Source organism: Diprion similis, chromosome 3, assembly GCF_021155765.1.
Source record: "Diprion similis isolate iyDipSimi1 chromosome 3, iyDipSimi1.1, whole genome shotgun sequence".
Classification (NCBI taxonomy): Eukaryota; Metazoa; Arthropoda; class Insecta; order Hymenoptera; family Diprionidae; genus Diprion; species Diprion similis.
The window spans coordinates 2,568,179-2,672,500 of NC_060107.1; the positions used below are offsets into that span (position 1 = coordinate 2,568,179).

Below are 104,322 nucleotides of genomic sequence, written 5' to 3' on the forward strand. Positions count from 1 at the left end.
GCGCTTATTCGATTCCTCTCGCAAAATTGCGTCGGAATAGTGCATGCAAAAATTAATTGCAGCGCTTTTCAAAGTCGTCGAAATTTTCGCCAAAAATCCAAAGGGGTTAGCCTTACTTTTTGGGTCATTTCCGGAGCCGAAAATTTCTCGTTTCGGAATCGATTTGTATGACCATCTCTAGAGTAATTCGACCCCCAGGAACTCAGAAAACACATCAAAAAGAGCGTAGGACCAGCAGGAGAGAAATGACGATGAAAATCATGCGTTTTTCGGCTGTAACTTTTCAGTTATCGCTCGCAGCGTATTGGGACTGCGCTTAATCGATTCCTCTCGCAAAATTGCGTCGGAACAGTGCGTGCAAAAATGAATTGCAGCACTTTTCAAAGTCGTCGAAATTTTCGCGAAAAATCCAAAGGGGTTAGCCTTACTTTTTGGGTCATTTTCGGAGCTGAAAATTTCTCGTCTCGGAATCAATTTGTATGACCATCTCTAGAGTAATTCGACCCCCAGGAACTCAGAAAACACATCAAAAAGAGCGTAGGACCAGCAGGAGAGAAATGACGATGAAAATCATGCGTTTTTCGGCTGTAACTTTTCAGTTATCGCTCGCAGCGTATTGGGACTGCGCTTAATCGATTCCTCTCGCAAAATTGCGTCGGAATAGTGCGTGCAAAAATGAATTGCAGCACTTTTCAAAGTCGTCGAAATTTTCGCGAAAAATCCAAAGGGGTTAGCCTTACTTTTTGGGTCATTTTCGGAGCTGAAAATTTCTCGTCTCGGAATCAATTTGTATGACCATCTCTAGAGTAATTCGACCCCCAGGAACTCAGAAAACACATCAAAAAGAGCGTAGGACCAGCAGGAGAGAAATGACGATGAAAATCATGCGTTTTTCGGCTGTAACTTTTCAGCTATCGCTCGCAGCGTATTGGGACTGCGCTTAATCGATTCCTCTCGCAAAATTGCGTCGGAATAGTGCATGCAAAAATTAATTGCAGCGCTTTTCAAAGTCGTCGAAATTTTCGCCAAAAATCCAAAGGGGTTAGCCTTACTTTTTGGGTCATTTCCGGAGCCGAAAATTTCTCGTCTCGGAATCGATTTGTATGACCATCCCTAGAGTAATTCGACCCCCAGGAACTCAGAAAACACATCAAAAAGAGCGTAGGACCAGCAGGAGAGAAATGACGATGAAAATCATGCGTTTTTCGGCTGTCACTTTTCAGCTATCGCTCGCAGCGTATTGGGACTGCGCTTAATCGATTCCTCTCGCAAAATTGCGTCGGAATGATGCGTGCAAAAATGAATTGCAGCACTTTCCAAAGTCGTCGAAATTTTCGCGAAAAATCCAAAGGGGTTAGCCTTACTTTTTGAGTCATTTTCGAAGCCGAAAATTTCTCGTCTCGGAATCGATTCGTATGACCATCTCTAGAGTAATTCGACCCCCAGGAACTCAGAAAACACATCAAAAAGAGCGTAGGACCAGCAGGAGAGAAATGACGATGGAAATCATGCGTTTTTCGGCTGTAACTTTTCAGCTATCGCTCGCAGCGTATTGGGACTGCGCTTAATCGATTCCTCTCGCAAAATTGCGTCGGAATAGTGCGTGCAAAAATTGATCGCAGCACTTTTCAAAGTCGTCGAAATTTTCGCCAAAAATCCAAAGGGGTTAGCCTTACTTTTTGGGTCATTTTCGGAGCCGAAAATTTCTCGTCTCGGAATCGATTTGTATGACCATCTCAAGAGTAATTCGACCCCCAGGAACTCAGAAAACACATCAAAAAGAGCGTAGGACCAGCAGGAGAGAAATGACGATGAAAATCATGCGTTTTTCGGCTGTAACTTTTCAGCTATCGCTCGCAGCGTATTGGGACTGCGCTTAATCGATTCCTCTCGCAAAATTGCGTCGGAATAGTGCATGCAAAAATTAATTGCAGCGCTTTTCAAAGTCGTCGAAATTTTCGCCAAAAATCCAAAGGGGTTAGCCTTACTTTTTGGGTCATTTCCGGAGCCGAAAATTTCTCGTTTCGGAATCGATTTGTATGACCATCTCTAGAGTAATTCGACCCCCAGGAACTCAGAAAACACATCAAAAAGAGCGTAGGACCAGCAGGAGAGAAATGACGATGAAAATCATGCGTTTTTCGGCTGTAACTTTTCAGTTATCGCTCGCAGCGTATTGGAACTGCGCTCAATCGATTCCTCTCGCAAAATTGCGTCGGAATAGTGCGTGCAAAAATGAATTACAGCACTTTTCAAAGTCGTCGAAATTTTCGCGAAAAATCCAAAGGGGTTAGCCTTACTTTTTGGGTCATTTTCGGAGCTGAAAATTTTTCGTCTCGGAATCGATTTGTATGACCATCTCTAGAGTAATTCGACCCCCAGGAACTCAGAAAACACATCAAAAAGAGCGTAGGACCAGCAGGAGAGAAATGACGATGAAAATCATGCGTTTTTCGGCTGTAACTTTTCAGCTATCGCTCGCAGCGTATTGGGACTGCGCTTAATCGATTCCTCTCGCAAAATTGCGTCGGAATAGTGCATGCAAAAATTAATTGCAGCACTTTCCAAAGTCGTCGAAATTTTCGCCAGAAATCCAAAGGGGTTAGCCTTACTTTTTGGGTCGATTTCAGAGCCGAAAATTTCTCGTCTCGGAATCGATTTGTATGACCATCCCTAGAGTAATTTGACCCCCAGGAACTCAGAAAACACATCAAAAAGAGCGTAGGACCAGCAGGAGAGAAATGACGATGAAAATCATGCGTTTTTCGGCTGTAACTTTTCAGCTATCGCTCGCAGCGTATTGGGACTGCGCTTAATCGATTCCGCTCGCAAAATTGCGTCGGAATAGTGCATGCAAAAATTAATTGCAGCGCTTTTCAAAGTCGTCGAAATTTTCGCCAAAAATCCAAAGGGGTTAGCCTTACTTTTTGGGTCGATTTCAGAGCCGAAAATTTCTCGTCTCGGAATCGATTTGTATGACCATCCCTAGAGTAATTTGACCCCCAGGAACTCAGAAAACACATCAAAAAGAGCGTAGGACCAGCAGGAGAGAAATGACGATGAAAATCATGCGTTTTTCGGCTGTAACTTTTCAGCTATCGCTCGCAGCGTATTCGGACTGCGCTTAATCGATTCCTCTCGCAAAATTGCGTCGGAATAGTGCATGCAAAAATTAATTGCAGCGCTTTTCAAAGTCGTCGAAATTTTCGCGAAAAATCCAAAGGGGTTAGCCTTACTTTTTGAGTCATTTTCGAAGCCGAAAATTTCTCGTCTCGGAATCGATTCGTATGACCATCTCTAGAGTAATTCGACCCCCAGGAACTCAGAAAACACATCAAAAAGAGCGTAGGACCAGCAGGAGAGAAATGACGATGAAAATCATGCGTTTTTCGGCTGTAACTTTTCAGCTATCGCTCGCAGCGTATTGGGACTGCGCTTAATCGATTCCTCTCGCAAAATTGCGTCGGAATAGTGCGTGCAAAAATTAATCGCAGCACTTTTCAAAGTCGTCGAAATTTTCGCCAAAAATCCAAAGGGGTTAGCCTTACTTTTTGGGTCATTTTCGGAGCTGAAAATTTCTCGTCTCGGAATCGATTGGTATGACCATCTCTAGAGTAATTCGACCCCCAGGAACTCAGAAAACACATCAAAAAGAGCGTAGGACCAGCAGGAGAGAAATGACGATGAAAATCATGCGTTTTTCGGCTGTAACTTTTCAGCTATCGCTCGCAGCGTATTGGGACTGCGCTTAATCGATTCCTCTCGCAAAATTGCGTCGGAATAGTGCGTGCAAAAATTAATCGCAGCACTTTTCAAAGTCGTCGAAATTTTCGCCAAAAATCCAAAGGGGTTAGCCTTACTTTTTGGGTCATTTTCGGAGCTGAAAATTTCTCGTCTCGGAATCGATTGGTATGACCATCTCTAGAGTAATTCGACCCCCAGGAACTCAGAAAACACATCAAAAAGAGCGTAGGACCAGCAGGAGAGAAATGACGATGAAAATCATGCGTTTTTCGGCTGTAACTTTTCAGCTATCGCTCGCAGCGTATTGGGACTGCGCTCAATCGATTCCTCTCGCAAAATTGCGTCGGAATAGTGCATGCAAAAATTAATTGCAGCACTTTTCAAAGTCGTCGAAATTTTCGCCAAAAATCCAAAGGGGTTAGCCTTACTTTTTGGGTCATTTTCGGAGCTGAAAATTTCTCGTCTCGGAATCGATTCGTATGACCATCTCTAGAGTAATTCGACCCCCAGGAACTCAGAAAACACATCAAAAAGAGCGTAGGACCAGCAGGAGAGAAATGACGATGAAAATCATGCGTTTTTCGGCTGTAACTTTTCAGCTATCGCTCGCAGCGTATTGGGACTGCGCTCAATCGATTCCTCTCGCAAAATTGCGTCGGAATAGTGCGTGCAAAAATTAATCGCAGCACTTTTCAAAGTCGTCGAAATTTTCGCCAAAAATCCAAAGGGGTTAGCCTTACTTTTTGGGTCATTTTCGGAGCTGAAAATTTCTCGTCTCGGAATCGATTTGTATGACCATCTCTAGAGTAACTCGACCCCGAGGAACTCAGAAAACACATCAAAAAGAGCGTAGGACCAGCAGGAGAGAAATGACGATGAAAATCATGCGTTTTTCGGCTGTAACTTTTCAGCTATCGCTCGCAGCGTATTGGGACTGCGCTTAATCGATTCCTCTCGCAAAATTGCGTCGGAATAGTGCATGCAAAAATTAATTGCAGCGCTTTTCAAAGTCGTCGAAATTTTCGCCAAAAATCCAAAGGGGTTAGCCTTACTTTTTGGGTCATTTCCGGAGCCGAAAATTTCTCGTCTCGGAATCGATTTGTATGACCATCCCTAGAGTAATTCGACCCCCAGGAACTCAGAAAACACATCAAAAAGAGCGTAGGACCAGCAGGAGAGAAATGACGATGAAAATCATGCGTTTTTCGGCTGTAACTTTTCAGCTATCGCTCGCAGCGTATTGGGACTGCGCTTAATCGATTCCTCTCGCAAAATTGCGTCGGAATGATGCGTGCAAAAATGAATTGCAGCACTTTCCAAAGTCGTCGAAATTTTCGCGAAAAATCCAAAGGGGTTAGCCTTACTTTTTGAGTCATTTTCGAAGCCGAAAATTTCTCGTCTCGGAATCGATTCGTATGACCATCTCTAGAGTAATTCGACCCCCAGGAACTCAGAAAACACATCAAAAAGAGCGTAGGACCAGCAGGAGAGAAATGACGATGAAAATCATGCGTTTTTCGGCTGTAACTTTTCAGCTATCGCTCGCAGCGTATTGGGACTGCGCTTAATCGATTCCTCTCGCAAAATTGCGTCGGAATGGTGCGTGCAAAAATTAATCGCAGCACTTTTCAAAGTCGTCGAAATTTTCGCCAAAAATCCAAAGGGGTTAGCCTTACTTTTTGGGTCATTTTCGGAGCTGAAAATTTCTCGTCTCGGAATCGATTTGTATGACCATCTCTAGAGTAACTCGACCCCCAGGAACTCAGAAAACACATCAAAAAGAGCGTAGGACCAGCAGGAGAGAAATGACGATGAAAATCATGCGTTTTTCGGCTGTAACTTTTCAGCTATCGCTCGCAGCGTATTGGGACTGCGCTTAATCGATTCCTCTCGCAAAATTGCGTCGGAATAGTGCATGCAAAAATTAATTGCAGCGCTTTTCAAAGTCGTCGAAATTTTCGCCAAAAATCCAAAGGGGTTAGCCTTACTTTTTGGGTCATTTCCGGAGCCGAAAATTTCTCGTCTCGGAATCGATTTGTATGACCATCCCTAGAGTAATTCGACCCCCAGGAACTCAGAAAACACATCAAAAAGAGCGTAGGACCAGCAGGAGAGAAATGACGATGAAAATCATGCGTTTTTCGGCTGTAACTTTTCAGCTATCGCTCGCAGCGTATTGGGACTGCGCTTAATCGATTCCTCTCGCAAAATTGCGTCGGAATGATGCGTGCAAAAATGAATTGCAGCACTTTCCAAAGTCGTCGAAATTTTCGCGAAAAATCCAAAGGGGTTAGCCTTACTTTTTGAGTCATTTTCGAAGCCGAAAATTTCTCGTCTCGGAATCGATTCGTATGACCATCTCTAGAGTAATTCGACCCCCAGGAACTCAGAAAACACATCAAAAAGAGCGTAGGACCAGCAGGAGAGAAATGACGATGAAAATCATGCGTTTTTCGGCTGTAACTTTTCAGCTATCGCTCGCAGCGTATTGGGACTGCGCTTAATCGATTCCTCTCGCAAAATTGCGTCGGAATAGTGCGTGCAAAAATTAATCGCAGCACTTTTCAAAGTCGTCGAAATTTTCGCCAAAAATCCAAAGGGGTTAGCCTTACTTTTTGGGTCATTTTCGGAGCTGAAAATTTCTCGTCTCGGAATCGATTGGTATGACCATCTCTAGAGTAATTCGACCCCCAGGAACTCAGAAAACACATCAAAAAGAGCGTAGGACCAGCAGGAGAGAAATGACGATGAAAATCATGCGTTTTTCGGCTGTAACTTTTCAGCTATCGCTCGCAGCGTATTGGGACTGCGCTTAATCGATTCCTCTCGCAAAATTGCGTCGGAATAGTGCGTGCAAAAATTAATCGCAGCACTTTTCAAAGTCGTCGAAATTTTCGCCAAAAATCCAAAGGGGTTAGCCTTACTTTTTGGGTCATTTTCGGAGCTGAAAATTTCTCGTCTCGGAATCGATTGGTATGACCATCTCTAGAGTAATTCGACCCCCAGGAACTCAGAAAACACATCAAAAAGAGCGTAGGACCAGCAGGAGAGAAATGACGATGAAAATCATGCGTTTTTCGGCTGTAACTTTTCAGCTATCGCTCGCAGCGTATTGGGACTGCGCTCAATCGATTCCTCTCGCAAAATTGCGTCGGAATAGTGCATGCAAAAATTAATTGCAGCACTTTTCAAAGTCGTCGAAATTTTCGCCAAAAATCCAAAGGGGTTAGCCTTACTTTTTGGGTCATTTTCGGAGCTGAAAATTTCTCGTCTCGGAATCGATTCGTATGACCATCTCTAGAGTAATTCGACCCCCAGGAACTCAGAAAACACATCAAAAAGAGCGTAGGACCAGCAGGAGAGAAATGACGATGAAAATCATGCGTTTTTCGGCTGTAACTTTTCAGCTATCGCTCGCAGCGTATTGGGACTGCGCTTAATCGATTCCTCTCGCAAAATTGCGTCGGAATAGTGCGTGCAAAAATTAATCGCAGCACTTTTCAAAGTCGTCGGAATTTTCGCCAAAAATCCAAAGGGGTTAGCCTTACTTTTTGGGTCATTTTCGGAGCTGAAAATTTCTCGTCTCGGAATCGATTTGTATGACCATCTCTAGAGTAACTCGACCCCCAGGAACTCAGAAAACACATCAAAAAGAGCGTAGGACCAGCAGGAGAGAAATGACGATGAAAATCATGCGTTTTTCGGCTGTAACTTTTCAGCTATCGCTCGCAGCGTATTGGGACTGCGCTTAATCGATTCCTCTCGCAAAATTGCGTCGGAATAGTGCATGCAAAAATTAATTGCAGCGCTTTTCAAAGTCGTCGAAATTTTCGCCAAAAATCCAAAGGGGTTAGCCTTACTTTTTGGGTCATTTCCGGAGCCGAAAATTTCTCGTCTCGGAATCGATTTGTATGACCATCCCTAGAGTAATTCGACCCCCAGGAACTCAGAAAACACATCAAAAAGAGCGTAGGACCAGCAGGAGAGAAATGACGATGAAAATCATGCGTTTTTCGGCTGTAACTTTTCAGCTATCGCTCGCAGCGTATTGGGACTGCGCTTAATCGATTCCTCTCGCAAAATTGCGTCGGAATGATGCGTGCAAAAATGAATTGCAGCACTTTCCAAAGTCGTCGAAATTTTCGCGAAAAATCCAAAGGGGTTAGCCTTACTTTTTGAGTCATTTTCGAAGCCGAAAATTTCTCATCTCGGAATCGATTCGTATGACCATCTCTAGAGTAATTCGACCCCCAGGAACTCAGAAAACACATCAAAAAGAGCGTAGGACCAGCAGGAGAGAAATGACGATGAAAATCATGCGTTTTTCGGCTGTAACTTTTCAGCTATCGCTCGCAGCGTATTGGGACTGCGCTTAATCGATTCCTCTCGCAAAATTGCGTCGGAATAGTGCGTGCAAAAATTAATCGCAGCACTTTTCAAAGTCGTCGAAATTTTCGCCAAAAATCCAAAGGGGTTAGCCTTACTTTTTGGGTCATTTCCGGAGCCGAAAATTTCTCGTCTCGGAATCGATTTGTATGACCATCCCTAGAGTAATTCGACCCCCAGGAACTCAGAAAACACATCAAAAAGAGCGTAGGACCAGCAGGAGAGAAATGACGATGAAAATCATGCGTTTTTCGGCTGTAACTTTTCAGCTATCGCTCGCAGCGTATTGGGACTGCGCTTAATCGATTCCTCTCGCAAAATTGCGTCGGAATGATGCGTGCAAAAATGAATTGCAGCACTTTCAAAAGTCGTCGAAATTTTCGCGAAAAATCCAAAGGGGTTAGCCTTACTTTTTGAGTCATTTTCGAAGCCGAAAATTTCTCGTCTCGGAATCGATTCGTATGACCATCTCTAGAGTAATTCGACCCCCAGGAACTCAGAAAACACATCAAAAAGAGCGTAGGACCAGCAGGAGAGAAATGACGATGAAAATCATGCGTTTTTCGGCTGTAACTTTTCAGCTATCGCTCGCAGCGTATTGGGACTGCGCTCAATCGATTCCTCTCACAAAATTGCGTCGGAATAGTGCATGCAAAAATTAATTGCAGCACTTTTCAAAGTCGTCGAAATTTTCGCCAAAAATCCAAAGGGGTTAGCCTTACTTTTTGGGTCATTTTCGGAGCTGAAAATTTCTCGTCTCGGAATCGATTCGTATGACCATCTCTAGAGTAATTCGACCCCCAGGAACTCAGAAAACACATCAAAAAGAGCGTAGGACCAGCAGGAGAGAAATGACAATGAAAATCATGCGTTTTTCGGCTGTAACTTTTCAGCTATCGCTCGCAGCGTATTGGGACTGCGCTTAATCGATTCCTCTCGCAAAATTGCGTCGGAATAGTGCGTGCAAAAATTAATCGCAGCACTTTCCAAAGTCGTCGAAATTTTCGCCAAAAATCCAAAGGGGTTAGCCTTACTTTTTGGGTCATTTTCGGAGCTGAAAATTTCTCGTCTCGGAATCGATTTGTATGACCATCTCTAGAGTAATTCGACCCCCAGGAACTCAGAAAACACATCAAAAAGAGCGTAGGACCAGCAGGAGAGAAATGACGATGAAAATCATGCGTTTTTCGGCTGTAACTTTTCAGCTATCGCTCGCAGCGTATTGGGACTGCGCTCAATCGATTCCTCTCGCAAAATTGCGTCGGAATAGTGCATGCAAAAATTAATTGCAGCACTTTTCAAAGTCGTCGAAATTTTCGCCAAAAATCCAAAGGGGTTAGCCTTACTTTTTGGGTCATTTTCGGAGCTGAAAATTTCTCGTCTCGGAATCGATTCGTATGACCATCTCTAGAGTAATTCGACCCCCAGGAACTCAGAAAACACATCAAAAAGAGCGTAGGACCAGCAGGAGAGAAATGACGATGAAAATCATGCGTTTTTCGGCTGTAACTTCTCAGCTATCGCTCGCAGCGTATTGGGACTGCGCTTAATCGATTCCTCTCGCAAAATTGCGTCGGAATAGTGCATGCAAAAATTAATTGCAGCGCTTTTCAAAGTCGTCGAAATTTTCGCAAAAAATCCAAAGGGGTTAGCCTTACTTTTTGGATCATTTTCGGAGCCGAAAATTTCTCGTTTCGGAATCGATTTGTATGACCATCTCTAGAGTAATTCGACCCCCAGGAACTCAGAAAACACATCAAAAAGAGCGTAGGACCAGCAGGAGAGAAATGACGATGAAAATCATGCGTTTTTCGGCTGTAACTTTTCAGTTATCGCTCGCAACGTATTGGGACTGCGCTTAATCGATTCCTCTCGCAAAATTGCGTCGGAATAGACCATGCAAAAATAATTGCAGCACTTTTCAAAGTCGTCGAAATTTTCGCCAGAAATCCAAAGGGGTTAGCCTTACTTTTTCGGTCGATTTCGGAGCTGAAAATTCCTCGTCTCGGAATCGATTTGTATGACCATCTCTAGAGTAATTCGACCCCTAGGAACTCAGAAAACACATCAAAAAGAGCGTAGGACCAGCAGGAGAGAAATGACGATGAAAATCATGCGTTTTTCGGCTGTAACTTTTCAGCTATCGCTCGCAGCGTATTCGGACTGCGCTTAATCGATTCCTCTCGCAAAATTGCGTCGGAATAGTGCATGCAAAAATGAATTGCAGCACTTTTCAAAGTCGTCGAAATTTGCGCCAGAAATCCAAAGGGGTTAGCCTTACTTTTTGGGTCGATTTCAGAGCCGAAAGTTTCTTGTCTCGGAATCGATTTGTATGACCATCTCTAGAGTAATTCGACCCCCAGGAACTCAGAAAACACATCAAAAAGAGCGTAGGACCAGCAAGAGAGAAATGACGATGAAAATCATGCGTTTTTCGGCTGTAACTTTTCAGCTATCGCTCGCAGCGTATTGGGACTGCGCTTAATCGATTCCTCTCGCAAAATTGCGTCGGAATAGTGCATGCAAAAATTAATTGCAGCGCTTTTCAAAGTCGTCGAAATTTTCGCCAAAAATCCAAAGGGGTTAGCCTTACTTTTTGGGTCATTTTCGGAGCCGAAAATTTCTCGTCTCGGAATCGATTCGTATGACCATCTCTAGAGTAATTCGACCCCCAGGAACTCAGAAAACACATCAAAAAGAGCGTAGGACCAGCAGGAGAGAAATGACGATGAAAATCATGCGTTTTTCGGCTGTAACTTTTCAGCTATCGCTCGCAGCGTATTGGGACTGCGCTTAATCGATTCCTCTCGCAAAATTGCGTCGGAATAGTGCATGCAAAAATCAATTGCAGCACTTTTCAAAGTCGTCGAAATTTTCGCCAAAAATCCAAAGGGGTTAGCCTTACTTTTTGGGTCATTTTCGGAGCTGAAAATTTCTCGTCTCGGAATCGATTTGTATGACCATCTCTAGAGTAATTCGACCCCCAGGAACTCAGAAAACACATCAAAAAGAGCGTAGGACCAGCAGGAGAGAAATGACGATGAAAATCATGCGTTTTTCGGCTGTAACTTTTCAGCTATCGCTCGCAGCGTATTGGGACTGCGCTTAATCGATTCCTCTCGCAAAATTGCGTCGGAATAGTGCATGCAAAAATGAATTGCAGCACTTTTCAAAGTCGTCGAAATTTTCGATAGAAATCCAAAGGGGTTAGCCTTACTTTTTGGGTCGATTTCAGAGCCGAAAATTTCTCGTCTCGGAATCGATTTGTATGACCATCTCTAGAGTAAGTCGACCCCCAGGAACTCAGAAAACACATCAAAAAGAGCGTAGGACCAGCAGGAGAGAAATGACGATGAAAATCATGCGTTTTTCGGCTGTAACTTTTCAGCTATCGCTCGCAGCGTATTCGGACTGCGCTTAATCGATTCCTCTCGCAAAATTGCGTCGGAATAGTGCATGCAAAAATTAATTGCAGCACTTTTCAAAGTCGTCGAAATTTTCGCCAAAAATCCAAAGGGGTTAGCCTTACTTTTTGGGTCATTTTCGGAGCCGAAAATTTCTTGTTTCGGAATCGATTTGTATGACCATCTCCAGAGTAATTCGACCCCCAGGAACTCAGAAAACACATCAAAAAGAGCGTAGGACCAGCAGGAGAGAAATGACGATGAAAATCATGCGTTTTTCGGCTGTAACTTTTCAGCTATCGCTCGCAGCGTATTGGGACTGCGCTTAATCGATTCCTCTTGCAAAACTGCGTCGGAGTAGTGCATGCAAAAATTAATCGCAGGACTTTTCAAAGTCGTCGAATTTTTCGCCAAAAATCCGAAGGGGTAAGCCTTACTTGTTTGGTAATTTTCGGAGCCGAAAATATCCGTCTCAGAATCGTTCTGCAGGACCTCTTTCTGACTAATTCGAACCTCAGCAATGCGGAAAAAACCTCAAAAAGATCGTGCAACTAACAGCAGAGAAATCATCGAGAAAACGTACCACATTATTTTGCCGTACATCCTAATCAAATATTCTTATTATCAGCCCTTTTGTTAAGGGCAATGACACACTCGTTCAAAGAATAATCAACTTACAGTCAATAGGTTGACGAATAATAACAATGGCTAAATGAACAATAAATCATTTTATTTCTAGTTCTGAATACGAGGTGTGTACGAAATATCCAGTTTACCATAGTACAATACATAGATCGAAGTAGCTTGTCGTGCGAGATTGCGAAACAAGAGGACTTCCAGTAGAAATCCCGTTCGCGTCTATGTGGTGTAACACGGGTCGCATCGTTCAGGCGTCCGATCCCCAAGCTGAGATGAAATTCAGTCCCGATACACCTGGGCAGGGGCTTCCACAGTTTTCCCTGTCCCTAGGTGGATGTCGGTGTTTCTAATAAACGTCTTCCAATGACTGCAGACGCATGATGGTGCCGCTGCATTGGCGAGACCGCGGAAAGGTATTATTGTACCAGGACTGTCGAATTATAGTAATTTCAGTCGAATAATTGTATATCTTTTGAATATCATAAACAACGAACTAATCATCCTAGGTATCAATACATTCATATAAAAATTACTACGCAAATATATATATATATATATATATATATGTATATATCAATATATCTTTAATAAATAAACCACATGTAAAGTAAGTGTAATTTCTCATGTGATTCGGTCCACTTCCCTCAATCCGCAGCGAGTACCCGAAGCATGCGACGCGCGTGAAAACGCCGACTCGCCTCGATCGGGCTTGATCCGAAAATTTGAAACGCGCTTCAACGTTACGCCGAAGGGTATTTCGCGTGTCGAGGATTGGGCGGCGGGCCCCGGGCGATCCAGAAATGGAATATAATCAGCCAGCCGCTCCGCTCGGCGGGTTCCAGGGATGACAGCCCGAGGCTCTGGTACCGCCGTCGGCCTCACGGATATTGAGTTCGGAGTAACCATGGCAACTGCCTCGAGGCGTCACACAGCTCGAGAATTCGTCTGTCCATCCGTTCATTCGCTGGTTCAGTCCGCCCGTCGACCGCGGCCTGCTCTCGTCCAGTCTCTGTCTCTCTCTCTCTCTTTTTCTCTTTCCCTCTTCGCCTAATTGCGCCGCTTCTTACCCAACATGTCCTTTATTATTATTATTTTTATGCTGCTTTCATCCACCGTGCGAAGCGAGAGCTTTCGTTGGTACACCGCTGACGGAAACGAGCATTGGCCCGATTTCAGTTCCGCTGCCGGTAGTAGGTACCGGTTTTTTCACTAATTATCGCACGGAATAATTTAATGACAAATCAACACACCCGCGGCTTCCCCGAATGTATCGACTTTGAGTCCAATTTGAAGAGCGGTTTAATATAACGCTCGTAAACAAACCTCCGAACTTGTTTTCCCGTTAACTCAAATAGCAATTAAGCTTCCTTCAATGATTACAATCTGCATCAAACGAAATTTCAGACAGAGATAGAACGAAGAATTTTTATTATAATATACTATATCATAAAATAATCTCTACTCACACGAATTTCAAAGCACTCAGCAAATGAGCTGATTTGTGTGTTTTGGTTAAACGTTGAAAATAGGCTTGAGAGACTGAATATTGGTATATTCTTTTTACTATTCGAACGGTATTTCGTGCGGTTCTTTCATCAAGTTATTCAACATCGAATTTCAAAGGTAGGAATTTACATAGTTAGACGAACCGCGCTGCTGCGATTCAAATTCTCATGTGCACATATAATGTGCAGATGAGCTACAATGTGAGCAAAAACATTGAATCAAGGGTATAAATGCATTAAGGGGATTTTTAACGAAGATATGGAATAGTGATAACAGTAATTTTACCAATGAGATCAACGCTTCTTATTTCGTTGTTATAATAATCATAATAATAATAATAATCTTTATAGTTAATTACCTATAGTATAATTATAAGTACGTTTAGAACAATACTCAGAATGTATAATATACAAGTACACAAGTATAATATGTACAATAGAATTTTGTTTTTCTTTCTTATCTTGTATTTCATTCTCTGATAGCATTATTTGAATACAGATATGCGGTATAGAATAATAAGTGTAAATTATCATAAATACATAAAAATGAAGTAATGAGAGCAAGAAATTGAATATAGTACTTATAAATCCTGGATTGTGGTTGTAAAACTAATTGACAATAACAATAATGAGTATAGAAATACAAAGTATGATTTCATACAATAATTTATCACCGTATATACCTTACCCACAGTCTTTTCATTTCCACCCGTGGGGATCATGGTATTCGTCACAAAAATTAATGTAGCTCGGTTGTTACAACTATTCCCGATAGTGTGAGAAAAGCGTATAACATTTGCAGCACGAGAAGTTTCAAAGGCGAATGACAATCGCATCGATTGAAGATCTTGTACTTGATAAAAATGCATAACAGTTGAGGGTGTAGAAACGAACCATGACACGTAATATTTGAAGACGTGGATAACAAAAACCCTATGAAAAATACAATACTTATGCAAAATAATCTCATCATTGATCGTTCCAGCGTGTGCAAAAATTATTATAATAAATAAATAACCGAAACTATTCTAGCGTACAGCCGATACTTATATATCCACGGTTTTCCAGCGCAAAAGAGAAAACAATTTTCACTCCTCACAGCTAAATGAGCCGCGTTCGACGAGACCGCGCGCAATGAAACATCCCTGCACAGCGCTCAACGGGAGGTAAGAATGTAATTTTATCACCTAATTGCGGTGCACTGTATACTTGCGCCGTGGCTGTACCGAATTGTGTAATCCAAATAGCTGGTGGTACTGCGCGAATTACAGTCGAGGAAAATAACACGGCACCGTTGCGCTAGAGTGTGCAATTATTCGCCGCGGAGAATAAGCAGCGCATACCTCACAGCGAGATGCCTAATGGGCTCGCGCCTGGCGGACGGCAACCCGCGTTTCGCGGTGCCGCGGGACTTGGCTATCGGTTTTGCGAATCAGCCGATTTGTAGCGGCTCGCGGGTGGCGAAGAGATTTGTCAGGTATTCACTGACTGCCGGACGAATAGATACTCGGAGAACTGCTGACCCTCGACGCCACCTCCGTTGCTAGCGACGACCCGGAACCCCGCGTTCAGCAGCCTCGTGATCGCCTGTACCGAGTTCAGCTTGCAGTAGCCATTCAGGGGGAATCGGATCACGTGTCGTGCATCCTGCTGGTGCCAGGCGACCCCTGAACGCGCATCTATCACCGCCTGGGTAGTTTCCGGAAAGACCTCGTCGAGGAGCGCTCGACCGCCCGATAGCATCACCCGTTCACCCAGGTCCGGGCTGACGTGGAGTGCCACGCACTCGTAGGAGTCGCTCCCCCGCTTCTCCGAGTCTCTGACTCCTTGTGGCCCGCCTCCGCTTCCACAGTTGGGCTGTGTCGGCGTCGGGCTCGGCGAAGAGCCCGTTCCCCCGTTTTTTATGCGCTCCTTCTTCATCAGCTCGAGCTGCCGGCACATTGCTGAAATATTTATAGACTGGGTCAGTGAGCTTCAGGATAACCTTGCAGAGCAGCCTGAATTGCTCCTCATTCGCAAAATAACTTTTGCACCTTATCAGATACATATTACAGGGTGTTCGGTGTTCCCAAGTAAACACTGCGGTATGTTGGGTTGCCATCACTGAGGCGCACTAATATCGGTAAAATAGACTTGCCGAGTTCTCGGTCGGTAGCATGTACGTTTAAAGTACTTGCGAGTAAGCTGGAGCTGCCAATATGTTCGATCTAGTTATGTGGATGTGGCCAAACAGTTGTTTCGTTGTTTAGATTAAGTAACTCGGTTGGTTTGTTTTACCGATATTGATAAACGTGTAATGAAAGATTGGAATTCTCACGTGCAATCTCGAAGTACCGGGCCTCTTCCAGGAGAAGATCCAGGTCTGCAAAGTTCTCGGGTATGAGCAGTCGGGAATTTCTCATGAAGTTTAAAATGTGCCTGAACATCCCACCGTCTCGGTCTATGAAGTAGTGCTGCTTAAGCGAGTCCAGAACAATCGGTATACTACCGTTGAACAGCTTTGCCAATCTCGATTCTGGGTACCTGCGAAAGAAGATTCTCTATAAGTACAGTGTAACAACGCAAAGGCGTCCAATAACGGAAATCTTTGGCGTCGAGATATTTGAACAAGGAGAAATAAACCTCGCACCATAGTCTCGTGGAGCACCTCTTCAGGAACAGAATTTCGACATGTGTAGTAACGCGTTATAATTTTGAACCTCGATTTCTTTGCCATCTGCTTCCTACAATCGCAGTTTTGTTCGATGGATTCTATCGAGTGCCATCAGTTAGAAAAACAGAAATCTTACAACCGCACAATAATTTAAGACAAATCGAGAAGGAATGGGAAAGCTGCGTGGTCTTGTGGATGTATAATATACACCGTATACCTGAAGCTATACCACGTGAGTCTTTTATAAGGTAATTATTATAATATGAAGGTGCGGTGGTTCGGAGGGAGTTCTAAAGTTTAGCGATCAGCGGCAGGTGGACCGACGGACAATCAACTCCACCTGTTCACTCGCCCTCGAAGTTGTTCAAAAGTCGCTACAACCTGCTCCAGAAGTCCCCGTTCGCTTACACGTATGCCCTTGGCGTCGTGTCGACATTTACACATTCCTATAGGTATATACTTTATACCTACACCTATTTCGACGACGCGGTGACTGCAGCTGCTACTTCTCCGAAAATTTTATAACCGTTCAATCGAAGATCCGATCTCCTCGAGCCGAAATTATTATAAGGGCCTAACGAGGTCCGTTGCTTGATTGACGGATTCTTTTCCTTTGAATCTGATGATTCTCGTTGTATTATTAGACAGATTTCAGGATAGGATCCTGCAGTACCGACATTAGATCGTGATTCCAAAATTTTCGTAAGCTTTGTCACATACACGTTGTTAAAAAATATATATCGAGCATGCGGGATCTTATAATCACCGCTAAGATGTGATATTTGGTATAACAAACTGTGCAAAATTTTCTTCATTTCACCACGATATAAGCGTGAAAGTTGAGGAGTTGTGTAAAACGAGGAACACGAAACGGGGAGTCGGCGTTTAATTACCTGAGAGACATCGCGACCGGAAGTATGCAGGACCGTTCTTTCACCCGAATTACTGCGGAAGCAGTAAAAATTGTCAAAAAAAAAAAAAATGTATAATATTAAGACCACGTGAGATTTTGCTTCGGTTACACGATTATTCGCACATACGTAGTGGTGCGTGATCATAATACAGCCATACATCGATGTAAATGCGTCTGGATCACTTCAACACCTCTGCCGCATGAAAGTTGAAACTAGTGTACCTAATAAGCTTTCGAAATCAGGATAATGGCCTCAAACTTAACGCAACAATTTAATAAAACCTGTGCAAAAAATAATTAAATATTGTAAATAAACAGATACGAGCGAGATGGCGATGCCTGTAAGAAGTAAAAAAAAATGAAAACGAAAGAGAGAGAAAAAAAAAACAACACCACGGTGTATCGGTTTTCACACCCCCGTGGCTTGACGCGCAGTTTCATTTTTTCGCCCAGCAAGTTTGTGTTGTTATGGGTACCTACTATATTATAAGCAAAGCCTGGAGAGCGGAGGAAAACAAAACTCATTATTCGTCGGCATGGTTAGCAGGTACAGGTATGCGGGTACATACCTATACATATAGGTATAGGTATAATCGCGGAGGTAGGTAGGTATGTACGTTATGGCACAACGAGGAATACCCGGCCGCCCGAGGCGCGTTCCCATAGCATCCTCGCGATAACGCGTAATAACGCCCGCAAGCCCCAGGGGCTGAGGGGGTCAGGGGGGTGGGTCACAGGGCCCTGCACTGAGTCGGAGATAAAGAGAGAAAGAGAGAGAGAGAGAGAGAGAGAGAGAGAAAGGCCCAGGGCTCCGCGTTGCGCCCGGTCCCTCTGTTGTACATAAGTCAGGTAAAAAATGTGGAAACGAAACGAAACGGAACGGAACGGGGGAAGGGACACCGTGAGAAGGGAGGGGGGGGGGGCTGTGTATCGGCCCGCGGGGCACGAGGGGGTGGAGGACCGCGTCCAGGGGGCGGCGGCGTGATGACCGCCGGGGATCCCCGAGCGGCGGGGTCAGATCCTCTGCTCGGTTCTCCGGCCGTCCCTTCTTCCTTTTCCTTCGTTTCGCCGGCTCGCCGGCTATGGGAAAATGTTAAACGATCGGCTCACATCGTTCTCGTATTTTTGCCCTCCTTCGTATGCAGCGTTATAATATCTATTTATACCTACAAATTAATGCCGTCGCGGATCGACTAGCGGCGGCGGATTTTGGGGCTGGTTGCAGGTATGTACGTGGATTAAGGACTAGTGAAGTCTTCGAGCTGCTTCTAATCCTGATGCCATAAATCAAACGTTTTTTCTCGCTATTTTAACCTGTCTCTTTGGATACCTGATAGATTATTCTACCAGAGAAACAAATTATGTATACAATGAGCTTGGATCAGGATTCAATCCAGTGTTTTAGTCTCTTTAATCCCAGACTCGATCATCTAACCTGCGGCTCTTCGGCAGTCCCATAAACGAGATGTAGCTCGATTTATTTATCCGGACTTTATGATATTTTATGATATAAGTTGAAATCTTAAAAAGAAATCTGGTACCTCGTTTCAGGTTTCTAATCTAGCTTCTACGAACCGCCTAAATTCAGGACTAAATATTTCAAACTGAATACATATACAGTTTATTCATTTTGAAACTTTCGACTCAAAGTCCGAGAAAGCGTGTTTGAACAACCTTTTGAACGGAGAAGAAGAACGTTCATATAATTTCCCGGCTTAATGACAGCGGTCTCTGTGAAAATGGCATTGAATTTTACAAACAATTATGTACACTGGTGCAAGAGAGCGCTTGCAGCTTCCGTGAAAGCGGAGTAAAATACAATTTCCGATTCGGCACGACCTCTTTAACTCGCGGGGAAATAATTATTTCTCTGTTAAAGGTATATCTAACCGGCGAGATTCGCGATTGCAGTGCAGCGCTTGATTTTTTCTCCGATTAGCCATCGGTCAGCTGTAACGGAAAGTATCAGCACAGCGTGATGCAGGCGGCTTCCAGCTCACCTACTGAATCTGTTAGCCCCGCATGCAGATGCAGACAGCTCACAATCAGCTCCGGTGCACACACACACACACACACACAAAAGACGTGAGGCAGCTGTACGTGTTTTGAAATAAACCGGACGCGATTAGCGATCGTTTGAAGCGAATCGAGAGCGGCTTATGGGATCAGAAATCAGCGTATAGAGGCTCCGGCCGCGGTTCACCGCGTTTGTAGAACGCCTATCGTTCTTCTCGAAAGAAGAAGAATAAGAATAAGAAGGCGGAGGCGAAGGTGGAGGTGGTTAGATGAGATGATGGAGCAGGAACTGGAGGCGATAGGCAACCGCTGTGCTAGGTATCGCTAGACACGCGGTTATATGTGACGTTTAAAAAGATCTAGGGCCGCGGAAATCGGTCTGCTCTCGACACGCTCCGTTGCGCCTTCCTCCCTCGTTACAGACTCTGTCGACCTTATTGTTTTGTTGAAAGCTAAGCTACACACGCTGCGGCTGCACCATGAGATTATATCATAAACGTCGAGGCTGCATAAGTGCGCCGAAAGGAAACGGTGAAACTTTGCGGCGGCTGATTGACGGACTGCGCATGCGCGAAACAATTCATCTCCATTCGTTGGCAAGATTGTGCAGGCCGTGATATTTTCGTCTGCGAGGCAGGCGAGCCAACTTATTGAAACGTAACTGCATGAGATATCAAAATAGCTCGAATACAGCGGCGAACCTAAATTATGTGATCAGTCGAATTCATCAGTCAGTCTACAGTGCAAAGTTTTTCAAGCCTTATTAAATAATAGCTACATCAGTTGTTTGAGCTAAGCTGAAACTTGGGGTGGCCAGCCTGCATGAAACGATGACAAAGCTGACGCATGCGCAGTTGAACGTTTAATTTGCAAAGTCTCACCATTTTTTCTCGGTAAACGTTCCTCGCCACGCTTTCAACTGTATCGCATTTTTAATGAATAACGCTAAGAAAAAAATTATTAGGGAAAATCTCTGACTGCCTTAATGGTACGGGGGGGGGGGCTTATATGTGCCATCCCACGATTTTGTTGTTAATTTCAATTGAAAAATTCTAATACGTTCTTGAAAGTATAAGTAATAAAGCCCTCAAACTAAAATTGCACTAAGTGTTTTCATTTTCATAAAAACGGAAAAAAAATTCCCAAAAATATTTTTGAATGGTGTTTTCAAAACTTCTTTACATCTCATTCAATTTCAACGTGAAATTAACGACGTTTATCGATTACACTTGTACGGAATGGAGAAAAGGAGTCCTCGTCGAACTTCCGAGGCAAGCTTATATATGTATACAAATTCAGCTTTGACTTACTTGGTCAGGGTTTCGAGGGATGAGGTATAAATCGTCCCGCCAACGTCAATGTGGACAGGAGCCGTGTACCTCGAGGCTGCAGCGACGCAGGGGATTCCCGTCATTTTTTGGTTATAGGCGGGGGCCGCGGGCGTCGGAGGAGTGGGCGAGGAGGAGTTCGACATCGTTGGCGACGTTGCTGGCGAACTGCTTGGCGATAGCAATCTGTAAGTTTCCGTGAGGAATGTAATGAAAATATAAAAATAAACGGATGAATATACGTTGGATGAATAAAAGTGTTCTTCTTTTCCTACGCATAATAATATGTATAATATATGTATAGCTAGAAGATCAGTGGCCAATTACCTACCTCATTTTTATTTGAGCGCTGGGGAACATATTGCGCTGCGCTGCCAGCTCGGTCTTGGTCTCCTTCCCGTCGGCCTCACATTTCCGTCTAAGAAACATACAGAGAAAGCCTGGGAGTTACGAAATGCAGTGTATGTACGTAGGTGTGATATCGAAATAGATGTAAGAAGCGATGATACAAAAAAGCACGTAATAAACTATAACGATTGATTTTATGAGTAAACTTGGAGTTGATTACGGAACACGGGGTATTGCTTGAATGATATTGATTGAAATTTACGAAAGGGAAAGTAGCTCGAGAGGGAGATTACATAGGTATTATAAGCTAAAGAAAGAAATAGCCTCGTAAAGCTTTCAAGCGCCATTCAGACCGGCTGTACCAAACTAAACGGGACAGCGTTTTATACAGGAGCTACGTGGCCAGATCTCGGTTCGAGGGAGGAAGTGAGTAGCGAAACGGGATCCTGGCACGCGCAAGTATTCAGGATAGTGGGAGCCAGGGCACAGGCGCTAATCACGGTGAATTGCCACCGACCGAGCCACGCCGACAGGAGCCCGGCTGGTTCCCGGTTTAATTACCGCAAATGCAAGTTCATGCGTTCCATGCGCCGACTTTCGCTCCGTGATTATATCGTCGCCACTTAATTAGAGCCCTACCTGCATCCCCGTACATTAAAGCGATCGTGAAAATTTACGGAGAAACTATTCACTCCGTTTTACTCTACTATTATAAACTATTTCTCATTTTTCCGCCCCTTTTAGCCTCCCCCTTCCCTCCCCCATTGTGCTCGTTGCCATCTATTTATAATCGTACGATTAATTCCAGGCGGTCGCGGGATTTGTGTGATTTTCATATGTATTAATAAGGCAATTAAGTACGCTAGCGGCACGATGAAATGATACTGTACACTAATATCCAGCTGTTCGTCAGCTGTATTTACACGTTATACTTTCGTTGGTGAAGGAATCGCTGTTGAAATTTCTGTCCAGGGGTGATTTCCAACGCTTGAAATATTTACAACTAATTTGCCTTAGTCTCGCTTTTTCGGGACCTTCAATTTGTCGGGAAATAGAAGCGTTTCTCATAGCCATTGACTTGAAGTGGAAACACGGGTTCTGGTTTTGGAGGACTTTGCAGAATTCTTACCGAATTTGGTTACCGGTCGATTGGCTGGATTTTAAGTATGTCATAATTCATATCATCCCGATCCGAAAAGTTCTGATCGACGCAAATCCATCTTGAAGCCTTAAATTCATGAAAATCACGAAACCCATAAATATAAAAAAAGCCTGAACACCTTTCTTCCGAAGCCTGTATCTCGGGTCCACGAGAAAACTTTCGATGATGAGGATATGTACTATAACATACTGAAAATGGAACCAATCCCCATAAGTATCCTACGGGATCCTTTCCCAACGACTGGTGTAAAACTGTTTCCGCTTGGTTCTTCAGGTTCTCACTTGCTTCCGGAGACGTCTGGTAATCACCGAAAGAAATGAATAATTTTTGCTCATAGGGTCCCGAACCCGATTCGTCCATGGAATGCGGGCAGCTTCAACTTAACGAGGACTCGGATCGTGAGGGATGCCGGATGGGGGCGGGGGTTGCGGTCCGTAAAACGCCGTAGGATGGTGCAAAGAGCCGGGCTCATTGCAGGCATGGGATGACGGCGAGTGGACCGCCGAAGGCGAGCGTCTCTCTCGGACTCACGGGGCGTCGGATACTCCGCATCCTATCACCTCGACGCACGCATACCTGCAGTATTATAATCTTGCATATACCTCGGCCCTCGAGGGCTGGAAGAGCCAGCTTTTGCCCGGCCGCCTCTGCCGCGCCAATCCAGATGCAAATTCAAAAATGTAACGTACAATGCCGCGTGGATATACCGCCTTTTACTTCTCACGTTTCACTTGATTCCCGCGAAAAATATGGCCGAGGTTGTGAGGTACGAGTAGCTGGACGTACGAGAAGTCTCGTTGGCGCTGTGCGGTGGGATTCACAGTTCGAGTGTACGAATTTCGTCTGGTATTATATGCATATTTGCTGGGCATTTTTCCGTTTCATCGCCGCCGCAACGACGGAGGAGCTGTACCGTTAATTACGAACTTGAGAAAGCCGCTAATTAGATATCAGCTTCCGTTATAATAACCCTCCGTCAGCTACTTCTTCTTCAGCAGCAGTGCTGATGTGCGTTATTATCGTTATTACCATCGCTGCGAATGCGGATTGAAGATCAGTGACAGATTCGCCTTACTCGTGCTAATTAACAGAACATCTAAATGGTAATCTGTATGCAGAGGATGTAAGAAATTGTGAAAGGAAAGCGCAAAGCTGGAGCTAATGTCCGAATATTCTTTTTTTCTTGGTATAAATGGTCCTGCAGTCTTCCTGCACTTCAAGATTTCGAAGAATTAAGGCGCCCATTAGCAATTATTAGAGGACGAAATAATCAATAAAACCCGTAGCGTTAGGTTCAGTTTCCAGAGGTTATAACTTACATTTACGAGTTCAAAGATTTGGAAGAATCCAAATCAGTCATATTTAATGATTTCACAGGGTTCAGAAGAGTTTCCGCAATCTCAAAGGTTTCAGTGCTATTTCAGATATTTCAAAGATTTGAATTATTTTACAGGATTTCAAAAGATTTCACAACATTTTAGAAAATTTCAATGGTTGTCCAAAAAGGATTTCAAGAGATGACTTAGAATTTCAGCATTTTCAGGAGATTTCATGGATTTCCGAAATGTTTGGAACACCCATTGAAGTCTTGTGAAATGTTGCGGAATCTTTAAAAATCATATTCGATCCCATGAAATTTCTGAAATCACATTAAGGTGCTAAAATTTTAAGTCATCTCTTGGAATCCTGTCCACGAGTAGTGTACGTCACATTTGAAGGATGCATCCGTGAGGTAGTTGGAGAAAAAAATTCCTGAAACCCATCGGACCGCATGGTTCACTCCGCGCGAGTGTCGCAGAGTGAATGCCATGCTCTCCGTGGCTGCCATCAGTGCAGTGGAGATGGGGGATCATCATTCCGATAGAACGCAGCGATAGCGTGGATGTGGCGAGGAGCGCGTGCCCGACCGGTTTGGCTCGCGCTCCCCGGTCGGTCAAAAAGCGGTGGGGATCTAGCGGCTGATCTATGCGCGTCGCGTGTGTATGCAAAACGGCGCACTGGCGCGGCGAGCGGAGAATTCGAAACCGCGGGGAGGCTGGGTGTTGGAACTTCGGAGATGCGCACTGCGTCATCTTACAGTTTACACGCGTGACGAGCGACGCGTTCTTGATTTCCATCGTCGATGTATATGACCTCTATTATAACCTACCTTTTAGCCAAGATCGCCGCCGACGGATACTTTCAAAAATTTCGCGACCTACTCACCGCCCGCTTACGTTATCCGGGATAAATTGACGTTGCGATGAAACGTTTTTAGTCGTGACTGTTTTTTTCCTTACATTACCGTTAATTTGTCACATGCTACTGCAATTTTAGGCACGTTTTGAATTTATAAAGCGAGATCCGAGAGCAAATTGTTACGATTTCTTGAATTTTGTTATCAGGCAATGTAAAGCTGAACAAAAATTTTCAATTGTATTCAATGTATAATGTTTTCACTGTTTTTCTTACGGTCTCAGCTATATTGTTTAGAATAACCCACGAATCGAGAGTCTTACAATCTGAAGTTGCACTGGCATAGCTCTGTTTATATACGAGCTATGTGTAGTACGAACTTTCAAACGATCAAACGTCGCTCATTATCCAGCAGTAGGAATGACGCGGGTTTACTCTTGCGCGACGACGCGGGAACGAAGGAAAGCGAAACCTAGATAGTATTCGAGATTTATATAAAAATTTCTACACACCAAATACCTGTTCTCATTATTCACCGGCACGTTAGGAAAGACAGAAAAATGTTATTCGCATTCCTTGAGAAAATCGAACGTATACGGCGCCCAAATTTCGCAAACTGAATTCTCGATTTTTAGGCTTTCGTCGATGGTGAAATCACCGGTTAAACTATTCTTGCCATCGTTATCTTCGGTGTGAAGTAACGCTCGATTGCCAGCGAGATCTCGAAATAATCTTAGGGACGAAATAAAATCGCAGGCGAGTAATCGGCGGCCATATTGAATCGTTATTACCGTACGTAAAGCAAATTCCTTTTTTTCCTAGTTTTCTTTTTTCACTTTAGGCACCGTTTTTTTACAGCTAGCTGTCGAAATCGAGTAATAATCAGAGAATCCCACATTTCTTGAGCAATTCGAGCCGAGGTCAGTATCGCTCGTTCTTCGGTTGATCCGGGGGCTGAGAGGGGCGGGTGCACCGGCACTCCCCCGACACGCGCCAATGCGTGTCTTGCTCCATTTCGTCTGTGGCCTGCCTATTTGACCAGTTATACTCTCTCGCCTACTTGCCAACTAGACGGAAACTTCGGATACACAACGCATACCTATAGAAGCTGCGTGACCGAGGGCCGTACGTTGCGCCTTTCGTATACATATATACCTACTTTGCACCCGGTTCTAGGAGTGTTTGAAAACTTGTTGGAGATTATCTAGCGTTTGGAATATCATTCCGACTTTCATCCTGAGAGTGGCAAAGATTCGGGAAAGTGTTCTGCAGAAAATTGCAATATTCGCAAATTATTTTGTCAATCAGTAGTGACGCAATTGCATCTATACAGTATCAAAGTTTTCCAGATGCAGTCGCATAATAAAATATTATGACATGCAAGTTGACGTATCTTGATACTAGATTTAAAAATTTTAGAAACTCAAGATGCTTTCGATAAATATACAGAGTGTCGCTTAAAGAGATTTGTGAGTGATAAAGTTTATCACAAGTAGGTGTACATGATTGCAACGATTCTTGCAGCAATCGAACCTAGCATTATATTATACATCGATGCAAATTTCTCAATATTTTGTAGCTTTCATAACTTCGAACCAACACGCGTCTCAAATATTTCCTTCAATTTCGATTCATTCATTTTACGTAATCTGTGTCAAATTCGAAATTGTAAGTTTCAGATTAGTGAGTTCGATTTTAAAAATCATCTAATTCAATCATTCCTCAATGAATTGATGAAATTCCGTCTATCATACGATCCAACGATCGAAAACATCGCTGTTTGAAAACAATAAAAAAAAACCCTGAAAATCTCAATAATTTAAGAATCTAACAATTTCAGACACTCCGATCTATCTGCACGTGGCTAAAAATCTGAAACTACAAACTTCCTTGCGAGTACAAACAACACTCATCTATATTGTACAACATGTTTGTACAACTTCACTCGAAGTAATTAATAAAATCCGTCTCCAAAAATACTTGTTATTATAATAATACCATCGATATACGTTATATTGTCCGACGAACAATAATTTGAATCAGCTCATAACGATATTTATATATACATATACATATAATATATACATATATGTTTATAAAAAACATGAATATTTTCTCCGCCCGTTCGCCTCCCCCTACCTCCACCCCCTGATGCCGAATAAGTTCGGGGCCTCTTACAGTGACGCGAACGCCGAGGGCTCGCCCTCCGGGCTTCTGCTCTAATTACGGGAACGGAACGAGAAGCGCGTCTGCACCCGGGGGCCCCGGGTGCCCCAGGCATCCCGGTTCCTCTCCTTCCACCCCCCCCCCCCCCCCCCCCCCCGCGTCCTCCACCACGGAGGGCCTCAGGGCTCCCCGGGTTATCCTCAACCATCGCTAGTCTTTCCAAACGCCACTGAGCCCGAGGTGCAGGGTAAATGTGTATATGTATACACACATACAATATATAGGTATAGGTATAGGTATAGGTGTAGGTACGTAGGTATAATATAATGTATATGCGATTGAAACACGCCTTATATTATATATTTACCGCTGGGAGAAGAAACTAAGGATCGAGATGAGCGAAGAGATGCTGAATATTGACGAGGGGTGGCCTCTGCGTCAGATGATCGGAAAACTTTTCACCCCCCCCTCGCCCCAAGAAAAAACAAACCATGTAATCATAATCCGAGTTCTCTGACAGGTTTCAATTGCACTGGATAAAAACCGATGCCACAAAAATGCATAATTTTATCCTTATAATATATTTTATAGACAATTAGTGATGACTTTTAATTAATTGTTTGGATTTAGAAATGTCGAATGTATAATGTAAACTAGTTCTGACATCAATACTCAATTTCGCACACTCATGGCATACATGTGCCGACGCACGTTTAATGCCAATTTTGCTCGCGCTCAGTAGCTTCTGGGTTTTAATTGCCCCGCTTTGCATGTTTATCGGTCTCGGGTCGTGGCGCCAGGTTGAATACCTATCGTACGATTCGTCCTCGTAAATCTTTTCCCACAAACAGATCACTATCCCTCGCTCTTTTCTTTCCCTTGTACATTGTTATACTAACGAACGAGTCAAATGACGAGAAATTGGATGTGAAGAAAATAGAAAACGTGAGGAAAAATAGTGGTGTATGTTTTTCATACTGTATTCCAGCATTCACAACGTTCAACAAGTTATTTATTAAGTTATAATAATTCATTATCGTCACCTTGACAGCCTTCAGATCGAGAATACAGAGCTTTTTAATAAGGAAATATGGAATGCAGAAGGGATGTCGGAGGAAATATATCAGCGTCATGCTCACCGTTTAGGACACGTGGCCTCCAGGTTGACGGTTCCTCCCCGATTCTCCACGACGAATTGTTTTCCCTTGATTTTCTTCAACTTGACCAAATTCCGTGGACAATCAAGAATTTGGAATTCCAACGCGATGAAATCAGGCGAACACTTTCGAAACACTCTGTATAATTCTCCTATTTTTTAATAAATCAATTTACACGTGCAATCGATTGTCTATCCTGTTTTCCTTCCTGCAATTCTTATCCCCTTTTGCTTTGCTAACTGGTCTCACCACAAGATAGACGGATGTGTTACAGTATGTACAAGGTTTAAAAAAAAACGCACCTCACACGCGAAAAACAGAAATGCAAATTGAAAAACAAAAAAAAACAAACAAACAAAAGGGAAAGCATTAAGGAGATGAAGATAACGAGACACGCAATCAGTTGCAATCAGTTGTCAAACTCTCTAAAAGCGACTACGAGGCGAGGTTTTCCTGGTGACATCGGCACGTAGGGATCGACTACCCGCACCTTCCTCTTATTTATTATATATCTATATACTTGTCACACTTGTCACGTGGTGAGTTTTGGCGCGTGGATATCGGACAGGTGCAGCACATCGACGCGCACGACGCGACGGCCGGGCGGGAACTGCGCTGCTCGCGACGTCGAGACGCACCGCAGGCCACCGATCATCCTACGCTGGCGTCGCGACGCCGCCGCCGCCGATTTCGATATCCGGCGATATTTTCACTCGGCATCTGATCAGGGCCTCGAGATATTCCTCATCACGGATTGATCCAATTTCACCTCTCCGCATGAATCCAGGAACAAAGTGGAAGCTGGTATGACTAGGTACCTTAGCTTGGTGACCATGAAGACGAAATCCAGGTGTAGTACCATGAAAAAATAAATCTGAAACTGCGTTATGGCGCTGGTTCAAGTCGCCGCTGATTGGGCAATGCTAGGTTTAGGTCTTCGTAGTCTCAATCATTTCTGATCACTGTTAATAGACGTTTATAGACATGTCGAATAGTTTTGAGTAGTGGTCATCCGGGATAAGGCACCGTTGCTATGTATAGGAACGGATTTCTTGACGACGCGCTACGACTTGACTGACTAAATTTACTTATTATTCTCGTTTTAATTTTGGTACTCGTTTAGACCAGAAGATGACACTCCGACGATCGTTTACGCGCGCCACTTGATATACTTCAGGAGTCAATTAGAACTTCGGCGAAACGCTAATTATAGCTTCGAGAGAAAACATGTAGAGGCGTTGTACAGAGAATGGGTGGATTTTGATGAAAATAGGGGAATCCGGGAGGCGTTAAATGGTCTTCCCACTACCTCTTTGTCAGTTTAATCATGCGTTATTGATTTGGCACTATGGTCAACAAAAATATAGCGTCGAGCAGTTTCCCGGCGTTGCGTTGCTACACGCGGCGTTTGATATTGAGGGAACGCCGGCTGGCTCGCCTGGCAAGGTCCACTACTACACGGAGATATTCCTCTACAGGATATTGTAGTTATATTGGAATAGCCCAAGGGCGAAGCAGCCACGGCCAACAACGTTATTCCTCAATGCCCAAGGCGTTTCCGAACCAAATCGAACAGCACGAAACAGTCCGCGAACGCCAACGCCGACGCGAACGAGTATAAGAGCTGTAGGGCATGGAGAGCCCGGCCGAGTGCCCGGCCAATATCCCATCGCATTGCCATTATCCGGCGTCGGTGTTAATATGCAAATTTGAATGACAGAGGAAAAAAGCAAACAAAGAAACGGAACAGAAACGTTAAAAGAGCGAATGAGGCGGCTCGCCGAACGCGGTTTCCCCGCCAAATCCTCACATCCCAGCATCCGTCCCACCAATCCTTAACTCGTACCAACTTTTCAGTGCATCAGAAGGAAACACTCGCGAATAGTTCGGTAAAAAATCCAAGGCTATTGGGAACAGGATATTTCCATGACACAAGGAAAACCCAAGGATAGGTTTACGCGATTTTTTAAGGACAAGCAAAATTCAAGGACGTTATTCCGATCAGCCGTGGTTCGTCACCCACGTGGGCGAGTTATCCTCCCGACGAGGATAAGGTCGTCGTGCAGGGTATCGCTCGATGCCCCAGGGTCAGGGGCTCGAGTTCCTCTCAACGAATGGCGGAGGTAGGGTTGTATGAGTGCGGGAGAGAAGAAAATAACCTCGTGTTTTTGTATCATACCTCGGTGCTGCTGCAGAGTCAACCGGACGAGCGACGGACCGATGGACAGACGAACGGACGGACAAATCGGGCCGCCCCGGGGCATCCGCTGGGATGTAACGAGGAGTCCGCGTCGCCCGAGGGTCCACATATTTTAGGGCGCGCCCTTCCGCTGGCTGGCCCTATACCTCTACGTGTCTTTGAAACGGGTCGTGTTTCGCCCGAGGCGTAAGGCCGCGGTCGTCTTCCTCCGCGCCTCTCCGCGCCTCGCTCCACGGCACCACGGGCTACCCTCATCATCAGACAATGCTTCCCTCTCCCCCTCCGCCGTTTTTCGATCCTCTTTCACCTCCGCCTCATCCTCGCATCGCTGTACCTACAACGCGTCGGAGTCCACCAGGACGCCTTTTCTGCACCGCCGAGTCAATGTCACGTGATTTTTGGTATGTTTGTGAATTGTGACGAGGAGGAAGTGCGCGACGTTGACACTCGGAAATGACGAGTGGGGTTAGGTCACGTGTATATTTCAATTGTTGATTACTAGCAAATCAAGATGGCCACTGTTGATCCGCTCACTTCGAGTTTTATTTTGGACGCTCGATCGTCACCGGCGCTTATAAACCACCAAACGTAACTCGAGGCCCAATAAAACGATGGCAAGAGTTCACCACATGTGATTTCCCATCCGCCGAGAGGCCCAAACACCAAGAATCGAGCCTTGAAAATTCATCGCTGTGAAACCGGAGTGACGCATTTGGGACAACCGGCACGGTATTGGCGGAAGAATTTCGCGGGAACTGTTCCACATATTTTGTTCTGCTAGTTCCTACTCACTCAGCTGGATTCTGACAAGAGGAAGACAGACAGATGATTAGTAGAAGGAGGTGGGAGCTTATGATCTCCATTTGGCTAGTCACGCGGCGGTAGATCGACTTGGAGTCCAAAAATAGAATCTGCAGCGATTTCGTGTGAACGCTATGCGATGAACACCATGGTCCTCGCATCCTACGAAACGGGAAGGAAAGAAGGGACGAAAGAAAGGATCTCCCCAACGCCTCTCTGCCCCCTTATGCATATTGTTCTTCTCCAGCGCGCTGGGTATATTCTTCCCGAAGCTTGAAATACCTAATAAGCCATATAGGTGGGAGTTGGGGCCCGAAGCGCGTCCCACGGCCATCTACGGGGATCAGCGTCCGCGACGATCAGCACCGTGGTGCAGCCTTTCTCAAGGAATATTCCTCCTTTTCCTCTTCCTTCGTCTTCATCTTATGTAAGCGGACGCGAGCTGCGCCGCGGTACCGATCGCCATGGGGCCCGCAGGACAGAGGAGGATCGGGCCCAGAATCGCTCCCCCCCCTGCCCCCCTTTCCCGCCTCGTATCCCAGCCTACAACGCGGTTTACGAAATGATTCACAGCCTCTGGTAATTTACATGCCGTGTTGTTGCGTGGGTGATCGTCGGACGTCGAGGTTGCTCCCTCCCCCCCCCCCCCTCTCTTGCCACCCGTTTGCTCGATCTCCCTTTCCATCAAAAAGGTTAAGCACACACCCACCCACCACAGAGGTCACGTGAGAGAGCCAAGAACGATTCGTAATCGTGGATCAGACTAGCCGCCGTGGCCCACCAACAACGAGAATTATCCTCTTCCTGCAGCAACCGAGGGTCCTCTCGTTTCGCCTATTAAAGTTGAGAAAAAAGAAGTTCAAGTAAATGAGAGTGACAGGGAGAGAGAGAGAGAGAGAGAGAGAGAGAGAGAGAGGGATGTCGGCATTGCCCGAAGGCCTGTGTCCAGTTACATGGTTCCTTCGGCAGGGAAATTGGAACGAATAAAGAAACTTGAAATATAAATATAAGACAATTACCTTGGAGAGCAGATTGGAATCGCGCGCTTTGTAAATTTATTTATAACCTGCGTGTTCACCTTTAATTCCAACTATTTCGTCACCGATTTATTACATATAGTATCAACTCTCGATGTACATACATGCATAATTCCGGCATATCATAACGATCGCGCTGTCATCGAAAGTCGTGTAATTGTCTTCGAAGAATCGGAAGACCTCGGCCTTACGGCAATGGGGCATCTTGTTTCCTTTACGGGGGAAACGCTAGCCGGCATCGACAGGAGGAGGATACGCGGTGTCGAGTTCCCAATTTTCACCGAAACAATTAATTGGCGTTCGTCCTTCCGTTTTCCGAGAAACTCGAACCCCTCGAAAAACACCCCCAGACTCACTAAATCTGCTTCAAATCTCTGTGTGGGTATGAAAACTTGCGTAAGAATCAATATTTCCAATTTTTTCATTTCAATTCCGACATATTGGTCACTCAAAATATTTATCCTTCCAAGTTTTTTTTTTTTTTTCTTACCCCACCAGAATATCTTTCACCGCGATGACGAGTCTCGCCGCGCGTTTCACCTCCGACAATCAGCTGGATCATCCACGTCCACTTGGACCTGAACCGCTCGATTCTTCCCAAGATCCTCGAGGTCCGTTGACCGGCCGGAGGCTGTGTCGTCGAACAAAGGCCCCATTATCCGCGAACAGTCGAAGGTGTTCCACCGCCTCGCATACTCCCATCGTTCCTTCGGTGCACCACCTCCTCGGCGACGAGTCGTGAGAGGAACCCGGTGATCGGGGGTTCGTTTCTTCACCCCCTTCCCCTCCCTCCCTCCTCTCTGCCCCATCTCCATCCTTCGGCGCAGCGACGAGATGAAAAGGGGAAAGAGTGCGGAGGGCCTCCGGCTCTTCGTGAGCCTCGTGCTCCGAGGATCTTGGAGCTAGGTTACGGTTGCGGGGGCGTTCGCGTTCGGTCCCCCCCCCCCCCCCCCCCTCTCCTTGCCATCCGAGAGCCGCTCTCTCCTCTCTCCTCTCTCCTCTCTTCTACTCCCGCCCCCGGCTCCCGCCCCCGAGTCCTCGTGTACACGTACCTGAAACCTCTCGCTCACTGCAATTAGGAAATTGCCTCCGGTAGTTTGGTGCCCACCTCGTATTCATACCGCAATGCATCCGCACCGCTGCACCGAGCGAAGACGCGGGGACCGAGAGATCATCTTTGGTATTCTTCTTCCGCGTGCAGCGGTGATAATTTAGATGTGTATTGTATATTAGGGTGGTCGGAAAAAATGTACCGTTTCTTATTTCTTTTTCAAAATCACATGTTTCATAGTCGTAGGGGAAACAGGAAATAAGACGTCTGATGTTATTATTTGAGCACTTAGTGTAGATACTTTTAATTTTTTATTTGATCAATAGGCGAAAATAATTTTACTTATTTGTGGATTTTTGTTGCTCGGTAACGAGGCTATATGTATACTCGTTAATAAATGATCGATACATATTTTTCTAGGGAATTCAATGCTCTATAAAAAAGGTCTGTTATCAGTTTTTTACGACTCTACTCTTTCAAACGTTGTTCGAAGTTCAAGTTGAAATCATGTAAAATATTCACTTTTCTTCGAGATTTTACAACGAAAATATTAGACTTGTCGCAAAGTATTGAGGTTTTTTTTCGCAAAGCGTAAAATAACGTTATTCAATTAATTTTCAACTGAAGCAAATTGTTTTTTTTTTTTTTTTTAAAAAAAGGGGTTTTTACAGTAAAATTTGTCAATAAAATTGTAATATTTATATTTATATATTTATTATTATTATATATTTTAATAATTTGTAAAATAACATTGTCATTATTGTAATAATAAAGAAATAAAATTCCTCAAGTTGAAAATTAGTATACACGTCTTTTTCTATCTACTGTTAAGCCCGAACTCTTTTTTTATTATGGTATGCATGTCTCAACTTAAATTGTTGTATTGATTTTACCATTAGTTTTTTAGACTTTGATTATCGTTACGAAACATTATTGCAGATTCAGCATCGTTACATCGGGGAAAAAAGAAAATTATGAATAGAAGTTATTAAGTTTTCACCGTATTCTAGCAGATTCTGAATAACCCGATGAGTCAGAAAATCTGATTTCTAATCCCAATCCACGAACCTTGTTCAATCCACTTTAGATAAACACTTGCCAAGATAAATATATCGATTCTCCTATACCTTGTATCCAATTGCGCTTGCAACAATCGAAGACTGTACACCACAGTAATAGTACAAAGTTATTTCATACGTCACATTAAAGACTTGTGCCGAAATTCAGAGTCCAGCAGAACTTCCGAGTCCAGCATTAATATCCTAATTCGGCGTCGTCCGGAGTTTCATTTGCCTTACCATATTTCACCGTAAAGTGAAAAAAAAAAAAAAAAAAAAAAAAAAAAACACTAACAACAACAACGAACAGCGGAATACAATCACACGGAAGTGCAGCAGCATGCTTAATAGATTCGAAGAAGGCAAAGCGTTCCTGGTAGACAATCAGCATTCGACGATGAGTTGAGGAAGGAGGCGGCGCGCGTTGCATGCAAGTAGGAAAAGAAGACGAGTCGCTCACGGAGGGTATAGGAATATTGTTTATTATTAATATTTCATTTCGCGCTTATCATTTTCTCCGTTCTCTTCCCAGCCTCGGGCCAGAGTCAGCCCGGGGGCGTCGTTACTGCTCGAAGAGAGGCCCCCTCCCCCTCCCCCTCCCCCGCCCCCACCCCCTCCCCCACCCCCACCCCCACCCCCGGCCTCCACCTTCCGCAGCTCGCCGGAGGCGGCTCGCATTGTCCCATTTTCGCCGCAGGCGCTCGCCGCGAAGCCGCACCGCTATCTCTGCCCGTTTCCGCCCCCCACCTCCACCCCCACCCCCACTCCCACCCCCACCCCCACCTCCACCTCCAGCCGGCGGCCTCTACGGGCCCCCGGTGACCCCGACTCCCCATCCTTGAAGCCACCGCGAGCGGCGTCATCCTCGCTCACAACTCGCCCCCGGGGGCCGAACCGACTGCGACTCGCGTCTGCCTGCAGCGCCTCGGGCATCCCTGTTCTTGTCCTCGTCCCCCTCGTTACTCGCCAGCCTCCCCCCCCCCCCCCCCCTCCCCGGCCCTGCTTTCTTCCAGTCGGTTTCGCCAAACCCCGAAGCGTCTAACTCAGCTCGGATAAAGTGCGGCGGGAATACGAATTCGCGTGCAACGTCATTAACCGATCGGCAAAATTTAGTCTGACCTTCGAATTGTTATTTAAATTGAACTTAAAGTTGAAGTTAAAGTTAATTTGTTGATTATTGTGTTACGCGCGGGGGTGAGACGTGAGGGAGCAGTGGTAGTAATGATTGTAAATAATCGAAGATTAAAAATCGTAAGAGACTTACCTTTCGATGAACCGGTAATGTCATATTTAATGTAAAATACACGGCGATGACGGATTTTGTTTGAATGGTTGAGGCTAATTTATATTGATGAAATGGGATGGATGATCGTTCAGAATAAATGGTTGAATATGGCTTAAGTTGGGTGAAGATAATGTATAGTGTTCGAATGATTGATTAATGAAATATGAACGATACGATAACAGGATGAAAAATTATAATTATCTAGTGTGTGAACCTGAATGAAATTTAGACTTTTGCAAAGAGAGATGGAAATAGTTTTTATATATAAATATGAGAATGAAATAATGCATCGGGCGATAAACGCGGCTCAAGCTGCTGGAGAAAAATGCTTGATTGTTTAAATTGAAGAAGAGTTTTGAAAAAGGTACGTCGCAGCGTAAAAACTGCAAATTATTATTCGCCAACCGGTTGAAAAAGGGAGTGGAAAACATCCACGAGCCTAATAATGAGTACAATTTTTTTAAACTACTCTGCGAGACCAGGAACACCTAAGTGCCACGGAACCATCGGAGGATTTTATGTCATAAGTATGGAGACGGATTATTTTCGTACACATGTTTCTTACGTGACTCATTCATTGATAACATAACTTAATCGATGATCAAGGACGCAGCATACGACGTCTACTTTAGGACATGCACCGACTGCATCTACCTTCGAGGATGTCATCAACATGCAATCGCTCCGACGGATGCACGAGCCACCTTGCCCCTCGCAGGAGACGTACAAAAGTGTGTTAGCTGAAATTGTATCGAGAAATAATAAATGAATGAAAATAAATCGATAGATATAGGTACTTTAATAATATAGGGAAAGGTTGAAAGAAAGGAATTTTGTGTCACTCACGAGGGTTCCACCTGCGTATATCATCCCCCGGCTGAGGGTTTGAGTGAGGATTCTCATGATCGTAGTTTTGTTCGGAGCCATGTTTGTTCTGAAAGTTTATACCGGAAAAATCGCGCGTAATAAACAGACAGCGAAGAAATTTTCAATGAACGCTGGTCTTGATGCACCGAATCCAAAAGCTGCCTCGCAGAGGCTTATCGACGTTCGATTTAACCGAAGTCAATCATTTTACCTTCGTCTGAACGATGCGAATTAAATTCGGTTCACAGTCTGCGTAATACTGCATTTAGCATACTGCCTCGAGAGTGACATTTTTGCGTAGGCATGCTGGGATTTTAGGTTTCTAGTTGGGATCAACAGGAACGCGATCGGTGAGGTGAAAGGGAGGTTCGGACTCACCTGGAAGGTTGACGAACGCCATGACGGTGAACAGAAAAATACAAACGTAGCGCATGTTGGCAAGCGATTACTCTTCGAGATCGTTCGTTGACTGTTGATGAATGCCGGTACTCTCCGTTGCACACGTGTTTGTATTGAACTGAAATGTCGATTCTCTTATCGCAGAACTAATTCATGAAAAGGCCGCATTCGCAGCAGTCATCATGCGTGCGATGTACGTACCTGGCTACACAAATCATGGCAGTTCTGATATAAAACCAATGACTGTACAATGATTTGGGTGAAGCCCGATTGGACACTTGAAATAATCGGAAGCCGTATTGGACACAGAGATTTATTGGGCATAGCACGGTTGGATGCCAGCGGTGGTGCGGTCATGGCTCCAATGGGCCCCAAAAAAGGAATAAATATACGAATGCTCGATTGAAATCAGGGTCGTATACACAAGTCCGGAACCCTCCGCGATGGGGATGAGTGTCTTATTGACGTGGGATGCATTTCGAGAACCTACTATGAGTGTGGAGGTGGTGCAATTGCAGTTCCTGGTCCAGAACAGAGAACAGAGAACCTAACCTACTTCTTTTAGATTTATTCAGTGTATAGTAGTGTCTCAATATTGTTCAATAAGAAGTACGATAAGTGGATGTATCCAAATATATTATTTTATATCTGTATAAAATAATGTAAGTAAAAATTAAATGAAACCTTGAAATTCAAAGTACATGTTAGCGATTGGGATTCAAAAACGGTCGTGAACGCTAAACCAAATTAAGACAGCACTTGTCTTTGAGATTAGATTATAATATGAACGTACAAAAACGAAACAAAAAAACTACGAATTTTTTTTATACAAAACCAGGTTGATGGAGGCCTGTCCGCAACACCCCTGGTATCCAATCGTGTTATGTCCGATAAATCTCTGCGTCTAATATGACTTCCGATTATTTTGAGTGTCCGAAAGAGCTGGTGTCCAATCAGGCTTGACCCAAATCATTATACAGTCATTGGTTTCATATCAAAACTGCCGTGACTTGTGTAGCCAGGTACGTAGTACATCCCACGCATGATGACTGCTGCAAATGCGACCATTTTGTGGATTAGTTCTGCGATAAGAGAATCGACATTTCAGTTTAATACAAACACGTGTAGAAAATAAAGTCCCGGCATTTATCGACAGTCAACGTACGATTGACAAGAGTAAACGCTTGCTAGTCCAGTTATTATATTTTATTTAGGGGAGGGGCTTAGAAAAGCTTGACTTGGGATTGTCGACCAAGGGTGTCTCTGAGCTTTTTCAGCCATCTTGAAAGAAGGGGTGAATTTTGTTTTTTTGTTACAACTTGGCTCTTCGTCGTGATTTGAAAATTACGATCATGTACTTTTTTGTTGCGGTTTTAACGCTCTACAATTAAAGTCATATGAATTCTTCACCTACCGTTGATCGTTGTTGAGATATAACAAAATTTACCCGTTTTCAAGATGTCGAAGAAAGCTTATAGGAAATCTTGGTCGAAAATTCCAAGATAAGCTTTACTAAACTTCCATAAACGATATTTAGAAATCAGCCCTCTCGGTTCATCTGCATTCAATCGCCTCATTTTGGACGTAATAACTGGGCTATGCCAAAATGGGCTTCGTTAGTATTTTTCTGTTCACCGTCATGGCGTTCGTCAACCTTCCAGGTGAGTCCGAACCACCGTTTCACTTTACCGATCGAATTCCTGTTGATTTCAACTAGAAACCTCAAAGTTCAGCATGCCTGCGCAAGAATTTTACTCACAAGGCATCGAATAAATACAGTATTACGCAGACTGTAGACCGAATTTAATTCGCCACGTCCAGACCAAGGTGAAGTGATTGGCTTCAGCTAAATCGAACGTCGATAAGCCTGTGCGAGGCAGCTTTCGGATTCGATGCATCAGCACCAGCATCCAATGAAAATTTCCTCGCTGTCTGTTTATTACGCACGATTTTTCAGGTATAAACTCTGATTCCAATTTTTGCCCCGAAAAAGTCTGCATACATCAGGATGATTGCATGCTTTCTCGTCCGGACCATCGTTGTCAGACTAAAGATTACGTCTGCTGCATCCTTCTTAGTGAGTGATGAAAGTTCCTTCCTTTAAGCTTTCCATCGTATTAAATTATCTATTCGTGTCGACTGATTTTCATTCACTTATTTTCCGTCAAAGCAAATGTAACCACATATCAGGTGGCCGCCTGCACAGACCAAGGAGGCGTCTGCATCGTTCCGGATGAGTGTATGGCGAGCATGATTGCAAAAAAAGAGCTAGCTCATATATGTCCTGTAGAAAACGACGTATGCTGCATTCTGGCCGACTGATTGATGCACGAGATAATGGGAGCGGTGGATTGATCGTCGATTAGATTGTGTTATCAATGAATCTGTCAAAAATATGTAAGAAAATAATCCGCATCCATGCCCATGGAGGGGAGGGTGGTGGCGAGTTCGTGTCGCGAGAAATCTGATAGAAGATAATAATTTGGCTTTGAAACATCAAGGCAACATTCCAACTGTTTACAGATTGCTTTTATTTTCACCCCTAATAACGAACTCCTGCAGTATTATAGGTATATTATATGTTCGATGTTGAATTTCGAAAAGTGCACGCGATCAAAGCTGGAAAGAAGCATGAGAGCAAAATTTTTTTTTATCATTTCCGTCGTATCGATGTCGATGAAAAATCATGGCGATGGGCCCGTTTGGATACTAGCAGTATTGCGGACACGGCTCCGTCGGGCCCGAAATATTGAAAAAAAAATTGAATGCTCGATTGAAACCGAAATTGGCAATCGTGGAAAAGAAATGCTGAAATCCTATTTTTAGACAATTTGATTTTAATAGTAAGGGTTGGTCAGTTAGTGAATTTAAAAAGTTTCACAAGTTAGCCGTTAAAGTTAGAGCGCTGATTCTAGTAGTAGTCAAAAGTAAATAAACTCTCGTAAGGGAGCGTCCATAAATTATTTAACGCGCTCGAAATGGGAGGAAGTCAAGGAATTCGTTACCCTTTGTTACATCGGCGAGGGGGTTGGGGGGGGGGGGGGGCTTGGTATCGTCATTACGTAATGATAATATTTCATTAAACAATACACTTAATTTTTTATTACTTAAATGTAAATTATTATCGTCCACCAGATTTTTCGCAACACTAAACTGGCCACCCTCCCCTCTCGCGTTCCTTCAGTTGGTTTCACCAAATCCAGAACCTTCTCGTCAACTGATCGACAAAATTTACTCTAACCTTCGAATTGTCATCCGGATTATCTTATCTCCGTAAAAATATTGCAGGGAGTTGAGACGTTTTGTCGATTCTTTGAAATAATAATTTGCTAACCAGTTAAAGAAGGGAGTAGAAAAGAAAAAACATCCACAAGCTTGACGATCCATACAGTTTTTTCAAAACACTTTGTAACAACAGAAACATCAAAAGTGTTATGGAACCATCGGAGAATTTTGGGTACATAATAGGCATGGAGGCGGATTAATTTCTTACATATTCTTGAGTAAAACACAATCTAACCGATGATTAATCCTCCGCTTTCGTTATTTTGCGCATCGATCAGCGGGTCAGGATGCAGCATATGTCATCGGTGTGAGGACATAGGTGAGGTTCGTCTACACTCGCGACGCAATCATTGTAACTGACGCACGTGCCGTTGTGCTCCCCGCAGGCACTCTGCTCACGTCTTGCCCCCGAAAGTGCTTTGACGAATAATAAGGGGATGAATATCAATGGACAGATGTAGATATTCCAATATGGTGGGAGGTTGAAAGAGGGGAACTTTTATCACTCACCAATGCTGCAGCAGACGTAGTTTTCGTCCGGACACTGAAGCCCTTTCCGAGTAACTGTGCAGACACTCTCATGTCTACAATGATCTTTGGGGCAAATTTTGATCTGAGAGTTTATCCCTGAAAAATTGTGCATAATAAACAGAGAGCGAAGAAATTTTCGATGGACGTTGGTGCTGCTGTACCGAATCCAAAAGCTGCCTCACACCGGCTCATCGACGTTTGATTTAGCCGAAGTCAATCACTTCACCTTGGTCTGAACGATGCCAATCAAATTCGGTTCACAGTCTGCGTAATACTGCATTTATTCGATGCCTCGAGAGTGAAATTTTTGCGCAGGCATGCTGGGCTTTTAGGTTTCTAGTTGAGATCAACAGGAACGCGATCGGTGAAGTGAAAGGGAGGTTCGGACTCACCTGGAAGGTTGACGAACGCCATGACGGTGAACAGAAAAATACAAACGTAGCGCATTTTGGCAAGCGATTACTCTTCGAGATCGTTCGTTGACTGTTGATGAATGCCGGTACTCTCCGTTGCACACGTGTTTGTATTGAACTGAAATGTCGATTCTCTTATCGCAGAACTAATTCATGAAAAGGCCGCATTCGCAGCAGTCATCATGCGTGCGATGTACGTACCTGGCTACACAAATCATGGCAGTTCTGATATAAAACCAATGACTGTACAATGATTTGGGTGAAGCCCGATTGGACACTTGAAATAATCGGAAGCCGTATTGGACACAGAGATTTATTGGGCATAGCACGGTTGGATGCCAGCGGTGTTGCGGTCACGGCTCCAATGGGCCCCAAAGAAGGAATAAATACAGAAATGTGTGATCAATATTTCTATTCACCTCAGAGGAAAAGCTGAAATACGTATTCAAAGTACCTACTTTTTAATAAAAAGACAAATTTAAAGTTTTATATAAAGATACTCTAAGTTTAATTCAGTTAGTTTTGTTAGAAAATTGTTTTTAGCAATTGAAATTTGAATTTAAAAAAGACTGAATAAATAATAAATGTTGATTATTAATAATGAGCTCAATTTTTTTCTGCATTTAGTTTGCAATTTTGTTTTGTCCGGCGTTTCTCCATTTTCCTCGACATCCTCTCGCCTCCACTTGCCAACGCTTCGACTTTTCTTACGATAACGCTATACTCTCAACCTGTCCTGCAATTTTCATTCAGCTTCACGCCACTCGTTATCGCCATTGCCTTGCTAATTCTATTCCTAACTATCCTGGATTCTTACACTTTTCGTGCGCTTGTACTTCTTGTCTTAGAGTCACTCCTATCCCAACGTTCGAATAATCAACTTCAACTTCCAACCTCAGTTCCAGGCTAAATAATCATTTCACCTATTTCTGACACACTTCGCCTGGTTACACAATTACAAATTCCTGAATTTCTAATAAAGCCTTCATATGACTTTTTGAAAGTTTTAAAAATTTCTTGAAAATTTCCAGAGAAAAATAGTAAATCGAGAAAGCAGAAAACCCTAGTTGCAAATCAGTAGTAGATGGTAAACAGAGAACCTAACCTAATTTTTTCAGATTGGTTCAGTGTATAGTAGTTCCTCGATTTTGTTCAGTAACGAGTTCGATAAGTGGAACTATCACCTGTATAGAATAATGTAAGTGGAAATTAAATGAAACCTTGAAATTGAAACTACATGGTATCGATCGGAATCCAAAAACGTCCGTAAATGCTACACTAAATCGAAACAGCACTTGTCTTTGAAATTAGTTTTACATTTTGTAATATAAATGTTCAAGTAAGAAAAAAAAAAAAACATTCGAAACTTTTCTACTCAGAACCAGGTTGATGAAGGCCTGTCCGTAACACCCCCATATCCGATCGTATTATGCCCAATAAATCTCAGCGTCCAATACGACTTCCAATTATTTTTAGTGTCCAAAAGAGCTGATGTCCAATCAGGCTTCATCCAAATCATTGTACAGTCATTGGTTTTACATCAGATCTGCCGTGATTTATGAAGCAAGGTACGTTCATCGCACGCATGATGACTACTGTGAATGCGGCCTTTTTAGGGATTAGTTATGCGATAAGAGAATCGACATTTCAGTCCAATACAGACACTTGTAGAACATAGAGTCCCGGCATTTGTCGACATTCAACGAACGATTGACCAGAGTAAACGCTTGCTAGTACAGTTATTATATTTTATTTGGGGGAGGGGCTGAGAAAAACTTGTATTGCCAACCAAGAGTTTCTCCGAGCTTTTTCAGCCATCTTGAAAAAAGGGGTGAATTTTTTTTTTTGGGACGACTCGTAAAATAAAAATTATGATCATATACTTTTTTTTGCGGTTTTAACGCTCTACAATTAAAGTCATATGAATTCTTCACCTTCCGTTGATCGTTGTTGAGATATAACAAAATTTACCCGTTTTCAAGATGGCGGAAAAAGCTTATAAGAAATCTTGGTTGACAATTCCAAGATAAACTTTATACTAAACTCTCTTAAACGATATTTAGAAATCAGCCCTCTCGGTTCATCTGCATTTAATCGCCTTATTTTGGACGTAACAATTGGGCTATACCAAAATGGGCTTCGTTAGTATTTTTCTGTTCACCGTCATGGCGTTCGTCAACCTTCCAGGTGAGTCCGAACCACCGTTTCACTTTACCGATCGAATTCCTGTTGATTTCAACTAGAAACTTCAAAGCTCAGCATGCCTGCGCAAGAATTATACTCTCAATGCATCGAATAAATGCAGTATTGCGCAGCTGTGAACGAAATTTAATTCGCATCGTTCAGACCAAGATGAAGTGATTGGCTTCAGCTAAATCGAACGTCGATAAGCCTGAGCGAGGCAGCTTTTGGATTTGGTGCATCAGCACCATATCGTCCATTGAAAATTTCTTCGCTGTCTGTATGTTACGCACAAATTTTCAGGTATAAACTCTAAGAAAGAGCCGTGCCCCTCGACAATGTGCAGATATGATGGTGATTGCAATAATTATAGAGTGGGGTATGAATGTTCGTCAAAAAGATTCGCCTGCTGCCTCGATCGTGAGTGATAAAAGTTCCTTCCTTCAGCCATCCATCGTATTAAATTATCTATTTGTGTCGATTAATTTTCATCTATTTATTATCTGTCAAAGCGACTCCAGAATCACGTCAGGTGGCCGCCTGCACAGACCAAGGCGGCACCTGCATGTTTATGGATGAATGCACCGAGACCCACAACGCGCGCACAGCCCTATTTGATCTTTGTCCTGAAGAAGGTGACGTATGCTGCATGGTGGACGCGTGATCGATGCACGACATAAGAGGAGCGATGGATTGATCATTGGTTAAATTATGTTATCAATGGATCTGCCAAGAACGTGTAGGAAAATAATCCGCCTCCATGCCTTTGATATACCGAAAATCCTTCGATGGTTTCGTAACACTTCTTATATTCCTGCTCTTACAAAGTGCTCTAATAAAATTGTGTGCACCATAAAGCTTATGGATGTTGTCTCTTTTCTACTCCCTTTTTTAACTGGTTAGCAAATTATCATCTGAAGTAATCAACGAGACGTTTCAATTCCCTGCAATATTTTTACGGGGGTAAGGAAATCCGGATGACAATTCGAAAGTTGGACTGAATTTTGCCGTAGATTTTTGCACAATCGTGAGGCAATCATGGTAATTGAATTGCTTTGGCGAATAATAAATGGATGAATATCGATCGACAGATGTAAATATTCTAATATGATGAAAGGTGGAAAGGAGGGAACCTTTATCACTCACCAACGCTGCAGCAGTAGTCGTTTTTGTTTTTGGAGCTGCGCAAAGATTTTCATGTCTGCAATGTTATTTGGGGCAAATTTTGTTCTGAGAGTTTATCCCTGAAAAATCGTGCATAATAAACAGAGAGCGAAGAAATTTTCGATTGACGTTGGTGCTGCTGTACCGAATCCAAAAGCTGCCTCACACCGGCTCATCGACGTTTGATTTAGCCGAAGTCAATCACTTCACCTTGGTCTGAACGGTGCCAATCAAATTCGGTTCACAGTCTGCGTAATACTGCATTTATTCGATGCCTCGAGATTGAAATTTTTGCGCAGGAATGCTGAGCTTTTAGGTTTCCAGTTGAAATCAACAGGAATTCGATCGGTGAAGTGAAACGGTGGTTCGGACTCACCTGGAAGGTTGACGAGCGCCATGATGGTGAACAGAAAAATATCAACGCAGCGCAATTTGGCAAGCCATTACTCTTCGAGATTGTTCATTGGCTATTGACAAATGACGGCACTTTGCCGTGCAGCCACTATTATGTGTATAAACAATGGGTTCACACGCATGCACTTTATGGCCTGCATGATCTGTATGTGTAAATACAATTCACTCATATTCTAATCATTGGAGATATCACCTGCGTTCAATTTGCCTGTGGAAAAGTACGATCGGTCTTCCCCGATGTATCGGCAAAGTGCCAGCGTTTAGCTGCGGATTGTAAAAGTTTCCGGAGTCGCAACAACGTCCGACGTTGGTAATAAGAATCGAATAGTACGATATTTGTATTCCAGAATCGACCATGTATTACAAAAATACAGAGAGACACGAACTAGTTGAAACCAGAATTTTTTTACTCAAATTGTCACGCTCCAAACTGAGTAAGATTAAACTCCACGGACATAAAAATTGTTGCGGAACCATCGCAGGATTTCATATCATAAATAAGGATGTAAATTTTTTCTTTCACATTCTAAACTCATTTATTCAAAAAACACAATCGAACCGATGATCAATCCACATCTCCCGTCGTCTCGCGCATCCATCAGTGGATCAGGACGCAGCATACCTTGTTGTTAGGACATGGACCAGGACGTTGTAGGCTTGGATTGCATTTCTTCATGCACTCTCCACCGTAGTGTCTGCATGCGGTCTCTTGATTTTTTTTCACTAAAATTGTATCGAGAAATAATCAGTGATCGAAAATCGATCCTCGCAAAAAGGAAAGAACTATCATCACTCACCAACGCTGCAACAGACTTGCTGTTTGTTCGGACATTCAGCCCCCTTCCAAAGAATGTCGCAGTTATCCTGTGACATGCAGTTTTCCGTCGGACAAGATTCACTCGCAGAGTTGCCTGAAAAAACGTGCGTGATTAGCGGTTCGGCGATAAAATTTGCAGCGATCGCTTATCTTATCAATTTTCGATTTAGCAGACGTCGAACACTTCACGTTTGTATGACCGACGCAGACTGACTTCGGTTCACAGTGTGTGTGCATAATGCTAGTCTAAAATATCCGACACTGTTGATAGAAGTAGGACACTTTCTTCGTTTACCAGATATATATCAATCAGAACGTTTACATACAATTCTCACTGAATAATGACACTCTGACTTCTCCAGTCTACCTCTTTATACATCTTTTTTCTTTATAGAACATTATTCTTCTAGAGCTTCCTATCTTTATAGATCATTCTTGCTCCTTCCTTATCCGCTGTTCCCTTATACATTTACCGACCGTCGTTCTACTCTATCCCTTCTTTACCTACCGATAAAATTGTCTTAGAAAACAGTTGAATTGATCTGATTTCAACAGACATCTCTATACAGATAGATCCCTTTTTTACCTACCGATAAAATTGTCTTAAAATTGTCTAAAATGAAGAGAAAAAAAAAAAAAAAACAGTTGAATTGCTCTGATTTCAACAGAGATGAAAATTTTGCGAAAGCATGCTGGGATCTTTAGGCTAACTCTTGAAATCAGTGGAAATTCGATCGGTGGAATGAAATCAGAGTTCGGACTCACCTGGGAGGTTGACGAGCGCCATTACGGTGAGCAGAAAAATGAAAACGGAACGCATTTTGCAAGCGATTACTCTTCTAGATTGCTCGATCACTGTTTACGAATTAATGCCGCCACTTTCCAGTGCGGCCACTGTTATATGAAGAAGGTGTTCACACGCACGCGATTCGACGCCTTCAACGTCTTTGTGTGTGGTTGGCTACACATTTGCATGCGGAAGCGTGGGCACGTACATTATACGTATAATAATAAGAAAGTTCGGGCGTGGGGACGAGCCAAGGAGGAACGAACTGCGATTCGCGATATCTTTGAGTCGCTTCCTCGAGTCCCGACTAATTGGCGCAATCCGGTCGCAACCAGTGATTGGTAATCCTGACATACGCGTCGGGAATGTCCCGGCGTTTATCTGCGGATTGCGAAATTCCCAGAGCTGCGACAACACCTTAAGAATTAGAGAACAAGATAAGAATTGAACGGTATGCGATATTTGCGTTGCAGAAATATGACAGGATTTTTTTTTTTTTACGCAACAACCAGGCTCTGATCTCACTCGAGATTAAGTTCTACCGTCACGTGCGTGTGGACAAAGAGAAAGAAGAAAATATGTCGAGTAAATTATTGTTCTGACTATAAAGCGAAGCTTTTGTAAGCGTATCCAATCGAGTATTGATTAATTAGAAGGTAATTCTTCGCAAGAAATCATTGACCGTCACTATTTTTCGTTTAATTTTGTTTTTCAGATGCACATTTTTCTTCCGAATGATATTTTCTTTTCAAATATGTCGATTCTTAAGTCACGCGCCACGTGTTTGTAATTAGACAAGTGAATTTGAATTCCGAACTATAAATTCAGATTCGTGATTAACGATTTAAAAGCCCGTGGATACTATGTTACGTGACAATATGACAAAGTTTTTTGTTTTATTTTGAACTATGTAGTACAATGTATCCGCTATTACAAATTTTCGAAGTTTGAACTCCGATTCGTGTGAGAAATATGATATTGATCATTTTTCTTCGAGATCAATAAGGTGGAAATAATTTAAAAATATCTCTTCCAGGGCTTTTAATTCTCTTCACATTTTACGCATTAAATTCCAGGCATTTAACATTAAAGTAAACCTATAACACCGAAGGAGTTTTTTTTTTTTAGGGTAAAAATACCGATACAGCAACCTGTGAAGTAATTAGAATGCTTTCTAGACAGTTGAAAGCGAAATTATCATCCATCGGGTTTTTGGAAATACATATATCCATACAACATCCAACGGACATTGAAATCACTTTTGTACAGCGATAATATGTGTGCGATAAGGAATTGGAATGGCGTGTGACATGCACGGGTGTAATAATGTGTAACATGTATGTACATATGAGGCAGTTCAGGTCACTTCGATCTACGTACACTCCGTGACCTCTCGGGTTTTGTCCGTAATTTTTTATATGATTCTCCTCACTTTGAAAAGCTCTAATTTTTTTTTTAGATTTTTTCGACACATTTCGAATTTTCTACAATTTTTCAAAACCATTTTATTGATTGACACAATTTAAAAATCTGGAAACATTCTGAAAAATTATGTGTCAGGTATCAAAATATTCAAGCTTAGAACTGCAGTGGGAAGATTTTTCCTTCTCAGTGTCTTCAAGATTTTTCTGGTAGAAAAAAGTTGAAAAAAATTAGAAGCGAGAGTCGTTTTACTATATATCATTGCTGAAACATTTTCATATGTCATACCGGATTTTTGAAAATATTTAGATTTTTCCGGAACCATTTTACGATTTGCAATTTTTTTTTTATCAGTAAAATGAAGAGAAAAAAAAAAATTACTTGCGAAAAATCTGAAAAAATGTTCTACGATCTGGTGCGAAATATGAAAACGTTTCAACAACCATCCATAGTAAAACGACTTGCGCTTCTAATTGTTTTAAAGTTTTTTTGTCGGAAAAAGCTTGAAAACAATGAGAAAGAAAAATCTCCCCACTTGGGCTATAAGCTTCAAAATTCTGATACCTGACACATGATGTTTCAAGACTTTTTCAGATTTTTAAATCGTCTCGATCAATAAGATGGTTTTAAAAAATTGTAGAAAATTCGAACCGGGCTGAAAAAAATGTAGAAAAAAAAAATGACTGCTCTTCAAAATGAGAACAATCATATAAACGATCTGGACTGCCCCATATACCATTTTGCTTCATTCTCGCAAGTCGTATCATAAAACAAGTAAATCCACCGAAGCAAAGTGGTATGGTTATACTTATTTTCAGTTTCCAATGAGTAGCTGGTCGTTCTTTATTTATTCCGATGCCGTGTACTACGGCTCTTATCGAACTCCAACCAATGAAGAGAAGAGCCGGGCAGCCCCGAGCTGGTTGAAATGGTCAGGCCGGTTTTGCTATCTCCGACGAAGACGAGCTGCAATCGAAACGCCGCGAGCCATATCAGCTTCGTATTACAGGCATGTAACATACCCACATGCACAATATACATGCCATGGATTGCAGACCGAAAGGAAGTCGTAAGTTTTTGTCGACAGATATGCGTGTGCTTAATATGCTGTATTTCGAATGTTCTGAAAAATTTACCATTATTTATGCCAACGCATCGTGAACACGGTCGATTAGGGTCGACTCGGCTGCTATATTTTCGGGCGAAAACGTTTATTCCATTTCTCATCAGGTACGTGTGTGACTAAGTATAGTCTGAACTACAGCCTGTCCTAGTTTTTCGGGTAATCTTCACTTCGATGGGGGTCAATTTTTTCCTTATACTTGCTAAAAGAAATCGGCTTCCAAGAAATTGCGAAAGTTGAACTGATTTCACGAATTTATCAGCCCCGATGAGTGGATCAAAGTTACAGGAAAAGAGTAGAAATATTTGAAGAAAATTAAACAACATTTCTGTAGCCAGGAACGGTGACTTGTAACTTTTTTTCGGTATGGAGTTCATTACAGATGTGGGAATGGAAAGGGGTTGCTCATTTGCTCAAACAGAGTTACCTGATATTTTCATCAACGTTATATCTTTGCACTTTCGAAACAAATTAACCTCGTTTACACATAATTTTTCAATAAAACCAAAAGCAGCTCAAAGTTCAGTATTTTACTTAGTCATGATGGAGACATGATTGATTTCTGTTATTATTTATACCCGAGTGTAAAGGATCGTTCTGTGAATCAATCTTAATCCAAGATCTGAGTTTCTAACCGCTGTAAAGTGAAAAAATGTTCATACCGCAGCGCAAGACAACTCTAGGATGAATGAGATAATTCTAAAAAAAAAAAAACAAGAAATCAATTTTAGATTCAATGCAAATGGGTAAAATACTTTATAGACATAGATATGCGGAAAGTTTTAGGCAATAAAGCTACTGTCTCAATGATGATCTTCGAAAGTTGTTAATTTGATTCCAATCAAGTCTTCGTCTACCAATAAAGTCCAATCTGTAGATGCGTTTCGTTTGATGGCGTTCTTTTCTAATGGTCAATTCTGAACTTGTCCGGCTGTTTCAAAGGAACGATAATACAACTTTAGGTGAAACACAATTGATTTAATGATTCGAAATAACGATACGTACTCTCGGCATTCCATCCATCAAAGGTATCAACTCGCGTCGTGGATAAATATGCATAAATTGTAATGCACAAATGTGACTTCGGGTCGTCGTCAGTCGGTTTCCGGTGTTCGTGAGTCCCGGGAAAAACGAATGTCCGGGGTCCGAGTAGCGACTCACGTTCGCTTTGTCTAATGGGACAATTTGCCCAATTTCATTTCGGCTAATGGACACGGGCACACAAACGAGTGTGGATAAAAGCTCGTGACCCAGCCTTCAGGTTTTCTCCCCTCAGTCAAACGTGTCCCTTCCGTTGACCAGCACTCACTTACATTTCGCACACACATACCGGTTCACCTATGCAGAGGTGGAATATTACCGATTGGAGGGACAATTTGTCTCAAAGACGAATTGCGCCGTGACGTAGCCTGGCATTATAGCCTGGAAAAAAAAATCGAGTTTCTCTCATTGAATTATTTGGATTTTCGTGCAGGGAAATCGCTTCCTGATATCCTCGCAAAACGGCTACATTATAACGATATCATTTTCGGCTGTACATTTATTTTCGCGTCAACTTTTACACTCTCGTCAATTATTGTTCCGTCGGAAATTGTTGGGGACCTTTTTTTTTTTTTAATAATTTTACTCCGTCGTTGGGAATAATTGGAATCGATTTCACCGATTCTAGTCGAAGGTAATTGCGAACGAAACCTTTGATGGATTAGGTGGATTTGAAAACGTACTTGTACAATTTTCAGTCCGTTGTTTAACGCATTGAATTCGTGGGAATTCATAGCAGAGCGAGAAACGAAGATTGCGGATTTGAATAATACGTCACAATTCGGAAAGACCTGAGTGATATTGCGAATAATTGGAACGCAGCTTTTGACTTTAAATTTTGTACCGCTGCGGCTCTTGATAGAATGAATTACGAGAAGCGAGAGCAAAAAATGTAATCCCGAGTGTAATAGAGTACCGATACCGAAAACTTCCCTCAATTTTAACTATGGAAATTGTTTATTAGTTTTGTAAATTAAAACGGTGTTTCTCATGTAGACGCATTATATATAATGTAAAGTATACGCTATAATATACAAGTTCGTAGATTAGTTAGTTTTTAGATTCTACAGAATTTTACATTAAACATTATACAATATAATACGATGAAATTATTCATATAATATACCTATGTTCTTATATCGCGATTTATATTTTAATAACTCTAAAGTTAAGGATCTGTACAGTATGTAATTAATCAATCGTTAACATTACTCACGGCATTCGGTGTATAAACGTAATACTTATCATCCGGGAAACAGTGAAAAGTTTATCGTTGGAACAATTAATATTCCACGTCAATTATTCTTTCGTCAGATTATTTTCATCGCCACCGTTTATCAGTTTTCTCCGATTGTTGTTGTTTTATCGTGAAAAATTTACATCAGCTACGTCGAAGTAAGTAAATTATTTTTTTTGTCAACGGAAATCGCATCAGTTACAACGTAGTGTCATAAACATATCGTACATAATCGAATATACATCATTATATTCTTTTTATATTTATATATATATATTTATATTATATGTCTAAGGATTGTCACAAGCTGACAATTAATTATTCATCATTTATACGCGCTAGGAAGAAGTGTCATGAAGAATTTCGGCCGAGAGAGTCTGACTGCCCTAATCTCATCTCAGGAAATAGCGCGATATATTAAACGACACGTTGACGCATGGAGGAGATCGATTTCCCAGCGCTCTTCGTCAATTATCACAGTCAAGCACGACGATTTACGTTCTACGCTGGGATGTAGTCGCCATTAATGGTGACCAGGAACCCGCAGATCTCCTTGAAACTCGGTCGTACAGTTTCCTCGCGTTTCCAGCAGGAGCACATCAGCTTGTAAACATTTTCTGGGCACATAGTTGGTTTCGGCAGTAAAACCTGTAGCGCAAAAGAAAAGTGTATGGATAAACGAATATTCTGGGAAAAAAACTAAAGACTATCGAATAAGACTTTAGGTAATCCTCACCTGCAGCTCTCCCCCGTAATACATTAGCTCGGCGTTCTGGATGACCTGTTCGTTGCTGAGATGCTGGAAGGGTTTTTCCCGGGCGAGGCTCATCACCTCCCAAAGTGTAACGGCGAAGGACCAAACGCTGCTGGCGCAGGTGTATCTGTCCTGTAAAAAGACGTAAAAAGGCACGAGGAGTCAAAACGACGGAAATCCGAAACACGGATGAACGAATGAATTAATGAACGAATAGAGAGGTTGACACTCACCAATAACACGCTCTCCCATGGCAGCCATCTGATTGGCGCCGGAGGCCTTCCACCGATGTCACAATAGTCCTTCTTATATAGATCGCTGCACATCGCGATGTCGGTCACTTTTACGGCGTAAGAACGTCCCAGGAGACAATTGCGAGCTGCCAAATCCTTGTGCACGAGATTCCTCGACTCGAGGTACCTCATCCCGGACGCTATTTGCGCGCCCATGTAGAGTAGGCAGCTCTGGCTGTGGGATATCGGTGATCAGAGTTACGAAAATCGAAGTTACAGGCAAATCTCGTTTTTCATCGCCGGCAATTAGGCAACCGTAGTTACATCTGAGGTCTGTTTCCCTGTTATAAGTGTATCTTTGGTTGCCTATCCGTCGGCGTTGAACGGCGAGTTTCGTCAGAAATAAGTTCGTCGTTTGAGTTAAATTGTCACTGACTCCCTCTTACTGACTGAGGTACTTCATCCCCGACGCTATTTGCGTTTTGGAAGTCGGTGATCAGGGTTAGGAAAATCGGAGTTACCAGAGAATTTCGCTGCTCGACGCCGGCAGTTAAGCAACCGTAGTTACGTTTGACGTCTGTATTTCCGCCTTGATACAGGCAGACAGGCAACTGAAGTTACATTTGAGGTCTGTCTTCCTGTCATGAAGTTAATTACGGTTGTCTATTCGCCGGCGTTGGGTGGTGAGATTCGTCGGAAATAAGTTCCAGACATTTTTCTCGCACAAATCGTACACTGATTCCCGATCGGTCGTATTTCCACGAACCTGAGAGCCTTCAGACTGCAACTAGTCCTCGTTGTACCGGTCAAAGGAACGCTGTACTGCAGATAATGAGCGAGGTCTCCCAGTTCCGTATATTCCATGATGGTCCAAGGAGCGGGGTCGCCGGCACAGACGCCGAAGACGCGGGCCAGGTTCGGGTCGATGAGGTTTGAGAGAAACCTAACCTCCCGAAGGGCTTCGTCACCGTCGATCGGTGGCACCCGGGCAACAACCAGTTTTCCGACGCCGGTAAGAACGGCGCCGAGTCCAACCGTCTCGCAGATGATGACCTGCATGGATTTGAAGGCGGGTGAGGAACGGTGTCGTGCAGGAAGTCAGGGCGGGCGGAAAGAACTCGGTTGTAAAATTGACGATCGATTATATTAGGAGGATAATTATTCCTCGAAGGTAGGGGGAAAACTAATCAGGAAGTATGCATCATCAGGATAGAATTGGGGCGTCGAGATTAAGTGGGTAATTGGACGTCGTTAAGGGAAGCTCGCGAGATTGTTGAGATTATTGAATTTGCCCCGTACGAGTGGAGGGGAAGGGGGGGGGGGGGGGCTGCATATCGACTAGTTACGACAATCATTAGCCTCGTTGTAAACTCACCTCTCCGATGTGGCCCGAACCGAGTTTCTCAGCAACGCGGAGACACTGTCTCGGTATTTCCGTCGGTTCTGTTTCTTTGCATTTGTAGGGCCTGCTCATACTCGGTGCGATGTTCCAGCAGACGACGGGGGCCGGTATCTGATGTGAAGTTGAACAAAAAGGGAACTTTCAAACTTTCTTACAGTGCCAACTGAGCAAGTTTCTACACCAGGTACAACCGAAGAAGCACAAATGTAGTACCAGTTGCACGCATACTGAAAGGACTGTAAGGTGACTTGGAAGTTCGGAAAGCGAAGCGCGGTTAACTGTCGGGCAAACTAGAACCGCATCTCCACTAAGCAGTTAGCAAACTTGCCACTCAATTTCCAACCGTCATAAACATGAGGTACAGGTATATGATACGCATATGATACGACGAGGGCGGACGGTTTTAACGCTGTCGTGGAGGCACCGCGGAGGTGTCGGCTAATTAACGAGACGTCAACTTCCATTATTTTAATACTATAACGTGGGGCCCGAGACTGTGTGCTGCGGGTTCGTTCCAGCCGACCAGACGTGAGCAGACTTCGGAGGATTTATGGCTGTCTGCACCTCGCACAACGCCACCCGATTCATTAACGAACCGCAACGAGACGGAATTCAAGATCTCGAGTTCGGGGGGAGCGGCAGGGGGGGGGGGGCAAAGCGCCTCATTCCTCCGCCCCTGTGGCAGCCCGCCCGCGCTCTCTTATCGCGTTCACAGTGCGCAGTGATAATTAGTGGCAGTCTTACACGAACCTTGTGTTTCTCCTTGGGGGCGGTATGCCATCGTTTAGAATGCCAGAGGTCAAGGTCCCTCTGGGGAGAGGCTGACGATACTACAGGAGCGTTTGTCCCCCTAGAACCGGACTGCAGCGTTCTGTAATTGTGCGAATGTTTCGAGCCGGATTTACCCTGATGCGAAGTGGGCGAGGCGTAGCTGCACCCCGACGAACCCTTCACTACCAAATCCGTCTTTACTCCACCTCGTGGTTTACTCTCGTACGCGTCGGACGAACCTCCGATATCCTCGTCCTCGATGTCTTCAAAGTCCTTTACTGCGTCCAGAGACACTGTTAATAGAATAAAAAATGTTTTTGTTTTCCTCCAATTTCGTATAGAAATTTTCTTTCGTTGCGCCTCACGGTACGCAGCCTGCTTCGCAGTGTTGCAATTTGAGTGGCTTGAACTCAGGCGCGTTAATTCGCTGCCAGTATCGTGTTTTGTGGAACAAAAACGTCCTCTAAGACCAGCTTGAGTTTTTATTTCAGCATAAAAAATAAGAAAAACGTAAGGCAGAAAAAATAAAAATGAAATAAAATTATCCACAAGTGTTTCTTTTCTTGCAAGCTCTTACCAGTCTTAACCACCGTCGCGTAGGTCGGCTCGAAGGAGAGCGACTGAGCAGCAACGAGGGGCGAGTGAAATTGTTCCATTGTCAGGGACTCGTGCATGCTTAAATCTTCGGCTGCGCCAGGGGAACCGGCGTGGCCGTTGTCGCGAAGCATTCCACTTGGTGTTAGGTTCAGCAGCAGACCCTTCAAACAGGTGTAAAACGTAGAGAAAAGATAACGACACCATTAATCCAATGATGGAGGGTTCGAATCTCTGCACAGTTCTCCCCCCCCTCCCCCCCCCCCCTTTCTTACTCTTTTGATCGATTATTTCTCACAAACGATCGATGTACGAATCCGTATAATAACTATTAATCACCTTCATGTTGATCGCGAATCCAAAGGGATTCTTTAAGACGGTCGGTGAGTTTTGTAGTTTCTGTCGCCGGCTGAGCAGTAAGATGATAACGAACACCAGAAGAAGAAGAAGAGTGATGGCTGTAAGGACGCCGATTAAAACCTCGACGTGTTCCTGGCCTTTTTCTCTAGCTGTAACTGATTTTCATAGTTTTGTAAGATACAATTTATTATACGCATATAAAAGGAGAATGAGAAAATAGATGAGGGCAGCAATATTCCTAGACAAAGGAAGGCTCGGGACGCCTGGCCATAATCAATCTCAATATTATTACACGTGATTAAATTTGCCTGTAAGGTATATTAATATGCAATGTTAGATTACAACGGGACTCTTAGTTCTCTTGGTCTAACCATCTACCTATACTTGCACCCTTTCCCCTTGGTAAAACGCCAGGGAGGAGGAAGCTGCGGCGCCTAAACTTGGTCCATTGTTGGCAACAATAGAGTCATACTTAACGTCAATTCCTTGCCGTCGCGGATACAGCGTTATGGTATCTATATGTAATATGTATGTATGTATGTATGTATGAACATTGAACATGTATATTGTATGTACGAGTGTACGCGCAGTGTATCAGTTACATTATTAAACCGTCCAACCGCGCTACCTTGTATAACGGAAGTCTAGACCATTTCTCTGAGAAGTGTTTCAGGCCCGTTTACCCTACATTGTTCTTGCTCGGAGGCTGTTACATACCTTTACAGCATCCCGGCTTTCCTGGCACTTGAGAAATTTCCTATTCTATAAGCCGCTCGCGTCTTCCTTGAATGGAGGGGGAGAAAAAATCAGCGAATTATTAGCTACGCCATAATGTCGCGGAACGAAACGACGGAAGAACGGTTGCACAACGAACATTTTCGAAAAGGGCAAGGAACTTGTATGTTTAATTTGAAATTTGAAAATCTTTCCTTGCGCAAGGGCCACCCTGCTATGATTTTTTCCTTTCTTGGCTCCTTATTCTTGTTCGTCTTCCTTTCGTGAATCATTCTCCTTTCTTCATCTGTAGCGAAATTTATTGATAAAGTTGTTCCTACAGTTCCTGTCGGATATTATACGTAGAAATAGGTTCCACGACTAACTTATAGGTATAAGCGCGTGGGTATAAGTTCGGTATAAGCTGGCTACCTTATAACTTTTTCAATAAATTTTGCAAAGACGTTTGAAAAACGGAAGAAAAAGTATAAAGGAAGAGAGTATGAGAGCAAAAAAAATTAGAAAGGAGAAAGTCTACTTCGATGAGGATATCTCGAACCCCCTTTCGTTGCTTATGCGATATCGTATTACTCTTTAGCGTTATCCGAGAAAGGATGCTTCCGTTCAAGAATACGAAGAATATCATTAAAAATTAGCCTAGGAATGTTATTATAGTTATAATGGATCTAAAATAGTACGATATAAATTCAAGCAATATTAAAATATCGGTTTAAATTAATAACCGAAAACGAAGTAAATATGATTATACGCAGTTCTATATCTACCTAAATTCATGCACGACGAAAGCAAAGAGCGAGGAATAATCTGGGCCATGTTTCATCAGAACTGCGTCCCTCCTCACGTATTGTAGAAAATATACATTTTCCTTCGAAGTGTAAACCTTATGCAGTATATATACATGTATTTACAGAATATAGATTGCCTCGGTGCAGTGGAGGTTTTGATACATGGCGCCCGTATTCGATCGCGTAGAAGAATTCATTCATACATATGCATTGTGTGGGTGCGTACGTATTACACACACACACACACACACACATATATATATATATATATATATCTATACAATACACATGCACGCGTGTAAATCTTTCGGTTGAAATATGCATTTCCCTACGTATGTATTCAGTGCCGTAGCACAATCTGGTATAACAAGCTTCCAGCAGCGGCATCACCACGGTGTGCACTTGTCCCCTAGCGAATTTTCACCACATATATATGCATGATATATACACGCACACACACACACACATGCACACAGTATTTCAGCACATGGCAGATACATTTGCGTACAGACAATCATCAACAGGGCGACTTGGATTTGTAAGAGTATCAATAAAGTGTGCTGGAAATAAAGTGAGCCGATGAGAGAGCGACTAACTATAAAGATAGACTGAGTTGACCCTCTAGAGAGTTTTTATTCTATGGTCTTCTGCTCTAGTGAAGCTAAGATAGACGCTATGCTAATTGTATGAAATTCTGTATCTTGTTATATGGTAATAAATGCATTATAAACAAAGGTTAAAATGTGCCATGAGACAAAATCCTGCCCCATAATTATCTTTGCTAGATAGTGTTAAGGATTATTTTTCCGAAACGAGTTGCATGTATTCTTATTTTTGCCAAAAAACTGGAAACTAACACACTTCTTCTGATCCTAAATTCGAGGATAAATATCGACTATAGAAAAGTAGTTTTCGTAAAGGGACACCCTGTACGTGTTTCGACGATGAAATGGAACAGCGCGTAGCCCGTCTGACACGTCGGTTAATTCGCGTTATGTATGCATTATACACGGTATAATACACGGACTCACACAGGTTTAAGTGGAGAACGAGATATATATATGCATATCAGAAACACGTAGCTCCGGATATTCCGGCTGGCTGCAACTCGGTTCCCCCTTTCATCCTCTCGTATCAACTCTGCGGGTTATCCGCGTGCGGACCGCGAAGCCGAAGGCGCGACTCTGCCGCCTTATACGAGCCCCTTTACCTAATCCGACTAATTGTTTACGTTAGCTGGTGGAAGTTGCCGCGTGAATTATAAACCGCACCCCCGCCCCTGCGCGACGCCACTTTTGCTAATCGCATCTACGCGGGGTAAAGAATAGAGGCCTCATTTTCCTAATGAAGTTACTCGAGCCCGCTAGCTGGCTCTCTCGTTTTCCACCCCCGCCGTCATCTCCCTTTTGGATCTCGAATAACGCACGCTTGTGTCTGCACGCCTGATCACACCTACGTGCCTTGACGATTTTCATCAACCAAAGTCATCAGACGTGTAATCCCATGCACACTACGCAGGTGGCAATAGTAGGTACACAAGCGGGGTTCTGCGCGCAGATTCCCTTACTGGCATGTTATCGACACTTCAGTCGCTTTATAGCTCAGAAACAAACTCTTCTCAACGTTTATAGTTTTCACCGTGATTACAATGACTTTCTTTTTTTTTGAAGTTGAGAATGATTTGTGTCTGAGCTACGAAGAGGCTGGAATGTCGGTAAGATGCCGGTAACGGAATCTGTACGCAGAACTCCCCTTTTATACCTACTAGGAAATACGAGCGGCAGATTTATGGCTTCGGATGCTGTGATTCCTCTTACAGCTGCGGATGAACCGAACTGCGTATCGATTAAGCGTCGTTCCGAAGAATAAGGTCGCTCTAAATAATTGACCTAGTGATGCTGCTTCACACCGGCATGCGCAACTGGGCAGTTTCATATAGAATAAGGTTGGTAATATTGCTGTGTGGGAGGGTGAAAGGGTCGGACGGGGATGCAGAATGCCTCGGCGTTTGTGTTTTGGCTTTACGTAATTTGGGGAATGCCTCCGCGCACCGTTCTAATCAGCTCCAATCAAGCCTAATCAAATCCTAATCCCGAAACCCTCCGCTGAATAGGAACCCGACAAAAATACCTCGCTTCGAGCATACCAACTGCACCCACCTACCCCGTAAAACATCCGTCGTTTCATTGGGCTTTTTGAATTGTACTTACTCGTTTGTAAAGTCAGGTCCAATTCCGGACTCACTGGCGCTTCGTTCACCCCAATTTCGAAGCTGGTCACCTCGTCCGTTGTGTTCTCGGGCAGACTGGCTGCTCGGAAAAGAACGCGTCACCGTTATAGTGAAATTTGCGTTTGTAGTTTTCGTTCAGCGTCCACATCGGCAGACGCAATCATTGCACACAAGTGAACTTCTCTCATCCATGAACCCATCTATAGAACCACCGTCTAACTCCCTAATGCAATCGCGAAGAGAGATGTGTACCTTGGATGCTGTGCAGCTAATTGCATCTGACGATGAGGACCATGTAGTGAACTCACAGGCCTCGAAGACAACCTCGCTAATCATGATCCATCGGTTTGCGAAGTGAAGGTGGAGCTTGACGAATCGGCCGGTTCTGCCGTGGAGACCGATCGTTACGTTCCTGGCGTTTTCGAGTACAGTGTCGGGCATGTAGGAGTAGGAAATGGGCTGACCCTTGTAGAACTGACCACCAATGCTGAACCAGATATCCGCCCTGGCGAAGACCTGCCATAATTTCGTCGATACATATTCCAACAGTAGTAGGTACGATGTCGCATTGCGATTTGGAGAAGCGGACAGGTGATGATCAACGTACCTGGACGTCGCGTGAGAAGTAGTTGTTGGCGTATAAGTGGACGGCGTGAAAGATCCTGATTTCATCGAACTGAAAAACGAGCTCGAGGAAGTTCTCCTCGAAGGAATCGCTCATCCAGGCAACCCATCCAGTACCTGAAGTGGAATCATTATCCTGTAGAATTTAGCATCCTCGTGAACGTCGAGGGGTGGATGTATGGCTTATACTGTCCATCGACCCAGATTCCCAGTGTAAAACCTTTCAACCGTCTTTTCGCGTAGACTTATAGCAACCCGTTGCAGTGGTGTACACAATACAAGGATAAAGTTTTCAACTACTTGGCAGCTGATACGAAGGTGGATGAGGTAAAAACAGTGTCCACTACCCATCGTTCCCTTCCAACCTTCAATTTTATTGTACCTTTTCCGTAGCTGGTGTCAATCCTGTAGTCGTCGGCTCCAACCTCGCCGTCCATTAGCCGTCCGATACCCTCGAGGAGATTCCCCTGTCGCTTTATCCCGTCGTAATAGGTGTCCTCAAGTTCTCTTACCGGAGATTGGGGAACAGTGTAGCTGACAACTCCGCCTGAAAGTTAACACCTACGAATTTCGGCAATAGACCGCTATTTTGGTCGACAACCATGGTTTTTTTTTTTTTTTTTTTTTTTTATTTACCCCTCTTCAAGTTTGTCATTGTACAGCGGTGCGTGGATATAGAGAAGAATTATATCGGAAGAATCTTCTGTCAGATTCTCAAAAAAATTCTGAAGCGAGTTCAACCGAAGCATCGACTTCAAAGCCTTTTTTTATAATCCCAACATTTTGTGTTTTCGTATTTTTTAACACTTTGCGGTACAGTGTCTCATATATGAGAGACCCTTTTTTGAATCGGTTATCCAAAATTTATATTCAATTTTTGAAATATCGCTGTCATTTTTTTTTTTTTTTTTTGCGTAATTGGACTTCTAGGATGTCAATGTTGGTGTTTTAAGAGGAATTATGATTATCCCATGGATATAGCGAGTGCTATTTATAAATGAAGTGTTGGAAGTGCCTGTTTTTACGGAATAAATGTAATTGTGGAAAGGTTATAGGAAATAGAAAAGTGGAACTCGGTAATCTGGGGTCTTCGGGGTTATTGAAAACAAATGTAGCGACAAAATTCCAAAATTCAAAACAACGGATCCATTATGGTGGACTGAAAATATGAAAATTGATCCGATTGGCCTGAAATTTGTCACCCGGGGATTATCGAGGTCGCTGAAAACAGATCTGATAACAGAATTTCAAAATTCGGGATGGCGGATCTAATACGGCGGACTAAAAATATAAAAATTGATCCTATTCGCTGATATTAGATCCGTAATTTTGACTTCAGAAGCCTCGAGAACCCCTATACACCCAGTTTCAAGGAATTTGGCAGGGTTAAGAGCTGTTTGGATGAAAATTTAACGTTCGAGCATCTCGCAATGAAGTTAAGAAAAAGTATAGATTCATGGCGAACCAACCCCTGCTCGATAATTCATCCAATAAGAAACGAGCACCGGTCGACGAAGTGTCGTGTCGTGTTTGGAATCCGGCGTCATAACTGGCTTGGGCATTAATTCATCTGTCACGGCACGCGAGGACGCTGCATGCTGTGTTATGAGGCGGCATTCGGTTTTGAAAACGAGGTGGAAAGGATGGATGACCGCATTAGGGGTACAGAAAGGATTCGGAACTTGTTCGTACTTGTTAAAATTTGGTAAACGCGATCGATTTTTGATTTATTAAATGGGGCGCCGCTGTCGGGGCCTCAAAAGCTGGCCGCTCAGCCATTCGCGGTGACTTCAACGTATTCAGCCAACCGGCTGTCGTGCACGACCGCCATAAATCTGCCACTCTCGTTCTCACGCGCTCTCTGATTATTTCTTATGTCGGTGGAACCTGGAACGCTCCAGAACTGGGACCCGCTATCGTGCCGACCGCCGCTAGTACAGACCGACGAAAAATTATTTATGCAAATATCGCTCTGCCTCGGCGCCGCCTTAAGACGCGGTTACGACGATTCCCCGCTCATTCTGAAATACCCCGCCCCTTTGCTTACTTGGATCTCAAATTACACCGAACGCTTTATCTGTTCACAGAAACTCACTGGCATGTCACGATTTCCTGATAACTTCGATCCAATTCAGCTTATACTTCGTTTTTCACTCTCAACTTCCCGGACGGCATGATTATCGGATTTGGAGGCATCGTTAATACAACTAACGATTCTGTGAATAGAAACTTTGCGTCGTCTCACGTTTTGGATAAAACGCTGTCTGAACGATGAAAAGGGGATCTTTTTTACCTACACTTCCGGGCCACCACGACTGTAGTTACGATAAATAAATTTTCTAAGCGAATTTGGAAAAATGAATTTCTTACTGCTTCACATTTTTTATGAAATCCAATGCGAATGGAACAAAACATGGCTAAAGTTAAAAAATCCAGCGTTGATAGAAGAAACGAATCTATGAATAGAGACTATTCATCAACTCACATTTAGTTCAAGTGACGCAAAAAGATATTGCATTTGAATATATGATATTATAAAAATTTTGTAAAAATCTCGCCAAGTGCATGACGACATCGGTGAAAAGTGAGGTTAGATTTGACTTTGGCGCGATTCAATGTTCGTTACATTCCAAACTTTTATCGCCGAGAATCGTCGGAGGGACTCTGAGAGTGAAATATATAAATTTGCAATGGATAATTAATACGAAGGTCGGTATAAGGGTCGTAAAAAGGGATCGTCTGACTTACTGGTCTCCGGGCAGCCCTTCAGCTCGATGCGAAGGCACACGGTGCGTCTGTGAACCGAATGCGGCAACAGGCGTATTTTTGTGGCAATGATGGGCGGGTGAAGTTCCTGGGAAACGACGGTGGCCGTGTCGGTGTTCCCTGTCAATATCTGGAGAAAAGAGAGAAGAGGAAGAGTGAGAGCCGGGAGAAATATGGTCTAAACGTAATGAAAAAAATAAGGCAAGGGTGTTTTGTATAGGCATAGGATGTACGTCGAGCAGCCGCTCGAGTCCTACGGACGGTTTTTAATATAATGAACAGGTTCAAAGCTAGACCTTATGCGTAATATCAGCGGCGTTATATATTCCCGAACCTGCAAACTCCCCCTGGACTTAATACAGGATATTGAGTATAATCGCTCGAGCAAAGGCGCAGCTTTGGGGTAGAAAGAAGCGCGTCTCTTCATTGCCCTCCATGCAGATTAGTCAATAAATAACGTCTGTAGTATTAAAATACACTCGCCGGTCGATTCTTCGACGACTTTGTTAGGCCAGTCGAAATAGGTCTAGATTAAAAAATTTTGCGGGATATGGCAGTTTTTTTTTGTGTCGATAGGGGCGTTCGACTCTCAAGAACTCTGATATGAAGTCATTTTTCAGCTGAATGTAGTCTGCGTTTCGAGAAAACAGCATAATTTGACCTTATTTTACGAATCATGGCCTCATAGGTTGGAAACGGAGACGGATTAACAAATTAAGAAAAAAAGGAATTCTACTTATCGACGGAGTCTAGGGAATTTTGGTGAAATCATTTTTTTTTCTCTTGATTTGTTAATTCGACGCCATTTCCGAAGTACGAAGACATGATTCGATGTAAAATTTTCCGCTCTACACGATAGTCAAGTCATTTTTTATCTATCGATATCAGTTTCTAAGGAAAACGCAAAATATGTCAAGTTTTCCTGTTTCCTCGAAACGTCGGCTATGCAGCTGAAAACGATATCAGATTTCAATACCTGAGGGTCAAAAACCCTTATAATCGACAAAAAAATGCAGCCACATCTCAAATATTTTTAATTCAGATCTATTCTGACTGGACTACGTTGAGGGAACCAAACTAATCAGGGTGCGTCTTGAAGTTGGTTTTGCTGAAAACTAGACCCGTTTACTGGCCTACTGTACTACTCATGTAGAATAAATTGTGTCAAATATCACGTTACTAATACCCAAAGAGCAAATCTCAAAATATGGAATCAATTTTCTTCCATTTTTTCTATAGATTTATACATTATAAAAATTTTTTAGTTGATTGAAGAATTTTTTTTTTTTTTTCTACGTCTCTTTGGCATTAGTAACGCGATACGGCTTTCGATGGTTGACCAGCAAAAAGCCACGACGATTTTTTGGAAACCGTGAAAATGCACGTCTCGGATCAAAGAGAAAATGACGCCAACCTTCTGGTCGTCCCACCTCCGGTACTGCCGCCATTCGGCGAACCCGGGTCTCCAGTACTCGAGGGTGTACTCCTCGACGTATTCCTGGCCCCTGCCATGGTCGTAACGTCCCTGCGTTTCGATCGCCGTCACGACGTGGGAGCCGCTGAAATCGACCTGCAGCCACTCCCGGACTTCCGCCTCGATCGGCCTTTTCGGGCACCAGGCACCCCCCGCAGTCTCCTTGCGCAATCTGAAACCGTAATCAGGAATTATTTGGGCGAAAACGAACTGCAAGAAGCCCAAACGAAAGTGATGAAGCCTCGTTACGATGGCTGATGGGGAATTTTCTTTTTTTTCTAATTTTTCCGAGGGTAGAAAATCTCGGGGGTAGGTCTGAAGATTATTTTCCTAACTTCATTTTCCCGCTGTTCTTGCTTATACCAAATCCTGCATTTGTTCCACGCCAGTAATCGAATCCTGATAAAAAAAAGTGGAAATAATTGTACCAAAAAGTACCGGAAGTAAAACTTATCTACCATACCGACAGAGAAAAATTGAAAATGGATGAGAAAGTGACGTCTGTAATATACAGGGACAAATGAACCCGATTTAATACGATTTCGAAATGGAAAAAAAAGAAGCAAAATGTATACAATATAATATTAAGGGGACGAAGGGACGAAGAATAACGAAATACAAAGGAGAGAAAAAAATATCGGAACGAAGGTAGAGAAAGAAAAAAATGAATAACGACTTCGGGACGAATGAAACAGGAACGAAAAGAATGGTTGCGGGTCGAAAAGCTTTGGGCGAAATTTGATCGAGCGGAGTGACCTGGAGGCATGAAAAAACACAATATACATATATCTATATATAGTAGATACAGCGATGTACATTATTGTATAGCTATTCATTCGCAGAGTGTATTCCTAACGACTGCACGGTTCGTCGTCTGCTAGAATTCAACGCGCATGCGCTGCAACCGAAAGCGGGGGTCTGGCAGTCGACCAACCGTCGCTAACCTCAAAAAATTAGAGTGTTGTGAATGGAGCCCAACCGGCAGCAACAGCTGTCAAAACATTTGGTTGGTCACCCTGGCAAGCAGTTGCTCTCGGATTCTAGCGCATGCGCTTGAATTTTTTAGGAATTCTCTGTATAAGGATAAGGAAAGTGTATCCGGAGTTATTGACACGTTTCAGCCGAATTATTGCCCCATTTATGTTCCAAAATGATAAATTGTGAATATATCAATGACTAAAACTAATTGCTATTTAGGTTAAAAACTACAGATTCATTTTTTGATACGTTTAGAACCAAGTATCAATCAGACATAACCAAAAAATTCAATAACTGGTCCCCTAACCTTATATACAGAGCGATCCAACTCACCGAGCATATCGAGGTCCAACGTTTGTTACGTACGAGGAGGAAGCATTGACGGCGGAATCCGGAATAGCCCCAGACTCCATCCCCAGGGGTGAATTACACGACCCTGAAACATTGAAATGGAAAAAAGGGTTAAAAAAGAAGTAAAGAAAAAGCAGAGAAATTAATATTTATCATTAGCTCGAGGATACTCGTGTATCGGACATTTGCGTCGGGGTATATCGGACGCAAATTTCGTCGCCAGTTCTTCTCCAGGACAGGCAAAGGTTCCTGATCCTCGGGGGTCCGTCGACAACTTTTGACAAGCCTGTTTCCCGAGTTTCCAAGTTTCCATCCCATTGCCCGCGTCTCGTCTTCAAATTCGGTCAGGGAAAGTAAGAGAAAATAAATAAGTGGAAAGAGGAGGAGGTGGTGGTACGACAAAGGGGCGTTGGTAGGGGGGGGGGGGGGGGGGGGGGGGGAGAAAAATGAAGAGAAAAGTAAAATTCATCCGTCGCCCGGGGTGAGTCAACCGTAATAAATGGCTCGGGACTGGCGGTAGGCTGCATGATGCGTATATATGCGGTGGTATTGAGTCATTAATATTAAGTCGAGCTCCCAAGGGGTGATGAGAAGGGTGGAGGTGGGGGGGGGGGGGGGGGGGGGGGGAGGGGGAGAAGGAGAAGGAGTCTCGTCGGTCCGAGCATACGTCTTCCTGTTCGGTGTATAGACACACACACACACACGCAGAGGGTACCGGGGGTGAAATTTTTATGAACCCATTTCTTAACCCTCGTTAGTTTAAAACGTGGCTGGCCATCGAGGCTCGCGGTTTTTCTTCTTCTTCCCTCTCGTTATCAGACTTGGTGTAATAATAATAATAATAATAATAATAATAATAATAATAATAATAATAAGAAGAAGGAGGAGAAGGGCGTCGGTGGTGTTATTTTTCCAAATCGATGCTGTCGTTATTTTTCACGACGCATCGGGGATAACAAAACGAGGGAAAATCAAGCCTCACGCACGAGGCGAGGAAAGAAAAACCGACCATTGATGTTAGACGTAACTCACCCCCCCCCCCCCCCCCCCCCCCCCCCCCCTTTTGAGCACAGGATTCGCGTTATTTCGGGAAACACGTTCCAGATTTTCGGTTGACTGGTCTAACTGGAGTGAACTCGAAGCATCCTTATTCGTCCTCCTCGACTTCCAGGGACTTATTGGAAACGCATTCGGACTGGGAACAGATTTCCAACCCCTGATAGTTGCGGGGGGTATCTATATGTATATACGCTTACCTACCCCTGAAATAAGCGAGGATGCATGCGGTCATAACAGTCGAAGCCAACCGCGCTAATGATACTCGATGTGAACTCGATATTAACGAGCTTTACATCTGAAACTCGTGCGGTACGATAACTTTAAAGAAAAAATAACGCCCAGGAATTTTTTTTTTACACACTATTCTGTTCGCTATGGAGTATCCGAACACTTGTATAGATTATTTGGAATTGATACGGGACGTGGAAAATTGGAACACATCGATGACGATGAAATTGGAATTTCGACCGAAGGCGGATTTTCAACGACAAATGAATGGGAAAAGCAACATTACTCAGAGAAATTTTTGATTTTATTCGAATGTGCTCTTTGACAATTGTCATATAAAACTTTGTACAAAAATTTTCTTGTAATTTAAACGTTATTTGTGACGGTATTTAAATTGGAACGAAACGAATTTCAACAGATTTTTATAGAGTAGCTTTTATCGCACGATTTGTTGTGCGATTTTGTTGTGCAAAAATAAGAAAACACCCAAAGGATAAGGATCTGGAGGTTCAGGGGAATTCAGGGTAACTTCGAGATTCCCGAGGGAATCGGGGAAACGAGAGGCGAGCAACGATCTTGTCGAAGACAGGTGTGTCAGGTCATTCCATGAATTCGTTTCGAGTGGTAGAAAGAATCGCTTCTGCATCGATTTGCATGCAGCCGAGATTTGTTCTCGATGATGAAATTTGTTGGACACTTTAGAAATTACAGGAATTCTGCAAAAAAAAGTTCCGAATTTCAAAACGAACGGAGTTTTGGATGGTCGAAAAGCCAACGGCTCAAAGTTCCAAAATTGAAGATTCCGAAAGTTTAAGTTCCGATGTAGCAAAATTTCAAAAATCAAAATATACTCAGCAGGCGTAGTTTACTCGACAAGTGGGTGCAAAGAATCAGAAAAACAGAAAATCTGAATCACCAGGATTCGAAACGTAAAAACATCGAACATCCAACACAAAAAAACACAAAAGTGGTGAAATTCCACCAAACCAAAAATTCACGGAACTGAAAATCCTCGAGCATTCAAAATTTTGATGTTTCGTCAAAGTTTGATTTATTTATATCATAAGTTTCGCCACCAAAAAGTTCGAAATTCTACGCTTTCGGGACTTTTTAAATTCGGGATTTCAACCCTGATTCACTGTGCGAAATCGTTCTTCCGCTATTTTAGAATTTTATAGAAAATTTGGTAATTACTGAAACCGGAGAAGTTTCTCATTATGGTTACACCGTCTGCGTACCGCCCTTAAGGATGTACAGGATGTATGGTCCGTTCGAAAAAGTTCTGAAACAAAAACGAGATGAAACGGAGTTTCAACCCTTTCAGAATGGTTGTCCATAGCATTGGACATACATTTAAAAAATTTATAATCAAAGTTTTTGCCGGACAGAATTCTTTTTAAGATATAAGTTTTATCAACAGTTTTAATAACTTTCTGAAAAAAAAAATATACATATATATTTAAGACTGTGTCACTAAATTTAAATATGTTTTCAACTATAAAAGTGCAGCTAAAGTAGTAAAAAAAAAAAAAAGTGTGTAATTTTCATTCTCATTTATAATTTTGTACGTTATATAAAATCAATTTTCGTCGTTTCGAAAAAATATTCATGTTTCTATGATTCGTCGTTTAATTTTCGCATTCCACGTGGAACAAAATTCGTCTTGCCAGTGGCGTGCAATTTACGCGTGCGCGGAGGGAAAACGTTTCGCGAAATCGCACAATGGCCAGCAATTCATGCTTGAAACGACTAATTCGCGGATTTCAACCCCCTCGGATCATTCAACGCGGTTTAAACCCCGATCGGGTAAAACCATTTCGTTCATTCGTTCATTCGTTCGTTCGTTCCTCGATCCTCGATCCCTAGCTGTTGGCATACGAGCGTATAATACCAGAGTTTATATACTCGGGTAAACATCGGGAATAAAGCTTGCCTGGAGCATAAATTGCGAGTAAAGAAATATACGTGCAAAGATTAACCGATCCTCTATGACAGGCTGAACGGGTGAAATGTACTGCGTGAATTCCAGTAATAAAAATTCCCATACATCACACGGTTGTAATGCGCAACTTATTGCGTATAGCTACGCCCTTTACGTAGGATCATCTACAAACATATATGCACACGTCGACTTTTTTTTTGCATTGAAAGCGAGAAATTAGCGAAATTTGGGGAATCAGATTTGCAGTATATTGTACGATTATTCTTTTAACCCCCGTTTATTATTATTTTATAATTTTTATTCTCATTTTTTAAACATTCCAAAATCCCATTTTCATGGAATCCTTGAGCAATACTTTATCCCCCTCCCCCCCCCCCCCCCAGCCCCCTCCGCCTTTGAATTAATATTTCTGCACATTTCCTTCCAGCGAAATCACTTTCGCAATCAAAAATTGTGTAATAATATGGATATATTTTTTTACAACCTCGTGCAATTTTATCTGCTGAAGGATTTCGTTTTGCAGAGAAATAGTGAATAAGAGAGAGAGAGAGAGAGAGAGAGAGAGAGAGAGAGAAGGGGTGAGCTTGCGTCGGGGAATTGCATAACTTTTCTACATAAATTCCAGCACGGTCGTATATTAAACATGATATTCGTACCTATATGCGTACGTTGGTATACATATATAATATGCAGTATGTGTATACATATTCGTATTATATATGTACGCGTTCAGCATGATGATATAGGAGGTATATTTTCACGAACCAATCTTAAAGTACAATGCAGGGTTTCATACCTTCGAGACTACGAATTGCGCCCTAAAATGAGCGAGGAAAAGTACGAGAAACAAAAATGGCAAAAAAAAAAAGAAACAAGAAAGTAAAACACTTTAATTAAAATCCTTCCGCATAAGAAGACGAAAAGCGAAGACGAAAAGCTTTTCCTGATATAATATAGGCATAAAAGTAACAATTGTTTAAATTTTGAGAAATTTTTTTTTCCTCTCTCTCTCTCTCTCTCTCTCTCTCCTCTTCTCACTTTTAACCCCTTTTTTAAGATCCTCTCTACGCATATGTTGCGTACGTATGGTAAACCCATGAATGCACGATATACGGATACATTATACTCTGATGTGTACAGGGTGTGTCAATTGAAACTCCGAGAATGGGAGAAACTCGGTTGTCTTGATCAAAGTCAGGTTCGAAGTCTACGTCTAGGTAAGCACTGTGAACGAGGAACAATAATGAAGATATGACAACAAAGAAAAGACGACGGCACGAAATGTCAACAATTAGGTTCGTTTTGTCTGTTCTCATCCCTCGCTCTTTGTCATATCGTGACTTTATTTCTCATTAGCACTGAATACTTGTACCAAGACTTCGAACCTTACTTTGACACGAAGACAACTGAGCTTCTCTCATTCTCGGAGTTTCGATTGACTCACTCCAGACTGGCTGAAAGATACGACCTGATTCGTCAACTAAGCTCCTCCCATTCTCGGCGTTTCAATTGACTCACCCTGTACATGTATCACTAGCTCATAGCGCGGTCCTCAGAAAGCGGTTTCAATGGCTTGAAACGCATCGGGCTCAGCATTCGCTCTGCATATATACTGCAATCATCGGGGTTGGTTACACTTCGAAAGTCGGTGGAAAAGAGCGCATTTCGCACAAGTGCACAGGGTGCAGTATCTACGTCAGAGTAGTTTATAAGTATGTATGTTATATGTATATACATATATATATATATAGGAGGTGCCGCGATATTGCGGCGTACCCTAAAACGTTTTCTCCTTCTTTCTTTTTTTTTTTGTCTTTTTTTACTTACTTTTCAAAAATTATTGGTTTCGGTAGAAAATAACTTTTTCTAATTTTAACGAATCCACACGTTTTCGAACATCTGGAATATCCGACAAACAGATTTTTAGAAAAATATTGGTCTCTCTCCAGTCAGTCCGAAAAAAAATGTGAAATCTACAGGATTTTACGGCGGAACGATGGGCATGAAAAATTCCCATCTTCCGTTTATCTTCTACTTCCGGTTCTACCGGAAATAAAGCGATGTTCAATGTTTAACTGACAAATATTTACCGTTTCCAAACAAATGACTCCGTTTTTTTTTCCGAAATTACATATTTACTTTAAAAAAAAAAAGAATTTATAAACTTTTTTCTCTTTTTTCAATTTTCTTTCAAAACTTTTTCACTCATCCGTCACCGAAATCATCGCTGAAGAATCTTCCATTTTTAAAAAAAATGTCGGTCAAAAGTATCGCCATTAAACTGTTCTTCTCCCAGCTTGTTTTATTTATTTACAAATAGTCCTACAGGATGTATTAAATATATACGTATACCTGCGATTTAAATCTGTAACTTGAAAGAATATAATCTCTCATCTCATTCCCTGATTGATTTTAGGGGTGGAAAGCGGGAAAGCTTTCGATCGCAGAGCAATACTAGCGATTGGGGATTGGGGGATGGAATTCCCCCTGTTGAAACCGGTGAGATTCCGTCAGGTGGCCGAGGGTATTAAATCCCGTGAACCGAATCGAACTCGGTCGCATCGTCCATCGCACTGCAGCAGCACTTACAACTGAATCGTGAACTGCAGTCTGGTTTCGGATCAGCTGAACCGCGTATTTTTATCCGGATTAATTGAATCGAGGTGACGATTTTAGAGAGGGAAAAACAGAGAGAGAGTGATCGAGATAAGGGTGGGAAAAAACGGCGAGTGCACTGGTCCAACTTTGATGGTGGATAATGGCAGGTGGAAAGTGGAAAGTGGAAAGTGGAAAGTGGAAAGTGGAAAGGCATACATAAGGGGGCGAGAAGGAGACGCAAAGAAGGCGTAGGTGTGAGGGTGTGGGTTAAGGAACTACTTCTGGGTCATGTTGGAGATCGAGGTACGTCCTTCTCGAGTGGCGGCGGCGGTTTGTCTTCCTGAACAAAAGCTTCTCGTCCGGATAATTGAGCGGTAATCTGGCCGAGCATCCTCGAGACGATTTTCTCTCCGGGGGATTTAAAGCTCATCGCCCACTTCCATTTTCCGTTCGTTCTTTCATTCGTTCGTTTGTTCGTTCGCAGGCGACGTTTCGCGGAGCTTTCGCTCCTCCCTTCCACCCTTCATCCCCTTCTCCATCCCCTTCTTATTTGCTAGGCTCGTTATCGAAACGTGAATTTTCTTCCATTTACACACGGCACGGATCAAATTTCTTTCCCGAATAATTCCTATAGGGTTGGAAAAAGTGTACGAACCGTAATAAAAATTATCTCAATAATAGTATCTGTGTTTGGTAATCTAAGAAGGGTAACAAACATGCAAAAATTGAAGTACCTAACGAAATGTTTGAAATTTCCATGTATCGCCCATTCAAAATATTCTCCCTTCCAAATTCTAACCCCCCAACCCCTAGACGACGTTCTCCTCGACACCATGGATCTACCACGACCATACCTTCTACTTTGCGCATGTCTTACCATTCATTCATTAATTACGTAAGAGTCCCAAGGGGTAGAGGAGGGTTTAAAAAAACTATACGTGACCTTGTCTCGTAGGAACATGGGGGGGGGGGGGGGGGGGGTAAAAGTCATTCTCATGTAATATTTTACAAGCCTGAATACGCGGAATAGACATTTTCTATGGAGAAAAAATGTTTCGACAAACTATGAGATCTATTTTAAAAATTTTTTATATACAATTTCATTTACCTATATGTTGTTATTGTAAAAAAAAAATTTATTTCACAATAAATTTTTAAAATCATAAATGTCTTCATATTTGCACACTTTGAAGCTTATAAATGAAAACAATAGATAAAATCTTAGGTAAGAAGTGGGAGGGGGAGTCCAAGAAATCTTATGTGTTCTTACACGGGGTAGGGGGAGGTGGGGGGGGGGGGGGGGGGTAAAAATGTTTAAAATCGTCCGTAATTGCGTAATTAATGAATGGCCCCTCATCACGTGACGGGCACAGACGAGATCTCTCAGCGAATCATCAGGCTTTGCACGCCTCTTCTCAACGTCATCAACCATTTTCTGGGTCATTGCGTATTCCCTGTAGGGTGTTAAAAGGGTTTCTCATACGGCCAATCAAGAAAAATCGGACTCCCTTCCTCCCTCCCTCCCTCCCACCCACCCTTCTCTGATGCAGATTATCGTTTTATTCCACTTCTGGGCTGCTTGTCGAAAGTAAGGAAGCGGTTTTCGATGTTTTCCAAAGAGTTTGATTAGAAAGGCTGTACAAGGTACAAGGTCATTCGGGATCTCGTATCACGTGGTAAGTTGGTTTATATCTTATATCTGACCGGAAGACAACAGGCTGTTTTGGGAGAAACTGGAGAGTAGTCGGACTGGTTACCCGTTCCCTCGGGAGTTCCGTAGGACGGCAAGCTTCTTGGATCACTATTGTTCTCGCATTAATTAACTTGAACGACTTGCCTTCTGTTTTCCCAAGAAAGTCACGTAAAAAAAAAAAAAAAAAATATAAAATTCAACGATGAGATGTGGGCACGACTAGAAAAAAAAAAAAAAAAAAAAAAAACAACAACAACAGCAACAACAACGAAACCGACAACAACATCAAACAGCAACAACCCTTGACGTAGAAATAAACCTGACAAGTAAATTCGACCAATAACACAAGCCAAGATGTATCAAGAATTTGGTAAAATGGTTCTAGAATTCGGTGGTTCAAAATGAACATATAGGCGATTCCGCAATTTATGGAGATGATAAAGGCAGGCACCGCGTGGCACTATTCCTGGCATGAGCTAACCGGAATACTGAATTGCGGAACGGAAACGAGGAGATAAAACCGACACGCCATATCGTGAACACAGAGAAAGAGAGAGAGAGAGAGAGAGAGAGAGAGAGAGAGAGAGAGAGAGAGAGCGAAGGGGGTAGTTTTGTGTGCAGAGAGCATACATATATATATATATACATGTGTAGATGTGGGGAGTGTATAGGAAATACATACTGGGGGGGGGGGGGGGGGGGGGAGGGAGCGACGGGAAGAAATACGATGAAAGGTGCAATTGAATTCACGTTCGCCTCGGCGAATCGATGCGATCTCAGTGCTTGTATTTATATATCTATCCATCTATCTATCTACCTCCCTTCCCTCCCCCCTCGCCCTCTATCTTCTTGTATTGATAAGAGCGAAGTGGCTGCACAACAGTTGAAACAATTTCGTCGAATACCTGTACGATCAGAAAAAAAAAGATTCTTCATCGTCTGTTACGGAGGGAAATTTTTTTTTTTTTTCAATCTTTTTATTCCCGACTCCAGACCAGAATGTTGGCTTTTTTTTTTTTTTACCTGAAAACCTGGACGAAAGTAGGATATTGTTATCGGTAACACTTTTCTCCCGCATTTGCAGTAAATATGAGGCTATGTTTTCCGCATTTGATAATCTCCGACTTTATTCCCTTGGTACGTAATGTGATATTGTTTGAATATAGATTAACCTACAAATTATATAATAATATAATCGTTGTGCCGAAGGGATGAAAAAAATATTTCTTTAATTTCATTCCATAGAGATTCATTTCAGCGGAATAAATTTTTTTTGTCTCTTATCAAGGATAAAATTCTCTGTAATATATGACTCGTACGTATTCGAGTGAATTTATTTGTTTTTTTTTTTTCCATCTGCCAGGTATTAATTCGATAGATTACTATTTGAGAAAATTGTCCCTTAAAAAAAAAAAAAACATAAAGAAGAAAAAGAAAAAGAAAAAAAATCATCAACTTCGAGTTACTTGTTGAAATCACACGCGATTCGAACGAGAGTTTCGCAGGACAATGGACATTTCTGTATTTATAATACAAGCTTCGTTTCAAAACAACGGGTTCGGCGAAAATTTTGCCGGACGTAGGTGTACTGCGCGAAGGGGGAAGTTTGACGGGCTTAACACGGGGTTAAAAAATTAATCCTCGTTCACTCAGTCACTCAATCTCGGTGGGGGGGGGGGGGGGGGGGGGGGGGAGGGGGGTGAAACGCGACGCATGACAGCTCGGTAAAACAGCTAGAAATGCGCGTTTTTAACACCAAAAATCCATTCTCATCGGTCACAATGTCTACATGGAAATTATACAGCTTGCATGGGAATATTACTGTCGTTTTTGGCTGAAGGGGATTCGAATAATTGAAGAAGAGAATTAACCCTCCGTCGGTAAGGTGGGTCTATGATATTTTTTCAACAGGATTGTGATTTCAAATATGTGAAAAAATTTACTAGTACTATCTTGGATGTATAGATTGGTTAAAAATAGTTTATTTCGCTACTTACAATTTCGTTTAAAAAAAGAGGGATACTTATTTTTTTTTTTTTTCCTCTGGTTTTTAATATAGAAAGGTACAAAAAACCCTTAAAGACCAACGTTACCCACGGACGATTAAGGGGTCCCCCTTCATCCCTTAAAAGAGCTTTTGAACGAAAACTAAAAAAATTCAAAAAAAAAAAAAAAAAAAAAAAATCCACTTATACGGCGATTTTAAATTCTCATCTTCAATTTGAGGAAGATCAGAGTATAGCGATTGGTGTGCAGGACAATATCGCATATCCGATATCGATTCTCTGTTCGGATGATCGGGGTTGCGGTGACACTTGAGCATGAAAGTTGAAAAATTCCAACCTCGTCGTAACTCAACTTTGGAAAATCGAGGGACGTTGCACACGCTGAGAATTTATATTCTCTATATCTTCTTTATATCGAGCCGTGCAGCTACGAGAGTTTAAGTTCGGAAGTTGGTGCACCGGGTGTTGAAGTACACGGCGGTCGTTCAAACATTTTGTATCCGGTAATTGAATCGACGAGGATATTACAGCTCGCGAGTTTAACAGCATTTCCGGGCGATATTATTCGCCCGTTTTATCTCTATTAAAAATATTTTCAACGATTCCATTCGATCATTTTAATAATTTTTTTGAGGAAGTACTTTTTTCATAATTTAAATGAATTTTTCTCCTATATATATATATATATATATATATATATATATTTTTATTTTTTTATTATTATTATTACACAAATTTTTCATCCTGTATACACTCGATTCTGAAAGTCTGAAAGTTAATCGATCTGAACACCCTCGACGATGGTGAGAATAATTCGCTTTTTGAGTCTATATGGGCTGCAGCAGCTGTATAATTCGAGTCAGGCAAGTGCAGCGAGAAACGCATTGCAAGCCGAGCGGAAGGCTGTCGGCAGCCTCTTCCAAGGGGTGCATTGTGCTTGGCAGAGGTTTGCAGGGGTGGCATCGACCAGGCGAGAATAATGCTGCATTATGCACCAGCAGCCCGAGTCACGCATGCACAGGGTGGAAACGCGCGGTTCGTCGCTTCGGGATCCAGGAATAGATTGTTATTAACTAACCCGAGGATCACTCGCTGAGCTGTGTTTTTTCAAATTCACGTTTATCTGTTTTCAGAAAAAAATTAGAGAGTTATTGATAAATCACACCGAAAATTAAAAGTCGAGTTATCGTTAGATCGTCACGTTTTGAAGCTTAGAGAATCGCTGAAGAATTTTTGTCACCACAAACCCCGAAATCATATTAAAATAATTCGATAACAATTGCCGAATTTCTTTTCAAATTTGAAAAAAATATAATAGGAAATTTTTTTTTCTTGGGTATATATTTTTTTACAAGAGTAATAATATTTTTTTTAAATCTGTAATCAGGAGGTTTTAGTGAACATTAGTGTTACTATCTGTAAAAAAAATCACATCACGATACTAGAAAATCTAAACGAATTGCACTTCTTCTAAATGAAAATTATTTTGGACCGCTAATCACAAATCTAAGGTCAGATTTGCAAAATTTAAATTTGGCGTATACGATGAGCTGAAAAACAAAAAACGAAAAATATTTGGATTTTGATGAAAATTGGCACTCGCGAATCTGATGTCAGATTACGAAATCCAAAATGGCGATCCAACATGGTGGAAAAAATCTAAAACTAGTCCAATCGTGGTAGAAATTGATGGGCGGAGGTTTTTTGGGTCGCCGAAAACGAATCCGACGTCAGACTTTCAAAATTTGTAATCGCAAAACCAATATATTGGTTCAAAATAAAAAGAATCGTCATATTTTCATGTACTATGACTTTAAAATCGTTAATCACGAATTCGAATTAGATAAAATTGTTATTTCTTTCGTAGAAAAACCGGCAATTTCGTGGTTTTGGCCAATGGCCATTCGAAGACCCGATATTCCCTGAAATTTTTCGATCTAGCAGGCATTCTTGGCAAAAGCATAAAACCTTTTTTCTACAAATCCTGCAGGTATCTATAATACTTGCATTATAAATCCTCGTGTATATAATAACAATAAATCATATTCACGATGAAATATGATCTTAAAGCCTTTACAAGCCATGACATAAGTCGACAGACGACATGTTATGCCGTTCATTTTTGGTCCCTTGAAAGGTAACTGGAGACACGCGATTTTCAACCCCCTGCCAAGACAAGGGTTAAAAAAAAAAAAGTGTTGTTTAGAACCGAGGGATCGACGTGCCCGTCGCCGATTTACATATATATCTTTCCACCCACATCTAGATATAGTATATATATATATATGTGTTATACACAGAGAAATGAAAAACGAAAGAACGAAAAATCGACTGCGACAGCCGTCTGTCCGAAAATATGTACCGACTTGTATTACGCACATCGCGATTAGAGTGATAAACTGATATATGATATACAGATTGGCGTGATCGGGGTGTAGATCTGTTTTTTTTTTTTTTTTTTTTCGTTATTATTTTTTTTTTTTTGTTTTTGTTCTTGTTTATCTATATATTTCACCTTTTTTCGTACCGTACCGGAAGGGTGCGAGGGGGTGGGAGGGTAAAATAATGGATGACCTGTCTCGTTAGCGGAAATACCGTGCAGCACGTTCGAATTCGTGCCCACCGATCAGACACGTACGCATCGAGCTGTTTCTACCCTGGCTGAGTTCTCTACTGCATTTTTTATCATTTATTTCCAGGTATCGTTCCGTCTATACACTTCATACTATAAGCTGAAAAAAGCGAATCGAGGATTGTAACGAGTCTGTGATAAATTGACACGTGGAGTCGGAGAGCGCGAAATATGAATTAAAATAAGCGCACAAAAGGGTGGAGAAAGTTTTTATATCGATTGTAACTCGAACAGCTGTGGCTCATATATTGTACATTTTTATTTCGATGGAAACTGGCTTGATTGTATCTGATATGAATAATGAAACAACAACAAAGAAAGAAAAGAAAAAGAAAAAATAAAACGAAATATTCACAGCAATAATGTATTTGATATGGACGTTAATATAAACAAAAGAAAAGATAATTGATATTATATATATATATGGATAGTTCGGTGATAAGGCAAAGTATAAAACAACTTTGTTTTAGAACGTTACAAGACAAGTAGATTATTGTGACAAATATTTGCCGAACTTGGTCTCAACATACATACAGATATCATCAATTATTCATATCGCCCAAAAGCCAAAGTTTGGCACACGGTGTTCGTTTTACTCCCTGTAAAGGTTCTTTTCGTGTTTACGATTTTACACGTCCCGGGGATTTTGGCGAGAGGAAACTTTTCGCTTTTACAAATGAACGTCAAGTCGGTAGGTATATATATATATTATTATATATATATATATGGTATAATATTATATACATATATAATATTCCTCTCCTACCTGTTCGTGAGGGTGAATTTAACATTATCTAGAGTAAAGCCGAATACATTTGTTGGGCGAAAAAGCAGGGAGTGGAAAGAAGAGTAAAAAAAGTTGGAAATGATTGCTGAGATTCTGGAAAGTCTCTCTCGGTCGTTGAAATTCGCGAAAAACGTAATTTGCGAGAAATTCTATTCGACGAATGTATATAAGCAATGATCTCGGGGTATTGATCATGCTCGATCTCCTCAATTATCGATTCTCAGATCGATGAAAATTTCTCAAATTATCGAATCATAATGTGGAATAGGAAATGCGAAATTATACGCGTTATATTTGACATGAAATCGTAGGTACGCACGATCAGATAATGTTATTGATAAAAAACGCACCTCGCGTGTTAACACGCGTGCTTGATTATGGTGTTCAGATATCCCACTCAGTCGGTAGTCAAAATAATACTGTACGATTATAATTCTTTACTATTGTAGATACGCGACGAATCGTTAATTTTTGGATTAGCGTCACGTTTGATATATTTATACCTACCATGTATAATTCTCACGTGCATGAGTTCACATGCTTGATTATTGAATTTAATTACAACGTATATTCGTGTTTTTTTTTTGTTAAAACGTTGCAGGTTCAACGAAATCAAAAAAAAAAAAAATCACATCCGAGTAGATGGCTAGAAAAGTAGGCGAAGTTTGAAAATTTTTCTCAAAAAAAAAAAAAAAAAAAAAACCATTCGTTATATCGAAATATAATATCGAGCCGTTTGTTGCTAAGGATTTTTTATTTTTTTTTCTTATTGAGGAAACAGTCAACGTTTCGACTATAACGTTCGCTTTCCCGCCTAAGTTCAAAACCTTTTTTTGGATCATAGAAAAATAAATAATTGAATTTAAAAAATCTAGACGCAATGAATAAGGCAAAATGTACAAAAACATTGTGTCCAAATTTGGTAAAAATTGGTCGTGTCGTTTTCGAGGTATCCTAGGCGATAACTCGGAAACGCAGTTTCGAGATAATCGAGTTTAAAGTTCGTTGAATCGGTCGCAATTTGTAGAATTCTTTGGATTTCATGATGCAATTTACACACAATATTCTTCATACTCTAAACTTTCATAAACGGGAATAAAAAGAAAGTCGATTTTCTAAAATATTTTACTCAGCTGTGCCTCCTTAAGACTATATGTAATTAAGATTTTGGTTAAAATAGCTATTTATGTAGCATGCCCGTAAACCGCCTGTTTTTTTGACAAGGATAAAGATTTCAGGACGAGCTGAAGGCGAGCCGAAAGCGATCCGGAAGCGAGTACTGAAATTATCCGAGTCAAAAAACGGTTTACGGGCATGCCACATACAATATTTTTTACGGAATGGGCATTGAAAAGCAAAACGAAGAGTGAGGTTATGTCGCGATCTGTTCGACGAAGCTACTTTATTCGGCAGTTTGGGATGCGCACTTCGAACTGCGCATAAAAACTGCGGAATAAAGACTTTATTCCGCAACTTTGTTCGCTGCCGTATAAAGCGTCACTTTACGGAACGAAAACTGCGACAAAAAGTTAACTTTTCAATGCCCATGCCTCAAAAAAGATTTTGTTTAATCCCTAAAATAATGAATGAGAAATAAACTTACATAACATCGGTATAAATTAGTCAAGTTGTTCAACGATCTGCAGTTGTTCAATCACGCAGGTACAGTCTGTTTAATTAAATTGTCTGCGTCTGTTCACCCGTCTAGTACACACACAGATACATCGTTGCAGTATACATATAGTGTCTAAATTGCGAAATCTATTTCGGCATGATCGCACTTCGTATTAGTGAACCGAAGCAAAAGCTCAGCAAGAGGCTAAGCCTGCAGTGCTAATATTGTTCTCTGAGAATGCATGGATGCGTTGCCGATCGTTTCGGGGCATGTAATTCCAATAATTTAACGATCGCACCCGGCATGCGTTGTTGTGGGAACAGGTGTTTACCCCAAAGGCATAATCTCACGCTCCCAGGTCTAGACTCAAAGAGTCAAAAGTCTAGACTGCATTGAGTCGAGAAAGAGCATCGGGTGAAAAAAACCGAGAAATATATGGAGGGTTGGTTGTTATTTTCCGAGAAAATTTAAGGGGTGCTATTAGGCGCTGTTAATATAATACGTTGCGTGTAGAAATCTGGCACCTTGTAAAAACCTTTCTTATCGAGATTGTTTAACCTCACGATTCGAACGTTTTTTTCGTTCATCTTAATTTTTGGTTGATTATTTTCTCTGGTTTTTTTTTTTTTTTTTTTTTTTCTTCTTTTGACGACCAATAAAAAGATAGAACTTTGAACCTTTTCTTACATATTTATGAAGATTTCAATAGTGTGTGAAAAAATTTTTAGGTGTAAATATTCGTAACAAAATGAGTTGTACCATCCCACAAACAGCCATCTTGAAAAAACGGTTGTTTAGTATTTCCACGATATCTCAAAAACGGTTTCACCGATTGTTTTGCAATTTTGATGGGAAATTTGCACATGCATAGTCGTAGGATGAACTACAATCATTTGAAAATTCCGAGCGATTCCATTTTTTTTTTTTAAACAAAGTTATCGAAAAAAATTAATCATAAAATTTCATGACTTTTTTAGATAATTTTGCTTAAAAAAAAAAATAGAAACGCTCGGAATTCTCAAATGATCGTAGTTCATCCTACGACTATGCATGTGAAAATTTCCCATTGAAATTGTAAAGCAATCGGTAAAACCGTTTTTGAGATATCGTGAAGACACTCAACAACCTTTTTTTCAAGATGGGTGTCTTCGAGGTGGTACAATTCATTTTGTTACGGAGATTTATGACTAAAATTTTTTTTACACACTACTGAAATGTTAATAAATATACAATAAAAAGTTGAAAGTTCTATCTTTTTATTGGTTAGCAAAAAAAAAAAGAAATCCTTCAAAAACTGGCCGTCACACGAGGTGACACCTCTTCAGTGTGTATTCTGGTCTAGAAATTTGTAAAAATCGTTTTTTTTCTTCCATATTTTCAAAGTTTAGACCTTTAGGCATAAACCTCTGAGAGGATTTTTGGAAATTCAAATTATTTTCGGAGTTACAGTTATTTTTGTGACGCGCGATTGTGGATTAAACCAAAAAAAAAAAATGTGTTATTATTTAAAAAAAAAATCGTAATGGTAAAAAAAAAACAGAGGCACAAGAAAACTGGTCAAAAAAAAAAAGGAAAAAAACAACAATAAAGGTCTTCTAAAAAGATGCACGGTAAAAATGTTTTTCATTTCTTTTTTATCCCATTTAGAAAAATGCCTAAAATTTAGACCTCTAGACCACCTCAACGGTATCGTTCGATGAAAAATGAAAAGAGCAGCAGCACATCGTGTAACTTTTATGGATTCAGTTTTTTTGTTATGTTATAAGGTGAACTTTAATTCTTTTTCATCTCGTTCGCAAGTTCAGGCTTCCTTGGGACGATGTGAATCCAAACGAATCAAAGCGGCGGAGAATGAATGTTGTACATAAGAAAAACACCAGTTTGATCGATGAAAGCCAATGACTTGAGATCCTTAGGCTCAGCCTATATCTATATCTAATATCTAATATCTAATATCTAATAGAGGAGCTGTATAACGGGATGCGACGTCGCGACGTCCCGGAGATCGCAGAGGTCGCTGACGGGTTGGAACACCCTTGAAGCGTCTCGAGTCTCTCAGCCAACCATGCCCTTTCCATCTTCCTTTGTGTACAACTGTTTACTCGCCGAGAGAATCTGCCATTTACCGTAACGAGGGAACCTTCACCCCCCCCCCCCCCCCCACACACTTTCTTCCTCCAACTACTGCCGCAAGCTCTTCCGTTTAGCCCTTCAACGAGTTGCAGGCAACGACGCTGCTGTTCCTTCACCTCTTCGTGCAGGTGTTGATGACGCTGTTTTGCGTCGTTGCAGGGCTGATTTGATCCCCTTCTTTCATGAATACATGCTTGCATTTCATCAACGTTTCAAGTTGGGGAGGGGATGGTTTTTAAAGTTAAAAAAAAAAAACAGAATTATCATCATCGTCGTCGTCGTTGTCATCAAAGGCTTCTGCAGGAACGATACTCTTAAGTCATTCCAGTTGACGTGGCGATTAAAAATTTGGAAAAAAGTTTCGAAAGAAAAAATAGTCTGCATGTAGCCAAAGGTTCCAGAAACACTATATACTATACATTATATATTAGTTGTTTGAAATTCAAACCATTGTCAAAAAAAGAAGCGTCTTTAAAGCTGAGAATCGCTTTTTCTCTTTCATCGATATTTGGCAAATCATGGAGAACGAGATGCGTGACCTATTAACCATTTATTGAGCTTTAGCACCTAGTGCGAGGATTTGCAGGCAGGATACACATCCACAGAGAAAGAGAGAGAGAGAGAGAGAGAGAGAGAGAGAGAGAGATACGCGGGTAGAAATCTTGGTATCGATTTGGGGAAATGGTTCGTTCGGTTCGTCGCAGGGCTCAGCCGTCCATTATTAATGGGATTCTACTTTCGCCATTTGGGTGATCCGTTCAATTACGATTGGAACGGGAACGCCAACAGCGATTGAGCGAAGCAGAGAGTCCGGAGAAAACTAAGTCTCATTCCCATATATAGTTTAACATAACAGCTGCTAAGTGCATTTCAATTATTTCCTTTTTTGTTTAATCCACACAATTTATATTACCACACATTAAAAAGTGCGATTTCCAGGCAAGAGAGAGAATCTTGGCTAAAGCCTGCCGAGGTGAACAAAGACACGTGAGCATTATTTGTTATACCATTGGACTGAGATATAACAGGAAGCAAAAACAAAGGATCGAGAAAAGCAAGTGGACGTGATATAAAGGAGAAGGGATAAAAAGAACCGGACGTCGAAAGGAGCTGGATAAACACGCGCGACATCATCCTCGACATCGCGTAGACCATGAAGGGGATGAATCCCTCTTTCGCGTCCAGCCGCAGCTTATATCGGTTTTCTTCTCATGCGTGTATGACCAACATGGAAAAACCCGATGCTGTTCATCGTTTTACTATATGTATACTTCTTCAAATATCCAGCTCAGACATAAAACACGGAGAAAAAGAAGAAGACGAAGAATGTAAGGGAGTGAAAAGAGTCAGATTTGATCTCCAGATCCATTTATAGATCAACCAAAATATGGAAATTTTTTTCTTTCTTTACTCACCCATCGTGGATGACGCGACGTGTTCGCCAATCCATATCAGCTGAAGAATAAGCGTGGCCTTCATCCTGCCCGATGAATTGTCTCCTATGACTTGGTCTCATGTGAACCTGTAAAAAAAGAAGCAGAGTGTCACCAAAGAGATAAGCTCAGTTTCATCCCGGAGGATGGATTCCGCGAATACCTTCATTATAGGTATACCAATAATCTACCGAAGCGAAGGAAGCTGTAGTTTAGTCATGGCGGTTTCAGTTCCAAACTTTGCTAATTATGCGCGAGTATCACAGAGTAGCTAGCTGTACGGCAATTCGTGTTAATTCGTCCATGTGCGAATTCCAAAACATGGTGCAAATCAGGCGTCGTAACTGCAGCTGCCGATCAATGCAGGGTAAACAAGCTTCTACTCTCCTCTTCTCTCCTCCTAATTTACGGTACAGGGTGAAACCAGCCGGTAAAAAAAATCCACTGAATCCAGTTTCGCAGACCCTTTTCGCATCCGAGACACGCGCACGCGTTTTGCCCGAATCGAATATCATACGAGGTGTCCATAAGCCTAGTGATAGTAAAAACAACAGTTTCTCCGAGGGCGTAATACGTTCCTTAATCTTAATTCTTCTCTCGTTACGACACTGCCATAGATTAGCAAGGATAGTAGTACTGGATACAGATTCCTGCACCGACACATTACCGACATTTAGAAAATGTTCGAGGCCCGGGAAATATCCTCGCTCTTACTCATTTCTAGAATGTTTTAGAAGTGTCGGTAAGATGTCGGTGCAGGAATCTGTATTCAGAAGCCGCTTTGCTGCTCTGCTCAACGCGTTTTACATACTGCACGGTTCAGCGACGATCAATCAAACGATTTCGAGAGGATATCGTACGAGCTGTCCATAAGCTTAGTGAGAGTAAAAACAACAGTTGCTCCAAGGGCATAATATGCTCCTCGCCCTTAATTCTTCTCTCGTAACGAAGCTGCGTAGACTAGCAAGAAGAGTACTGAATACAGATTCCTGCACCAACATGTTACCGACATTTCTAAAATGTTCGAGGACGAGGGAATATCCTCACTCTTACTCAATTCTAGAACCCTCTAAAAATGTCGGTAAGACGTCGGTGCAGGAATCTGTACCCAAAAACCGCCTTGCTGCTCTGCTCAACGCGTTTTAGCCTCCGTTCATCCGCCGAGATGGACCAAAGGTCATCCGGAGGTCGAATATCTACATGCTGCACGGTTCAACGACGATCAATCAACTGATTCCGAGAGCATCGCCTCGGGATTTTTGCTCACGGTTTTCTTCTCCTTCCGAAATTGCACAATAACGACGACGACGACGAGGACGACGAGGACGTGGAGAAGGATCGAGTTGTTCTGCAAACCGTTGCAGAGCAGAACTCCCTCCGCACATTATCGCGGCTACCCTCGCAGTTTCGACTTATCGCAGGTACATGGGACAGAACCCTTCTCGGCTGATGGCTTGCTCTTTCTCGCTTTCCACGGGGCTGCGCTCGCTCACTTCCGTCGCGATAACGGCGCCCCGTTTGCGCAAAGTGTGTTGCAGCTTCGGTATAAACGGGATACTTCTTCTTCTTCTTCTTCTTCTTCTTCTGCCCTGCAGACCAAAAGCTCGAGATTCGAGATACGGGGTTTGACACATGCACGAGCCAGCCACGCAATCTTCAACCACCTACCTACTCGTCTTTTTCATTTCCTTTCCACCTTGTGGGAGGAAAACCGCTTTTCGCGATGCGATAAGATTCGGAGTATGATGGACGCCGTCTGCATGAGCAGGGCGACGATCCAAGGTCACAGACTTTATTCATAACTCGGTCCAGACCATCCATATATTACATATATTTATGCGCGTAGGATCAGGCTTCCTGGCGTTGAAATCACCGGATACCTATAACAATACAATCGGGTCCAGCTCCCACCAGGACGCGGAAACCGGGTCAAGGAAACCAGCGGGGAAAACCAGGAGTTTATCTTCTTGCCCGTTTCGCGAGATGATAGCTTTCCGAAAGAGACCGCACGAGCCTCCTCTTATTCCGTCTAATTACAAGGAACCGTCTCTCCGACTTGACGGTAAAAACTCGAATCTCATCTCGAGTATATATTAAGAGCCAGAGAAGGATGCGCAAAAAGAACTCTTGTTCGTCGTTAAGCTTCCACGCGAAATATCGTCGAGGCTTATAAGTCAGGTCAGATCTCCGTTTCCTCAGTTAATTACAAACTGACAACGAGTTCAAACATATTTTAGTTTAATACTTATTGTTAATGAATGCTTGCACAGTTTCAAGGAAAACCTTGAAAGCAACATCACCACAAAAAAAAATTGTAAAAACATACGAGTCTTCGTTGACGTGCGACGCGTTTGTTGATCTGTATCGCAATTTCTTGGAGAAATATATCGGTACATTAAGATTGTTAGGTATTTTTATCTCGCCTCTCCCGGGACGAGAAACGTGATGGAATATATAAGCGGCCTGCGATCTGAGAATAAGAACGGAGAACGAAGAGGAGGAAGCGAGAAGTGGAGAACCGTTGGAGTTTAGCGAACGGCCTGCATCGTCGAGCGTTGTAAATTATGTACCACCATAACGGGGGCGGGGGTGGAATGCCTTTCTCCGCTTTCATTCGTCACTGTCACGCCTCCCTCCCTCCTCATTTTTACTCCCCCCTCAAGTCCCACACCAACTTTCACCCCTCTTCGCGTCTCTCCTGCACCCCGTCAAGTCATCTAACAGCCCAAGGGGTGTCCACCCTGCAGGTACCCCTCGTACACCGAGTTCGCTAATACATCCCTAATATTTACTCTGCACCACTTCCGTTTAATTTTTTTTGTTTCACTTTTCCCTCGGCATTCCTTTGTTCCCCTACGCGTATGGATATTTACGTATCACTTTGATTAAGGCTTGAATATGGTGAATTTTGTATAGTGTTATTGTACTATGATTTTGTAAGACTTTGTCTTTGTTGGAAAATTTTTACTGGGAAATGTGGCCACTTAATTTGGTTTCAGAAATATTATGGCTTGAGCTTGTTTTGGTTGAACGGAATGCGATGAAAGTTAAATTCGAAAATTTATCAACTTGATCGAGTCACAAATTTTTTTGAAAACAAACAAAAAGTTCACGTTTTGTACTGACTATATCGATCGAAATAAGCAGTCTGGCACAGTTTATTCCAAGAAACTTACCGCGAAAATTTTACCAGTTATATTACTGTAAAACGAATAAAATCAAACCGCAATGGGATACTGTGGTTTTATGAAAAATGAAGAAATAATTTTACAAAACAACAAAAACGTAAGAAGATACTGATCAAAGCGATTAAAAGTACCGATGAAATATATTCTTCTGTAAAGCACTGGTATTTTTTTTTAGATTTTTTCGACACGATTCGAATTTTTTACAAATTTTCGAAACCATGTTATTGATCGACACAATTTGAAAATTTGCAAATATTTTGAAAAATCATGTCTCAGATATCAAAATTTTTAAGCTTAAGACCGGAGTGAGGATATTTTTTCTTCTCACTGTTTTCAAGCTTTTTCTGTTAAAAAAACGTTAAAAAAATTAAAAGCGTCAGTCGTTTTGATCGACTCACCAGATCGTTGAGAATTTTTTTCCAGATTTTTTGCAATACATTTTTTTTCCTCTTCATTTTGCTCATGGAAAAAAAAAAAAAAAAAAAAAATTGCAAATCGTAAAATGGTCCGTGGGATCTAAAAAATTTTCAAAAACCCGTAATGACATATGAAAATATTTCAGCAATAGTGTATAACAAAACGACTCTCGCTTCTAATTTTTTCAACGTTTTCTTTTACCAGTCAAAGCTTAAAAACAGTGAAAAGAAAAAATCTCTCCACTCCAGTTATAAGCTTGAAAATTTTCATACCTGACACATGATTTTTCAGATTTTGAAATCGTGTCGATTAATAAGATGGTTTTTTGAAAAATTGTAGAAAATTCGAACCGTGTCGAAAAAATCTAAAAAAAAAAAAAATAATCTACTCTCTTTCAAAGTGAGGTGAATCGCATAAAATTTTTTGGGGCAAATCCGAAAGGTCATGGAGTGTACGTAGATCGAAGTGACCTGGGCTGCTCTATATATATATGTATATACCATGTATACTATATACATGTATACACCGTGTTAGTAAATCGAGAGAGTTTTTTTCCGAGCCTCCGAAGTTGGTGCAGGATATACGGTGTGGATGAGCCACGATCGATTCGACTATTTCCACTAATAGCCAGTTTGGCTCGAGCAACAAAGGCGTTTCTGACGCCGCTTACACCTCCTCGTTTACGTGGTTTCATACCACACGTCGTGTGCTTCTCGAGTTCGGGCGAAAGGCTGACGTGTCTGTCAGGTGAGAAGAAGCGATTATTTCACCGTCTATAAGTGTGTAACGCTGATTGGTGGGTATGAGAAAGGATGATAAAGAAGGCGACCTTCCTTACCGACGCGTCAACATAATAAGAAGCACAGTAAACGTCGAGTTGTCTTCTTTGACAACGTCGACGTTGACGTTCGAGGAAATGAAATTCGTGCCGTTCATTATCCTCCTTTCTTAATCCTTTGAGGAAAAAAAAAAAAAACGGACTTTTTTCAACGAAAGAGCTTCGTGTAGGATGAAGAAAAAGAAGAAGAAACTTGGAACTCTCGAAAAACGGTTTTTCGAAATGAAGCGAGATAATGCCGGGACACGTTAACCACCCGATATAGGACTGTTTCCCTTTATGTCCCAGCTTTATCTTTTCAACGCGGTTGACGTAGGTGCGGCCATTATTATCCAGAGGCACGGTGACATCCGGCACCCCTTATCCACCCCTCTTGATTTAATCGGTGGTTAAACGGCAAGAAGAAGGCCTCGCATAACTGCGGGTGAGTAATTTTTGTCAACGTCGTCGTTGGTCGGCTTCCGAAGCGAATGCAGCACGCGATTCTCGAGGCCAGTTTCGTCGACGATAAAACAGGAATCTAAATTTACCGAGGCTTGATTGGGCGTTAATTCGTCGACACTGAGCCAATCCGAAGCTGCTGCTGCCGCTGCTGCTCAGCTTAGATTCGCAATTTCCTAGCACTCCCATGGGTCATCCGAGGACCGGACGAACTTTCTAAATGAAATTTACCGCCCGCTAGGTTATCTTCTCTTTCCTCCCTCATCCCACTCCTCTTCTACTTCCTTTTCCTTCTCCAAACGTCTATCGATTTATTTGCTACACAACTCGGAGCTAATACCTGCCCGATGACTCAGCCTTTCACCCCTGCACGTAAGCCGTCGATGCGATTTGCGGAAACGGCATGTCATGTGGCCTCTTACATGATGCAGACGCCTGGCCACCGGAAACTGCATCATTGCTGCAAGGCTGCAGTCGCGCTTCGAGGAGGGATTCAATTAATCAGTTCAGGATAGAATGAAGCCCCGCGTTAAGGTGGTTCCTTTTATTTCGTTCTTTTTTTTATTATAGTACCACTCGAGAAATTTCGTACAAATAGTGAAAAAAATATTTAGAGATCGTTACAGAATATTGTGATATTTTTCGTTTATTTTTACGTGTACACCGTTACTTTTTTTTTTTTTTTTTTTTCGATTATTTATTTATCATGGTCCAATTAATTGTTCACAAATCGACAACAAACTACCCCTACTAATGACTTCTATAAACATTATTGAGCATTATTCTGAATTTTGAAAAATTATTAAAAACAAATTTTTTCGACCTTTGCATACAATAATTATGTGAAATGTTAAGTTTTTTTTACTTAAATTACTTATATAAGGAAATTTAATTTTAACAAATTTATTTTATTTTCAGAATTTCTATTTTCTACTCTTTTGGGGGTACAGTCGACTCTCGTTAATTCGAAAGTCGAGGGACTCTTAAAATATTACGAATTATCGAGTGTTCGAAATATGAAATGGTTCGGGATTTTTGAGAGAAAATAAATAAAACTTCGAATTATTGAGTGTTGATCAATTATTATTTATTAACTGCTATTCTTAAACAATGGCAAAAGTTTAGCGGATACGTGTACATATTCATAATGGGAATTAATTAATATTTGGAAAGAACTTCGTTATATTTGTTTGTTTCAAAGCATATTGCTGCTGCTCAGACTGCTCAATAACTTTTTTCAAGAAAAAAAGTGCCTGAAATGCAGTTTGAGCAGCATGAATTTTCTCCTTGTGCTTTATTATGGTTGAGAGAGTACTCAGAGGAATCTTAAATTCTTTTGCAACATCACTTTTCTTCTCACCTCCCTCTACTTTTTCGATTACATTCTTCTTTTCAGCAATCGTCAAGCATTTATACTTTTAACGACGCATAACTAACACAAACTTTTAATCTGTATACAAACAACGAAAGAATAACAGTAACTGAGAATGAACTGAACAACCAATTCGTGCGGAAGTGTGTGTCGAACTAATCATAACAAAAACAATCTTTCTGTCTCTTTCTCTCTGCGACTTCGAATTATCAAGTGTTTGACGCCGATGAGTTCGAATTAACGCGTGGTTTTATTACCTAACAATGTTTTTTTCGTTCGAATTACCGAGTGCATCAAAATGTATTGATTTGGTTCGAAATATCAAGAGATTTTCTAGGGAACTCGTGATAACTTTGAATTATAGAGAGGTTCGAATTATCGCAGGTTTGAATTAACGAGAGTCGACTGTACTTCATTTTGCCCGCAAAAACAAATTTTTTGTTTTTTTTTCCCTCACATCTGAAAATTATTTTTATTTTCTATGGTTACAATTAATAATAAAAAAAAAAAAAAACATTCAGCGTATTTGAGTCCTCGAAAACTAAGTATTTCCTTAAGTAGGTAACCCGTTTTTTCTCCCCCACCACCCCATTTACACACAAGTCCGTAAGGCGTCGACGTAAAAATAAATGAAAAATATTACAAACATTGGTAGCGACCTTTAAATATTTTCCCAGTTCCTCAAGCTTTAATGAAATTTGTTTTTTCTCTTTCAGCATTGGTCACAAATTTTTCGAGTGGTACCTCAGAAAACAAAAAAAAAAATAAAGTTAAAAAATAAACCACCCTAGTGATGCCTGCCCGTAGTATAATATACTCATACTCACCATGGACGAAATAAAGGAAAAAAGAATTCGGAGCTTTCATAATTTTTTGATGCTGCGCGGTTTTTTCCGTTTCCTATTTTCACGAAAAAACTCAAAACAGGAGGGTGGACGGGGAGGGGAGGGGAAATTAGCGCGAGCTTCTATGGCAGGCAACTAATACACACCGCTCGTCGTTAGCTCGATGTTTAATTTCGCTCTACCGCGGTAATTGCAAACCTGGAATATGGGGCATTCCGTATTCACCTCATACGGGTGGATATTGCACGGCCCATTTACACATAGGCGAGTCTTTTTCAATTTAGACTCTGATTTTATTTCAACGGCCGGTTAATTATTCCATATTATTTGCAGCATTTTTGAAAAATGTGAGAAACAGAGAAAATTAGTCGAGTCTAAATAACAACGTTTAATGTCTTCCGTTTCACTTTTAGGGGGTTCTGGGGAGGGGGGGGGGGGGGGGTCCATCGACTAAAGTAGCTACCAGAACTATAGATCGCAGACGGCTGTCGATTTTTTCCTGAATTCTGTTTTGCCTTCCAAAAAACATGCCTAAAGTTTACGGTGAGTCAAAAATTATTTAAACTTGGCTGATTTTGTATATACGACCGGAAACAAGATATCAAAAATCTGAAATGACAGATTGTTCGGAACAGTAAACAGTGTCTGCACACCAAATTTCAGCCAAAAATATTGAAAATTGTAAGAGGAGATACACTTTGGAAAATACAAAGTTTCTATTTTGAAAGATTTTTCAATGTCACTATTTTTTTTCGTAAAGTATAGTCAATTTTGTGTAAAAAAGTCCTATACTGTTTATCGCTATCATGGATAGTTTAGGCGGTATGAATTTTCAAAATGAAATTTTTGTTAAAATGACGATCTCGGCGGGTTTTCTGAATGGCGAGAAGTTTCGGCAAAGCTTTTTTTTTTTTTTGACCCAACAAGAATATTCTGTAGCGTGGAAAAAAACGGGTTCAGCGAGAGCAATCTTGAGAGCAGATGCATACGTGTATAGTACATACATACCTGTGTACTATATGAACTCGTGCACGGTGATTTCACAAAGAGAAAAACGATTCTTTCTTTCCACTTTTTAATTTTTCTCCGTGAATATTTTCAAGTATTTTCTGCGGCAGGATTGTTTAAAGTAATCCATGATATTGCCGAAATAAATAAACAGCGAAAGAAACAGGGACGCGGGGTTTGGAGCTTGCAAGCACCCTGCGGTTATTCGTGTTTATTCCAACGACAAAAGCTCGGGGGAGTGGAGGTGGGGATTTTTTTCACAAAGTGAAATGGTAATCCTGCAAGTGTAGGTTATACGAGACTAAATTTCGTCATACATAGCGAATAACAAACTTCTCCATGAATAAAAAGCTCCGAGGGTGAATTGGTTACCATTGCTGATGCAAAGTTTTCTGTGTTGAAAAAAAAAGCTCCGGGGATATTTGCCACTCCAAGTCGTGCACGACGTTCACGAACGCGAATTGAATTGTACCGTATTAAGGTTCCTGGATGATCGTACAGGCAGCGAGCTTATTTCGCGTCGAGATAAAGCTCCGTGTATCCATTCTTTTGTGTAACCCAATTCGCGAGGGGTTGCAGACTGCGTGGGTCGCACTTTCCAAACGCGAATATAAAACCCCCGACAAAGGACTACCTGTGGAGAGCTTAGAAGTCGTCGACGTCCTTGTCGCGAAAGCTCACATCGGTGGGCCTGGAACCGATAACACTGCCCAGGCAAAACACGCGTCGCACACATTTCTGGTCCCTCCCCTCATTTATCGCCCCTGCAAGCTTACACCCTTCGATAATTTGTCGATTCCACCCCCGATTCATCGCACATCTATAGAACGAAACAAATTAACGGATCCAAGAGATTCGACAATCAACCCTTAACTTTGATCACCGAGCTTGCGGCCACAGGGTAAAATTTTTTTTGGGTAGTAAAATATTTTTACATTGTTATACGTTCTCACAGAATTTGAGGCTAACTTCGAGTCGTCTTCGTCTGAGCTTTCGAAAAGTAAAAATATTGTCTGCAAGCTCTTGAAAGCTCTCAGCAGTGCACAAAAATTCACATAATAACAGTTCTCACCGCGACACGTTGAAGCCAAACGGTTATTGTTCGACGAAGAATCCCGCAAGCTCCGCAGAGAGTAAAATCCGAAAGCTTCAATTCCAAGAGTTTCGATAATCAACCCTTAACTTTGATCACGGAGCTTTTTTTTGGGTAGAAAAATGTCTTTACAATATTACACGTAGGTACTCACCGAGTTTGAGGCTGTCTTCGAGTCGTCTTCGTCTGAGCTTTCGGTGAGTCAGAATATCGTCTGCCAGCTTTCGAAAGCTCTCATCAACTCACAAAAATTCACATAACAACAATTCTTACCGCGACACGTTGAAGCAAAACGGTTTATGTTCGACGAAGAATCTCGCAAGCTCTGCAGAGAGTGAAATCCGAAAGCTTCACCGAGGCTCGATGAGCTTTTTCCCATGCTAAAAAACCCCGGTATAATCGTCGTCGCCGTGTCACTTCCGGCATTAGCCTCCGGCGATATCGCGATTTTGGGACATTTTTTGCATGCGGTATTTATCCAGAATATTTGCTGCCATCGGAACGTTCAGCGATTTTACTTATTCTCGATTGTTTTCGCAGCACCAGATGCGAAACGGCGCGATTTTGGTTACGGCAATAACCGGAAGCAAGAAAGGAAGGAAGGCGAGCGACGCGCGCGAAGCTCTCTCGCCGACTGAGCGCCAACCTGAGAGACCATCGATTTTAAACCGCGCTCGCAATCCTCACCTGGCCGACCGGCGCGGCGCTGGCTGCGCAGATGCGCATCGAGAGCGCACGCAGAGTCCCAGCCTCTGGGTCCAGCCCTCGGAAAAACTGCGAAGAGTCGAATTCGACCTTTGCGAAAAAACTGCGGGGCAAGAAAAAAAAAAAAAAAAACGGAGTTTACGACATCGCTTTGGGCTTGTAAATTTAAGTTGTACCGGCAATTTGTCGACAGATGCGTAGAGCTTTTCTCATAACGCTCGTTTCGACATGCGATCCGGTAAGTTGAAGCTTTTCGTAGGACTGAAAACGCCGAGAAAGAAAAATCTTAGATTCATCTCTATTTCAAGCTCTGAAATTTAGAAAATCACTGATAATGATTTAATTTTGCAATTTCATTTTACTCAAAACGACGTTTTTTTTTGTTTTTTTTTTTGTCAATGATTTTCACACTATAGTACATATATTGCTAGACCGTTTGTTAGATTTTCACATAATTTGGTAAAAAATGTTTAATTCTGCAATTCTTGCGTAGACTGAGATTATTTATATTCATAAACTAGATCGTGTCTATGAGTCATGAGTTAAAAACTACGATAAAATTACAAAATACAAAGAATTTATCGAATCTCATCACGTCTTTGATTTATAAACAACAGATTCTCATAGTTTTGACCTTGAATCATTCTAGTTCTTATAAAATTTACTGATCAGAATACAATCCTACAAAATTCCATAAAAAACGTTTCAACTGTTTTGTCTTCATAAAATGTTGTAAGACTTTGTTTAACAGTAAACCGCGTATAAACTTGACCGAAAATAAATTATTTTTCAAATCTAAGCTCCAATTTTTTTATCAATTGGAAGGTTCTCTTAATTTTCTTGACTAAAATTTCACTCCTGCCAAAAAAAAAAAAAAATGAAAAAATAAAAAAAAAGTGAACGATTGTTTTGTTTTTCCAGAGATTTAGAGAGCACTCTAAATATTCTTTGGTAAAATATAACTTCTCGATATCGAAACGGTGAGGCTTGACTTGGAAAAATTTTGAAAAACCCTTCTCTACCAATAAGCAGCCACCTAAGGTTGTAGGTCGACCACCCTTCAGCACTCGTTCGATCGCGGGGTTTCAGGCAGCATTGACCATGAATAAATTAGCCAGCATCAGCGATTGGGCGGACCGAAGGAGAGCAACATCGTCGGTGAAGTGTCCGAACCCAATTCCGCTAAAAGCAGGCGTTTAATTCGCGGGAACATCAGCAGGCAATGATTATAATAGCGGGGGATTTTTATAGGGGAGAAATTTCTTTCGCGAAGATTTTCGAGCGTCGAAATTCCGAAAATCATCCCGACGCGCAGTTGAACGCTTGCGATCACTGAAATTGCCGGGTCCCGAGTCGTCTGCAGCAAGTCGGGCGAAAATTAAAGGGATGAAAGGGGTGGCTGGCTGGCGGTAAGTGGGGTCGATATCCCTGCAGCTCCTTAACACCATCAGCAGCAGTTCAGTTTCGTTGCTGTTTAGGAAATCCCCTCATGTTTAGCTAGTTGGTTCTCCAAAAAACCTTTTTGTCTATTAGAAAACGACCACCCATTGCGAATCGTATCGTGATTTTAAGGGATGATGCTACCCTGTGTTTGACGAAATCGAGACTCATTTTTTGCAATTTATGTAAGAAAAATGAGTCAACATTTTTTCATTCTGTAATTAGAATGAAAATATTTATTCAAAATGCTTTTATTTCAGTAAAGAAACATTTTATCGCCGATTTTCGAATGTTTTGGACATCTTTCAGAAATTGAGGATTTTTCTTTTTTTCTTCTTCTTGTTTGCAAGAATCGCGTCATTTCTATTCTATAATTCTATAATATAATTTTAGAAAATAAATAGCGGCAATATATTTGACAATTATTTAATTTAATATAAGTATTGAAGTACAGGCTAGAAATTTTAATTTTTTTATTTTTCAACTGTTTTGAAATAAAACGGCAATGAAAGGAAACTCGTTTTTTTCACGCGATTTTTAAGCTATAAGAAAAAAAAACGAAAAAGATTTTGAAAAAAAGATATCAAAATCCAGTGAAGTGCGCAAGCTTTTCCAGAAATATTAATTTTCAGAAAAAAATTTACGTCCATTTGAAGGAAAAAGTTTTGCTTTTCTTTTTATTGAAAAAATCGGGCACAAAATCGTTAAATTTCAACGAATCGAAAAATCTTACGTATTTCACTTCAGAAAATGTCATTATAAATAAAGCTACGGTTGAAAAAACGAATATTCTTCCGTTCCTCGTCCTTTTCTTATGAAAAAACGTGGTAATAAACAAAAAAAAAAAAAAAAAGCAATTCAAATTTTGCTATGGATAATTTTGAACGAGAACGTGTCGGTTTTGGGAAACTTTGAATATGGCGACTGTTACCTTGTTTCTCGGGCTGCCTCCGGTAGATTTTTATTTATTTTATTTTTTTTTATTCAATTTACATTTCGAAAACATTTCTTCACTCTTATTACAGCGTGAATAACAACTGAACTTGTAATATGCGCGTAAAAAAGGGTTTATCGGCGAGCGAAGTCGAGGCGCGACGAAATAAAGGATGAAATAAGGATGGTCTGGATTTCGGTTTTACTACAGCGGTTTTTGAGGGATGAGGAGGTTGAAACTCTTTATTTACTCTTTAAAGCTGCCCTACACGCAAGCTGTTTCCTTCTCTTAATTTTAATTCTCGTTGTATGGTGTATTATTTATCCATATACCAAGAGAGCGGAATATCATTATCATTATAATAATTACTATACGAGTATATGTATATACATATTTATCATATATATTTATATTGCAGACACGCGTCTCACCCCGATGTTAATTTTTTAATTTCTAGTCTTTTTCCGAGTCCGTACGTTTCGTCCTGCAGGTCACATGCCGTGGATGAAAACGAAAGAGTAAAAAATACTTAATTGCAGGTTTAAGCACATCCTCGAGCTCAGGGTGAAAAACCGCGGTTTCCCTCCCTTACTCCCTCGGGTTTCTCATGTAGCAGCCGTTCACAATTACCTTTCCATGTCGTCATTTGCATAAGATTTTCCACCCCGACCTTATTACCAGCATTTTACGGCGCGTTGTTGTTGTTTTTTTTTTTAATTTTTTTTTTTTGGTGTTGTTTTATTTTTTATTTTTCTGTTTTTCTTTCCTCTTTCATTTCATTTCTCACGCTCTGTTTAGATTTGGTAGAGAAAAGTAAGTAACGAGAGGAAAGAAAAAAAAAAAAAACAAAAAAAAAAAAAAAACGAACAACCTCCCTGCAAAATGATGATCCAACGAAATTTGACCCGCTCAAAAATCCCCGGCAACTGTGGATGGATCGTTTTATCCGTACTTCTATGATCACGGATTCAAGGGTTGGAAGCGATATACATAAAATATAGATATGATATTCGGATTCGAAAATCATGCGGCAAAATCGAGTCGCGTTTGTATGGAATTTTTATCCATATAAGCGAATAAAGCGAACCGATTTCGGTTTCCTGAATTATTCACGGGTAAATCAAGCCCCTTTCCCCGGACACCTCGGTCACGCCACGTCTGTTTCCTCCCCCTCCCCCTCCCCTTCGCCATCATCTCTCATCCCTCATCCCTTATACCGCTGATCATCCCGGCGTCGAGACTTCGGTCCGTCCAGCTGTTCTGGCCTCTCTGGAGTTGCGTGCAGCCCCGCAAAACGTTCCGAGGTTTAAGGGATGGGGGTGAGGGGGTGAGGGAGTGACGCCGCGCCGACCGGGATCTGCACCATGTGCCAACTTAACTAAAGAGCTTAGGAGCTTAGTTAATTGATGCATCGTGCATAGTTAGAGCGACATTACCCCACCTTCGATACTGTTTAGTTCTTGTTCCCCGGTCGATTCGATAAAGCTCACCCCCATCGTGTGGCTGAGAGGGCGTTGAATTTTGGAAGGTGTAGAAATTGTGTATTTGATAAAGATTCACCGGCCTGAACCTGATTCTAGAATTTTTAGGAAAGGAGGGAAAAAAGTCGTTAAAAAATTCAGCAATATTATTTCCGCTTTTTTGCTGTAGAAATATGAGCGAGATCGAAAAATGCAAGTGAAACTTTTTTCCTCAGTGCGTTAAATTCGATTTTGTGACACTAGTGCGGTAATGTGCTATTTTCCGCATTCTGATTTGGGTACGCAAAGTAGAATTTTTCGCACTTGGCTGGAAGAAAGTTTTTACACGGCAATCAGAATTCAACGTTCAAAAGTACTAGATTCTGGTGCTTTTGATCAAATTCAATTCTGTCACAGAATGAAGATGTTGAATGTTTTTATTTCGTGTTTTTAACCCTTTCAGTCATAGAAGCCACTATGGAGGCACCCTATTTTTTTTTTCTTTCTCTTTTCGTAATTTTTTTTTTCATTTATTCCATGCAAAATCCTGAATTTTTTTCTTGCACTATGAACATATGAACAAAAAGATATTTTCGTGGATGCAATTGATTAGCGGAGAAATTTAATCGTAAACGTATAATAAAACGATTGGAATTCATTCGTTGACAAACAGAGATCTCATAATGGCCATTAGATTTACAAAATTCAATGCATAAGGGTAGTTTTCACCCTCCTGAGGGGTGCATATAGATAGTATTAGGGGTTGCGCCTTTCCTCGGCCGAAAATCGTACTCTCTTTAAATAAGTATTCATATAAATCTCATTCATGAACATTATCTAAAACAATATTTATAATTCACCCCATTTTCACACCGTTTTAGGGGTTGTTTTTAGTTTTAATAAAATTTTGACGTCATATTCGCATTCAGTGTCGAATTACTCACAGGGAGCATATGTAAAAAAAAAAAAAAAATAAAACCGTTTTTGACCGCCCTTAAATTATTCATACATTACTCGATTTTTTCACCCGAAAAAATTGAGCAAATTGAACCGATCAATTATCACGACCATAGAAGTCGACGTGAATCTCGCGTCGGCTTTTCACCCATGAGAATATATATTATAAAGATCAGGCTTTCGCGTTCGAATCGTAAGTTGGGTTATTTATGCAAGTTGCAACAGTTTAGCACGAGGGGGTGGAAAGTTTGTCTTGGATATCCGCGTGCGGATGAAATGTATAAGGCAGAGAGATCAGAGGAAGCGGATTGGGGTGAGGGAGACTCTCGAGGGCCACAAATCTGCGAAGATATTGGCACTCGGTGGCGCCTTTTCCAGGCCCGCGTCGCCCTCAGCTTTTCATCCCCTAGCGGAGCGCTTCTTCCCTCTTCGCTCTTCGAGGGCGCTTTTTCTCCTCGCGGGGAATTACAAGTTGTACCTTTGCTTCGCCGTTTCTGCGGAGTAAAACTTGCGAGTATTATCATTGTAATCTCTACCGAATTTCTTAAGCCACCCCCTCCACCCTTATTTTCCTTCATCCCTGCATCGAGGTGATAAAATCGAGACTGAGTGCATCGCGAGACGGATAGAAGGACGAAGGAGGGAGAAAAATAGGAGAATAAAATGTGAAAAACGTTAGGGGGTGGAAACGGGGGCTGAAAAGCGTGGTGGACTACATTCAGCGTTCGCGGATTTCGCATATTTTGTATTATTATGAACGTACCTTATGCCGCGGGGGTAGTCAGTCGGGCGGCTAGGCTTTCTCACCCTCTGAAAAGAAACTTTTCGACTAAATTCTCGACGCTATCCTCCCCCAACCCCTCAGATTCTCACGCCCTGTCAGCAAACCCCTGACGTTTCCTGTGAAAACCTTTCCCGGAAATATATGTATATCGCGATGTGAATACAATATGGATGTGAATGTGAGCTGAAAGCTCGGAAGGAAATGAAAATGAGAGACTTTCGAAGCGATAATAATTACACAATATTGCAGGGAGAAGGAATTTTCAATTTTTCAACCCCCTTTTTGCTTTTCTTTCTTTCTTCCTTCCTTCTTCCACTCTCATCGATTCTACACGTAATTCGTCTTATTTTTTCAGTCACACGTTATAAATTATTGACCCTGTAAATAGAAGCAAATTAAAAAGTTATAAAAAATTTATTAATAAACAAAAAAGTTTATTGAATTTAATTTCAACGATAATTGCTTACATAATCGATACATCGGTTCACAATATTATGTAAACCATCCACACATGGAGTAAAATCTCATTACTTTAAAGGCAGGAAATAATTATTGGTGGAAAATTCGTTCACCGCGTTGAAACGACGAGATTCCCTTACTCGGGGGTAAGCTGTATAAAATATTACCTCGACGGCTCGACTCGAGTCGCGTCGCGTCGGTGGGTCCGGTGTGGGTGGATCCCTTTCCTCGTGCTTTTTTCTTTATCCATCCATCCTCCCTCTCTCGAGGCGAGCTTTTCTCCATAAACTCGTCTTTTCGACGGTCTACGCGCGACATCCACTTCAGCTCGTTGTTTCCTCCCTTCTCTGATTTTATCCTCATATTTTCTTTACCCCCCCCCCCCCCCCCCCCTCCCGGGAAAGCGGACGTGAAGTAAAGATAAACAAAATTCGGTTCTCGAAATGTCGAGTATTTCTTAACTTTCTGCAAACATTTGAGTAGACAATAATGTTAGAAATTTATTTCCATAAAGGTGCGAAGATTTTCTTTCTTTTTTTTGCTTATCCTTCCCCTTCCGCTAGACAGAAACAAGGGATGAGAAGAGAGAGAGAGAGACAGAGAGAGAAAAAAAGGAATCCGCATTAGTTGGGAAATCGTCGTCGAGGATTAAAGGCATAAACGTTGCGGGGATCACTGATTTTAGATTCCGGTGCAAGATTTACGAGGGAGGATTCGCCTTCTACGATTTTCTCTCAAACCCATGCAAATTTATACGGTAAATAGTAATCCTGCCTCCCCTTCCCCTCCCTCCACCCCCCATCACGCCCTTGCCTCTCTTTGGCGGCGGGCCATCCACTCTTCTTCTTTTTCTTTTTTTTTTCTTTTGCTTCTTTTTCGCCTCTCCCTCTCGTGTATAATATAAGTAAGGGGAATAAATTTTGGTAAAATCGGGGGTTGTGTCTGGTCGGAAAGGGACGCGATCACTTCCGGCGTGTGTCTGAGTTTTTTTTTGGTTGCTTTTCCAACGGCTGTCGCTACTGGATTCTGGTATATGTAGAGATAATAATTAATTAGCCCCGAGTGTTTCTTGGCTGAATGTTTTTCGAAAAGTCACTTGCAATCAACCCCTCGACCTCACCTTTCGGAGCGAAATTGGTGAAAAATATTTCTCTCGATTAATTCTAATCGAAAGAAATTCTGTACCGTGAATATTTCGCAAATCATGTAATGTAATATATTATAATATTCGGAGAGAAATGCTCGTTTGTGAGTAAATTAAATTCGAAGAATTCAATTAGATATTCGAAAGTTTTTTATTAGCTAGAAAGTTAACGGGCTTCTCAAGTTTGCTGATTCTCTTTTTTTTTTTTTTCTTCTACAAACCTTCTTTTAGGTGTTTATATTTTTTATATATACACGGTTAATTTACGTTTAATAACATTTTATTACTTATTATCAAAATTTATTATCAACTTCGATTTCAAATTGTGTAATAATAATATATTGTGTATTTCTAACCGAATCAGTAATAAAAATGATGATATCGCGAGAATGTATCAACAAAATTGAATCAAAATTTGTACCCTGAGGTTTTTCGGATCGCTAATCACGAATCTGAGATCAAATTTTCAAAATTCGTAATGCTGGATCCATTACAATGGTTCAAAAAAAAAAGTCACATTTTCATGTAATATGGAATCCTTAAATCGTCAATCGGGAATCTGAATTTAGATTTTGAAATTCGAATTTGGGATTCAGGTTCGCAGGAATCGGTGATTCAACAGGGAATCGAGCTGCCACACAGACGTTCCTTCGAGGACCCTGATGCTGACTATTATCAATAGCTCGTCATTACAATTAAACATTAATCACGTATTTGGGCTCAATGTGTCATGGGTATTGGACGTGTCCATCTGACGAGCCGTTTCATTGGGGGCTGAGCTTCAGACGCGTCGAATAATCTGCACACATGCTACTTGTCCGTATCCATATATATACCCAATTCCCAGGAACACGTTTCACAAGGTGTCACACACGTTATACAATTCATCAGCCACCGAATTTCCCTCATAATTTTTCACCCCCAGCCTTTTTCCTTACTTCATTTTGATCGTTTATAACGAGTGAAAGTTTTCAAATAACGGAATCAATCTTGCCATGGAATTCTGCTTTTTTTTACACCTTTGAACGACTCCAACTCCTTACGAAGGGGCTGAAATTCCGATTTTGAAAAGTGCCGAAAGCGCAAAATTCCGAATTTTTTTCATGGCGAAACTTAAAGTAATGAAATTAAATTTTGACGAAACATCAAACTTGCGAAAATGAGAAAATTTATTAATCCAAAACATCGAAATTTCTAATGATCGAAAGATTTCAGTCTCGTTGAAATATCACCGCTTTGATCGTTCTTTGTTTGCTATAAAATTGTGACGGAATTGCTTGTATAATATACAAACACATTCATGCAGCATCTGGTTCTGCGGAGGCAACGAGATCCGAGTCAGTAGTCGGGATGCAGATGATGTCCCGGAGCGGAAGCTGCAGACCGAGTGCTTTCACGTTGCCCAATTTGGATTCCTATATTGTCCACGACGCTCGTTTCGGTGTCCAATAAAATGGAAATGTTCACCCCGCGGCGCTACGACGGCTTACATAGTTTTCCTTCTTCCGGTAACGCGGAAAAACCGAGAGGAAAGAAGAAACGAGACTTGTTGATGTAACTTCCTTAGTCCACCCCTCCCCCCCCCTCACCCCTGCATCTTGACAAAATCGATCTTCTCAAAGACTCTGACTTCAATAGTAAATCGTTAGTAAAGAAGTTAGAAAAAAGTGTTTTTTAGAAATTTTATTCAACGATGAAGTTTTTTTTTTTCTCTCGTTATTCTCTTCTTCACGATTCTAAGAAAATTGCATGATTTTCTCATCGCTTTTCGATTTTTACGTACGCGGTAAAGTAAAATTATACACTGAAAATTAATAACCAAAAATGTAAGGTCGGTAAATATTTGAAAATCGAAATTTTTCAAGCTTCATTCTTCAAATTTTAAAATATTTTTCAACGTTTTTCCTTACGATTTTTCACCAACGAGCACTTCTTTAAAAGATCGATTTTTCAAGATGGAGGACTAGCGTAAAATACTTCCAAAAAATTTTGACGACCATTCTATTTCTTTTCGAAAATATTTCTTCGCTCAAAGGCGATGGTTTTAATTGATGGAACCGGTAATATGTATGTTAATCCACGTAATACGAGATGTGAATAACGATTTTTTTTCTCTCGATCGGAATAATTTATTTCAGTTTGAAAAAATTAATCATCGGCAGTGTTTACTGGTGAAGATGAATTTGGAAAAACTTTCAGATAATTAACTATAACTGATAAATATAAAAATTATATTCGCGGATATTGTTGGCGAATTTCTCTCGCAAAAATAGGATTCGTCTTTTCGTTTTTCAAACATGTAAATCGTTCGACTTGACAGTGAATCTTAATCAGTCCTGACCAGTCGGTCTTTTATTTTGCATAATTATAACGAATGACTCCTCCGACGTACCTCCTACCTACCTACCTACCTTCCGACAATTTGAATCTGACTTTTAAATCATCTCACCGCATACGATGTGCGGTAATTTTAAACACGCCAACGGCACTTTTTACTGGCCGTGTTTTTCGTTGAGGCGTCGAGCCGATTTTGCGCCAGTCATCGTCTGTCGGTTTAAGAGCGGTGAAAAATTGTCTTAACTTCGTAAAAGGGATCCAATTTCAATCCAGCCCTTGTAACATTGCCAGAAACAATTCGAAAAAATATAGTATATAGGGTATTCCACGCTAACTCGAGGAGTTTGGAATTTTTTTTTTACAAAATTCTACTCGGTAAAAAACGCGACTTGAATTTCTTTCAAATTTTTTATATTCAACCGTTTTTTTTTTTTCATAATTATTTCAAGTCGATTTCGAATGCACATTTTTAAAAATCTGAAAAAAATGCTCAAAAATCCAATGAATGACACAAAACACTTAAAAAATATTTGATTCCGAATTAGGTGATAAAAAAAAAAAAATGTAAAAAAGATTCTGCCCACGTTATCCTTAACGGCAGTTGTTTTGTGTCGTTCGTTGGTAAATAAACAGTTTCGTAAAAAAAATTGAAAAAATTCAGGTTCCGCTTTTCACCGAGTAGAATGTTGGAAAAAAACTTGAAAGTTTTTTTAATGAACAGGAAAACTTCAGCGTTAGTTACATTCGAATCCATCAAGCGCATCAAAAAATCGTTTGGTGCACGTTTTTGGGGGCCGTTTTCACCCCTCTAAACCGTTTTTGCGCAGATAAAAAAAAAAAAAAAAAATACGCATCTCTCAGTTTTTAGAGGTGAACATCAAACTGATTTTCCTTTTGAGTATGAAGAAAAAGTTAATGAAGGACATTTTTTATACACTTTCTCGAAACCCGTTTTCGTTTCATCTCTCGATATTCAAGATCGACGTCGTTATTCCCCTATTTAATAGAAATTGTAAAAACTTTTGTGAAAAATCGTTGCACTGCACACTTGTTGGGTTTCCGTCTCCATCTTCTTCTTCTTCTTCTTCTTCTTTTTATAATTTTCACCCGACGTGTTTCCGCCTTAATCATTTTTAGAGGGGGGGGGGGGGGGGGGGGGGGGGATGCCACGCCAGCCTGTTGTTCGTTTAACAAAAGGTTTACTGCAGTAATTACCCACGCATACAAACCACAGAGCCGGAGAATAAGAAAATTTACACGAACCGGTGTGTGCCGCTCGTGATGGTGGTAAAAGTTTATGCTCATTGAAATTTAGCCGAGCGTCTGTTGTTGGCTTTTAGCAAACATACGCCAGTTGTGAATTTTCGCGAGAATCCCCATCCCAGAATCGGTCCAACTTGCTCCTCCGACACAATGTTGGATACTTGTTTCAACAATATTTCCTCCACTGAAATTGAATCTCTATTTGTCTTCAAGTGGGACCCAATATTTTTTACTACTCGTTAAATAAATAAAATTTTAATACCACCGTGTTAATTCAACAAAATTATCAAACTGGATCGATTTTCGGATCCACCCACAACTGCTTAATGCTTATCAAAGAGGGTGGGGGTGTAAAATTATGATTAATATTCGTCGAAGCGAGTAGACTGCAGGGGTAACGACGATCGTTTTGCTCTCATTATTTTCCGTTGGTTTGTCCGCGTGAGGGTGTATATAACACACAATATAATATCTTCGAGACGTCTCACAGTTTAAAGATTAATCAAAATGGCCTGGCTAAATATTCCAGGGACAATTTATTACCGCGAAGCAACGGGATTATCTCACCCTTTCGGTAAAGGCCGGTACATTGTTTAGCCGTAAGCAGATACGTTATCGTCTGACAGCCGGGAGAAGGGATCCCACCCCCTGGGGGGGTGTAATGGAAACCAGGAACGCGGTCCGGGGGCTCGTTTTCGAGACAGCGAGTCGACGGCAGAAGGCGTGCTTTTGCATACCGATGAGT

The 104,322-nt window shown here is 41.7% G+C and overlaps 6 protein-coding genes across 11 annotated transcripts; 2 read left to right on the forward strand and 4 right to left on the reverse strand.

The window, feature by feature from the left end:
* Positions 1–14,029: 14,029 nt before the first annotated feature.
* On the reverse strand, positions 14,030–27,758 carry LOC124404467 (BTB/POZ domain-containing protein kctd15-like). The gene is made up of 5 exons (XM_046878607.1): positions 27,579–27,758; positions 20,920–21,006; positions 20,571–20,774; positions 15,996–16,201; positions 14,030–15,621 (listed from the first exon to the last, which is right to left on the reverse strand). The coding sequence occupies exons 2-5, from the start codon at positions 20,946–20,948 to the stop codon at positions 15,152–15,154; spliced, it is 909 nt and encodes a 302-aa protein (XP_046734563.1). The 5' UTR covers positions 20,949–21,006; positions 27,579–27,758; the 3' UTR covers positions 14,030–15,151.
* Positions 27,759–37,434: 9,676 nt separating this feature from the next.
* Positions 37,435–38,705, forward strand: LOC124404257. 3 transcript variants are annotated; one of them, XM_046878239.1, is made up of 4 exons: positions 37,435–37,484; positions 37,832–37,955; positions 38,252–38,371; positions 38,465–38,705. In XM_046878239.1, the coding sequence occupies exons 2-4, from the start codon at positions 37,901–37,903 to the stop codon at positions 38,614–38,616; spliced, it is 327 nt and encodes a 108-aa protein (XP_046734195.1). In that variant the 5' UTR covers positions 37,435–37,484; positions 37,832–37,900; the 3' UTR covers positions 38,617–38,705. The 3 variants fall into 3 exon arrangements, with proteins under 3 accessions (XP_046734195.1, XP_046734196.1, XP_046734198.1); XM_046878240.1 differs by having other exon boundaries at positions 37,444–37,470; XM_046878242.1 differs by lacking the exon at positions 37,435–37,484 and adding an exon at positions 37,487–37,588.
* Positions 38,706–39,737: 1,032 nt separating this feature from the next.
* On the reverse strand, positions 39,738–40,643 carry LOC124404293. Its single transcript, XM_046878320.1, has 3 exons — positions 40,503–40,643; positions 40,090–40,206; positions 39,738–39,996 (listed from the first exon to the last, which is right to left on the reverse strand). The coding sequence occupies exons 1-3, from the start codon at positions 40,555–40,557 to the stop codon at positions 39,854–39,856; spliced, it is 315 nt and encodes a 104-aa protein (XP_046734276.1). The 5' UTR covers positions 40,558–40,643; the 3' UTR covers positions 39,738–39,853.
* A 1,563-nt stretch (positions 40,644–42,206) lies between these two features.
* Positions 42,207–43,549, forward strand: LOC124404207. 3 transcript variants are annotated; one of them, XM_046878155.1, is made up of 4 exons: positions 42,207–42,242; positions 42,587–42,710; positions 43,008–43,124; positions 43,217–43,549. In XM_046878155.1, the coding sequence occupies exons 2-4, from the start codon at positions 42,656–42,658 to the stop codon at positions 43,366–43,368; spliced, it is 324 nt and encodes a 107-aa protein (XP_046734111.1). In that variant the 5' UTR covers positions 42,207–42,242; positions 42,587–42,655; the 3' UTR covers positions 43,369–43,549. The 3 variants fall into 3 exon arrangements, with proteins under 3 accessions (XP_046734111.1, XP_046734110.1, XP_046734112.1); XM_046878154.1 differs by having other exon boundaries at positions 42,224–42,256; XM_046878156.1 differs by lacking the exon at positions 42,207–42,242 and adding an exon at positions 42,304–42,354 and having other exon boundaries at positions 42,506–42,710.
* A 1,219-nt stretch (positions 43,550–44,768) lies between these two features.
* On the reverse strand, positions 44,769–45,943 carry LOC124404190. The gene is made up of 3 exons (XM_046878131.1): positions 45,865–45,943; positions 45,080–45,193; positions 44,769–45,005 (listed from the first exon to the last, which is right to left on the reverse strand). Exons 1-3 carry the CDS (start codon positions 45,917–45,919, stop codon positions 44,881–44,883), a joined length of 294 nt encoding a protein of 97 aa, XP_046734087.1. The 5' UTR covers positions 45,920–45,943; the 3' UTR covers positions 44,769–44,880.
* Positions 45,944–50,796: 4,853 nt separating this feature from the next.
* Positions 50,797–92,675, reverse strand: LOC124404384 (discoidin domain-containing receptor 2-like). 2 transcript variants are annotated; one of them, XM_046878468.1, is made up of 17 exons: positions 92,249–92,675; positions 82,875–82,981; positions 64,749–64,851; positions 63,378–63,609; positions 61,946–62,093; positions 59,580–59,744; positions 59,181–59,314; positions 58,882–59,089; positions 58,554–58,652; positions 54,803–54,978; positions 54,447–54,627; positions 53,849–54,162; positions 53,072–53,209; positions 52,463–52,749; positions 51,697–51,931; positions 51,446–51,595; positions 50,797–51,357 (listed from the first exon to the last, which is right to left on the reverse strand). In XM_046878468.1, the coding sequence occupies exons 2-17, from the start codon at positions 82,936–82,938 to the stop codon at positions 51,211–51,213; spliced, it is 2,781 nt and encodes a 926-aa protein (XP_046734424.1). In that variant the 5' UTR covers positions 82,939–82,981; positions 92,249–92,675; the 3' UTR covers positions 50,797–51,210. The 2 variants fall into 2 exon arrangements, with proteins under 2 accessions (XP_046734424.1, XP_046734425.1); XM_046878469.1 differs by lacking the exon at positions 64,749–64,851.
* Positions 92,676–104,322: the final 11,647 nt, after the last annotated feature.

Bases quoted from the DNA above. Each gene is read 5' to 3' on its own strand.
- LOC124404467 (XM_046878607.1), bottom strand. From the start codon at position 20,948: ATGTTCCCCAGCGCTCAAATAAAAATGAG. The intron at 20,775-20,919 runs GTAGGTAATTGG...GGAAACTTACAG, and splicing joins AGCGCTCAAATAAAAATGAG to ATTGCTATCGCCAAGCAGTT. The intron at 16,202-20,570 runs GTAAGTCAAAGC...CTTCTTTCGCAG, and splicing joins TCCCTCGAAACCCTGACCAA to GTACCCAGAATCGAGATTGG.
- LOC124404257 (XM_046878239.1), top strand. From the start codon at position 37,901: ATGGGCTTCGTTAGTATTTTTCTGTTCACCGTCATGGCGTTCGTCAAC. The intron at 37,956-38,251 runs GTGAGTCCGAAC...ACGATTTTTCAG, and splicing joins GGCGTTCGTCAACCTTCCAG to GTATAAACTCTGATTCCAAT. The intron at 38,372-38,464 runs GTGAGTGATGAA...TTTCCGTCAAAG, and splicing joins CGTCTGCTGCATCCTTCTTA to CAAATGTAACCACATATCAG.
- LOC124404293 (XM_046878320.1), bottom strand. From the start codon at position 40,557: ATGCGCTACGTTTGTATTTTTCTGTTCACCGTCATGGCGTTCGTCAAC. The intron at 40,207-40,502 runs GTGAGTCCGAAC...ACAATTTTTCAG, and splicing joins GGCGTTCGTCAACCTTCCAG to GGATAAACTCTCAGATCAAA. The intron at 39,997-40,089 runs GTGAGTGATAAA...TATTCGTCAAAG, and splicing joins CTACGTCTGCTGCAGCATTG to CACTTTCGGGGGCAAGACGT.
- LOC124404207 (XM_046878155.1), top strand. From the start codon at position 42,656: ATGGGCTTCGTTAGTATTTTTCTGTTCACCGTCATGGCGTTCGTCAAC. The intron at 42,711-43,007 runs GTGAGTCCGAAC...ACAAATTTTCAG, and splicing joins GGCGTTCGTCAACCTTCCAG to GTATAAACTCTAAGAAAGAG. The intron at 43,125-43,216 runs GTGAGTGATAAA...TATCTGTCAAAG, and splicing joins ATTCGCCTGCTGCCTCGATC to CGACTCCAGAATCACGTCAG.
- LOC124404190 (XM_046878131.1), bottom strand. From the start codon at position 45,919: ATGCGTTCCGTTTTCATTTTTCTGCTCACCGTAATGGCGCTCGTCAAC. The intron at 45,194-45,864 runs GTGAGTCCGAAC...ACGTTTTTTCAG, and splicing joins GGCGCTCGTCAACCTCCCAG to GCAACTCTGCGAGTGAATCT. The intron at 45,006-45,079 runs GTGAGTGATGAT...ATACAATTTTAG, and splicing joins GCAAGTCTGTTGCAGCGTTG to TGAAAAAAAATCAAGAGACC.
- LOC124404384 (XM_046878468.1), bottom strand. From the start codon at position 82,938: ATGAAGGCCACGCTTATTCTTCAGCTGATATGGATTGGCGAACACGTC. The intron at 62,094-63,377 runs GTTGGCGTCATT...TCTTTTCTCCAG, and splicing joins GGAGGTGGGACGACCAGAAG to ATATTGACAGGGAACACCGA. The intron at 51,932-52,462 runs GTTCGTGGAAAT...GATATCCCACAG, and splicing joins TGCAGTCTGAAGGCTCTCAG to CCAGAGCTGCCTACTCTACA.